Below are 144,179 nucleotides of genomic sequence, written 5' to 3'. Positions count from 1 at the left end.
GAGAACGCACTTAGGTCGCACCCATCAATGAAAACGAATTCACTTACCAGCGTGGAAAGTCCTGTGAGTCTGCTCTTCATTATCAAGATCGAGGATGCAACTCTGACTGGTGAGTACGCGATGGTGTTGTTCGTGGACATTGAAGGGGCTTTTGACTGTGCGCCTTTTCAAAAACTTTGTGGTGCCGCCAGAGCGCGGTAGGTGTCGATCGCTATCTAAGAGCAGAAGCAACGAAAAGTTGCCCCAAGGAGGCGTGCTTTCGCTATTTCTGTGGAGTAAGCTGATCGACTCACTACTATGCGAACTGCAAAATTTGCCAATACACGCTCAAGCTTATGTTGATGGCGTGGCTGTGCTTGCTATGCTAGGAGAAAACTGAATGGAGCTTGCGTCCATGAGATGAGGGGTACTACCCTTCCACTCTCCGAAGAACTGGAATATCTAGGAGCGACTCTAGATCTTTTGAACAAACATGTAGAAGTAAATATTATACGAGCTCTCACTGTTTATGGGCTGTGCAGACGGACCATTGCCTCGACTTGGGGACTCAGGTCTCATGTGGTAATGTGGATATACGTGGCTATCGTTAGGCCGATATTCGCTTATGCAACCATAGTGTGGTGGGTTAAAGTGAGACAAACATTTTTCACCGTAAACTAGCCGCACAGCAAAGAACTGTATGTTTGGGTATCACCAGTGCCATGAGCACAACATCCGACACAGCTCTGAATGCATTACTCAATTTGCAGCCCCTGAATACGTTTATTCAAAGTACTGTAATGAGAGCAGCTCATAGACTAATTCGATTAGATCTATGGAGAAACAACGGATGTGGGGGCACAGAGCATTGGAAGAGTTACTGGGAGTACTGAATCCAGTTCTTACAATGCCTTCCGATTCTCTCCCCATACGTCTGTTTGGTAGAAGATATGAAGTCACCCTCAAGAGAACTGGGAAGTCCCAGAGAAATGCGTGGCGGGATATACGGAAGTCCTCTACACCGATGGCTCAAAAACAGAAGAGGGTTCTGGAGCCGGAATCTACCTCTCGAATAAAAACGGGAAGTGGGCTTTTCCTTTAGGACAATATGCAACGGTTTTTTAAGACGAAGTTTATGCGATCCTAAGGGCGGCGTTGAGTAGTCCTTTGATCGCCTCGAAAATCGTTCAGGAATGCAGAAACCGTTTGAACTTTATCTCTAGATTCAAAACGGTAGAACTACTCTGGGTACTTGATCACTGTGGCGTAGAGGGAAATGAAATCTTGGATGCTTTAATCAACCTCCCCCATACCGGGACGAGAACCAGCAATTAGAGTACCAGTAGCATTGGCTAAGGCTGTCTTCAAAAAGTGGGAACAAGCTTCCCACAATGACAGGTGGCAGAGCCTAAATGCTGCTAGACACACCAAACTTTTCCTGCCAGAACCGAACATGCGTACCGCAAAGTTTATCCCATCGAAAAGCAGGAGGACTTGCATGGGTATTGTGGGCAATTATTCAAGATGAGGAAGCGGAATCCACCGAGCATTTCCTATGTGAATTCCCCGCCTATGGACGCATCAGGTATCAGATCTTTGGTGCCGATATTCTCCAGCTGCGACGGGTAGCATCACATTCACTAACGGATATCCTGCAATACGTTAATGAATCCGGAATATTCCGTTAGATAGGGGCGGCAAGTACAATGGGTCAACACGGCCTGAGTCCTCAGAAGCTGAAGCTTCTCCCCTACCACACACACGATATATTTATAGATGATTAAAAAACCAAAACAAAATGTTTCCCTGTGGCCTCTCATTCACGTGAGCTCACTTTGTTGTGGTATCAACGAATTTATATGTTATTATGACGTCATACACATTTTAGAATGCAGGAAATTCACACAAAATGTAAAAGTTTCACCTCCTATAACTTTCTTAATAACAGTTTGATTTTCTTCAAACTTCCCAAAGTTATGCCCTATGCAAGTGCCAAATTTACCACTTCTAGCATGAGCTTAAGGCTACATTTCCAAAATATGCTAATATACTATTATTAACTTTATTTGTGCAAATATCGGAACGGAATGTATTTTGAGGCCTAGATTTCGGGATTTTTTTTAGATTTTTCGGTTGGATAGGTTCGGAGAACGAGATCTGTTACACTTTTTGGAGCTCATATTTTGAGCCATCAATCCCCTATGCTTCACCCGAGATCAAATATGGGCCCAGTTACAAAAAATACTTATTGAGGCTTTTCATCACCCCACTTCACCACATTCTATGAAAAAAAAATTTTTCAACCTCCGTTCACATGTATGGCGAGCCCCCTTAAACTTAAGACAAAATGGCGCGACTTACTTTATGTAAAGGGAACAACAGTCCACATGCTTTCACCAATTTTCGTGACAATCGATCTAGCCGTTTCCGAATAAATCGGGTGTGACAGATAGACAGACAGACATCGAATCGATTTTAATAAGGTTTTGTTTCACACAAAACCTTAAAAATTTAAAGTATATGAGTGGCGAAATGTTGGAGTTTTATTATTTCCGAGTTTTTACCTAATACGGATTTTACCTAATACTAGCACTAAGTGCCAAGCATTTAGGCTCAGACGATCCTACCTACTTAAAAACTAAAGGGGCGCTGGTGGTGGTAGCCGGTGGTAGGTTAATGGGAGAATCCGTCGAAAACTCCCCGCAACATCGAGCATGTATGCAGAATGGTGTACTTCTGCATGGTTTGAACCAGACTGTGCGAAAGTCCCAGAACATCAAGGGAAACCGTGAGGGATTTAGGTACAATACCTGCAGCTGATAATATTATGGGAACTACAGCCACCTGCTCGAGACGCCAAATTTCTTTGATTTCCCGAGCCAGTGGCTCATAGTTCACTTTTTCTCCACGTATTTCCGTTCGATGTTGCTATTATGGGGAATAGCAACATCAATAATATACGCGGAGCGACCCGTCTTGTCAACTAACAGTACGTCAGGCTTATTGTGTAAAGTATGACGATCAGTCATAACTTGCTGGTTCCAATACATGCTGTATGCAGAACTATCAAATACTGCTTGCGGCTCATATCAGTAAACCGGACATGTTCCCGTGATCAGCCCATGCTTGTATGCAAGCTTTTGATGGATAACTTTACATACAGCATTATGCCTGGCGATGTATTGCATCGGTACCATAACAGTACAGCCAGAAATGAGATGGTCCAACGTCTCTAACGCCGAACCACACATTCTGCCCTGGTCGTTCTCCACCCATTCGTTCATGATGAACTTTTTATAAGATCGGGTGGCGACCACGCCGTCCTGAATGGCACAAATGAACACCTCCGTCTCAGCAAAGAGCTCCCTAGCACACAGCTCTCTGTTTGACAAATGCAAATCGAAAAATGGCTGCCGAAGACAATTCACGTGTTTACTGTGTATTGCCTTCGACTTCCATTCAACGATCCGCTGTTGGTTCGATTTCACCCCACTCAGAGGATTGAAAGATCGATCCTTCAAGTTAAGTGGAGTCAGCCCACAGTCTGCCTTACAAGCAACTGCATGCAAGCGACTCGCCTGCTCTTTGCTGTAAAAATAAGCGCGCAGCGAGTCGACTTGGCGATGATGTTGCGCCGCCACGTCAACCACGCCCCTACCTCCGATGTCACGAGGCAGGTTCATCGGCTCCACGGCAGACTTTGAGTGATGCATTCAGAATTTGGATATAGTTGTCCGTATCCGCCGCTGGACGCTTTCCAGATCGGTCTTCATCCACGGTAATATCAGATCGGTCTTCATCCACGGTAATATTTCAAATGTATAAGCCAGTGAAGGGATAGCGAATACATTCAATGCGCTAATTTTATTCTTCCCCGAGAGATGCGATTTCAGCACCAGCTACCATGTAGAATTCCTAGGTACTTGTAGAAGTCTGTCTCCGTCATAGCTTCGATGTGGAGGTCACCAATGCTATGTCCGGCATGCGACTCGTGATGACCTTTGCGGATGGCTTGAATTCGACATTTGTCTAATCCAAATTCCGCACCAATATCACGGCTGAACATTTCTATTATTCGCAACAGACTTCTAAGATGGTCGTCAGTCACAGCATACAGCTTAATGTCATCCAAGTACATCAAGTGTCTCAGTTCGCACTTAGCACGAAGGCCATACTTTATTGCCCTCTAGCATCATTCAGTAGCCATGAAAGGGGGTTCAGTGTCATACAAAACCAAAGGAGACTCAACCAATCCCCCTGGAAGATACCCCTTTGTATACGGATGGGCTCTGAGGTATTAGCACCCGCAGATGTACGCACTGATAAGGTGCTATGCCACCCTTCCATGACTGTCGCCAAAAACTTTATTAGTTTCGGATCAATGCGATACACATGTAAGATATCGATTAGCCAGGTATGTGGAACGCTATCAAAAACCTTAGCATAATTGATACAGCAACTACAGAGGTTTCTTTGGCGTCTAGTTGCTTGTCCTAGAACTACCGAGTCGATAATGAGTTGCTCTTTGCAACCCCTTGACCCAACTCGGCAGCCCTTCTGCTCCTCGGACAGTAATCGGTCTTGTGTCTGCGGGGTCCTGCACCGTGTCCTTCTTAGGGATAAGGTAGGTAATCCCCGCAGTGAGGAAGACTAGAAATTCCTCCGGCCGATTGATGACCTCATTTATACTGCGTATGTACGCTGGTAAATTTCTTATACCAGAAATTCTGCACCGGATCTAGACCTGGGCCCCTCCAGTTCTTCGAGCTGTTTATGACTCGTCGAACTTCCTCTTCGGTAACATCCGCAAAATTCATGCCAGGCGTATTGGCATGGCGGGTGCCTTCGGCGGTGATCCACTCAGCATGCTGGGCAGGTAACCCCCAAAGTCCACCCCAATACTCTTTCACTTCCGTCACCGAGAATTGTATTGTCTGGGCGCTCTGTTGGGATTCGTTGAGAGATCTGAAAAAGCTCCGCTGGTTCCTCGCTTACGTTGCATTCTGGACACGTCTGAAATGACTTTCGCGATACCGTCGTAACCGACTGCATGTGACAGAAAGTTTCTGTTATAGTGTGTTCAGAATTTCAATAACAGATGTCTCACAGGGGATGGCATAGTTCCGGTAAACCCTCTGCACTTTATTTCTCACCCGTCTGATGACATTGCCAGTGCTGATCTGAATCAGTCTAGCCATGTCCTGCCTTAGACGAATTTTCCATGGTGGATCTCTTTGGTTACTTAAACCAATAACACGAAAGCAAATCTTCTGACCGTGCAATCTGATAGCCGCAACTGCACCATAAAAGATAAGTGATTTTAGTTGCGGCAGCGACATATCAGCACACAGCCGAGATGCAATCTCATCGTTGATTTAAGGTAGAATACTCGCAGTTGCTGAAGATGCACAGAGCCTGGAAATACCTAATCTATGCAAAGGATTCATATCCGAGAATTGTATATACGCTCTTTGGAATTCGTCCCAAACCTCAGCAGAAACCTTAGCTAGACGGTGGAGAAGAGTGCTTCTGCGAGTACCGAAACTGTTGCGTGCTGTGCGGCGTAGTGTTGTTGATGTGGCCGCCTCTGCCCCCATCGACTCTCAGTCACCACTTTCCCCGATGACCTCAAGTCGAACACGTTCCCTGATGGTGGCTGGAATTGTGTCGCTGCGAGTAATAAAGCGGTACTGGTCTGCGACTTGCTGCACAGTCGCGTGCGCGAATTGCGAGAAACGCTCGACGAATCTCTGGTGCAACAAGGGGCGGTAAGATTTTGTACCCGAACCCGCTGTTATTTTTTAGTAGGAGCGGATGATGAAGAGGTTCATTTCTTCAGTCAATTTCATCCGCTGCCTACGCGAACCTGCTGAAGTGGTCGCCACAGATTGTGGCGAAACGCTGGCACCTAGCCGTCGAACCGCCTCACGACTAGCGGTTTCGACGTCCTGCTGTCCATTACGAGAGCCCGACCCAGTCACCAAGTCAGATGACTCCCGCCGGTTATCCGTACCGGACCTCAAATTTCTTCTTCTTCTCATTTTTGGTGGTGCATTCTATCCCTAGCTGCAAGGTGTTGGAATAGCTTCCTTAGTGAGTAATCTGTAAGACTGCAAAGTTCCTGTACTTTCCTCACCTACCCCCTGAGGCGCTTCGTGGCGTACAGCCAGTCAAACTGAAGCTATCCATCCCTCCTCCTTTCACAACCGGGCTTGGGACCGGCTTCGGCAGAGCTTGGAGGCCCCGGCGAGATGCGAACTTATTACATTATATATTATATAATTTATTTTATTATAATAATAATTATGTTTATTATATAAATATTGGGAGACAACCAATGAAGATCAACAGTTATCGTTATGTAATCATTAACAGTTCTAAGCTATCTTATGGTGTAAAAAGTCATTAATTAAAAGGCATTCTTATTGAAATTAGTTGTGTAAAACAAAACCTTACTAAAATCGATTCAATGTCTGTCTGCCTGTTTGTCTGGCTGTGTGTCACACGCACTTTTCTCCAAAACGGCTAAACCGATCCGAACGAAATTTGGTGAACAGATGGGAACTATGAAATCCCACGCATACAGCGAGTGGGATGAATTTAGGTGGAGTTTAAAGGGGGGCTCCCCATACATGCAAAGAGGGGATTCAAAAAATTTTTTCACCGGATCTATTCGTGTGGGGTATCAAATGAAAAGTCTCAGTTTGTACTTTCCGAGACTGACATTAGTTTCGGCGTGAATTGCAAAGTGCGTGAGTAACGAATCAAAATGTACGCACTTAAAGTGAAACAGGACTCATTTTCGGAAACTACCCAACCTAAAAATCTGAAAAAAAAACAGGATGGTGCGCTTAGATGAAATCTAAGCCTCAAAATATGTCCCATTCCGATATCTACTCAAATAAACTTACTAATAGTATATTATCTACTTTTAGAAATTCACTAAAAACTCCCCTTAAGTTCATCCTAGGTGTACTAAATTTTGTACCGACATCGAGGCGAGCCTCGTGCATACACATGCCAAGTTTATAAAATTATAGGAGTTCAAACTTATCAATTTCGTGCCAATTAACAGCATCCTAAGCCATACAAATAAGGTACTGACGTCATAATTAACGAGAATAATTGATATTCAAGTGAAATATTAAAATTCCAGTCAAGAAGAATCTAATTCTCCCTAGCCCTTTTTAGTAAAACAAAATCTTATTTATATTTGATGTTGGTTAAATTGTTGACATTTGCTAATAATATTAAACTCGGAGTGTGAAGCGCATGAGGTTGACTATTATCAATACAGGGGTTTCCATCAAATCGTTTATTTAAATCGCTTTCTAATAAGTAGAGGGTAATGGAATTTGTAGCTATGTGACACAGAGCTATCGTGCACTCTTCACTCCTCACATCTTTTCCTTTTTCTTCAGCCTTTGTCCCGTTCACAAGCGGCTCGTCGTCACCGTTTTCGTCATTTTATTTTATCAAATGCCTGATCAGGATATAATCACGAGGCCTTGAAATCTCCATCCAGCGTATCAAGCCACCATTGTTTCGGGCGGCTTTTTGGTTGCTTACCCTTAACTTCGATGTTCAGACAATATTGGTAAGTGGATTCTCGTTAGCGTGAATTACGTGACCACACCATCGAAAACACCTCTCTCGTAGCTTTTCCACGATCGGTGCAAACCCATATCGATCACGGATATTCTCATTTCAGACGTGATCAAAACGTTCACGCCACCAGGGCAATGCAACATCATCGTCCCATTTACCGCAAGATGCCGTTCATTATTTTTTATAGTCGGCCAACACTCAGAACTATAGAGAGCGGCAGACGGACGACATTGCTGTCAATTTTAGATTTGGGACTTGCGCTGATTCGTCGATCTAAAAAACACTAGTTGTGGAATGGCACTTCATCCAGGTTGCGTTAATGCGTGAAGCAATTTCATTACGCAGTTCTCCATTGGCTGATAGCATTGACTCGAGATATTTAACTCGATTAGTTTCGGCAATGGCAGTAACCTGCCCAGATCTGAGCGATTTAAATATCTCGGGTCAATGCTATTAGCCAATGAAGAACTACGTTATGCTCCTCACATAGGGAAACACAAAACCTTTTGTACCTGAAGCGTCAACTTCCGGTTTTCCGACTTATTTAATGTTGACCAAGGGTGGAAATTCCATATAACCCAGAATGGAAAAACCATATAACCCCAAGTTGATTTTTCGGCGGCACAGCTTCTCACTTAATTAAACTTGCTTGGCAAGTTCTGGTAAAGGGAGCCATTCCATTTGATTGCTTTGTACATTTGATTGTTGTAAAATGCACACTTTTTACTCTAAACATATTTTTGTGTTTTTCTCGAAACAACGATTTTGGGGTTATACGGTTTTTCCACTCATCGATTCAATTATTCCCAGATACAAAGTTTGATAAAATCTGGAAATATCTTATATCATGTAGAGAAGACAAAAAACAGCTTGTTAGAAATTATGCAAGCTCCCAATTGGGCTAAATTCAAGCATAAGAACAGCAATATCAGCAAAAATCACACTCTCAAGTGAATCGTTTCCCATATCAGTGCCAGCTTTCACTTTTATTGAATTTAACGCTTAGTGCTATGCATGCAAATTTTATTAACTTGAAGCCGATCAATAAAAGTCTCACGCGACTTCGAAAACTAATTGAAACATGTCTCCATCAAATCAAATTATTTCTACTTGCTCCAACAATATTTTCCGATTATGAAATGTTAAGTGAAATGTTTAGTCAAACCCCGACTAGGCGCGATCACCAGCATTGCTACCGATTTCATGGCTCTTCATCTTCGGCTGGACACAAATTGTCGTATCTCCATTTTGTCGCTTTTGTTGTCTATAAACTTGTTTAGCTTATCAATGGCCAATAAATTAAAAGTCTCTAATCAGGTGAACAGAGCAGATAAAAATAATATTAGCTATGGATGTCAATGGTGGTGCGTTAAATAACCGCCATTAAACGTGCATGGTCCCATATGGTCTAGTGGCTAGGATATCTGGCTTTCACCCAGAAGGCCCGGGTTCGACTCCCGGTATGGGAAACTTTTTACAATTCCATTTTGAATATATAATGCAATAAAAGCTTTTATTTAGCAAAGCTCTACCGAAATTTTCTTCGATTCAAGTGAGATAAGTACGATACGCGTTTGGCTTGAATTTCACAATGGAAAAGTCAGCTCGTGGTGGCATGCGGCGCTATTGTGAATGATTAGGCAACGGCCTGTGTGAATGGATGACGATCTAGCAACTAACTCAATTGAAGTGGGAGAAAATCTATGACATCCATTCGCTATATTGACGTAATTAAAGTTAGAAAAAAGTTGTTCGTGTAAAATAAACAGCGCGAAAGAGCTTAACACCAAGGCAAACAAGAAGCAAAGTGAATGAGCAGCCAGAAAATGCAGCAACTTTGACAAAACTATACTGCCAATTATAAAGCGTGCGAAGTGTATAAAGCCCCGAAGCAAAACACGCTGCCTGGCGTTTTCAGGGAACTCAGAAAAACTTGCCCTCGTCTAGGAAAATCGACCCAACAAACCACTATCCCTCCGCAAAATATTTTCACACCCGAAAAAGTAAACATCCTAGCCAACCACTTCCTTCAAGCGCACCATTGCACCCTCCACATTCGTGATCAACACTTCCAAAGTGTTGTGAGCGAATCCATAGAACAACTCCAATCCTCACCAAATTTTTACGACCTAATCCTAGCCTAAACCTTTTCTTCCAACGCCAGCGTCCACACACGGTAAACCAAGTTGGTGACCAAGTTTGCGGGTCGTTTGCCACAGACGCAGCAACCGACCGGCAACTTCATTTCGTTGCGAGATCTCGACGAGTGCACATCGCCGCGCCGTAATGGTCATTACGATGCGAAATATCGAACAGTGCACGTCGTTGCGTCGTGAGCTTCGCTATGTTGCGCGCTCTCTTTTAGTGTGGCGAGATATACAGTATGCAAAATTCGTATTCGTACACCCTATATTTTGCGGGTTTTTGGGTTATTTCTGAGAAATGATAGAAAATTCGTTCAATCTTATATAACAATTTTTTACATAAATATGTATGTAGTTGTTATAGAACATTAATCTTAAATTTTATTTACATCCGTTTGTTCAAAAGAACAATTTCCAAATTCAATCGAAGCAAAATTCGTATTCGTACACCCCGACTAGCGGCTTGAACTCAATCCCTGTACGATATTAATCATTTTGCACTGTAAAATTCTAACGGTAAATTCTTGAAAAAGTGTGGTTGACAGTTCGAGCTAAAGTGTTTTGGAAATTACAAATAAAGAGTTAATTCTTTAACAAATTTTCCAAATGAGTCGAAAAGGTAGTGAATTTTCGAACAGTGATCGTAAGATAGTGATACAGCTATACAAGGATGGTAAATCCTTGAGACAAATTGCAAAAATTATGCATAGGAGTCACTCGACAATTCAATCTGTAGTAAAGATTTACAATTCATCTGGTAGAATCGAGAAGAAAAAAAGAAATGGAAACAGATTAATTTTGTCAAGGAGACACCAATTCTTTGTTCGGCGTGTTGTTCGACAGGATAACACGATAAGTGCAGTGAAATTAGCAGGACTTTTGCAAAACCAGTTCCAAATTAAAATTACACCCCAAAGTGTTCGGAATTATTTGCGTAGATTCGGTATACAGAGCCGGACTGCCGCTTCTAAGCCATTTATCAATAATGTCAATAGAAGAAAACGGTTAAACTTTGCAAAAAGATATCTAAACAAGGATTTTCGTTATTGGAAACGAGTAATTTTTTCAGACGAGTGCAAAATTAATCTAAAGTTGTCGGACGAACGGGTTCGTATATGGCGAGAAAAAAATACGAGGCTATATCCAAAAAACATGCTTCCTACATTTAAGCATGGAGGTGGTTCGTTGATGATTTGGGGATGTTTTGCAGCTTCTGGTGTTGGAAACTTGCATTTTATTGATGGAATAATGAACGCGAAGCAATATGTGCAAATTCTTAAAACTAATTTACATCAGAGTGCACAAAATTTAGGAATTCGTAGGAAGTATATATTTCAACAGGACAATGATCCGAAGCATACGGTACTTCACACGCGGCTTTAGCTACTCTACAATTGTCGAAAGTGTTTAAACACGCCTGCACAGAGTCCTGACGTTAACCCAATAGAAAATTTATGGTCTATTTTCAAGAAGAATCTAAAAAATTACAGTATTAGGAATAAAGAAGACCTGAAAACTGCCTTGCAGACCGAATGGCAAAATATTTCACCGAACTTAACCCAAAAATTAGTTCAATCAATGCCAAATAGGCTTAGAGCAATAATAAAACAAAAAGAATTTCCCACGAAGTACTAAAACTATATTTCTAGCACATTTTTTGAAGTCTGTAGGTGTACGAATACGAATTTTGTTTTGAGTTTTATATGAATTACTGTTTTTATTATTAAGTTTAAAATATATTTTATACTTGTTATTATGTACATGAATTAACCTCTTCATTTGCTATAATAATATACAATTTATTTATCTCTTAATGTTATATTTGACTTAAAAATAACAAATAATAGGTAAAAAAATGGGTGTACGAATACGAATTTTGCATACTGTATGTTTTCTTGAAAGTGAAAACGCACGATTTATTTATTAAGATGATTTTATTTCCAATCGTCAAACCCAACTCTAACAACTCAACTGCTCGTTACATGTCTTTTTCGTGTCGCTCTCTGGATTTTTACCAACATTTGATCCAGCGGGGCTCCAATTGATGTTGCTTCTCTGGCTAATTTTAAATGGGTGCTATATGCCTTTAAGTTTTGATTTGCTTATTGCGCGTAGAGACCCGAGATTGTAATATTCAGGGCCTGTAATTCCATGCGTTTCTTGACCTCCCCGGTTATACTACAATTAGATTTAATATGGATTTGATGGGATTTTGGTATTATATTATTATAAAATCGAATCGTAGTATAACCTGGATACATACCCCCTAAACAAGGATGGATTCAATAAAGAAAGAATGTTCATTCTTGATACAGCCATCAAGAATGGTTACACGGTCGAAATAATCAAAAAACTGATTAAGAGAAAGCAAGACCAGATATGGAAGAACCAACATTCAACATTCTTCGAGCAAGAAACCACTCTAGCTGATACAAAATGGGTGAGCATACCATTATCCAAAGACTTTTATAGAATAAAATCCTTCCTAGGAAAATACAATATAAAAGTGGTCGGATCAAGCAAAGACGCAACCCTCAAAAGACAATTAGGGAGCGAAAAGGACCAATTAACGGAAGAGGAAAAAAGTGGGATTTACAAGATCAGCTGCAATGATTGCGATATGGTCTACATTGGCCAAACAAAACGCCTCATCACGACTAGGTTCCAAGAACACCTAAAGGAAGTAGAGAAGGGAGAAAGACAAGGAGCCAACACGGTGTGTTCTTTGGTTGCGGTGCACGTCATCGAGGAGGGTCATTCTGTGACGAGGCAAAATTTGGAGCTGGTACGACAAGGGAATAAACCACACACCTTGGACGCATGGGAGAGCTTGGAAATATTGCGAAAGGATGCGGCCAAATTGATGAACACCGATGCAGGGAATTGTGCATCGAGGCTAATTAAAAAACTCGCTGACAAACATAGGGACCGCACCACCCACATAATTGATGGCCATCAACCCAAAAGTTATAAGATTATCCCTACCTGCATGTGGACCTTTTTACGTTTTTCTCTTTACCTTTTAGAATGTGTACCCACATACGGATCTTTAACTTTTAAACAACTTTTTATCATCTGTCCCTACAGACCTTTAATTTCTTTTATTTAAAAATCAGGGAAAACTTCCTAATGATTTAGTAGCTTAAGTACTGAGGAAGAGAGTAAGTAGCTCTCGAAATACGTATTTACTAACTATTAAAATATATTGTAGTAGGAGAAAGCTACCTAGTTTTATTTTTATTTAGAAGAACTACAAGCATCGGAAGGATAACTATTGGTAACGAGGTTTCGGTTTGTTCGCCACACAGGTGCTGCAACTTCATTTCCTTGCGATATCTCGAGGAGTGTACATTCGCGCATCGTGAAAGTAATTTTGGTTACATTATCGTGAACTGGAAGTGGGTGGTAGAATTGGATTGCGTGGGAAAAGTGTATATATAGAGATTTAAGAGTGAATTGAACGTATTTGCAGTGGATTTTATAAATTGTGCAGTTAATAAAATAAACATGAGTGTGAATTTGAAAAGGGCCTTGTTATGTGTCATAATAGACGAACTATGTAATGATGATATACAAGAACCAACCCAAATAAAGAGGAGAAAGGTTTGGTCTAAAAGTTGGTATTTAAATAGGCCTGAATTATCACATTCGAACTTGTTGAAAGAGTTGGAAATTAGTGCACCCAGTGACTTGAAGAACTTTTTAAGAATGGACAGTGAAACGTATAATGAATTATTGCGAAAAGTAAGTCCATTCATTAAGAAACAGGACACAATAATGCGTGATGCGATATCTCCTAACGAACGTCTGTCCGCAACTCTTCGGTTTTTAGCTAGTGGACAGACTTTTGAAGATTTGAAATTCCTTACTGCAATTTCACCACAATCTTTAGGAGTGTTGATAATGGAGACGTGTTCGGCAATAATTAAAGTATTAAAGCCATATATTAAGGTAAGTCCTCTTCAAATTTACAAAATTGAACACCTTCATTGGCTGTGTTAAGTTGCAAAAGTAAATACACCATTTATTTATTTACAGCTGCCGGCAACCGAAGACGAATGGAAAGCCGTTGCCACCGAATTTGGGGATAGGTGGAACTTCCCAAATTGCATTGGCGCTTTGGACGGGAAACATGTGCAAATAAAAAAACCTAATTGCTCAGGGTCGTATTATTTCAATTATAAAAAAACTTTTAGCATTGTATTACTAGCGTTAGTTAGCGCGAACTATGAGTTTTTAATGGTTGAAGCCGGCGCAAATGGGCGTGTTTCTGATGCTGGTGTGTTTCAGAATAGCAAATTTTTTGAGAAATTGAATGATGGATTACTTAACATTCCACACTCACAAGCTATACCTGAATTTTCTGAAGTAGATATGCCCTTTGTTTTTGTGGGGGATGACGCCTTTCCATTATTGAGGAATTTGATGAAACCGTACAGCCGCAATAATCTATCAATAGAAGAAAGGGTATACAATTACAGGGTGTCAAGGGCTAGAAGGATTGTGGAAAATGCTTTTGGAATTGTGGCAACGCGATTCCGCATACTTATAAACCGCATGAATTTGAACCCTAAAAAAGCTAGCATAATAGTTCTAGCATGTTGTTATCTCCACAATTTTTTAAGGACAACCAACCCCTCGGTCTACTTAAGAGGAAGTGTTGATATTGAACATATAAATAATGGTGATATTCAATTGGGTGCTTGGAGACAAGACAGCCAGCAGCTTTCTGAACTTCAACCAACTGCATCGAGAAATGCAGCTTCAATAGCAAAAGAAACAAGAATGAAATACACAAGGTATTTTAATGGAGTTGGAGCAGTGCCTTGGCAAAGTTTGTTTATAAATGAAAACAACAATTAGGATTTTTCATCTTATAAGTATGTATTTATATGTAACTATATGATTAAATAATAACAGGAAGAAAGGAAGGAAGAAATTTGAAATAATAAAACTTGTTGTTTCTTTTTCGTTGGTGTGGATATTTATTCTTGCAAATACCGATATTTCGGGAATCACTTGTTTCCTTCATCAGTGTACAATTTCACTCAGAAGAACGGAAGGTTATTCACCGCTATGCTCACTTGAAGTTGCTAAGGCTTCAGTAATATTGACTGTAGTCAAACGTAGGGCTCCCAATTGCCCCAGCGTGAAAACATCTTCTATCGTATTCGGTATGGCGAAGTCACCATCTATTAAAGGGCCATTTTTTAATCATTACCGAGCGCGAAGTATATATTAAAAATATGTTTCACCTTTGAACATGTATTAAGAATTTTCCTTTCATTTTTAAACTAGACTTACTTTTTATCGCCTATCATAATCCTCATATTTGGGATTAGCCAGCTCACCCCGCCGGAAAATACTTACGCCATAAATATTCTAGAATATAATAATATAATATACTGATCCTGCAGAAGGCAAATGCTTGCAAAACAATAAAAACAATGGAAACTTCGTACAGCTACCTATTCCTCAATTGAAGCTGTCCTTCCTGAAATGCAAGCCATAATTCTCAAAGGCGCCGTGCATATTTAAAAAAGGTTCCCAACAAAATATATGCGTCCCATCCCAACATTTATTAGACTTCAATTTTTATTGGCCATCATTATTTCCATTGTCGGCATTTTCCACCTCACTCAACCAACAATCTTTTATAAAACATCACACAAATCAAACATGATAAAGAGGTAAACCTGAAAATGGATATATGGTACCTGTGAACATTCACTAATTGCGTTCCTCTCCTTTTTTACACATATTTGAAATTTTGTCTCCAACCTAATTACCATGATTGCCATTGTCGGTCTTACTTTCCATTTTGCAGGCAAACTAATTAAGTTAGCCGACGATCCGTTGCAAGGGAAATGATTGCTAAACAGCAAAAAATGGGAAAACTATGGTAAATAATGTGCTTATTTACAAAATCAAAATGAGGAAATATATGTGCCACCTTTGAACATTGCATTTAATGCTTTGTTTTTCTTGTCATAACATATACATTTAGATTTCTCCTGAAAAATTAATAAATGGTTCCAAACAATTAAGTTATATTTATAGAAGTAGCTATTCCGCTTATAGAAGGTCATTTTACCTATAGTTTAAGTACAAATATAAACATATGAAACTATATATCTGCGTCATCTTTCACCAATAGGTTAATTAGAATTTGATGCATCAACTTCTTATTTTTCAGTGCCCATAATTTAATTTCATGTTTATAAATACAAAGAAATTAACGGTATATTGAGCGAATTGCTAATTATTGTATCTTAAATTATTTTCCTGTGATTACCTGTTGCATCTTAATTAACGAGTTAATTTCAAGATAAAGCAAAGGAGAAGTGTCACTATAATTTCTCATTTTCAGAAAATGGTAGGCAAAGTTACAGAGTACAGGTACATCGCAAACCCATTTTTTTTAAAAAACGGAATTCCTATTTGAACAATACCCAAACGCGGTATTTAGCTTTCGTTAATACAGAACATAATTATTAATTACGAGGCATGTGCCGCACGGGAATTCAACCTACACAGTCATTCGTCGCCTACTTGCAATTAAACAACCTAATAAAAGGATTAAGGTAGACCAGAAGGATCATTGCTCTTTCAAGTAAAATTCCTTCGTAATTTATTTCTTTAAGAGATGATGTAAACATATACAAATAATTAACGGTGGGAATCAGCCGTACGAAACAACAACTCCGTCTTTTTTATAAGAAAGTACATTCAGTATAAATCGGCTTCTGTTGCTCAACTCATAGAATCCCCATAGAGTACCCTAAACACCTGTTCAAACGAGAATTATGAACCATTCAATTGAACGATAAGAAATAAGTGCATCCGAAGCGTCATAAACCAATAATGAAACGTATGAAGTATCAAATGCACATCTTCACATCATATTCAAGGATAAGGAACATCATAAGATACCACAGAACATGTCTTTACATTGCAAATAAGGTAAATGCATTTTAAGAAAAGAATATGAGCGAACAAAAAAGAAGAAAACTAAGACATTATCGTAATTAACTTGTATCGACCCGGTAATTAAAAGTCTTGCACTTTAATTTTACATAGTGGCAATCTAATCTCCATTTCCCATCCTACACAGAAAACACGTCTCAAGCGTTCGCATCACATTAAAATCGCTCGAAAGCTTTTCAAATGATCAAGCACACACCGAACCGATTCGTAACCGATTCACATTTAGAGGCCACGCCCACAAAATATCAAAACATTTTGATGTTCGCGCAACCGTTGCTGCAACCGTTGCCCCAACCTGAGTTTGTATGGAGAATTTCTCCTCAGACGTCCAACCGCACTGCAACCGACAACTTGGTCACCAACTTGGTTTGTCGTCTGTGGGCGCTTTAACGCTCACTTCCGCACCGACTGGAAAAGTGCTCCCATTGTATCCATCCCAAAAAAGAACATTAACCCACTTAATTCTGATAGATACAGGCCTATCTCTATCCTATCTTCCTCCACCAAAATTTTCGAGCGGATCATTAAATCCTCATAGACGAGCACTGTGCTCCCAACAACACTCTTCCTGAGTTCCAATTCGCCAACCGAACTAAGCGCTCGGTTGAGCACGCTCTTCTTGTCCTCAAGACTGATATCCTTCCAGGTATCATCCATAGCCTGTCTCGTTCACCTAAAGAAAGCTTTCGACTCCGTATGGCAATACGGACTCGCGTATAAGCTTTCCGAAATCCTTAATTTCCATCTGCACCTCTGTAAGCTAATTCTTAGCTTTCTAGATGAGCGGAAATCCTTAGCAAACATCCAACAGCACCTTTCCTCGGTCTATACTTGCCCCGCCGCCATTCCGCAGGATTCAGTCCTTTCTGCAATCCTTTTGCTCCCTCTTCATACCCAATTCAACTCCAGACCCGTGTCCTATCCGAATCCTTCAATACGCAGATGACCTAATCCTTTATACCGCCACCAAAGACATCTCCGACGGCGAAGCTCATTATTCATTCATTGGAAACTTGACTTAAATCCCGACAAATGCGAAACCATCGTCTTCCATAGAAACATGAGAATGACGCCGAAAATGTAGAGTGACATCAGATCTTTGTCACTCAAAATCCACGACGATCCCATCCCTACTGTTAAAGAAGTCACATACCTCGAAGTGACCTCTCCCACGTCCTTCATATAACGAAGGCACTAGACCGTGCAACTGGTGCCTTCAGGTCCTTGTATCCTATCCTTAAATACAATTGCCCTACTTCGAAAAGGATTAAGTTGTTTTGTTATAAGCAGCTTATCCAGCTACAGCTCATTTCCGCGATATACCTCATAAATCTGGTCGGATACGCGGATGATGTTACGCACGCACGATTGAGCAAGTTCAGCACACACTGGGATTGATAATGAGGTGCATAAGCAGACGTGAATCCTCCCTAGCTCCGGACAAAACCGAAGTCGTTGTGCTGACCAAGGAGAGGGCTCACACAGTCCTTCCTATTCAGGTTAGTAAAACCATGGTCTTGGTGAAACCGGCATCCAATGTCCAATGTAAAGGTCCCGTATCCAGCAGTTCAGCACGGTTCAGACCTTCCTCCTTTACGGTTTCAACCTATGGGCCGACTCTCTCAGTAAGGAAACGTACCGTAACATCTCTATTTATGAATAAAATCCATGTCTATGAAAATCGGTGGAAAAGTCTGAAAGATATTCGATTTCGAAATTCAAATTTGGTAAGATGATCACAGATTTGTTAATATTGCGACCGATAATGAAGTGATCACTAAAGTTTATTGTTAGTAAATCGAATGTTGCATTCAATTGCGAACAGCAGAACACCTCTCTTTCAGAAATTCATAGCAAAATTTATTAATTTTCAAATTCAAAACTTCCGCACGAGCTCGCTCGCAGTCTGCCTCTCGAAAAGGACGATCGGCGATAAAGCGACCAGATGTACGCTCCCGTGTAAATTTGCGCCTACGGCAAAAAACTAGGTCCGCGGGGGGTCCTGGCGACGGCCACCCAGAACGCAGCGCTACGTCGCCTAACAATTTACGACCCCCTCAGCAGGCGCAACTACCTCGTGGATACTGGGGCGGAGGTTTCGGTTCTTCCCGTACCCCGGCACCATCGACTATTTCCACAACCACTAAAACTGACGGTATAGGCAAGTGGGCGTGAGTCTTGCCTTGCGTAGGACGTTTTCATGGCGTTTCATCCTGGCGAATGTCAGCGTCGCCATGCTAGGCGCAGACTTCTTGTGCCACTATGGGTTGCTGGTGGACTTGCAAAACAAGTCTCTTATAGATTCCACGACCAACCTTAATTCGTCGGGCCAAATGGCATCTCACCCAGACAATAATCTTTCCGCTCTTTTAGAAGACATTACCGACTCTTGTGTTCAGGCACTTCTCCAAAAGTTCAGCCAGATTACTACCGAGTGTAGTCTCTCCAAATCAGTGAAGCATAATGTACAGCACCACATTAACACTACTGGCTCCCCGATCTTCTCGAAGGTGCGTCCTCTACCACCCCAGAAACTGGCTATAGCGCGGAAAGAATTTGAACAACTTGTTCAACAAGGTATCTGCAGGCCCTCAAACAGCTGTTGGTCTTCCCCACTGCATATGGTCCCTAAGCCAAACGGCGAATGGCGCCCATGTGGGGATTACAGAAGGCTAAATGCACAGACTGTTCCTGACCGATATCCAATTTCACTCATCCACGACTTTGCGCATCACCTCGCATCTTTTCAACCTTGGACTTAACCAAGGCTTGTCATCAAATCCCTGTAGCTCCAGAAGACATACCAAAAATGGCAATATGCACACCCTTTGGACTCTTTGAGTTCACCCGAATGACTTTCGGATTGTGCAATGTGGCGCAAACCTTTCAAAGGTTCATTCACTCTGTCCTGCGAAGCTTCGATTTCTATTTTGTATACTTGGATGATGTTTTGGTCGCTTCTTCCACTGAGTCTGAGCCCTTAGCCCATCTCGAGTGCATTTTCAACGTCTCCTTGAGGCCGGGTTAGTCCTAAACGTTGAGAAATGCAAATTCCTTCAAACACAGGTGAGATTCCTCGGCCACTCCATTTCCCCTGAAGGAATACAGCCCGACCCAGACAAGGTGCAAGCGATTACAAGCTTCCCGCGGCCAAAGACAGTGAACGAGTTGAGGAGGTACTTGGGCATGCTAAACTTCTATCGTCGTTTCCTGTCCAAGGCCGCCCAACACCAGTCTGTTTTGAACGTGTACTTGTCTGACCCCGAAATTAAGGACACACGAGATATCGTGTGGTCTGAAGACGCTGTCCGCGCGTTTGACAAATCCCGTCAACAACTGGCTGATGCTACACTCTTGGCATTTCCTCTGCGAGATACACCCCTAGCCGTTTTTTTATGCCTCTGACACCGCAGTAGGTGCTGCTCTTCACCAAAAGGTGAATCAGGTCTAGCAGCCGTTGAGCTTCTTCTCTAAGCAGTTGAATTCCGCTCAAGGGAACTACAGTACCTACGATCGCGAACTGCTCGCCGCGTACTTGAGCATCAATACTTCCGCTTCTCCCTAGAAGGCAGGCCGTTCACAATGTTCACGGACCATAACCTTCTCACGTCTGCTTTGAAGCAAAAGCCCGACAAAGCGTCCCCTCATCAGCTACGACACCTGAGCTTTATTACTCAGTTTACGTCAGACATCCAGCACGTGTCCGACAAGGACAACATAGTTGCTGATGCTTTGTCTCGTGTCTCCGAGGTTAACATCCCCGCCTCACTCGACTTCTCGGCTATTGCCAAGGTGCAGGAGGATGACGCAGTACTTCAGAGCCTCAAATCCAACCCCAAATACAAATTTCGGGAGTTGCCCATCTTCGGCTATAACCTCTCTCTCTGCTACGAAGACTCCGAAAAGGGACCTCGGCCATACATTCCGGTCACCTTTCGCAAGGAAGTGTTCCACGCGGTTCACGACTCAGCGCATCCAGGCATCAGGACAACAAGTCGGTTAGTCACCGAGAAATACTTCTGGCCCTCTATGAATAAGGACGTCAATTCCTGGGCCAGAGAGTGCATCGCATGCCAGAAGTGTAAAGTCACCAGGCATGTAGGGAAAGAAGTGGGGTCATTCCCCCGCACTACCAAGCGGTTCCACACAATACACCTCGACATAGTAGGACATTTACGATACTCGCACGGTTACAAGTATTGAATCGCAATCATCGACAGGTTTACGCGGTGGCCTAAGGCAATACTTCTGAAAGACATGGCGCAATCTTGTGCCGAAGCTCTCTGTCGAGAGTGGATACCTCACTTTGCCATCCCTGCAGTAATCATCACTGACCAGGAAATGCAATTTGAGTCCACCCTTTTCTCGGAGTCAGGCAAACTTCTGGGATTTAAACGCCAGCGGGCTACTGCATACCACCCGCAATCCAATGGGATGCTAGAACGTTGGCACCGGACACTCAAAGCCGCCATTATGGCACGCGATGATCCGTCCTGGACTCAAGTCTTGCCTCTCGTCCTACTCGGCCTACGCGCAACCCGCCGAGAAGAATTTACTGCCAGCACCGCGGAGCTGGTATACGGGGAGAACCCGAGACTTCCGCAGAAAAGCTTGGACTTAGACGTAGTCGTGATAGAGAGCAGACAAGTGCAATTCCACAGAAGCCTGTATGCTCGTGGTCCAGCAAAGTAAAAGGAAATGACAGAAGAAATATCATCACTACTCCAAAGCATCTTTTTATCCGGATTTCCTATTTTCGGAATTTGCCCTTTCGTAAACATACCCTTGAGCAAGGAAATAGTATGCTCTGCTATTTGGAAACGTCTAAGTATATTTTGATTCCGAGCTTTGAGTTGCATTCTTTTCCGTTGTAATTCGAGAGTAAACAGGCGAAATACTTTCTACTTTGCTTTGGCAACTTGCAATCTCTTCTTTCCTTTAATACAATTATCCGAAATTAAATTTAGATTTATTTTCTTGGGGGATTAGAGAAGTGCTAAGCCCATCATCAACTTAATGGTGGACTGTATTTAGTACACAGCAACTTGCTATGCCACTTTTTAATCGCGGACCCCTCGTTCATGGGCAAGCACCCAATGAAAAAAAGGAAAAGTCTAGAAGGTTTCGTCCAAGCAGGAGGCACGACGAATAAATATAAGCGGAAAACAATACCTGGCTACTGCTTTTCGGTCACTCTGCTCACAAAATGGAGGCGAGGTAGCGTCTGATGAATTATGCCCCAATCTTGGATGAAAAAGTCTAGCCTTTTTCTATTTTTTAAATTTCATCTTCCAATTGAATAAGATCTTGCCTCTCAAAAGAAGATACAGGACCTTGAACCATCTTTTTTGTCTCCTGAGCTTTACTCGTTTGGATCTGTGACTTTCATTATCCTGCTGTCGTATATATTGTCTTGGAACAGCGTCGTCCTTTAATGGCCTTTTGCTTTGCAAAGTCTCCAGAAGTACGTCTTCGAGCTTATAATCGTCTTGTACAAAATATTTTGAACTTATACGAGCGTTTTTGAAGTCGATCCTCCTACATTTTTTACCAAGTTTTATCCACTCTTCGCACATTGTCTCATTCTTCGGAAAACGAAAAAATCTCAAGGTGTTTTCTCTTTTGCCTTCATAACTATCACAACCATTTATTGCGGACCTCGCCATTTTCAATTTTTCACAAAAATTTGTCTTGATAGAAACATTAAAACCACAAATTTTAACACATCTCAATAGAATATTCGCAACGATTCTCAAACCGAAAGGGACTACTCGACAATCACGGCCCAAGTGACGTCACCAAATTCAAATATGGCGGACACGATGTTCGAATGATATTAGCTTGTCTAATCTGTGTACACTGGAACTAACTCAATTGAAGCGGGAAGAAAGTCTATGGCATGCGTTCGCAGCATTGAAGTAATTAAATTTAGAAAAAAAATATTGTAAGCCTCTCTTCTCTTTAATATGATATATCTCTACCTTAGTTTTTTGTTTCATGCAAATACTTTAAGTAGATCTCAAAATATTTCAAGACAATATTCTCACTTCCCCGAAATACCGATTAATAGAATGCAAGCCGAGTTTTCAAGCATCATTCATTACTTTTCAAGAATCATTCATTATCTGCGGTTTTCGGCAATTATGCTGATTGCGGTAGGTTCAACTAATGAGCCAAACAAATGGTTATCCATTACCCTTATTTCTGCAGCGTTCCTCGGAGACCATGTTCACCTAGCGACAACAAAACTTGCTGTTCCCAACTAAATGAATCATATCTGGGACTGTATACTGTTGTTTATTAGATAAGTCTAGCTGAACTCTGCCTTTAGCGCAATTATTCGGATAATAATGTCTCATCTGGGAAATGGTGCTCAATTGTTGTATTATTTAACGAAGATCGTTTCCGTACAATTCTGATCAAATTCAGATAAGGAAGTATTTAGCGATAGAGCTCTCTTAGGAGTTAGTAGATATCTTAATTTTCATCTAAAAAGAAAAGTTTATTTGAAATTAGGAAAGAAAACTGTTTATGGGATTCTGTTGTTTCTACTGGCTTAACAATTAAGTATTCACTTTCATTTCAGCTTTAAATTCTGGTTGATAGTCCAGGAAAGGAAAAGTAACTACTATAATTGAATGGTCGAGAAACACAAGTTGAGTTAAAAAAAACGAAAAGTTTTCTATATACTTACTTTTTCGAAATCATATTAATGGTGTCCAACCTCCTTCACTACGATATTAATAATAACCCGCATGAGAATATCGACGAACATTTGACCGAATGGGAAGGAAGGAAGGCTCTATTGGCCGCTACGAGTAATGGCGGATGTGACGCGCTCAAACTCGGATACCATGCAAAATCCTAGGAAGTTCAAAGTAGGGTACGCCTTCCGATGGTCCTGACGAGCACATAAAGTGGTGGAAAGAACACTTCACCGCGTTCTTAACCGTATCACATTCGGTGAAATTCTGCCTTTGGGGGCAAAATAGCGAGAACGGCGTGGCCGCTACCCGATTTTATAAAAAGCTCATCATGAAAGAACGGGTTGAGAACAACCAGTGCAGAATTTGGTTCGACGTTAGAGATGTTGGTGCAATACATTACCAGGCATAATGCTGTATGTAAGGTGATCCATCAAAACCTTGCATACAAGCATGCAGTAATCACGGGAATATGTCCGGCTTACCAATATGAGCCGCAAGCACTACTTGATAGTTCTGCTTACAGCAAGTATTCCACATAACAAGCCCGACGTACTGTTAGTTGACAAGACGGGACGCTCCGCGTATATTATTGATGTTGCTATCCCGCATAATAGCAGCATTGATCGGAAATACGTGGAGAAGAAGGTGAACTATGGGCCACTGGCTCGGGAAATCAATAAAATTTGGCATCTCGAGAATATGACTGTAATTTCCATAACATTGTCAGCTACAGGTATTGTACCTAAATTCCTTACGGTTTTCCTTGATGTCCTGGGATTCTTACACAGTCTGGTTCAAAGCATGCAGAAATTCACCATTCTGCATACATGCGCGATGTTGAGGGGAGTTCTCGACGGATTCCCCTTTATCTTTTAAGTAGGTAAGATCGTCCGAGCCTAAATTCTTAGCAATTAGTGCCAGTATTATGTAAAACCAGGTATCTGCCGAGATTGTGACAATTCAGAATAAGAAGTTAATTAATTTTTATAACAGGGACATTCGAACGACATATGATGACGCAAACTGTTACGTGCTGCACCGAGGTGAAATCTCAGAGGAATTTGAGGTTCAAAGCGAAGTCCGCCCGTGCGCGGATTTCATCGTCGTAGCTCTTAGCGGGTGTGATTTTCGACCCTAGATAGGAGAAATTGTCAACGATCTCAAAGTTGTATTCTCCTATCCTTATTCTTCCTTTTTGACCAGTGCGTTTTGATGTTGTTGGCTGGTTGGTTTCCGGTGCTGACGTTGCCACCATTACTTTGTCTAGCCTTCATTGATGTGAAGCCCAAGATCACGCGTCAATTGCCGCCTGCTCGATCTGGATGAAGGCTGTTTGTACGTCTCGGGTGGTTCTTCACATGATGTCAATATCGTCAGCATAAGCCAGCAGTTGGGTGGACTTAAAGAGGATCGTACCTCTTGCATTTACCTCAGCATCACGGATCACTTTCTCGAGGGCCAGGTTAAATGTCGAATGGTCTTGAAAGTGACCCTGCTGCTTTTATCTGGCCTCGCACATTCGTTAGAGTCCGCCTAGTTAGTCTTATAAATTTCTTCGGGATACCGAATTTTCTCATGACCTTGTCCAGTTTCTCCCAGGCTATGCGATCATAGGCGGCTTTAAATTCGATGAAAAGATAATGCAACTGATGTCCACATTCCAACAGTTTTTCCATCGCTTGCCACAAAGAGAAAATCTGATCTATTGCTGATTTGCCTGGAGTGAAGCCTCTTTGGTATGGGCCAATGATGTTCTCAACGTATGGGGCTATCCGGTCTAACAAGATAGAGAATATCTTATAGATGGTACTTAGCAACGTGATACCTCAATAATTGCTGCACTGCGTGATATCCCCCTTTTTATGCATGAGACAGATAATACCTCGTTGCCAGTCGTCAGGCATTGATTCGCTGTCCCACACCTTGATATTGGTATAGTTGGTCGCGTCCATATTTAACGAATTCCATCGGCTCCTGGCTACTTATGGTTTTTAGACCGGTGGATTGCACGGATTGTTTCTTCTATGCGTGCCGTATTTGTCTGTCGTCTTCAGTTGGCGGGACCTTCAGCTCGCCGATATTTCGGTTGTTGAGCAGTTCACCAAGATACTCAACCCATTGCTCCGATATGCCCATTCTGTCGAAAATCAGATTTCCCTCTTTGTCTCGGCAGGATGAGCATCGTATAAGGCTTCATCCCCCTTACTTGTTGGTAAAACTGGCGCGCCTGGTGCGGTTGCTCCCTGTACTTTTCTAGTTCACAGACTTGTTGGTTCTCCCAGGCTTCCTTTTTCCGTCTGTGAAGTCGCTTCTCCGCTCGACGGAGTTCGTGATAAGTCTCTGTGCATGCCCGCGTTCTCTGAGAATGCAACATTACTCGGTATGCAGCATTCTTCCGTTCCGTTGCTAGCTTACATTCATAGTCAAACCAGCCGTTCCAACTCCTTTTGCGGCTGGGGCCAAGTATGTTTGTGGCCGTATCCATGATAACGTTCTTCAGGTGATTGTGAAGATCATTTGTAGATGCTTCATCTCCAGGTCCTCTGTTGACTGCGGTTATTGCGGCATCCATTTCCCTCTTATGGGTGTCGAGGAGGACTGTGTTGTGGACGGCTTCAGTGTTCACTCTCACCTGATTGTCAGAGGGGATTCAAGGTGGTATTCTTATTCGAGCTCGGAACACCATGTCAACGAGATAGGGATCCGAGTCTATATTGGCCCCCCTATATGTTCTGACATTCATCAAGGCTGAGAGGTGGCGGCTTTCGATCAACACGTGGTCAATTTGGTTGAAAGTGGTCCCGTCTGGAGAGGCCCACGTTTGTTGTCCGCGCAAACCAGGTACTTCCAACAACCATTGACACTGCTAATTAAATAATCGGCAGTCCATTATCGTTCGTATTTTGATGTAAGCTATATATATATGATGTAAGCTAACGTGCAGCCTGAATAAGGGCTCCGTCTCTACTTGGCTGGTAAAATCCCCAAGTATGATTTTGATATCATATCTGGGACAGATTACGAGGGTTCGTTCTTCTGCCTCATAGAAGGTATCCTTCAGTCCCTTCCTACCTTCAGTCAGCCAAAAAATGAAACTTGCTGTTATCGGCTTTGAAAACATAAGCGAACGGCTATGCACTCTGCGTTTGCGAGGCAAATTTAGAAACATAAGCCTCATCAACATTCACGCCCCTACAGAGGAGACTGCAGAGTCGGAGAAGGATACCTTATATATAGACTCGGACCACTATCTCGTTCGCAAGGTGCTCCGAACTCGAATAACAACACCACCCAGAATCCTCTCTAACAATCGGGTGAGAGTGAATACTGAAGCCATTCACAACACAGCCTTCCGCAACACCTATAAGGGCAAATGGATGTCGCAATAACCGCAGTCAACAGAGGTCCTGGAGATGAAGCATCAACAAATGATCTTCACAACCACCTGAAGAACGTTATCATAAATACGGCCACGAACATACTTGGCCCCAGCCGAAAAAAAAGCCGGAACGGTTGGTTTGATAATGAATGGTAAGCTAGCTACGGACCGGAAGAATGCTGCATATCGAGTAACGTTGCATTGTCAAAGAACGCGCAGAGACTTATAACGAACTCCGTCGAGCGGAGAAGCCACTTCATAGACGGAAAAAGGAAGCCCGGGAGAACCAATAAGTCTAGGGTCGAAAATCACAACCGATAACAGCTACGATGATGAAATGCGCGCACGGTTGTTGTCAGCCAACAGAGCCTATTTCAACTTACAAGAACTGTTCAGTTCGAAACGTCTCACCATAGGGTTAAAGCTCTTACTGTACAAGACTATGATCTTGCCAGTCCTCATGTATTCCTCGGAAACTTGGGTTCTTAGCAAGAAAAATTGCGAACTCTTGGCCGCGTTCGAGAGAAGAATCCTCCGAAGAATTTTTGGCCCCTTAGGGTTTTAGGAATATCGGATTGGTAAACCTCGGCGCAAACCCGAGATGTCAGGAGTTCCTTATTAAGGCAGGTCTAGACCGGATACTGGTTGTTGCGCCGTTGATGATGATGAGCCTGGGGTATTTTCCGGAGCAGGTTTTAGTTTTAGCACTGATTGTAAAGGGCGCCAAGTGACATCAAATCCAAGTGAATACTCGCAGCTCATCTCTCTCCATCAAATTCACACCCTAAAGCAGTCAAATCACTCCCTTTACACACGTGAAATAAAATTCCAAATTTTTTTAATTTTTTTTTTTTATATTTTCTCATTTATAAAATTAGTTTGTATCCTGCTTAGATGCTTGAAGGGTACAGCATCTGAAATGAAAGGAAAAGGACGAGTTAGCATGCGTCTCACCTACACAAAATTTAGAAAACTATTTCTTGCGTTTTCTCAGTGGATATTTTTCTACATTTTTAAGTTCGGGTTTCAAATGTCTTTGCCATCATTGAAAACAAGCAGGAAAAAGTCGGGTTCCGTGCCGGGTTTCTGCCACCTTTCGGAGAGATTAAGAGCAGCCAATTCGTCACTAGTGACATGAGACAAGTCTCGCAAAAATTAGACAAATCTCCCGCCATCATTGGAAGCTCACCCTTGACCTCCCTCATGCTGAATACAGAATATTCTCTTCTTCATCGTGGACAAAAGGAAATTCAACTACAATCAGCTCCGAACTTCCGAAGAGTGGCACGAAACCCCGCACATAGTCTAGCAGAAAGATACTCACAATTCTAATGCGTTGTCCCATCGCATGACCGGGCAAGTTCCTGCGGAATCGGGCGCGGACGGATCCACTGTTTCCGTGGGTGCGAGTTACCTTGCCCCAGATTGCGCGGATCTTGGTCTTCCGTTCTGGGTGTTGGGGCACGCACTTGCGGGTCTTTGCCTTGTAGACGTAAACACAACGTTTGCCAATGTAGAAGCGGCCGTGTTCCTTCCTGCGGGCGCCATCGACCTAAGATAGAGCAGAATCGTTAGAACTATTTTCCAAAAACAATTTTCTCCGCGGAACTCACCTTCAAGATGCACTGGTTTTCGTGTTGATTCCTAAGACCACGTTTGTAGCCGGTGAAGACGGCCTTGGCGTAGAGGCGGCCGTGCCTTTTGCGTCTGAGCCCGGGGGCCGATTTCTCAGCTGGTGCTGCAGATGTGCTTGGTTTTGTTGCTGTGTCAGCCATCGCTTACTGCAATTGGAAACGTGGAAACTTAGAAAATAACTCACTTGCGTCGAATTTACGAGTGCAAGACAGTGAACGACGAAATGTCAAACTACCGTTGAGGTTATAACGAGATCTCGCTTTCTTTACTAAGAAACATTCGAAGGAATGTTGAACGTCGCATAAACTCCTAAACTTTAACGTTACTTTCCAACAGACCGAAGAAATCCTTCCTCATTCATCACAAATTACAAAATTGAAGTGTTTGACAAATGTCAAACTATCCAGCGCCCAATCGGTCTGGGACAGGGCGAAGAAATCACTGATCATCTTTCTAATTTCATGGAAATTTCGTTACAAAATTACACCGTTCGGAACGTAAGACATTTCATCGTTCATTTTTGCCAGACGTTGCACTTTCAACATGCAAAGGAACCACTAAAATTATGAAAAACTCTGCGCCGACATCAATTCGCGTACGTACCGGATATTTTGGAAATGGCGAAAAGAGAGACTCCGTGTCGATGACAGCGTCAGGTAGTGGCAAAACATAGAAGTTACTCTGGTGAATATGGTGTGGTGTGTTTGAGAGCGGAAACGAATGAAGCAATTAATTTAAAAATGAATAGAGAACAGAACGACTAGAAAACAACATGTTTTATTAACCCTATATTACTACAAGACTACTGCTACTACAGCATAGCTTAATCTGAGGTAAAAACTATGGCCTAAACTACCTTATCACTAATGAAGAAATTAATGTAATTGTGTATGTCGTCTGCAGGAAAAGTCGAAAAAAACCTCCACTCGTTGACTTTTATATAAAAACGGGCGGGGGGAGGAAGGAGCTAGGATTTGGAGCATGCGGGGGGGTTTGGGAAGGGAAGCTAGGAGTGGCGTTGCGGGTAGGTGGGTTTTGAAAACTGGGATCAAGAGTAGATGCTGTTCGAGAAGATTATTCTATCATCGTAGTCGAAAAGGAGGTTTCGGGACTGGAGAGATAGGAGGATTTGAGGGAACAGATGAGTTCATAGAAGATTCTGTTCGACGATCTCGATCTGCTTGGCCTGGGAGATAAGTGGATTTGGATGGGATAAGCGTTTGTCGAGGAATTTGAGGGCATGACGGGGCGTTTGACAGGAGTCGTAGAGGATCTGGTTGGAGATAGTTTTGGGGCGGTCTTCGTTTTTGTAGATGTTGGAACAGTGGCGTAGGATTCTGCGCTCTTTGAGACGAAGCGTCCGGTTTGATGAGGGGAAGTGTCGAACCAGAAGCCAAAAATAAGGAGGGGACGGATAAGCTGCTTGTAGCAAAACAGCTTGACTTTTTGAGGTGCTGCCGTATTTTAGAATTGGGGAAATGGATTTGAAGGCACCAGTTGCACGGCTTAGTGCCTTCGTGATATGTGGAAGGTGGGATAGAGCGGAATTCATTGTCACCCCAAGGTAGGCGATTTCCTTTACAGTTGGGATTCTGTCATTATAGATCTTCAGGGATTGGGTTGATATGTCGCTCCTCATTTTCGGTGCCATCTTAGCGTTACCGCAGGATACGATGGTCTTGCACTTTTGCGGGTTTAGGGATAGTTTCCAGCGGGTGAAATAACGGTAGAGTTGGTCCAAATAGGAATTCAGGCGGGCTTCACCGGCTGGGATATGGAGGTGTAGAGGATGAGGTCATACGCGTATTGGAGAATTCGGATTGGATTTGGGTGTGAAGTTGGTTTGCGCAGGTCTGCGGTGAGCAGAGAGAAGAGGGTAGCGGAGAGGACTGATTCCTGAGTGATGCCAGCCGGAGTAGAATATGGTGAAGAGAGGTGGCCATGGAGTTGGACTTGGGATTTCCACCCATCGTGAAAGCTAAAAATTAGCTTGTAGAGGTGCGGATAGAAATTGAGGACTTCGGAAAGCTTGTATGCGAGTCCGTATTGCCATATAGAGTCGAAAGTTTTCTTTATATCAAGGAGACAGGCTATGGTCGGTGCGTTCCGGTTGAGGCCGAAGAGGACGTCCGATTTGAGGACCGGATCCGATCCGAGGAGCGCATGCTCAACCGAGTGTTTGGGTCAGTTGGCGAATTGGAATTGTGGGAGTGAATGGTTGGAATCACAGTGCACGTCGATAATGACTTTAATGATCCGCTCGAATATCTTGGCGGAGGATGAAAGGATGGAGATAGGCATCTACCTATTGGGATTTAGAGGATTTTACTTGTTTTTCGGGATAGGAACATTTCGAGCACTCTTCCAATCTGTTGGGAAGTGGAAGTTGATAAGGCAGTGGTTGATGATGGAGGACATAATGGGAGCAATGCTAGGAGCGCATTTCTTGAGGACTATGGAGGGGATTTTGCCAAGTCCAACTGATTTTTTGTTTTTGGAGGTGGCGTTGGCCGCCCTGACGGAGTCGAGACTGACAAAGTGAATGGGGAGGATATTTTCTCGCTGGCTTGGGACGGCGAAGGCGTGGGTGAAGGGATTTTGTATGGGTTGGGGAATGAGGTAGGAAGGGTGGGCAATGAGTTGGGAGATCTTTCCGTTGACCTCGTTGTCGAAACTGGGTTCACGAAAGTGGAGGATGCAGTGGTGGGATCGTAGGTAGGATCGCGTTTTGTTGGACTGATTTGTCCAAACGCGGGCAGGTTTTCCTGAGTTCTCTGTTCAGTTCAGTTCAGTATTGGAGAGGCGGTTGTGGAGATATTGGGTGTATAGGGTGAGGATTCTTTCGCGGATGGACCTGTCCAGTTCGCAGATTTTGGAGAGGAGGTGAGAGGATTGCGCAGAGTATCTATTTCTAAATCATCTCCGCCTGAGAGTCTTTTTATAGTGGATATCGGTTAGGATGTTGTCGGGCAAGGTGATTAGGTTGCGGTAGTTCAAGGGATGGGATGAGATCAGTTCGTCGCATACTTGCCGAATACTTCGAATATAGTACTATCGATTAAAAAAATGAATTTTTAGAAAGTTCTTATTGTTTATCTCCCCTTATTCTATTTATGTAATAATAATGCTGCGCTCGCATTCCTAGTTTGTGGAAAAGTTGGTTCAGCGTTTCTGCATTCATCAGCACATACTTGCGTTCCCATGCATTCGTTTGCAGATGATATTCTGTGGGAATTCGTTGTTAACTTTTTCCGGCTTAAATTCGAATATCCGCAGGCGATCGAAAAAATGGTTGATTGTAAAATTTGGGAAGCTCAGGTTGATGAAGGGGTTCGTGAGGTTGACATGGTATCGCAGTTGTTGAAATATTGGATCGTAGGTTGTTAACTGAAGGGCTAATGGTTTCTCCCGTTCTAACTGGCTGGCTGACTACAATTTTGGTGTTAGGCCTAAGGCAGCATCTGCCGAATATGATTACTAATCGTATTGCCCTTGCAGGAATGCTTGTCCCATAATTGATCCAGTTGTCCAGTTAATTTTGATCCTGAAATAGATCGATCCGCTTCGTGTTGTTAATATGCAATTCATTCATTGCTTCGAGGGACAGGATTTCTCTTGTTTTTCATATGGTGTAGGTTGAAAAATAGCAGGAAGGGGTTCCCACATTGACACTTCACTCGACACGAAGACTTTAACGTCTAGGATTATTATAGCGTTGTTGAACTTGATGATAAATGTTCCGCGAAGTTCCCGAGTCTCGTGGTTGATAATAGTTGTTCCTTGGAAGTCATTTACAAAGATAATATCTGCAGCAATTTCTTCAATCATCGGCATGTTCTGACCGCTGATGGTTCTCCAAGAAGAGTTTACGCTCTTTAGGATGTTGAATGCATTTACGCACAGAATGTTGGACTCCCGCAACGGTACGCTGTCGGACTACTAACTAAACACCATCCTGTCATCAGAGAACTAGCCTGAAGCCGTTTAATACATTAGTTCTGGCAAGCCCTTCTACTCTCTCGGCTTAGGCTCCTTCAAGTCATCCATCGTGGGTCGAGTTCAATCTTCTTCGCGACAAGAAACGTAATGTGCAACGCAACTCCATCTATCAGCGCTCCTCAGCATCTACCTGACAACGCTGTCTGGAGAGAGCTCCCCTATGTCTGGATAAAGTTGCCGACAAAACCCCTCCCATCTTCCACAAGCGAAAAAAAGAGATTCCACCACGGATCTAAATTGCCGATAAGCTGTGAAATCTATCTGCCTCTTGGCTCATTCAGCCAAGAGAGTTGCCACTTGGTTAGTGGTCGATCTGACCTACCGTCTTTTGAGCCATTCGTCTGGCTCGATGGCAAGTCGATCGAAAGTTGGGTAGCTCTCTATTCCCTCAGTTGTTGGGCCATTTACGCTTATATAGGGACCTCGCTAAAACTCTCGCTATCAACTTGTTCCACATTGTAATCGTTCAATGTGATGTTTTTACATGGTTTATATATCGTTTCTATATTATACTTGTTTATTTTTAGCCCGACTTCTGTTTCATGGAGCCTCTTTGGAGCTCAGCATTTTACATTGCCAGCATGAGCCGCTATCTGTAATGACAACAGTGTTTCGTTTCCTCGTACTCGTATCTTCCGGATAACATGCTGCAGAGCGATGTTGAATAATGTTGGGGGCAACCTTTTAACTTCCGTTTATTATTTTGTTAAGGGGAAGTCGCATCGCGTCCTTTAAGAACTATTGTGCCCCCTTGCTGGTTATAGTGTACATATTTATCATAGTATCTCAAGCAAGTCTATAACCGTTAAGAACTTTAGTATATTCCGTACTTCCAGATCTTCCAACTTTGCACCTGTTATTAAGTGTTCTTCCAGATGCCTCGACCTACTTTGCATAAGTGCCGGACACTGTCTCAAAACGTGTATAGATGTTTCATCACATTCTACACAGCACCTGCAAGTGGTGTCCGTGGATATCCTTAGCTTCGGTAGGTGATAGTTTAGCCGACAGTGACCAGTGAGAACTCCCACTATGATTCGGAGGCTCTTTTTGATGAGGTTTAAGCAATCCTTTTTGCGCATGGGATCGTATAAGCACCCTGAACTACTCCATTTCTGGTAGGCCCGCCCAGTATAGTACCCGCAACCGTTCCTCTTCGTTTTTTAATGTTATAACCATGAAACGGTTTTCAATTCCACAGAAGGGTTCTGGCCCGTGTAAAGGCGTCCCTGCTCCCTTCTTGGCTAGTTCTTCCGTAGCCCCATTTCCTTCCAACTCACCATGGCTTGGAACCCAGAGTATCCAGACCTTGTTGGATGAGCCGAGCGTATTCAATCCCTCAAGGCAGTCCCACACCAGTCTAGAGTTCACCTGGTTGGACCTAAGTGCCTTAATCGCTGCTTGGCTGTCGGTTAGAATAGCAATGTTCTGCCCCCTGTAGTTACTTTGGAGATTAACGGAGGCACATCTGTCTATATATTTCCGCTTATAATATGCTAGGGTACCTACCCATTGGCTCCAAGTACATTTTCCTTAGACCAATGATACCGACACCCGTTCCCTCTGCTTGCTGATTTAAGCCGTATGTCCCAGCTACGCTCTCCCAGTTTGCCTTATTACTCCAACGCGTTTTAAACTTCTTATCAAAGTGGAACCTTGTTGTCGTGTTATCCCTTGGTATCAGTAATCCGGGATACCGCCTAGGAAGGATATCAATCTTCCTTCGATTTAGGCAGCTCCCGGCCATCCTGAATGCAGATGGAGAGGGGTTAATCCCAGAAGGACCTCCAGGGATACCTTTGCGCATCCTCATTGCCCCACTGATACACACGCAAGCCAGTCTTTGGAGTTTGTATAACTCCCTGGCTTGTGTACTGAGTTCAGTTCTTTCTTCCCAGATTACCGCCCCATAAGTAAATTACTAGCGCGTTCCTTTTATCTGCCTTAATACAGTAAACGGGCTTCTCTTTAATTAGCTTCCTTTATTTTTTGGTGTTTCTGACCTTTCTAAATTTATTATCCTTGCCGGCATCCGCTGTTGCTGCCCTGATGTAGTCTTTCTATTCTAGAGTGATTGGTGATTTCGGAAAGTATGCATTGATTGATAAGAAGTGGAATATGTTCTCGACTTGGACGGCAAAATTTAGTCCATTGTTTAGAAGTTTCAGCTGTTGCTCTGTGACGGTCTACGAGGATTGGTTTGTTAGGAAATTGTCAATTTGATGGACATAGGGTCCCGGCACCATCCTCGTCTCCTGCTCCTTCTGAGAGCTCTAAACTTTTTCTCAAGCAATTTTTTCTTCTGTTCACTTTCGCATCTTTCTGCCATTTTCACTTTGGTGAAAAATAGCGGGAATGCATCGGGGTAGAAACGGGCCAATTTCAGATGAAGGCGACATGTTACCAGAGTTTTTTTTATCTAGTTTGGATCTAAGGCATGTCATGTTGTAGGATAACACTTGGTTCTCTGGTTTTCTTATTTTAACGCAATGGAATGGCGTCTTTAACTTAATGCGCTAAGAAAAGAGATGTCCCTGCTGAGCGATGCGATTGCTTTCCTCAATCGAATGAATTTATTCGGCTCGAAAGTTTTGTCAGTGCTTTTATTTGAGGACTCGGAAGCCTCAGATCCCACTCGCGTATGAAGAGGCATCTTCCAGAAGAATTCTTTGAGTCCCTTTTTGTTTTGTATGCCCTGAACGACTTTTCATGGTTACTGAATAATGCTACTGGGCTTGGTTTTGCAATTTAATATGGTCTAGGTACTAGGTGCAAGCTGACACACTGAATGTATTTAGATGGCATCACATTGTATGGTGTTACTGATGACCATTTTAGAAGCCTGTTGCGCCTAATTGATATGTTCGAAAGGTCATCACGAGCAGCATGCTGAACATAGCTTTGGTGACCTCCACATCCAAGCTATGACCGAGACAGACTTCTACCTTGGAATTCTGCAAGCAATCCATGTCGAGTTGGATTTGAAGGATTTCCTGCTGTCCGAATTCCTGCGACGTGTGGAGCTGGTATGCACTGAATGCGTACGCTATCCCTTCACAAGCATACAAATTCGGTATATTGGCCCAGACGAAGAACGATCTGCAAGACGTTCGGGGTGGATACGGACTACTATGTCCATATCCCGAATACAAGCGCCTCTGGTTTGGAGTGGATGAACCTGCCTCGTGATATCGGAGGCAAGGGCGCGGTTGACGTTGTCGCACAACATTAAGGCCAAGTCGACCCGCTACGCGTTTATTTTTATAGCAAGGACCAGAAGCAGATTGCACGTTGATTTCAGTTAACTTCAAGGGTTAATGTTTCAACCCTCTGAGTGGCTTGAAGTTAGATCAAGAACGAGTTGATGAATGGAAGTCGAAGACAATGCACGATATATACGTGAATTGCGTCTAACAGCCATTTGTCGATCTCCATCTGTCAACAGATCTTTGCTGAAACTGGGGGACTTAGGACGTGGTAACCACCCACGGTTCTGCTTACGACGTGTATTAAAACCGACAAGTTTTAACTGATCGCAAATGGTGAAGCCGTATCGCTCCACATATATTATTGATGTTGCTATCCCCATAATAGCAACATTGAGCAGAAATACATGGAAAAGAAAGGGAGACACTATCTTTCCTAATCGAATGCTTCTAGGAAATGCTGTGCTCCAGAGTATAGAACGCAAATCAAAGTGTAGTAACAATGATAATCATTGGCGCAACAATCCTATTGGATCTGAGCCATGAAGTGTATTAGGACACTTCCTTCAAGACCGTAACAGTATACTACACGACTGCGGTACTTACCCTGTATGAGGCAATGTGGTTAGCATTACGTTCGCCGGTAATTATTACTCTGATTTGGCTCAGGTACTCATTGACAGCTAAATCGATTGGTATACGACATCCAGTCACGATACAAATCGCTTTATCGCCATATCTCAGGGAAAGTGTTCACCTTGTTATATCAATATTCGGTACTTATGAATAACTTATACGTCTATAATCAACGACAATTGATACCACACTTTGCATAACCTTGATTTACCCCAAGAGTCTACTTCTCCTTACGAAGGTTACGGCTCCATCCCTAGAGATCTTCTAAGTTTCCCGATCAAAAACGCCTCCAAGCCGATCAACTTTAGTCTTCCTTCAAGATTGTCTTTCGCCTTCGCTGGCCGATTCCAAGAGAACACCTTCTAAAGTGCTTGTACTGTAACCGGCGCTATTCTAGGATAAAATTATCTTCTTTTCAGCCTTCACAAACCTCCACTCCACCGAGCACGTCCACTTTTCAAATCCTTCTCGTTCCTTCCATCATTATTCAGGTGATTGTACATCCACCCAAGACAAAGAGCTAAAATCAGCTCATCCAGGTCTCAGACAATGGACTACAAGTTCATTACCCACAACTGCACGCCCAGGCTGCATTTTACCGCTTGCACATATTGAAGCTCCTGGAACTTCGTAACTTCTTTTGTATTTGTTATTTGTAGAGAAGTCATCAAAAGGGGTAAGTGGTAGTGGAGAGGTCACATATTAAGGAATGGAAGAACTCAATTGTTGATTATGGCCTACGATACAATAGGCGCCCTAAAACAGGATGCGTAAAACAGTGGAGACAAAATATAAGCTCATCGAGGAGTTCTGGAAGGTTTTGAAACACATTTGCAGAATTTGGCAGCGATACCAGCGATAAACTAAGGCACTCCATGAGGTGTACTATTAAATCTAAACTCAATTATCAGCAGCATATCTGGTAGCATTTGATTTGATTTAATCCACCAGCTACCTTCCATGCGACAAATAGCAAACCCATTTCAGCGTCTTCCCATAACAAACACCAACTTATCACTTACAAAAGATTTATTTTTTTCCTTCCACCATAATGATGTGATACCCGAACTTTGTTTTAATAGGCGGATCAGTATAAACAGGATTAGCTACGGTTGAAATAGGCAGTGCAAAAGCTGCGTCCTGGAAAGGTCCTACCATGGCGCCCCGAATTTGCCAGCCCAAATCGCCTCCTTGTCGAGCTTTATCTTCACTATAAGCCGCAGCAACGTCTGGGAACTTCTGGCCAGCCTTCAACTTCTCCATTGCTTCAAGAATTTTGCCTTGCTTTTCACAGAGAATGTGACGAACCTTCACCGCATTGCCTCCTTTCTTTTCTTTGCCGGCTGAAAGTGGAAAAGGGTCGAGTTGATGGTACCATACCCGGGAAGTTTCAGATTACCAACCTTTGTCTGAGTCGCCTCCTGCAGACTTGCCACCTTTTGCTCCTTTGCTGTCCTTGGAGCCGCCTTTCGCATCCTTTTTCGGAGGCATCTTGGCTGAATGGTATTTTGTAAATAATTCTTGAGGGAGGTTAGGTTTTGTGGTTTCGAGAAATGTCAAAAGAATCGTGGGAATAGGTGTTACCGTTTCAAGAAAAAATATTTTTATTCAGACTGAGAAAAAATAATTTGGTAAATCACGAGAAAGCATTATTTGGGGCTGTGCTGGATACCTTCCCGATTTTCCCGCAAAGTAACCTCTTTCATCAACCGAAAAACCTGTTGGAGTGGCATAAAAGGGATGAAAAAAATTCCGGAAATCACGCAGATTTCACTAAATGCAATAAGAAGCACGCACGAGAGCAGCGGTCTCCGATGACCGAACCGAAAAATCTATCATTCTATGAATTCCTTCGAATTAACTGGCACGGGCACTGGAAATTAGTCCAGAGGCAGGTGAATACAAAAATGTATGTAGCAGCCAACGTATTGTAATGGATGCGGAATCTTCGATAAAAATCTGGGGAAACCGGTGACATGCACCGGAAAACAGAAGATCTGCGCTTACGTACTGAATCCCATCTGTAATTACTTCGGTCGCTCATCCGCTCATTGGATATTACCTCGCGAAGCTGAATATGATACTATTCTTGTATAGTTACAGCTCGCCCTTCCCTTTCCGGGGTAGGAAATACACGCTCGAATTAATGCGCTCAATGAATGCCTTGCATTTTTTCTTGGCCTGGGTAAGTTCGACATGCTGATGACAATTAACCCACCTATCGATGATTGGAATCAATTTATGTATCCATCGGCGTATTTCTTGAGTAACCTACCTACTACCAGGTATGGCATAATACCTTGTTTTCCGGCGTTAGGATCCTGTCGCTTACCCCCTCTTGTTGGCTGCAGATGTGTTGCCCAAGGATTACGGATTGGAGGTTAGTAGAGGGTTTTGGTAACAGACTTGCAAATGTGTAAATCAGAGTGTATTTCCCAGGTTTTCAGCACACTTTTCGGATCGTGGTAGAAAAGTTGGGCCAGCACACAAGCTTTTTTGGCACTAAGTGTTGTCGTAGAGCATATCAGATTAGTTTGTTTGGCATACGGTCAAATGTTTTCTCTACATCCAGAAATACAATGTAAAGAGGACCATGCTTCTCACGGTGTTTCTCCATGATCCGTGTATTGCGTCAGTAGTTCCGCAGTTCTTGACAAATCCGGCTTGATTCACGGTTATTTCAACGAATTCGCGAATACAGTTGTCAAGAATGCATTCCAAAATTTTCATAGTATGGGAAAGTATCTGCTTCGGGCGGAATTTTGAACATTCTGCTGGACTACCTTTCTTTTTCTATATTGGAACTGTGGTACTTTCTTGCCAGTCAGATGGTGTTCTACGTTCCTCAATAACCCGATTTAAGAATTCACTGAGCCACAGTTTTGGGTCCTAGCTCTTCGCTCAGATGCAATGTCGTCAGCTCCTGTGGCTTTCCTCGATTTCATGCGTTTTATTGCCTCCTCGGCTTCAGATGTGCTGATGAGTAGAACTGCTCCAAATGTCGGAAATGATTGTAGAAGTGGAGGATGAGCAAATTCTTCAGTTGAAATCTGCTTGACATATTCTCGCCATCTATTCGTTGCGGCTCGACTGTTGGTAAGCAAAGTATCGTTCTTGTCATTAACGCAACAGAAGTGTTCGATGTCTTGTGTGCGTTCGTTTCGGCTTTTTGCAAGTCGATACAGATGTCTCTCGCCATCCCGAGTGTCCCGAGATTTTTGTAATGAGCTGCTCAGGTAAAAGCGATCGCTTTCTTTGCTTCTTATAAATTTGCCAATTGGCGAGCGTTTTATCATCGAGAAACTTGTGGTAGAGGCGTTTCTTTTCACGGACCTTCATTTCAACATCGTCATTCCAAAGCCAAGTATCTCAGTTGATATACCGCTTACCTGGCTTGGTGACCTCCAGGGTTGCAAAGGCCGCTTTGTGGATCGCGTCTTTGATTTGGTTCCACGATTCTTCCACATTCGTAATGGTTGGTAATCGCGTAAGTAAGATCATTTCTTCTTTCTTCTCGCGAAATCGCCACCATTTAATCCGCGGCAGGCCAAAGCGTTCCTGACGCTACTTTATCGGTGGCTTAATTCGCAAGACGGCAATCAATGGCCGATGTTTAGGTGCGATGGTCTCATAGGGAACGGGTTTGCAATCAGTGACGGTGATACAATGTTGCCGTCTTATGGGAATATAGTCGATTTGCGTTTTACTATTCCCACTATAAATTTTAGGAAGATGAGACAATCGTTTGATGAACCATGTATTCATAAGTACAAGGTCATGGGTGTCGGCAAAATCGGTTACCGTTCGCCAGTTTCATTGTGCGCTACAAACCGCTTTCCCCATGGCACCAGTTACCGCCTGCATTTTAACCCGCATGACCACCAAGGTCGCCGGCAATGATGATATAGTAGTGAATAGTGCAATTAGCTGAGAATGATGAGCTTCATCAGCCGGTCATCAAATCTTTCGACTTCCGGCTTGGATCTAAGGAATTGGTTAATGGGTCACCAATTAGCATTCCTGAAGTCAGGTGCAGTTAGGGACGATGGACATATGACCCAGGGAGTTGGATATCAAGGATAATGGCATCGTGGTCACTGATACCAGGAACGGTTTCGAGAAAGGAAAAGGTATTTGGGTTCAGGTGTACGTTGATATTACTGCTGGTCAGGCAGTGGTCAAGTACCAGGTCCTTACGTTGTAAGTAGGAAATGCCGGGCTAAAATGGGAGAGAAGTGTAATTGATTGAGATTTACCAGCTGGACGGGGTTAGTTTCCGCAGAAGAATCTGAAGGTAGAGAGGTCGGTGGGGTCAAAATGTTTTTGTTCTTTTTCTTTAGCCTTTGTGCCGTTCACAAGCGGGGTTGGCTCGTCGTGATCGGTTTCGCCATTTGGCTCTATCAAATGCCTGATCTGGGTGCAATCTCGAGGCTTTTAAATCCCCATCCAGCGTATCAAGCCACCGTTGTTTCGGCCTGCCTTTTGGTCGTTTACCATCGACTTCGACGTTCAGACCAATCTTGGCAAGTGAATTCTCGTTAGCACGAATTGGGTAACCATACCATTCAAGACGCCTCTCTTTCTTTTCCACGATCGGTGTAACCCCATAACGATCGCGGATATCCTCATTTCGGATGTGATCCAAACGTTTGACGCCACTAGTCCAACGTAACATCTTCATCTCCATTACCGGTGAGGTCAAAATGTTGAGAGGGAAACGACATAGATGAAGCCGGATGTGGTTTCGATAGAGCCGATTGTTGCCTCCAGGGATTTAATTGAATTAGGTGGAAGGAAAAGTTAAATGGTGAAGAACTTGTCACAGGCTAATATTTCGTTGCTTTCGGCGAAGCTTTTGGCGAGACGTGCTGGGATTTGGTTAGGATGGTGTTTGTCAGCTCGAAAGAAGTTAAAATTGGGAAATGCGGGACTATGACGGTAGTGCAGGATGATTTCCTACAGAAACACTACTTGCGGGTAGTGCTCGCCGAGAAACACCAAAGAATTCGTGCCTACGAGCCCGATCGACTAAAGGGTTGATGTTCAATTCAATGATCCTAACATTAAATACCTAATTAAATGCCAGGAAGTTTATCATCGTCTTGAACATCGTTATAAACTGTTGAGATTGTTCAGTAAATTACCGAAGATCAGGGACAGTTGGGTTGGTGGGTGTTCGGGAAGTCGGTACGTTTGGGTTGCCGTCGACGAAAAAAGCGGATGGCCGAGTGAAAGAGGGTGTTGATATCGCACGAGGTTTGCTGGGTTGGATCGGGTTAGTCTGGGATGGAGGGGTCCGTTTGTTGGCGTTACGTCTCATCGTAATTTTGACAAAGTATGGGCACTTGCGGTAGTAGGCAGCGTAATCGCTTGCACTGCAGTTCATGCACTCGGGACTTTCGTTCGATGTCTTGGCACTCACCTGGTCCGTGTGTACCGTCACATTTGAAGCAGCGATATTGGAGGTGGCAGTTCAGTGCTGTATGCCCTGCCAGCGCTGCAGATTTTTCTTGTTGATGATTCGCTCGAAGCGGACCAAGCTGTGGTTTATCGTTTTTATTCGTGTGAGATCGTTGAACTCGAAAGAGGCGTCGAAAGTAACAAGCCAGAGTCTCAATCTACGGCCCTCTTGCTTAACTTTCGTTGTGACGAAGGGTTTGATGGAAAGCACGCTAGAGATCGCAAAGATCGAAAATCTCCTGTGGGGTATATGTGTGGTCTAGCCGGCTAACTTACTCATGTCCTGACGCCGTCCATGCGTCAAGAACCATTGTCCTTTTCTCGACAGGACCGGGGCCCATCCAGCCGTGTCGACTGATGTGGACGCCCTAGCATTTTTCCGAAGCTTGTTTCTCGATCCGATCATGTTGTTTCTTACAATATTGGATGCATTTTCTTGACCGGCCTATCGCAGCAGTCATTTGTCGAACAGATGGCTGTGTTTTGGGAACCTCTTTGCTGAGACGAAGGGATTTATGTGTGCCATTCAGGACGGTGTGGTCGCCACTCGAGCTTATAAAAAGCTCATAATGAAAGAGCGGGTGGAAAACGAGCAGTGCAGAATTTGTGGTTCGGCGTTAGAGGTGATAAGATGATTCACCAAAACCTTGCATACAAGCATGGGCTGATCACGGGAACATGTCTGGTTTACTGATATGAACTGTTATCCCCTATAATAGCAACATTGCACGGAAATACGTGGAGAAGGTGAACTTTGAGCCATTGGCTTGGGAAATCGAAGAAATTTGGCGTCTCGAGCATGGTTGTAGTTCCCATAATATTGTCAGCTACAGGTATCGTACCTAAATCCCTCACGGTTTCCTTTGATGTCCTGGGACTCTCACAGTCCGGTTCAAATCATGCAGAAATATTCTATTCTGCATACGTGTCGATGTTACTGAGAGTTCTCGGCGGATATGTTTAAATGTTATTTTAATTTGACCAATCGTGGATTTGTCTTTCACATTATATTCCATATAACTCGCCTATTGAAGTACAAACAACCAATTTCCAAAAAAAAGCCTACATAACGACGTTTAGTGAAGTTTTTTTCATTTCTGGTCGCATGTTTTATAGTTTTGTCAGAGGGTGTATATATGGACCACTTTTATTGACAGTTAGATAACATCGGATAAGCACACAAAATCATAGTTGAGATTGTGTCCAGCCTAACTAATTTTCAAAATCAATTTTCACCACGATCCACTCATTCCTCTCCACCCACCACACAATCCGTACGGAATCTAATCAGCTGTCAAAAACTGTCAATGATTTGGACCAATCCGCATCGACCACATCTGAGCCGTAGTAGTTATCCCTGTTCCACTCCCAAGTAACCACACACTCGCCCGGCCTCACTATCCCCCGCGAAAAGAATTCACTTTTGACGTGTGTCATTTTTCCACTACAAAAATCAAAGCAACGAGATTGGCGGTGTGTCACTGTGTCATTTGCCGTCGATAGTTCACGCGAAGATTTCCAATAAGAGATTTCCACGCGATTTGAACGGGATAAAAACGAAAAAATGTCCAAATCTCTTTGATATAGTCTCGGAGTTGTTTTGCTTCTAATTCGACTGAAAATTTATATTGGAATCATTGACCAAGTGTGACCGGAGAAAATTTTCAAATTGTGGCCGTCGCGTAAAGTTAAGAACGCGTTTGTGAGAAAGCATCGAGAAGTGGATAGCGGTTGCAAGAATAATAATGACTTTGCGTGCCAGTGAATTCATGCAGCTGGGCGAGAAGAAGCTCGCCGCGTGCCTCGTCCTGTTATTAATAGAATTGTTCATGGAAGGTAACTGTCGCGAAGAGACGCATTCCTAGAATGATTTCGTAAATTTGGCCGGAGAGCGGCCTTGGTAGAATGCTCACTGCTCTGTTGTGGTTGTCTCGTTAATTTACTTTACTCACAATTGTTCAATGGAAGCGAAAAACAATGAAAATGACCCAGAAGTCGTTCAGTTGCAGGCAGCAGTGAGAGTTCATTCATCTGCGCGTGAGAAAGGCGCTAATTGCAAGCCACCGACTGCGGCCTTGCACCTGTTGCAGTCTGCAGCTGGGCGTTGATGCTCGGATGGCTGAAAGTGCATTCAGAAGGTGAAATCTCCGGCAAACAAAACCCGCTTAGATTCTGCCTGATCACGTCATTTTAACTACGGATTGACCACGTAAGCCTATGCTTGCAGACACCTTGTGGGTGTCTTTGCTTTTTCTTTGCATCGTATTTGGAGATTTGAAGGTTTGCCTTGCTTATCGGCTACGTCTAACCAGTATCTGTTCCACAACAACGATCGCGGACGTGTCGATCTGCTATTGGGCTGGACAATGCTCAACGGTTGCAGTAGACAAAAGATAACACAGAACAGAAAGCAGTTTCGCTCCGTTATCTGATGAAACGATGATAGCGACATCAAATTTAGATTTCTTCGTTTTCGGTTCGACTTTTGTTGAAGTTTAAACGAAAGATTGCATTTACTTTGAGCCCGGCAGATGGTGAAGGTAACGCAGAAATTTTGCTTCAATTTGTCCGTTGCCGGCAAATGGCTCTGAAGAGTGGACTACAACTGCCAAAGTGTCTAACGCTAGCTGACGTAAACAATTACTTGATTACGTATCTTCTTCGCCAATTTGATGGAATGAATAGTAATGAGCCTCTTTGCCGGTAATTTACTATTTAGTTGACAGCATCTATGGTGTGAATTGATCAGGCGTCCAAGGTCACTCTTGAGACAGCAATCAGACAATTAGCATTCTATTAAGACCGCTGACTATTTTATTAGAGAGGGAAACAGCATTGGTAGTCTATCCTTAAATATTGTTTAATCTGAATAAAATAAAATAAGAAAACTGGTAAACAATTATAGACTATAGTTAACGGGCTTGCTGTGTACGATAAAACTCGACGAGGGGAGGGGGTACGTAAATATACATTTGCTACTTAAAACCAGTATCCTTAAGAGTCTTAGGGATACTCTACTTCTCCCGCTTAATCTCTGATTCTTAGAATTTTAATAAAAGTGAAAATTTCTGCTGAAATTGAAACCTCTGAAAGGAATAGTTGCGTGATTTTATCTCTGTTCTGAGGAGCAGCCTCCGGAAAATTGTGAGAAGTTTAAATCCAAATTTCATTTTGTGTAAGGGTTGAGGGACACTGTTCGAGAAACGCTTCAAAAACAATGTTCGAAAAATGCGTTCTTTGAAAATACTGGGAGCGGAATTCTTTCGAGATTCAACCAAATTCACGGTTGGGTGAGAACGAGTTGATATCAAAACAAAACACAAAGATTAGTGTTAATTGATTAATTTTATTGCCCACACAAAGCAGGATGAGAAAAAGAAACGAAAAAACGAAACGAGAACGTGAAAACAGTAAAAAAGCGAATTGCGCGTGAAAGATGATAAAACCTCAAGCGGAGATCTTGATAGAGAACCGCTGTAAAATGTCCTGGTGAATTGCCGCTTGAAATCCATTTTGACTTTGATGAGAAGCGGGAGATTTGAACATTCTCCCCACCTTCTCCACCCGTTGGAGAGGTTTAACTTGATAAGACCTGAGGCTGAGAATCTCCCTCGGTGGTTGAGACTGACAATAATACCAATTTTGAAATTGGTCGCGTATATGTGGAGGTTGAAGTTTTGAGGGTTACCACTCGAGTGAGACCATCTTTGCCGGGATGCGTTTGAATAACTCTGGCGAGCGGCCACTTTGATGGAGGAGACCGCTCATCAGAGATGAGAACCAATGATCCTTCTTTGATGTCATGATGCGATGTTTTCCATTTAGAAATGGACTGATGTGACTGCAGATATTCCGCTGACCAGCGTTCCCAGAAATATTGTAAACGTTCCTGGATCCGTTGGAAATGAGAGAGGCGTGAAGTCGGTACATCGGTGAGTGTAGGCTCAGGAATGGTGTTGAGGGGAATGAAGTGTCCAGACGTGAGGGCAGAGAGATCATCTGGGTCCTCAGTGAGAGCGCTCAGCGGTCGTGAGTTGAGAACGGCTTCAACTTGTGCGAGGAACGTCGAGAAGTCTTCGTAGGTGAGAAGCGTGTCGGCGATCGTTCGTTGCAGATGGTATTTTACGGATTTTACCGCTGCTTCCTACTTTCCACCCATATGTGGTGCTCCAGGTGGATTGAATTTCCACTGGGTCCCGTCATTTGCGAGAATTTGGCGCAAATGCTGCGATTTTTGTACACTGCTGTTGAGAGGTTGCTGAAGAGTGACGTCAGCACCCTTGAAATTAGTATCGCAATCACTAGTAAGTGATTTGCAAATCCCACGGCGACTAGTGAAGCGGCGAAATGCCTTGAGGAATCCTTCGGTGCTGTAATGCGCGACAGCCTCGAGGTGGACAGCAGATGTTGAGAGACATATGAAGACGACAATCCAGGTAGGTTCGAGTTCCGCGTCCTTGATAATATTTGAGAGACACTGGTCCTGCGTAGTCAACTCCCGTATGCTCGAACACCAATGAGGGCTGTACTCGTTTCACAGGAAGTTGGCCCATTAACTGCTGAGCACGTATTCCTCGTATACGTGTGCAGGTGATACACTTTTGGATGAGTGATTTTATCGGGGCTCTGCCTCCGATGATCCAGCAGTATCTAGGTATGTAGTTCAGAGTGAGCTGTGTTCCTCCATGTAGAGTACGAGAATGAGCGTTGGCGATGATGAGATGTGACAGTACGCAGTCTTTCGGAAGTATAGGCGGATGTTTTCTATCTTCGTCAAGCTGAGAGTCCTGAAGTCGACCACCGACTCGTAAGAGTCCAGTTTGGTCAATGCGAGCTGTCAGACGTGATAGTGCATGAGACTTGGGAAGAGGTTTGCCTTGGGAAAGGATACGAATTTCTGATGCGAAGTATCCTTGTCGTGTAGTACGAATCCAGTGGGTGAGAGGCGCTTGCAAATCCGCTGGAGTGAGAGCCGAGATGCTAATTTTGGAGTCTGGTGTCCGTTTGAAGACTGCTACTGCACGTAGTAAAGTAGCCGAGTCAAGAGATGATCCAAAGGCAAAGATGGAGTTGATGAGACGACATGTTCTGCAGACGATCGCATTTCCATGTCTTCATGAGAGACATCAAGTGGTGAGAATGAAGGCCAATGGTGAGAGGGTTTGGTTAGCCAATCTGGACCTGACCACCATAGAGAGTAATTGATGAGTTGAGAGGGGTTTAAACCCCGCGACGCAATCAGCTGGATTCTGCTTGGTGGAGATGAATTTCCACACTGCTGAGGGTGAGATTTCATGAATGTCACGTACTCGGTTCTTAACGAATTCCTTCCAACGAGTGGGATCACTGTTAATCCATGCGAGGGTAACCGATGAATCTGCCCACAAAGTAACTGGCACGTTGATCAAGTTGAGAGCCTTTTGCGTGCGTGAGATGAGCTTCGCGAGGAGTAATGCGGCAGATAATTCTAGTCGTGGAATTGTGAGACGTTTGAGAGGAGCAACTCGAGTTTTTGCACAAACAAGAGTTACTTTTGATTGCTGATTTGTATGAGAAACTCTGATGTATACAGCTGCAGCCATTGCAGTTTGTGATGCGTCTGAAAATCCGTGTATCTCGACGTGTGAGAGGTCAGATGTGAGATTTAGCCAGCGTGGAATTTTGAGGTTTGCGAGATCAACCAATTCACTCCTGAACGTTTTCCAACGATGAGTTATCTGAGGAGTTAGTGGGTCATCCCATCCAATCTTTTCTAGCCATAAGTCCTGCATCAGAATTTTGGCTCGAACAATGACCGGTGAGATTAATCCAAGAGGATCAAACAACTGAGCTGTTTCTGAGAGTATGATGCGTTTTGTAATGGCCGAAGTTTGAGATGTACGGCCTGTAAAAGTCAAAATGTCCGGAGAACATTTCCAAGACATTCCGAGAATTTTACACGTAGACTCATCGAAGTGGTGAGATGTATTGCTGCTTAGACTTGATGAGTTGACTTTACAGAACGATGGATGATTGCTTTTCCAATTCGCTACTGGAAAACACCCGGTGAGACAGAGCGCTTCAACCTGAGACGCGATTTCATTGAGACGTGAGAGAGTATCAGCACCTCCAGTGATGTCGTCGACGTAGCTATCCTTTTCAAAAGGTTCGATTGCTAACAGGAACTTGTGGCCCTCGTCGCTGAGAAGTTGTTTAAGAACGCGACATGCTAAGTATGGCGCTGGCTTTGTACCGTAAGTAACGGTTGCAAGATCGTACATTGCAGGCTCGCTGGTGCTTGATTGATGATCCGTCCAAAGTATTCTCTGGAACTTCCAGTCATCTGGATGAACATCTATTTGACGGAACATTTTGGTAATGTCCGTTGTAAAGATGAATTTGTACTGCCTTACATACAGCAGTACATCGAAAATGTCTGCTTGAAGTTTCGGACCGGTATGCAACGTATCGTTGAGTGAAATTCCTGTACTTGATTTACAGGACCCATTGAATACGACCCTCAGCTTCATGGTAACACTATCTTCACGCAATACGCCGTGGTGAGGAAGGTAAAAGCTCTCAGTAGGTGATGACTTATCTTCTGAGACTTTTTTCGTGTGACCCAGCGATTCGTACTCTTTTAGAAAATCTGAGTACAACTTAAAAAACTCAGGCTGGTGAGAAATGCGTTTGATGAGCCTATTGAGCGATTTTTTAGCGATATGCTTCGTTTGTCCGAGTTGTGGAGCATTCGATTTGAAGGGTAGGCGCACCACATACCGACCTGTACTGTCGCGAGTATGTGTGCTTTGGAAATGTGCTTCGCATTCTGCTTCTTCGGCGCTGAGCGAATCCTCCCGATGAGACGAGACATCCTCAATTTCCCAGAATTTGGAGATGTTGTCATGTAGCTGCTCATTTGAGATGGTAAAACCCGTATGGGAAGGTGCACTGGATGATGAGCCAATGACTGGACCAAGAATTGTCCATCCAAACATGGTGTTAAAAGCCGTAGGCTCATTTGGTGAACTGGATTTAACTCCAGATCTTAAGATTTTGCCGTAGAAGTCTGCACCGATGATAATATCAATCTTGCCAGGTGAGAGGAAATCTGGGTCAGCTAGTTCCAGATTATGAAGATGAGGCCAACTCTTTGCGAATATTTCGACTGACGGCAATTTGACGGTGAGATTCGCGAGAATGTGTGCGTTGAACTCTGCCTGTTGAGTTGAGAATCTTGAGAACAATGTAATGTGGTGGCAGCTCCTTTTGTTTCTCCAGATGAGACACTGCCTACTCCAACAATTGGAATGTAGACATTCGAGACAGAGAGGTTGAGAGTGCGAAAGAGTTCCTGAGAGATGAGGGTGATCTCCGATCTTGGATCGATGAGAAGTCTTACTGGATGAGAATTCCGTGACGATGTTAAGATGAGAGCTTGAGCAGTTGGACGAGATATGATTTCCGATTTGAGGTTTTGATGAGACTTTCGCACTGAGTTGAATGATGTTGAGATGTGAGATGATGACGCTAAATCCTGGAGATATGAGCTGTCAGTTTGAACTGACTGATGAGAACTACACCAAGGTCAATCTTGTGTTACCTTTTCCTGGCTGCTGGACGTTGTTGGATTAGCTAAGCCGGGTTGAGTGTTCTGATGAGACGGCTTGCTGAAGAAGCGGGAGTGGTGCAGCATTGAATGATGTGGGGCGCGACAAATCTTACAGCGCCTTGTACTGCGGCAATCTTTCACTTGATGCATACCCAGACAGTTAATGCAGAGGGCACGAGATGTTGCCAGATGAAACCGCTGATCTGCGTCTAATATCTGGAAATTCGGACATCATACTACAAAATGGTTTCCTCCTCCTTGTGATAGCCATAGTTATCTGATGAGATTGAAAAGTTGGTAAAACTGAGAATCACTGCAAATGTTCTTCGTATTGTAACACGCGCACTCACAGGATCGCACCACTGAGTCTAAAATCGCACTTTACAATAAATAGTTCGGAGTACTCGGCAAAAACTCGAAGTTCAAGGCACAAACTTCACTCAACACAGTTTCTTACAAAGTGCAAGCTTAAAGAAGCCCAAATCCGGCTCGACGGACCAAAAAATGTTCGAGAAACGCTTCAAAAACAATGTTCCAAAAATGCGTTCTTTGAAAATACTGGGACCGGAATTCTTTCGAGATTCAACCAAATTCACGGTTGGGTGAGAACGAGTTGATATCAAAACAAAACACAAAGATTAGTGTTAATTGATTAATTTTATTGCCCACACAAAGCAGGATGAGAAAAAGAAACGAAAAAACGAAACGAGAACGTGAAAACAGTAAAAAAGCGAATTGCGCGTGAAAGATGATAAAACGTCAAGCGGAGATCTTGATAGAGAATCGCTGTAAAATGTCCTGGTGAATTGCCGCTTGAAATCCATTTTGATTTTGATGAGAAGTGGGAGATTTGAACAGACACTAAGACCGCACCGATTTGATATCGGACCTTGATACCGGTATGAAACCTCAGAATGCTCGCTTTTTACAATTCGAGTAGGAATCCCAACGATATTTTGTTGTTGTAGACTTTAGTCGTCCCACGATTTTGCGGCAGGCTAACAGAGAGGGCTAAGTTCTCTGGTCCCGCCCACGATGATCGTACGCCTTTGGCCTATGTGTGCCAGTTGCCATTCGGTTTTTGGGCACTGGGCCCTGTGTTGCTAGACTCGTTAGGTTAGATAACCCACGTATGTTTCAATACGTTTTGTGCTAACACGTCAGCACAATTGTGTCGGAGCCTGTCCGAAAAGGCAGGACACGTGTTACAAGTTTAGATATAGCTAAAGTTTTTAGATGATTGTGGTTAGGCTATGTTGTATATTAGTTTTAGTTTAGATTACTGGGGGGAGCCGCAGCTCCGAGCACTCAGGCCATTGTTAGGCCCATTGTACTATCCCCGTAAATCGCATATTCAATTGTTTCCCGCCTACGGCGGCCTTTAGTGAATCTGAGTGGTCTCAGAGACAGACAGTATGCAAATTCTTCCTTGAAGAAAACGTTGCCAAGGTGTCTTCGTCTGAGATCTGACGATGCCGGGCAGCTGCATAAAAAGTGCAGGGCCGTCTCCTCCTCCTCCTCACATTGGCTGCACATAGCCGAAACCACTACCCCAATCTTTTCCATATGGTAATTTAAGGGGCAGTATCCCGTCAAAAGCCCTACTAGGGTTTTCATGTCCCACTTCTTAAGGGACAACAAAAATGCCGCTCTAGTGGCCCTAGGCTCTTTTACAAGAATTTTCTCTTGCTGGCAAGAGTCCAAATTTATCCACTCGGTTGCGTGAATCCTTGCAATTTCACCCTTCAGAATAGACATGACATTAAATGGTCGGATTCCAAGAGCTGTAGTCCGGATATCTGAGTGGTTAGAGCGCAAGGCTGTCCTACGGAAGGTCGCGGTTCAAATCTCGCTGATGGCAGTGGGATTTGTATCGTGATTTGACGTCGGACACCAGTCGACTCAGCTGTGAATGAGTACCTGAGTCAAATCAGGGTAATAATCTCGGTCGAGCGCAATGCTGACCACATTGCCTCCTAGTGTACCGTTACGGTCTTGAATGAAGTGCTCTAACACACTTCAAGGCCCTGATCCAACATGGATTGTTGCGCCAATGATTATTATTATTATTATTCCAAGAGCTGGTTCTGGCCCCACCATTGTGAATCCAGACCCTCGGCGAGCCAGTCTGTCAGCCTCCTCTTTACCGGCGATGTTAGAGTCCCCCGGCACCCACATCAGGAATGTTTCGTTCAGTCGGCCAAGTTTCAGCAGCATCTGATGACAACGGGCGAGTTCTATAATCGGATTCTCCGAGAACACCCCTGCGCCCCTGCATCCTCCATGATTAACCCGTCGGTGAAGATTATTAGGTCTGTAATCTGAAAAGACTCATGGCCATTTGTCGACCATTCTTCTCTTTCGGTGATTACGACAGTGTATGTCTTTTCAAAAACGAATCTGGAAAGCATATGATCGGTCGGTATCAGGGCTACCGGATGTTTTTCAACGAATTTCCAGATAGACGCATGATCGTATGATTGGCCGCCTTTCCACACCCCAATGGTATCGAGCCTATATGCGTCGTGGCCTGCTTTCCGTTTCACCTCCAAGTGAATGGGGGGTAAATTTAGGATAGCTTCAAGTGCCGCAGTCGGTGTCACTTACTGTGTCCGCAAACTTGCCGGTAATTATTACGAGTAGATCGTCCACAGATGTTTGCACGAAGACTTTTTTTGTCTTCCAGGAGCCACAGCAGGGTATCCATTACCAAGAGCCATAACACTGGAGAGAGAACCACTCCCCGGGCAGCCCCTGAGACATCCCGCTTCAATAGAGTGCTGTCTCCGTGGATTTGCCTTTCTGGTAGGCGTTGTTGCCTATGGTGAAGTGGCCACTTAGGAATGTGTGTATCCCTTCTGAACCGATCTACTAGTCTTTCTAGTCCTTTTAGCAGATAGGACATTAGACTGATCGGTCGAAAGCTTTTTACGTCTGTGTAAGTGGGCTTTCTTGGTTTGGGAATGAATAACACCTTTACATGCCATTTAATTGAAATATAAGCGTGTGCTAGGCATGCAAGATATATATTCCGAATATGTAGACCCAGGGCATCCATTCCCTCTATTACTGCAGACTTGTATGTATGGAACGTGTTAAATACCGATTTTACTCGCTCCAGTGATGCTACTTTGCATGCCAGATTCCATTCTCTCGGTTGAGGGCTGTATGCACCTGTTGGCCCCGAGATTAGAATTTGGATACTGCCTGGGAAGTGCACTTCAAGCAAATGGTTTGCCGTTTCTTCATCGCTTTCTGTGTACCTCCCGTTTTGTAAACGTAAATATCCCAGTTTCTGGCTACGCTCTTTGACCAGGATCCGCTTTGAGGTTGCCTCAAGAGAGTTAGTCTCTTCGCAAAAGCGTCTCCATGGTGATTGTTTAGCCGATCTTATGCTCTTCTTTAGAGCCTTCTGTGCCTCTTTATAGCGATTCCAGGAAACGCCTGAATCACCCTTCAGAGCACGATTGAGAAGCATCCTTGTCGTTCTCCTGTTTTGACAAATCCGAGTTCAACCATGGTGTTTTACCCTTCTTTGGCATCTGGAGTGGACAGCTTTCTTTGAAAGTTTCTCTCATGGTAATTATGATCATCTGGGTTGTCTTCTCAATTCCAGCAATGGATTTGATGCGCTTCCCAGGGATCGTGACTCGCGCGCTCAATTCTATTTTATACATCACCCAATCTGTCTTCCGCGGACTCCGAAATGGAGTGGGTGGAGGTGGACCCATAATAATAATAATCGTTGGCACAACAATCCATATTGGATCAGGGCCTTGAAGTGTATTAGAGCACTTCATTCAAGACCGTAACGGTACACTACAGAACACTGTAGGAGGCAATGTGGTCAGCATTACGCTCGCCCGAGATTATTACCCTGATTTGACTCAGGTACTCATTCACAGCTGAGTCGACTGGTATCCGACGTCAAATCACGATACAAATCCCACTGCCGCCAGCGAGATTTGAACCGCGACCTTCCGTACGACAGCCTTGTGCTCTAACCACTCAGCTATCCGGGTGGACCCATGCCCATTACGAAATCAATGCGTCTATGATCCGTGTGTGTGATATCGTTTGATACTCTCCACTCTCCGATCAGAGCCGCGATATCAGGAGATGCCACCGTAATGTCGATGATCTCTCGCCTGACCACGTTGAAGAAAGTGAGTTCATTACCCAAATAAAGGATCTGCAAATCGGTTCCTACTAGATACCCCAGTAGTCTTGATCCTCTTGCATTGATGTTCGAACTTCCCCAGCATATGTGGTGACCATTGACATCACATCCTGCTATTACCTCCATGCCTCTATTTTTTGCATATTGGATAGCTCTGATGAATGTTCCACTGGGAACGTCTTTTGCTTCGTATATGCGGAGCACCATAGTATCTCTTTATCTCCCTGTTGACTTTTTAAGGTTAACTTAGCCGATGTGGTGTCACTATAACAGAGGTCGTTAACCAAATTACCCTGGAAATTTTTTGAGACTACCATGCAGGTGCGGGGTGGATCGCTTCCATTGGCATACAATAGGTCAGCATGTTGGAAGTTTAGGCTCCTGACTTCCACACCAACAATCCACGGTTCTTGTATGAGGCATATAAATGTCTTGCAGGTATCGATCCGACGACTGATAAGTGCAGTCGCCGCTTTACAATGCTGCAAATTTATTTGGGAAATGTGGCACTTCATCTACGTTTCAGATGAAGATGCCGAGGGCTGCAGGTCCCCTTCAATGGTTTTAGGAGCCGAAACTTGTAACGTGACGGTCCCCAGTCCTTAGTAGAGCCCGCAGCCCGATTTTTCCCGAACCTTCTTAACATCTGGTTCGGGAACGCCGACAGTGAGAAAAGTTCCCGGAGTGTTGAGGTTGTTCTGCACACCAAGTTGTTCCTGAACCCCAGGACCATCTCGCTCTTCTTCTGGAAGCCAGAGAAAGCACTTTTTGATCGATGGAAGCTCAGAGACCCTTTTTAAGGTCAGTCGCGCACCCTCTCACACGTCGTTGAGGGAGGAGCAGTACTGCCTGAGCCACTCGTTCGTGTCTTCGTCGGCAAAGTTCAGCCGTAACATTTTACGGTATACACCTACCGACTCAAAGCAAAGCTTAGTGCCTTGCGCGGACGCAGTCCTTACAGCTCGGAGGAGTTTCCTCCTAAGCTGTTCGCACTGCTGAGTATCGTAGCCGGATGGATTAGAGTCGTCATACAGGACCCATCCATCGGAGCCTTGGCTGCAAATGAAGGCCTAGCCGTTGCCGGCCGAGCTCTTTTTGCTGCCTTTTGTGTCGAAGAGTTAGGATCGTCCGAGAACCGCTGTCGCTTCGGTTTCCCCTTAGCCGCAGGTGCTCCGAACGCTTTTTTCCCTTCAATCTTAGCACAGCTCTTGGGTTGTGCATTGCGCGGAGGTGGTTTGCCCGAAGACGGTTTGCTCGAAGGCCGTTTGCCCGGAGGCGGTTTGCCCGAAGGCTGTTTGCTGTCCGTGGACAGCTGCTTACCCATGGGCAAGACTTTAGCCTCAGCAGGTGGCGCCGATTGGAGCCTGGGGTCAGGAGTGCTGACAGAAGGAGCCTGCTTCGGCTCGTCCGTTAAGGACTGGGTTCCAATTGGATTGGTTCCCACCTGAGTAAGTGGGGAATCTGCGTCTAGACTCAGGTTCTCTATCGATGAATTTACGGTTGCCCCTTCACTCGGGATTGGATCGCCACGATCGAGGTTTAATTGTGTTTGCTTAATAGGTTTATGTTTTTTTCTTTTTTCATAATTGATTGCTATGGCCTCAATTTTATCGGATAAAGTAAGTCGATCTCGGCAGAGCCCCTTTTTGCTGAGACAAGGCTAGTTGGAACTGGGGGTCACCTGGTACCCAGAGTTCACTGTTTACGGTAACATCTTAACCCCTGTGACCATTCAGCCTTCGGCACGGTAGTCACACCTTAGCTTGGGGTTTCGATTACCGCCCGTTTCGTGGAGGATGTTTCTTACTGAGCTCCCTCACCACGACAAAGTAGGTAATCGTCGATGAATGTTGTATATTACTAGCTCTAGATTTTGCATTATTTGCCATTTCACGTTTTGTTACTATGTCAGCTTATATCACATAATCGTGGTTGGTCAAAGGGTAGTATAGGTTGATGTAGTGCAATCATTAAAGCTTCCAACCTCCAGGTTCTTTCAGTCAAGACCGATTGACATAAAATTTGGGGTGGCAGTAGAGAGTAGCATAAGAAACGAAAGTTATATAGCGTCTCCCCCCTCTGGGGTGGAAATTTTTTTCGAAATAACTACAGAAATCAATTAAATGATCGATTCTAAGCAAAAAATGTTTAGTGAAAATTTTTTGTACAAGTAGTTTTCGATTTATTGATGTACTAACCTGTCGTTTTTTCAACGAAAAAATGCATGTTTTTCAACGGTTTTTCGAAAATAGCTCCAATGAATGTTTTCATTTTTGTGTAGGTACAATATGGACAGAGTTATGGCTCGTCACTCGTAAATTCGTAATGTCTAAAAAAATAATACTTTCAAGGTCAGATAACGCAAAATCAGTAACTTTTGCTGGAAATTGATCTAAAGCTCTTTTAAAGTGCTTGAAAAGGCCTTTCAAATGAGATAGATAGAATAGAAGTCAGTGGAATAAATAATAATGGAGCTATGATCAAAATAATGTAATCACTTGAATTGGAATTGAAAGTAAGTCGAATCCTTTGAGAATCCACTGTATCTAACCCCTTGCAACACATTCTGAAAATTTGGAGGATATAGAGTGCGAGGCGGACCTCGACATCATAAAAGTTTTGTTTCTTAGGACACTCTCTACCCCCATCCCGAATTTCGTGTCAATCGATCTTGACTGAAGAATTCGGAAGTGGCACCCAATTTTCGGCTTTAATGATTGTACTAATGGTGGAAATGATTTCATTTCTATTTGGAGAAGCAGCCTTTATCGGCCTGATAAGATGGGTCACAATTTCCTTGTCGTAAAGATATTAATTAAAATAATTCTGAAACGTATTAATGAACAGCTTGAATTTTCGATTGGCAAGGAGTAGGGTGGTATCTGCTCTGGATCATTTGGTACGAATCATATCAAAATCTTGCGGATTATTGTAGAAAAGTGTGGCGAGTTTACATTCAAATTTCATTTTCCGCCTGGATTTGATGTCGGATCGGTACGAAACCCTAACCCCGTCTTCGCTTATTTTTGAAGCTTTGAACGCTAAGCCCCAAACGAGGGTTTCGTGGACTAAAAAAAGAGGGAGTAAGTTGTTCCCAGTCTTGTGATTTGGCGTGTAAAATACACTCAAAGTCTTCCCTGCTTGTCATAAGAGGCGACCAAAAGAGATAGAAATTTGTGAGCTAGTAATCTGAAAATGTTGAACCTTTATTTCTCAGAATGCTTACTTTTTCCTACTCGAGCAGAAATTCCAACAATATAAGCTGGACATTTTAGGCCCAAGCGAAGAAAGATGGTGGGACTCTGGAAAGTACTGCTTTGCCACACTAATGCTTTTGTACTCTGAAAAGGCCTGTTGTCCCTGGTGGCTATTGCAATATGTGCTCTCTTGACCTGATTTCTGGCAGACTTCTGACTGCAAGATTCCTGTCCAAGTTAAGGAGCATCACGATTATACAGTGCTCTGCACCAACGGAGACTTCCGATATAGCAAAGAACGATGCTTTCTACGAGCAATTACACGCAGTTCAGAGGAGACTTCCCCTCGTGATTTGAATGTCAAGATGGAATTTGACAAGAACTTGCTTGGATATGTATGATAATAGAGAAACACGGTCTTGGCGCAACTTCCACTGGCTCGCTGACGTCCGCCTCGAAAGGGATCACCATCTGATAATCGCTTACTTTCGCTTGCGTATTATGTCCGCCACTTCTCTTCCAGGGTTGGAAAGCTACGACTCCCAAGTTCAACATCGACCGCTTGTATGAGCTGTCTTGCTGATCGGATGGCAGATATATTGAGTGACCCGCTTGGGAATATCGATGTGCCATCAAAAATGCTCGTCAGCCACGTCCCGGAGGGGCGTAATAAGATTTGCCTGACTACAGAAACGTGAAAGCGAACGAAAGAGTTTGAAGTGTATACCGCATCACGAAAGAAGTTGCTTATGGTCGCAAACCTTTCGATAGTCTTGTGAAAGACGTCAACGGTCGACTTCTACTTCATGATGGCGAGCTATTGAACGGGTTGAAAGAACACTTTATCATGGTTCCTAACCGTACCACATTCGGTGATGTTCCTCCTCTTTTTTATCGCTGCACCTACAGATCTGCGTACGGAAATCTTTGGAATCCGAGATCTTTCACAGAGAGTGGAGGAAGGGGATGATCGTTACGATTCCAAAGAAGAACACCCGTTTTGAGTGTAACAATTGGAGTACTATCTGCAGGCATCCGTCGCAAAAATAATAGCTAAAATAATCCTGGAACGCATCAAAGCAACCACTTCCCTTGACTCATCTCCCTGGCGCTTGTATATGGCTTGGCGCTCCTTAGCAAGAAGGGCAACGGGGATCACTCCCGCGGCCGGTTTAGAGACAGTGCGGTACGCAGACGCCATCGGCAAAGCTCCCCGTCTCTCTACTTGCGCGAGACTTTAACGATATACCTCCTTGTTAAGAGCGGGAGCCCATACCTCTGCGCGGTAGAGCAGGACAGACTGCGTTGAACTCATCAAGAGACGTCGCTTGCTAGATATAGGACCCCCAAAGTTTGCCACTAACGCCGAAACTCCAGCTGCAGCCTTGTTCGCTGCTACTTTGATTTGCTCAAAAAAGCTCATCTTTGGGTCAAGAGTCAACCCGAAGTACTTTACCGCTGGTTTTGACTCGATTATCGGCTCGCCGAACGATATGGGACGCAGGGTCGGAATTCCCTTTTTAGTCAGGATGAGTACTTCGGTTTTTTCCAGTGCAAGGTTGAAACCATGAGTCGATCCGCTTACCCGTCGCATCAATATGCCGAGACTGCTTTGCGCCTGTTCGACAGTGCGTCCAGCAACAAGCGCCGCGTCATCATCTGCATAACAGACCATGCGCGACTCTTCTGGCATGTCGAGTTTAAGTAGACTATCATAGGTAGCGTTCCAGAAGTCCGGCCCTAGGATGGATCCCTGTGCTACCCCTGACATGACCACCATCCTCCTTTGACCCTCTAGTGTTTTATAGAGCAGGGAGCGGTTCCTCAGATAGTCCCTCAATATCCGTAAGAGATAGTTCGGCACGTTGAAAGTATTGTCTAGTGTGCCTAGAATGTCTCTCCATCTTACGGAATTCAAGGCGTTTCTGACGTCAAGCGTCACGAGGAGCAATGCCAGTTCGGCGGCTATATGCCTCCGTTGCCGGGGAGATAAATCTCGCTTCAGCGAGTCTACTTCTGATGAGCTTTTCGAGCACTTTCCCAGCGGTGTCAAGCATACATAGTGGGCGGTATGAAGACGGCAATTCGGGGTTGCCTTTCTCTTTATGGATCAGCGCAAGTCTCGCAACTTTCCAACGAGCAGGGAAAATGCCCTCTTTCAGGCAAGCATTGAATGCGCCGAGCAGTAGGTCTGGCCGGTGTTGGAATACCAGTGATCCCTCTGCTGGAATACCATCTGGTCCTGGTGCCTTCTTGTTTTTCATAGAGAGGACTGCTTGTTCCAATTCTCTTATAGAGAAAAGTGGACAGTCCTCTGCGCTCTCCGCGCCGACGTCGTCATCCAATATGGGGTGCACAATGCGGTCCATCTGATTTGCACTCCGACATTATGATACATGTCTCCTCCCCGTCGCTTAGACGTTGTGTTAAACGTCGGAGCCTGTGACGCTCCTTCCGGAGCTCTGCGATTTCCACTGTCCACCAATACATGGAATGTTTACCGCGCCTCGATGCCTTCCTGGGCATGGAGGCTCCGCAGATCGTCGTTATCAGGTTCATAACTGAATTTACGACAGTGTCAGCTGCCGCGCCACCGTCCCCAGGAGTACCCTCCAGCGTGGAACCAGCTGTTCCAAGAGTTCCAACAGGTGTGGGAGTTCGCAGAGGTGATACCAATCCGGACATTCGCGTTTGAAGGCCTTTTCTACCTCGTTCTTTTCTGTGAGACAGTCAAAGTCTCGGATTTCCAAAGAACACGTGGGTTCCAGGCTGGAAACCAAAGCGACCTGCTTGGTACTCGTAGTGTTCTCGTCGGGAAGCGCGGTTGTTTCTGCTTCCTTCGGATTTTCTCTTATTTTCCATGTCCGCCTATAATATGAAATCCTGTCCAGGAGCTCCTTCAGTTCCATCAGCTCGTTTTTCACCTCCTTGCCGACGTTTTTCTGGAGGAACGTCGCAGATCGCATGCGCTTCACAACTGTCGCGCCTTTCCTCTTCAGTTTGCGCCAGAGTAGTCGACAGTCCTCCCACTCGGCTTATATTTGGTTAGTTTCGGCAGTTTCCACTGTGCCTCTTTCCGCAATTATAGCACTGCGGGGTATGGTCTGGGTTCCTGTTTCCGTTGCAGGTGCCCCATCACTTTGCGAGTCCTTCTCTCCATCTGCGCCTCCCGATGTCTCGTCGGGTATTTCAACATTTGTTGCGTCCTTCGCTGGACGCTGGGGCGAACGGCGCCTTTTCGTACTGCGAGCCAACTCACTCTCCACTTCCACTATCTCCTCGTTTGGTTTGTTGTTGCTCACACGCCACAACTACCACCTTGCTAGGCTCACATCAGCCCATCGACAAGGACTTGCCGACGGCTCCATGTGCCCCGGCGTGTATCGGCCATTAGCAGTTCGCTCTTCACCGCGAAACTTTTCCGAGGCTACTACCTAAGACGCAGGTATAATACCTGCCAGCTAGGGGGTCAGAACTACTTGCTCGGTCACCTCGGGGACGCCAGTCCCTGTATCGTAAGCGACCCGTTAAGGATCGTTGACGATCCCTGAGGGAGCTAAATTCTCATTTGCGGAACTTACTTAGCACCACCTTCAATTGCTTTCCTTGGCTGTTCTATAAAGAATAGGCTAAGCTTTTTTATTGCAGCCCTTCGAAAGATGATTTTCTTCTCTGCATTTTCGATACAGGTCTTATCTAGTGTGTATACCATTACGTTACGACGTTAACTCTACGTCTCTACGTCAACACTTTAATTTCAAAGCCCTTCTGTGTACTTTTTATTCCAGTTCAAAACTTTATCTCTGAAGTAAATTTAGCAGTCTAGACTGAATCTTTTCATTGCTGGGAGGTCGTTATCAGTTTGACTTCATTCTATCCTTCGTAAGATATCGTATGAAACGAATTGTTTACTCATTCGATTTTGAGCGATTGGATTTCGGACCACTGAAGGTTTTCTTATTCAAATGAATGCGTAGTTGTTTACTGCAACGACTGATTTGATCAAATGTTTATTTTTGAAATCGTAGCGATATCTTTTGACCAACTAAGTTAACTATGCATTGATTTCAGCGAAATATCTTTGTATATGATGACCCCCGCATAATTTACTTTTTATATTAAAAAAACAGGAATAACCAATGACATGGATTACTCATGGAGTTTAAGAAAAACTCGTTTAAAAATGTACGATGGAGAATATTCTACAATATTAATTTTACTCTCTATTCAGCTATAAATAATCGAGAATACTTGAAACATCAACTTGCACAATCTAAATCCGCTAATGTTTCCCTTTCATTATATTTCCAGGAGCTGAAACCGCATCACGATCTGAAATCGAAAATCACTTAGAATTAGGACGTGAATTACTAGCAAGAGGCCAATTATCAGATGCATTATCGCATTATCACGCAGCCGTAGGTAAGTCTCCCCCACGCTTGTTCAAAATCCAGTCATTCATTGAATAGCAACGCTGCCCATTTTATTCATGCGTAAAATTTGATATTTATAAAAATAGATCAACGCAACGTTGAGATGTGTCTGAAAATTCAAATCATATTTTATTTTTTCACAGAGGGGGATCCAACCAACTATCTGACATTCTTCAAGCGAGGAACTGTATATTTAGCATTAGGCAAAGCGCGATTCGCGCTAAATGACTTCACACGAGTATTAGAGTTGAAACCCGATTTCATGGCCGCTCGAGTTCATAGGGCGTCCGTTTACATGAAAATGGGAGATTACGATCATGCCGAGTTAGATTTTCGCGATGTGGTAGGTTGAGAGTTTTACACGTTTCATTTGTATCTCAATGTACGAATTCAGAATAGAATTTCGGTTAATTTGCATTTACCTAGTTCTTGACTAATTTAGTATAAATGATTGTCTACAGCTCGATGAGGATCCTTACAACGAGGAAATTGGCTATCAGTACCACAGAATACAGCCCGCTCGACAACAATGGCGAGATGTTCAGGATGTGATTTCGCGCGGGGATTACAGCACTGCAATAATCCTGCTAACACAATTACTAGAAATTTCGCCATGGTCAGCGTTGTATAGAGAAACCCGTGCAAAATGCCATGTAAAGAACGGCGACTCGTTGGCAGCTGTTTCAGACATGCGATCGGTAAATCGCCTCTCTCAAGACAGTACCACTGGTTATTATAAGCTAGCTGTACTCCTTTACGAATTAGGACACGCGACTGATTCTCTGAAGGAAATCCGAGAATGTTTGAAACTTGATCCAGAGCACAAAGACTGTTTTCCATTTTATAAGAAACTGAAAAAGGTCGAGAAGGCCCTTTCGGAAGCACAAAACTCATTAGAAGAGAAACGCTACACTGATTGTATTGAATCCGCTGAAAAGGTATTAAAATTAGAAAAAGATATAGAAATGATAATTTTCGGAGCAAAGCAGCTATTGTGTTCTTGCTACACGAAAGACGAGCAATACACACTAGCCGTTTCGAGATGTAGGGAAGCCTTGGAAATCGAAAAGGACCCTAACGTATACTGTGATCGTGCTGAGGCTTTCCTGGGCACAGATATGTTTGATGACGCCATTCACGACTACCAAGCGGCCTTAGATATCGACGAAACACTTCATCGTGCCAAGGAAGGAATCGAAAAAGCGAAACGCCTTCAAAAGCAATCCGAACGAAGAGATTACTATAAAATTCTAAATGTGAAACGAACAGCAACCAAACAAGAAATCGTGAAAGCATATCGAAAAGCCGCACAAAAATGGCATCCGGATAACTTTCAAGGAGACGAGAAGAAAATCGCTGAGAAGAAATTTATTGATATTGCAGCCGCTAAGGAAGTTCTAACGGATCCTGAGAAACGGCAACAGTTTGACAATGGCGAGGATCCCCTCGACCCTGAGGGCAATCAGCATGGCTTCCGTGGCGGCAATCCCTTTCAGCACTTCCAGCATGGATCACCGTTCCAGTTTAAGTTCCATTTTAATTAGTTTCTATTTATTTATAATATTTAGAGAGAATCGTGTACTATGTAAATATAGTATAGGAACCCTGTGAGACGTGACGGTATCGGAAATTCAGAGAGTCTCTGTGGAGTTTGTAAATAGCTTTAAAACGGATAAGCAAAAAAATGGAAAAAGAAAATTCGATGGCAATTATTTTAATAGAAAAACGAAATAGCAACGGTGGTCGGACGAGTCATTTGTTCTCTATCAAATTCGAACTTGAATTATCACTCGTTACTCTTAGTCAAACACATACTTTATCTGGCATCATTCTCACTGTCGATCTCATCTGAAAATTAGACAATCAAATATTAGCTGGGCCCAAATATCAATTGAATTGAATTTAGTGTCCCCTCGGAGAGGTGTCCCCGCCTTTCGCCTGTCGTACATACCAAATAATTCCCCCGACTCGACCGCCGTTGCCCTCCCTAGTTGCAGATGCTATGAATTTTTTCGTGAAATTATCATTTCCTTTCGATTCCCATTTCAGTTGCATTTTACAATCACAAAGCTAGAACCATTTTTCGACACTTCTAATGATATTTATGACTGTAAGCACTCACAATAATGAATTCAAAAATAAATAATAAGAAGACGAATTTAAGTATTGAAAACCAACAGAAATCTTGGGATAAATTCTTTGAGACACTTTTCATCTTTGATTACATTTAAGTGACTTTATTTTGTATTCTCCTGAAAGACTTGAACAATTTTCATTTTTGTTTTTGTGATTTTTCGTTGAAATGACTGTCAAGAGAAATTCTGGTATGTTGTTGCGCTGATTATTACGCTCGTTTGTATTCTTGCAATAGATTTGCCTATTTGTTATCTTGGGTTGCTCGTAAACTCGCGATTCATTTTACGTGGCCATATAATCGATTTAGTGGCTGGTGGGGGATAGAAATGTCTGCTTGATGCAGGATTTTTTTCGTGGCCAATTTAACAACTGGGCAAATCAAATTCTTAGAGTGAATTTCTAAGGAATTTATGATCAATAATAAAATGTAAATAGCTATGCTATTGTAAATTGTAAGTAAATATTAATCATAAAAATAAAATACAATTTTTTGTAAATTAGTTTTGGTGTTTGAAATTGTGAACAATACATAGCAAGTGCCGCGAGTCATGGGCGTTCTAATATTTTGGTTGTTTTGTCCAGGAACCTCAATTTATGACTTCATTTGTTACCGTTTGGATCAAATCTACCCCTATCCAATATGCTAAGAGTAAACGCCTGGGGGTAAAAGTAAAAGTAAAAGTCAGCTTCCATCATTTTCGTTTTTTTTTTCGGGGAAAGGAAGGAAAAGCAGGGCAGGTCTATTCAGTGTAGGAGCGCAAACTCGTAGTTCAGAGAGCCTCCGCTACTCTGGCATTCTCCTATCCTATTCTCCTTGTAGCCTCAAATATGCCTTGAGTCTAACGTGTCACTTGGTTCCACGTGCCCTCGCTCTGCAGCATGATCTCAATTATTTTGCCCGGAGACACTTGACAACCTTCCATCAAAAGATCAGGGCGGTGGCGCTTCGACTTTCTGCGTATCCGACTAGATGCGATTCATCAGGCATCTCGAGTCTTAGAAAACTATCGTATAAGGCGTTCCAAAGGCCGGACAAAAGATAGAATCCTGAGCCGTTCCCTATGTGATCTTCATTTTGCCCTGTCCTTCCCGAATCTCGTAGAGCAAGGCACGGTCCTTTAAATAGTCCTTCAATATCCGCAAGCCCGGCTTATACTTGCATCCAAGTTTCAGTACTTTGCTGGGAACTCCATCTGGTTCTGGTGCTATTTTGTCCTTCATGGACAGAACCGGTTCCTCTAGTTCCCTTGCAGTGAAGAGTGGGCATTCCTGAGTGCTCACCCTCGCACCGGCAACGTCAGCTCAGATGAAGTAGACAGGAAAAAGGTTCTGCACGATTTGTTCCATCTAAACTGCTTCCATGGAACAGGGTAATCGATAGGCAACCAGCTTATACAAGGCGTCTCAAAAGAAATTTTATATTTAGTGGATCGATTAAAAAAAAAATAATATCGTCTAAATGTAGCCCTCGCGTTCTCGGCACTCATTTAATCGAACAGTAAAATTACTTATGACGTCTCGGCAGGTGGACTCAGTGATGGCTGGCATTTCGTGATGGATATATGCGTCAATGAAGTTGGGTTGGGTTGGGTTAAATCTGGACTGCGTGGAGGCCAATTTATGTCACCGGGAGATCAATTTGCCTGAGAAAATTTCACGTCCTGTTGGAACCATGTTCTTTGGTTATAACCAGGAAAGTTTTGCAGTTCAGGTACCGAGAAGTTGTCTAACATCTCCACATAACGCTCTGAATTCACTGTAACTGCACGCCCCCTTTCGTCTTCAAAAAAGTTAGGACCGATAATTCCTCGCGCCGATATCGCAGCCCATACGATCACTTTAGGCGAATGTAGAGGTTTCTGATGTTTGCGTTTCGGATTCGTTGCACTCCAGTAGCGGCAGTTCTGCTTATTTACGTGGTCATTAAGATGAAAATGGGCTTCATCCGAAAACAAAATGTTGGTAAACGTTAAAAATCGCTCAATCACCTGATTTACGAAATTAAGTCTCTGGCTGGCATTTTGGGGCTTTAATTCTTGCAATTGAATTTGCAGCTTTAGGTCTTTGTGCAGAATGCAATGTAATGATGATCTATGCACAATTAAAGCACTTGCGCGCTTCCGAATTGAAAGGTTCGGGTCATCACAAACAGACTGATTAACATTCTCCACGTTTTCTACCGTTCTTGATGACCTAGGTCGCCCGGATTTTGATTTATCCAGCGTTGTACCAGGGTGGTCAAAGGGTAATATAGGTCCCGGGGCGAAACGTGGATTGGTACCCACGATGGAGCATAAAACCTGGGAAATGCCTGCTGAACCAACACCAACAGCTCTACTACCAAACCCTATCTCCACCTCCACGTGGTGACCGCTGGGAGCTCTTTCTTGACGAAAAGCTGCAGACGGAGAAGGATGAAGGCGAGTCTCCCGCGCCTAAAAACGGGACAAATTGTACCAACTGGTCCTCCAGGTTGGGGGTTGGGTAGGGCTGACAACCCTACACGGAAAACAACTTGTTACGAAGCCACAACAGGAGCCTCGGATAGGACGGATTTTAAAACGACGGACCCGGCAACGACAAAGGAACAACGATTTGCGCATTTTCTCATGGAACGTGCGCTCCCTGTATAGAGATGAAGCTGATAAGCAGCTAGCCGATACCCTGTCCCAATATAGGGCTGATGTAACAGCGTTGCAAGAGATGCGTGGACAGGGACCGGTTTCCTGGAGAAGAGCCACTACACCATATATTATAGCGGCCATCCAGTAAACCATGTGCTGGGAGTAGGTTTCTTAGTCAGCCAAAAAATTAAACCTGCTGTTATCGGCTTTGAAAGTTTAAGCGAACGGCTATGCACTCTGCGCTTGCAAGGCAAGCTTAGAAATATAAGCCTCATAAACGTTCACGCCCCTACAGAGGAGACTGCAGAGTCGGAGAAGGATACCTTCTACGAGGCAGTAGAAAGAACCCTCGAAGCCTGTCCCAGATATGATATCAAAATCATACTTGGGGATTTTAACAGCCAAGTAGGGAAGGAGCCCGTATTCAGGCGATACGTTGGCTCCCATAGCTTACACGAAAAAACAAATGATAACGGACTGCGGACTATTCAATTAGCAGGGTCACACGAAATGGTTGTTGGAAGTACCTGGTTTGCGCGGAAAGCGGTCCACAAACATACTTGGGCCTCTCCAGACGGGAACTCTTTCAACCAAATTGACCACGTGTTGATCGAAAGCCACCACCTCTCAGCCTTGATGAATGTCAGAACATAGAGGGGGGCCAATATAGACTCGGATCACTATCTCGTTGACATGGTGCTCCGAGCTCGAATAACAATACCACCTAGAATCCCCTCTGACAATCAGGTGAGAGTGAACACTGAAGCCATCCACAACACAACCCTCCGCGACACCTATAAGAGGGAAATGGATGCCGCAATAACCGCAGTCAATAGAGGACCTGGAGATGAAGCATCAACTAATGATCTTCACAACCACCTGAAGAACGTTATCATGGATACGGCCACAAATATACTTGGCCCCAGCCGCAAAAGGAGTCAGAACGGCTGGTTTGACGATGAATGTAAGCTAGCAACGGAACGGAAGAATGCCGCATACCGAGTAATGTTGCATTCTCAAAGAACGCGGGCACGCGCAGAGACTTATCACGAACTCCGTCGAGCGGAGAAGCGACTTCACAGACGGAAAAAGGAAGCCTGGGAGAACCAACAAGTCTGTGAACTAGAAAAGTACAGGGAGCAACCGCACCAGGCGCGGAAGTTTTACCAACAAGTCAGCAGGATGAAGCCTTATACACCTCGATGCTCATCCTGCCGAGACAAAGAGGGAAATCTGATTTCCGACAGAATAGGCATATTAGAGCGATGGGTTGAGTACTTTGATGAGCTACTGAACAACCAGAACATCGGCGAGTTGGAGGTCCCGCCAACTGAAGACGACGGACAAATACTGCCACCACCAAGTTTAGGAGAAACAGTCCATGCAATTCATCGGCTAAAAAATCATAAGTCGCCAGGAGCCGATGGAATTACAGCCGAATCAGTTAAATATGGAGGCGACCAGTTACACCAAGTGGTTCACCAACTTGTGCTCAAGGTATGGGACAGCGAATCAATGCCTGACGATTGGCAGCGAGGCATAATCTGTCTCATACATAAAAAGAGAGATATCACACAGTGCAGCAATTATAGAGGTATCACGTTGCTGAGTACCATCTATAAGATATTCTCCACTATCTTGCTAGGCCGGATAGCCCCATACGCCCAGAACATCATTGGCCCATACCAAAGAGGCTTCACTCCAGGCAAATCAGAAACAGATCAGATTTTCTCTCTGCGGCAGGCGATGGAAAAACTGTTGGAATATGGACAACAGTTGCACCATCTGTTCATCGACTTTAAAGCCGCCTATGATAGCATAGCCAGGGTAAAACTGTACACGGCCATGAGAGAATTCGGTATCCCGACGATATTAATAAGACTGACTAGGCTGACCCTGACCAATGTGCGAGGCCAGATAAAAGCAGCAGGATCACTCTCAAGACCATTCGACATCAACAACGGTCTACGACAAGGGGATGCGCTATCATGCGTCCTCTTTAACCTGGCCCTCGAGAAGGTGATCCGTGATGCTGAGGTGAATGCAAGAGGTACGATCCTCTTCAAGTCCACCCAACTACTGGCCTATGCTGACGATATCGACATCATGGGAAGAACCACCCGAGACGTTCAAACTGCCTTCATCCAGATCGAGCAGGCGGCGCGAGATCTTGGGCTGCACATCAATGAAGGCAAGACAAAATACATGGTGGCAACGTCAGCACCGAAGACGAATCAACCAACAACATCAAACCGCACTGGTCAAACACAAGCACGAACAAGAATAAGGATAGGGGAATACAACTTTGGGACCGTTGAAAATTTCTCCTATCTAGGGTCAAATCACAACCGATAACAACTACGATGATGAAATCCGCGCACGGTTGTTGTCAGCCAACAGAGCCTACTTCAGCTTACAAAGACTGTTCCGCTCGAAACGTCTCACCATAGGGTCAAAGCTCTTACTGTACAAGACTATGATCTTGCCAGTCCTCATGTATTCCTCGGAAACTTGGGTTCTTAGCAAGAAAAATTGCGAACTCTTGGCCGCGTTCGAGAGAAGAATCCTCCGAAGAATTTTTGGCCCCCTACATGAGGATGGACGATTCCGTAGCCTACACAATGACGAAATCTATGAGCGATACCATGACCGTCCGGTTGTGGATAAAATCCGGCTCAATAGGTTACGGTGGGCGGGTCACTTAATCCGTATGGATGAAGATGATCCCACCCGGAAAGTCTATAAGGGCAATATCTATGGTAGGAAAAGAAGACGAGGCAGACCCTGCCTAAGATGGAGCGATGGCGTGGGCCAGGACGCCAGACAGCTTTTAGGGATATCGAATTGGTGGACCTCGGCGCAAAACCGGGATGTCTGGAGTTCCTTATTAAGGCAGGCCTAGACCGGATACCGGTTGTTGCGCCGTTGATGATGTTGATGATGTACCAGTCTCTTCAAACTTTTTAACCCAATATCGAATAAGAGGAATGCTTGGCGCATCATTTAAGTGGCAAAAACCTCGAATACTGCAAAATTTTCTACGCGCTACAGTTGCCGAATTGCCGTTTTTGTAAAACTCTCGCACGTACAACACGTTGCGTTCACGCAGTAAGCTAAATAAATATAAAATTTCTTTTGAGACACCTTGTACTTGAGGCTTTCTTCCTGGCCGCAGTGTGTTGCTAATATCATGGCGTAATTTCTTTTTATCTGCCTTATATTCTACGGATCTAAGGGCTACCTCATCTTGGCCTCTTGCACACTCGGTAATCCTCCGAAGTCTACGACAATTTCTTCGTAGACTTTCAATTTCAGCCGTCCACCAGTACATAGGTAACTTTCCGAGATGGAGTTTCCTATATAAGCTGCAGTGATAAGGCTGATTGCTTTTTAGTGGCAGTTCTTCTATCCGCGCATGGATGTTATGGCTCATTTATCTCTATTGAGAGAGCTTCGGCAAATTTTCCAACGTCAATTTTCTCGTTATTAGGTACTTGCCGGACGTTAGAATATTGGGAGAAACCGTTTGCCAATTCGAAGAAAATGTACTGATGATCACTAGCCGTGAAATCTTGCAGTACCTTTCATCGTTGCACTGCTGACACTAAGGGCTCCGTAAAAAAGGTTACACAAGAGAAAGATAGTATGCTCGTAACCAAAGCGTTGGAATGTCAGAGTGCTGCCAGTATTTAAGACAATAAGTCCTGTCCTCGTGACCATCTCCAATATTTGGTGTCCTCGAGATCCCCCAGGTAGCAGCAGTGCTAGATATATCGTCATATCGATGGTGAGCTCCTATCTCGGTACTGCCCGCTGAGAAGCAATAGTCAGCTCTTCCTTCTTGTACCATGCACCATCAGGTTGTGAGCACTCCTATGCATGTTCGCTTGTAGGATGCGGGTCATGGTACTTGACTTTTCACTTTCTGAGCACCCGGCACCTCTCGGAACGGGAATATGAGCCACATCTTTCTGGGTTCACCACATTTGTAACCTAAATTGCTTTTGTCCTACCCTTGCTATGTGCCATTAAGCTCACCGCTTAAAACACCGAGTTGGAACTCTCCTTCGCCTTATCCTGGATATTATCCACCTGATCTTTATTTTCCCGCAATGAAGAAGTTAGCTCACCGACTGGCCGCCAATTTTTTTCCTCTAGAATTGACAAATGTAACTTCCGCCTTGAGGTAGCTTAGATCTGAGTAATCCCTTTTTATTGCTTCTTCTACCACTTCCGTGTTCGTTAGACAACTCGGATGTCTTACTTCAAAGGTGCATATAAGTTCTAGGCTCGAAACTAGTACTTTCGTGCACAGAATTCTCTGGACTGTCTCGCAGAACGTGCTCTTCTTATCGACAATTACATCACCAGTTCGAGTCAGTCTACCCCAGCGTTTTCTAGTTTGTGTTGTGGAATCATGTTTATTTGACAGTTGAATGTATATTAAATACAGTTGTAGTAAACTTAATTGTTAATTCACACTATGTATTACATTTAATGGTTAGTTCACACTGTTACATTTCTCCTTCCTTCAGTAATTTTACATCTCTTCGACTAGTCTCTTGGGTCGATTTCTTAGCCGTTGGCTTCGCCGTACTGGAGGTTCAATTTGGTGTGCTTCGGTGTGTTGTCCTTGTTCACTCATGTTTCCGTTTTCATGCGACGGTATAGCGGGCTGCATAGACTGCTGATGTTCCTGTTCATCATTTGCTGTCGGGCTTGCAGATTGGTAATGGAAACTGTTTCGCTTAAAATCTGAGACATCCCGGAAGTCGATTGATGGTGGTATTACCCTCCGTTCTCGGATATGATCCGCATGTCGTCTTCTTTCTACACCGTCCTTTGTTCGAACACGGTAGGAATATCGATTTGTTCTTTCGACTATGTTGGCTGGTTCCCACATTTTCTCGATGTCTGTCTTTACGAATACTGGTTGTGCTGGTTGGAACTCTCTGTTAGACTGCTCTGCTTGAAGATTTTGTTTTACATGTTTAAAATGCATCTCTCGCCGCACATTAGGCTTCAGATTGTCAAATAAAGTTCGCAGGCGTCGACCTAGCAAAAATTCAGATGGTGCCTTCCCTGTAAAGGAGTGTGGTGTGTTTCGATATGTAAATAGAAATGTGCGCAAGCGCTGACGTTGTGATAAACCATCATATTCACTGGCTTTCATGCGCTCCTTGAATGTTCGTACGAATCGTTCGGCTAGTCCGTTGGTTTTCGGATGGTACGGTGAAGACGTTACATGTTTTATTCCATGACTTTGACAATAATTTCGAAACTCTTCTGACGTAAATTGACTACCATTATCCGACACGATAATTTCCGGATAACCAAATGTTATAAACTTCTCCTCTAGGACTTCGCACAAAGTTCTTGTGGTGGCAGCATAAAGTACATCTGCTTCTACCCACTTTGATAAAGCATCAACAAGCACAATCCACATTTTTCCTTCGAAGGGACCTGCAAAATCCACATGCAGTCGTTGCCAACAATGCTCTGGCAGGGACCAAAAGTAGATTGGCAGTTCAGATTGTTTTGGGCGTTGACGTTGACATGCCATGCATGATTTCACTGTATGTTCCACGTCCTTGTCGATGTTCGGCCACCATACATAGTACCTCGCTGACACACGCATAGAGCCAATGCCTGGATGCCCTCTATGAAGATGCCTCAATGTTACTTCTTGAAGATTATCGGGCACGATAATTCGTCCTTGCCACATCAAAATACCGTTTTCGTATGATAGTTCCTCCCGTTTGTCGTAGTATGGTTTCAGCTCGTTGTTGATACACTTCGTGTCTGGCCAGTGACGCTCAATTAACTCAATTACTCGTCGTAATATTAGGTTATGTTTCGTCTGCTTCCTAAGTTCCTGTTCTGTTAGTACAATATCATCAAGCTTCCGTATTTGAATTACCGCATAAATTTTATGAATCTTCTGCGCTTCCTCCGAAATTGCTTCATGTGCCCATCTCGTCAGACGGTTGTTTACGATTTTTTGCAAATTTCGTTTGTCTCCCAACAGGTGTTGAAGCGGCTTGTGATCCGTAATTAATGTAAACTTTGTCCCACGTAAATATGGATCAAATTTCTTCACGGCGAAAAATATTGCTAATGCCTCCTTGTCAATGGTAGCATATTTTTGTTCTGCTCCGTTCAATTTTCGTGACGCGTAGGCGATAGGTAACTCGTTGTTAGCCTCGTCCTGATGATATAAAACAACACCAAGGCCTACATCGGATGCGTCTGTTGCCAAATAAAGCGGTTTTGTGTGATCGTAAGGAGTTAGATGACGGGCGCTAGCTATCATATGTTTAACATTATCAAATTGTTTCTGTTCCTTTATTGACCATCGCCATTGCGACTTTGTACCAGTTAATGCGTGTAGTTCGGAACATGCTCCATGTAAGTTGGGTATGAATTTCTCGTAAAAATTGACCAATCCCAGAAAGGATCGTAACTCCTTCTTGTTAGTGGGTATTGCAGCATTTTTTATTGCTATCAGCTTGTCTTCCACTGGATAGATCCCTTTTCGGTTGAATTGATGGCCCAAATAGTCGATACTGTCTTGAAAAAAGCTACATTTGTTCTTTTCGATACGAAAACCAGCTTCATGCAGACGTTTAAAAACTTCTCTTAATGATCTTAGATGGCTATCTTCATCTGGACCTGTAATGCCTATGTAGATTTTCCATATAATTTTGAAATGTTCCGGGTGCACTCGATATACCAGGAGTCATACGGTTATACTGAAAATACCCTTTGTGTGTGGATATGATTAGGTATTTTCTTGACTCTGGACTAATCTCGAATTGTAGATAGGCATCGCGTAGATCTAATTTCGTGTACTTCTCACCCTTGGCAAGCTGCTGACGGATGTTTTCGAATGTTGGTACTGGATGTCGTATTGTTACTAGTGCTGGATTCAGTGTAACACGAAAATCACCACAAATACGTATATTTCCGTTTCGTTTAACCACGTTGACAGTGGGTGTTGCCCATTCGATCGGTGTTTCGTTGGGGTCAACAGGTGAGATAATTCCAAGCTGCTGTAACCTTTCAAGTTCGAATTCCACGCTTTTTTGAATTCCGAATCGGACTGGCCTGGCTGGAATATGTGTTGGTGTTGCTGTTTCCTTTACGTGAATTTTAACTTGGTAGTTATTTATTTTTCCCAGTCCTTCTTCGAATAGCTGCTTGTTCTCTTCCAATATGTCATTTAACTTCTGATGCAGTGGTTTCGTTGTCGGCTGCACGTGGTTGTTGACACGATCTACGTTGTACACTGGTTCGGGCAGTGGCAAATTGAAGGCTTCATTCCACTCTAAGCCAAATAACATTGGATTCGCGTTGTCCACCACGACTACTTTCAAAGATCGCGTTCGCTTGTTCAGCGTCACTGTCACTGTAGCTTCCCCTTGGCAAGGTAAATCGAAATTGCCGTAAGCCCGTAGTTTTGGCTTCCCTTTAAGCATTGGTGATCCGATCTGTTTCCAAAAATCTGTACTTATAATGGAAACTGACGCGCCCGGATCCCAGTCCATCGTACACGTGACACCGTTTATCTTAACGTCAATGTTTCTTTTCTTAGCAATGGCACTCATTACTTTAAAAACTTGCTCACAACTCGAAATAGATGTATCACTATTTTTTACGTTGTAAATACGCTGTTGTTTCTTTTTGTCTCTCGCGATCAATTTAGCTCTGCCTTTTCTTATACAGCACGACCCGTAATGTCCACGTTTGCCACACGCTTCACAATTGTGATTCGCCGCCTTGCAGTTGTCTTTTGAATGTCTTTCACGCGCACCACATCTTAAACATTGTTCTTCCGACAAAATTCGGATCCGCTTACCGATTTTCGCACGACGTTTTACTATCTTTTTCACTTCCGCGCATTCACTTTCTACAATGTCTTTTTCCGCCAACTCTCTTGATAGCGCTATTTTGAAAACTTCCGCGAACGACACTTCGTTTTCTATGCCTTCAATATCATCGAATGTTTTTAGCTCTGGCCACCTTTGTTTCAATTCCACTTCAAGTCGGGGATGGTTGAGACCCGTTGCAAACCGATCACGTAATTGACGTTCTAGCATGTCGCCGTCGTAGCCACAATCGCGACTTATGTCTTTTAGCCTGTTCACGTAAGATTCGAATGACTCATCTTTTTTCCTCACACAATTCCAAAAGTTCGTTAGAGCTTTGAAGCGCGTGGTTTTTCGTTCAAAAAGCTTCACGAATTTTTCCGCAATTTCCGTGTAAGTCAGGTTTTCAAATTTTTCTTTGCGTCCGCAAATGCAATTTTTAGTTCACGATAGGTTTCCGGCTTTAGACATGATACGAATAATTCTCTTTTCGAACTTATATCATCCGCGATTCCCCACATGTGGCACTGGGCTTCAAAATAATCTACGAAAACACTAGCCGTTGTAACGCCATCATATTTCTCACATTAAAAGTTTTTTAGGATGTTTTGTTTTTTTACCTCTGTAGAGATGTTTTCTCTACCACCGTCACGGTAGCGAAATTTTCAAGAATTTTTAGGATGGCGGTTTGTTACTCCGCCTGCACACGTAAAAATTCGGCAAACTGTGTGGCGTCCATATTTAACTCGCGCTCGGAAAAACGAAAAACACGACCGTCCTCGTCGCCAGTATGTTGTGGAATCATGTTTATTTGACAGTTGAATGTATATTAAATACAGTTGTAGTAAACTTAATTGTTAATTCACACTATGTATTACATTTAATGGTTAGTTCACACTGTTACAGTGTTGTTTCGGACTTCTCGAAGAACTCCCGTGAAAGACCTATTTTCATTCGGTTTGATGAAAGTGACCTTTGACCATGGTTTCTTTTCTTTGGTGCTGATGTCGTCATTTTACTTGACTTCGGCTTTGCTACAGTGGAGTCACTGCTATCGCTATTCAACCTACATTATTGTTGGGGAACTTTCTTCTTTTTTCAACGCTGCTTGGTCTGCTTGGTTATCACCTCGCCGAATTCTTCTTGTTGCATCCTTAGTGGCAGGTCCACGCTTTTTTCACCTCGCGTCGATTGTTTGTTCCCCCTCCAGCATGCGGGGGCACCGTGTTTTGTACAACTAGGGGCTGCGCTTCCAAAGTGTTTTTTCTTTGCTCCTCTCCGGCTGTCTTCTAGGAGTTTTGTTGATGTGCAATCAGGTCCAGCGGTTCTTCCATCTTCATTATGCTATTTTTAACATTTCGCTTGATGATGGTAGCACCCGTCATTTCCCGTAGGACCACCCTGAACTTCTTGAGTAGCCTCCCTTCCTCTACCATTGTCTTTTGAATGATGTCCATGCTCTCCGGTGAGATAACATGCGCTCTGCTGGATTAGGAAGTTCGTCACTTTTTTCCCGACAAAGGGATGTCATGCAGCTCGGAGTTTGCGACCTTTCTCATGGCCCACCATATTTGTTAGGGAATAGGGTGTGTGTGTGTGTGTGTATGGTGGGGGAGAAGCTACAGCTTCTGAACACTCAGGCCGTGTTGGCCCATTGTACTCGCCTCCCCCGTCTAACGGAATATTCCGGATTCGTTAACGTATCGCAGGATTTCCGTTAGTGGATGTGATGCTACCCGTCGCAATTGGAGGACATCGGCACCAAAGATCTGATGCCTGATGCGTCCATAGGCGGGGCATTCACATAGAAAATGCTCCGTGGATTCCGCTTCCTCATTACAGGAGGGACACGTATCATCTTCTGTAATTCCTATTCTGAACATATACCCAGCTAGTGAATTATGGCCTGTCAGAATGCCCACAATACACCTGCAAGTCCTCCTGCTTTTCGACAGGATAAACTTTGCGGTACGTATGTTGGGTTCTGGCAAGAAAAGTTTGGTGTGTCGAGCAGCATTTAAGCTCTGCTACCTGTCGTTATGGGAAACTTGTTCCCAGTTTTTGAAAACAGATTTAGCCAATGCTACTGATACCCCAATTGCTGGCTCCGGTCCCGGCATAGGGGAGATTGACCCCTCTTTCGCTAAAGCGTCCGAGATTTCATTTCCCTCTATGCCACAGTGATCAGGTACCCAGAGTAGTTCCACCGTATTGAATCTAGACATAGAGTTCAAACGGTTTCTGCATTCCTGAACGATTTTCGAGGTGATCAAAGGACTGTTCAATGCCCTCAGTGCAGCTTGACTGTCACTGCAGATTGCGATGCGCCTGCCCTTCAACCGCTCGTCAATCACCCAGTTTGCCACCCTTAGGATCGCATAAACTTCGGCTTGAAAAACCGTTGCATATTGTCCCAAAGGAAAAGCCCACTTCTCGTTTTTATTCGAGAGGTAGACTCCGGCTCCAGAACCCTCTTCTGTTTTTGAGCCATCGGTGTAGAGGACTTCCGTATATCCCGCCACGCATTCCTCTGGGTCTTCCCAGTCCTCTCTACGCTTCAGGATAACTTCATATCTTCTACCAAATAGATGTATGGGGACACGAGAATCGGAAGGCATTGTAAGAACTGGATTCAGTCCTCCCAGTAGCTCTTCCAATTCTCTGTGCCCCCCACATCCGATGCTTCCCCATAGATCTAATCGAATTAGTCTATGAACTGCTCTCATTGCAGTGCTTTGAATAAATATATCCAGTGGCTGCAAATTGAGTAGTGCATTCAGAGCTGCGCCGGATGTCGTGCTCATGGCACCAGTGATACCCAGACAAACAGTTCTTTGCAGTGCGTCTAGTTTACGGTGAAAACTTTTTTGTCTCACCTTAACCCACCACACTACGGATGCATATACGAACATCGGCCTAATGATGGCAACATATATCCACATTACCACATGAGGCCTGAGTCCCCATGTCGAGGCAAAGGTCCGTCTGCACAGCCCATAAGCTGCGAGAGCTCGTTTCATCTTTACCTCTACATGTTTGTTCCAAATAAGTTTTTTATCTAGAGTGACCCCCAGATATTTCACTTCTTCGGAGAGTTGAAGGGTAGTACCCCTCATCTCAGGGAGACAAAGTCCATCCAGTTTTTTCTTTTTTGTGAATAAAACCATTGTGGTTTTATTTGGATTAACTGACAAGCCATGTCTAAGGCACCAGCTTTCTATCAAATCAACGCCACGCTGTATATTCCTACACACTGTTCCAAGATCCCGATCAACAGCAAGTACAGCCACGTCATCAGCATAAGCTTGAGCGTTTATTGGCAAATTTTGCAGTTCGCATAGCAGTGAGTCGATCAGCATACTCCACAGAAGCGGCGAAAACACACCTCCTTGGGGGCAGCCCTTCGTCGCTTCCGTAGTCAGGTAGCGATCGACTCCTACCTCAGCGCACAACAATCTTTACGTTAGCATAGCATGGATCCACTTAATTAAAGCATCATCAACACCATGCGCTCTGGCGGCATCACAAAGTTTTTGAAAAGGCGCACAGTCAAAAGCCCCTTCAATGTCCACGAACAACCCCATCGCGTACTCACCATTCAAAGTTGCATCCTCTATCTTTGTGATCAAAGAATGAAGAGCAGACTCACAGGACTTTCCACGTTGGTAAGCATGTTGGTTTTCACTAAGTGGGTGTGACCTAAGTGCGTTTCCACGAATGTGACGCTCCACCAGTCTCTCCAAACCTTTCAGCAAGAATGAAGTCAAGCTGATCTGTCTGAAGTTCTTTGGATTAGAATAGTCATCTTTCCCAGGTTTCGGTATGAAAACTACCTTAACCTGTTGCCAAGAAGAAGGCACGTAGCCCAGAGCAAGACATCCTCGAAAAATATTTCTTAGAGGTCGCTCTAAATGCTCCATACCCTCCTTTAGCATTGCCGGATAGATGCCATCCATGCCAGGTGCTTTGAAATGTTCAAAGGACAGTATGGCAGCTCTCACCTTTTCATGGGTAACAACCGCTTTCGCAGTGTTCCAGTTCCCCTTCCAACGCTTGCGTGTTGAAGGGGTTGCAAGAACCGTCAACTTTTCCCCTACCACTTCTCTCACCCGTTCTCCCGGTTGGTGTACTTCCAGGAGGGTTTGTACTGAATCCAGTCTGGAGCTCGTGAAAGTACCGTCGGGTTTTCTAAGAGAATCCAACTTGGCCGACTCATCCCTTTTGAGGACTCTGCACAGCCTTGAAGTCTCCCTTTCGCCTTCCAGTTCCTCACAGTACGCTCTAAAGGAGTCTCGTTTCGAGCACCTCACGAGCCTCTTATATTCACGGTGTGAGTTCCTGAAATTTAACCAGTCTTCGTCCTTGTTACTTTTGCAAGCACGATTTAGAAGTCGCCTGGTTGATTTCCTGAGTTTTTGCAGTTCTCGGTTCCACCAAGGAACCGTTTTACCGCTTTGGCCTCGGGAAATAGGACAAGCCTCTTCATAGCACTCTAAAAGTGTGCCGTTCAGAGTTTTCAATTCATCTTCCAGCACCAAAGGAGTCCTTAGTCGCCTAGGGAACTGTACTTTATTGCCAAGAAGTTCATTGAACTTTGCCCAATCCGTTTTCCTAGGGTTCCGTCTTTGTACTGCAGACTGTTCGCCCGCAATAGTCAGATTGAATTCTAGATATCGGTGATCTGATAGTGAGACCTCGTCTAGCACTCGCCAGTGTGTAATCAACTCTAACAATTTTGGGGTACAGATTGTTAGGTCAATTACTTCGCTTCTTCTCGGTCCCACGAACGTAGGGGCGCACCATACGCTTGCAGTCATAAAACCAGCTGAAGTGATGAAATCAAATAGCTTCTCCCCTCTTGGATTGCATTTGCTACTGCCCCAACAAATATAATATGTTGAGCATTCGCATCGCAACCTATTAAGAGTTCGAGACTACTTGATTCTGCATACGCCACCAGATCCCTAAGTTCTTGCGTCGGTGGAGGATACAAAGAATCATAGGGTAAATAAGCGGAGGCAACTATGATGTTTTTCCTCTAGCCATTTATTTGGTATTGTATGATGACCGTAGCTAAGTCCTGGGAACAATATTGTCTCAGCATAGTTGCCTCTAACCGTCTTGACATCAGGACGCAAGCTCTCGGTTTTATGGATCTTTCGTCGTAGAAGATCCTAGCCCCCCTTTACTGATCCAATGCCACAGATTCTGTTAAATCGAACCCACGGTTCTTGCACCAGAAAGATATAGGGGAAATCCTGCAGCTTTGTCATTCTCGCTGCCAACAGGTAGGAGGGAGCTTTGGCATGCTGCAGGTTGATTTGACCAATCTTTATGTTTTTCGACATAAACTTAGTCTATTGTCGCTGACAGAAGAGTCTGGTGCGTCCAGTGTGGATCTTACCGGGGTTTCTAGTTTATCCCCACCTTTCGCCGGAGATTCCGCTTCCTTGTGTCCGATTTCTCTGGGCGTTACCGCGCCTAGTGGTACAGCCACGTCCATGTCCTCATTCCCAAGGTGCTTCATCTTCCTTCGCAGTGCTCTCTTCTGCCGTCGGCTTCGGGCCTTTCCAGGTTCATGGTGTCCGGACCGCTTGGATCCATTTCCACACACCGGCGTTAAACCAGTAGCGTCCACGTCACCAGCTTCCCGTTCTTCCGCTCTTCCTGGTAAGGATGAAGGAGAAGGTTCTGACAGGCAGAATTCAGCCGTAGTCGGATTTCCAGTTTCTCCCAATTGTAAAGTTTCCGTACTTTCCTAGCAGCTAGGAGCTAACTTCGCCGTAGGCACCAAGTGCAAACTTTCCACTGAGTCGGAAAGCATGCCTTCTACAGATTGATCTGTAGGCGAGTATGAATGTGGTGAGGCCTCCAAAATCGGCGCCTCGGCTGCGACACGGTCGCGGGTGGATTCGAAGTCAGTGACTTCTTACCACTTGGAGAGTTTAAATCCATCGTTTCCATATTCATATTTTTGGACACCCTTAGTGTAGTAGTAAACTACTACAGGCTCCCCCACCACGACAAGGTGGTGTTCGAGGGGGAGTAGGGAAGAGGGAATCGAGAATATAAGAATATCTGGTAGAGATCGAACTGTAGATCCTCAATTTCGATAATGAAATTGCTTTCTTCAATGCCATCAGCCGAGAGTTTATGGACATCACGATGGTATCCCCTGGCATCTCTTGTCGGAGAGTGGGGAATATCGAAAGATATCAAGTTCTCAGATCGCATGTGGATTGATTTCGCAATAGGCATGAATGCACTTGTAACCGTTCAAATTTAGATTCTGCGTTAAAGTTATGACTGGGTGCCCAAGGTACGATACCTGGAAAGCGTATCAAATCCATTGTTGGCATTGAGAAAACAACCCAGACATAACTAGTATGAAGGTAGCTTTCGATAGAGTTGTCCATTCAGTACAACAGGGAAGGGTAATACTTGGATTTGGCAAAACAGAGCAAACCAGCATCCTTAGTCGAATTAAGAAGTCTGCCTCAAGTGTTGAGTGGAGTCGGTAGAAAGAGGCTCATAAAGCTCAGAAGAAATGCATAAGGTCCAGACTACCTCGCTCGAGGTTACCTCGAAGTTAAATCGGATCTTTCTCGAAAAAAGTAACCAACAGTTGGGTCACCTACGTTTACTGAGCGGGAAGGTGCATAGAAACCGAAGAAGAAATATTAAACTATCATTAATGCAGGCGGTATCCGAAATTTCTGCTTAAACCGACAGCTACGTATTGGTATTCAAATAGTATCACTTGAACGTGTAAAAAGGAAACTTTGCATAGAAACAAACCTGTGGGCACAGATGATATCATTCTTGCACTAATAATATAGGGAATGATTACCTAGGACTATATTTAGAATATATACCGCACCTGCTAGGCTCAGGGCCGTAGAGAAGAAATCCGGATCCGGAGTGAAAATTGTAGGAGTGAGGAGTGAGAATCATGCGGACCCCATATGCTGATTGACCGCCGGCATCTCTCAGCCTTGATGAATGTAAGAACATATAGCGGGGTCAATATTGGCTCGGATCACTATCTCGTTGGCATAGTACTCCGAGCTCGAATTACAACACCGCCAACAATCCTCTCTGACAATCAGGTGAGAGTTAACACTGAAACCATCCATAACACAGCCCTCCGCGACACCTATAAGAGGGAAATGGATGCCGCAATAACCGCAGTCAACAGAGGACCTGGAGAAGAAGCATCAACAAATGATCTTCACAATCACCTGAAGGGCGTTATCATTGAAACAGCCGCAAACATACTTGGCCCCAGCCGCAAAAGGAGTCGGAATGGCGGGTTTGACGATGAATGTAAGCTAGCGACGGAACGGAAGCATGCCGCATACCGAGGAATGTTGCATACTCAAAGAACACGGGCACGCGCAGAGACTTATCACGAACTCCGTCGAGCGGAGAAACGACTTCACAGACGGAAAAAGGAAGCCTGGGAGAACCAACAAGTCTGTGAACTAGAAAAGTATAGGGAGCAACCGCACCAGGCGCGCAAGTTTTACCAACAAGTCAGCAGGGTGAAGGCTTATACATCTCGATGCTCATCCTGTCGAGACAAAGAGGGAAATCTGATTTCCGACAGAATGGGCATATTAGAGCGATGGGTTGAGTACTTTCATGAGCTATTGAACAATCTGAATATCGGCGAGTTGGAGGTCCCGCTAACTGAAGACGATGGACAAATACTGCCACCACCAAGTTTAGGAGAAACAGTCCGTGCAATTCATCGGTTAAAAAATCATAAGTCGCCAGGAGTCGATGGAATTACAGCCGAATTGGTTGAATATGGAGGCGACCAGGTGCACCAAGTGGTTCATCAACTTGTGCCCAAGGTATGAGACAGTGAATCAATGCCTGACAATTGGCAACGAGGCATTATCTGTCTCATACATAAGAAGGGAGATATCACACAGTGCAGCAATTATAAGGTATCACATTGCTGAGTACCATCTCTAAGATATTCTCCTCTATCTTGCTAGGCCGAATAGCCCATACGCCCAGAACGTCATTGGCCCATACCAAAGAGGCTTCACTCCAGTCAAATCAGCAACAGATCAGATTTTCTCTCTGCTGCAAGCGATTGAAAAACTGTTGGAATATGGACAACAGTTGCACCATCTATTCATTGACTTTAAAGCCGCCTATGATAGCTTAGCCAGGGTAAAACTGTACACGGCCATGAGAGAATTCGGTATCCCGACGAAATTGATAAGACTCTCTAGACTGACCCTGACAAATGTGCGAGGCCAGATAAAAGCAGCAGGATCACTCTCAAGACCATTCAACATCAACAACGGTCTACGACAAGGGGATGCCCTATCATGCGTCCTCTTTAACCTGGCCCTCGAGAAAGTGATCCGCGATGCTGATGTAAATGCAAGAGGTACGATCCTCTTTAAGTCCACCCAACTACTGGCATATGCTGACGATATCGACATCTTGGGAAGAACCACCCGAGACGTACAAACTGCCTTCATCCAGATCGAGCAGGCGGCCATTTGAGGCGAGATCTTGGGCTGCACATCAATGAAGGCAAGAAAAAGTATCTGGTGGTAACGTCAGCATCGAAAACCAACCAACCAACAACATCAAATCAGGAAGAATAAGGATAGAAGACTACAACTTTGAGAACGTTGATAATTTCTCCTACCTATGGTCGAAAATCACAAGCGATAACAGCTACGATGATAAAATCCGCGCATGATTGTTGTCAGCTAACAGAGCCTATTTCAGCTTACAAAAACTGTTTCACTCGAAACGTCCCACCATAGGGTCAAAGCTCTTACTGTACAAGACAATGATTTTGGCAATCTTCATGTATTCCTCGGAGACTTGGGTTCTTAGCAAGAAGAATTGCGAACTCTTGGCCGCGTTCGATCGAAGAATCCTCCGAAGAATTGTTGGCCCCCTACATAAGAATGGACGATTCCGTAGCCTACATAATGACGAAATCTATGAGCGATACCATGACCGTCCGGTTGTGGATAAAATCCGGATCAATAGGTTATGGTGGCCGGGTAACTTAATCCGCATGGATGAGGATGATCCAGCCCGGAAAGTCTATCAGGGCAATATCTATGGTAGAAAAGATGACGAGGCAGAGCCTGCCTGAGATGAAGCGATGGCATAGGTCAGGACGCCAGGCAGCTTTTAGGGATATCGAATTGGTGGTCCTCGGTGCAAAACCGGGATGTCTGGAGTTCCTTATTAAGGCAGGCCTAGACCGCACAATTCTCAAAAAAAATATTTTCAGCTCTGGCCAAGCTCTGGCCAATAAGGTGAATTTGCGCTCAATATAATTCGTAGTCATGTTGTGTTTTGCGAATTATATAAAGGAGCACTCAACATCTGGGAGTTGCTCCGGTCACGCTGCTCCCAGGGCAGAGATGAGGCAGCGTTTGACGATTTGCCTCGGTCCTGGTAAGAAACCGTAAAGCCGTCATCGCCTGGCATTTTTTAAAGTTTGGGTTCTAAGCCCTAAACGAGGGGATCAAAAAAAAGAGAAAGTAAGTTGCTCCCCATTTGATCCGGTCCGGCATTAAGTTGGACCCCACAATTCTCAAAAAATAAAACAAAATATGCTATCAGTTGGAAAAATTATTTCGCATGCTCAAGATATTAATAAATATATGGTGAAAAATTCGTATTTCTATCTTTATCCAGTTCTTCACAAAAAATTCTAAAAAGAGCGAAGAAAACGGCTTTCACAGGGGATGACCCCCTTAAGTAAAGCATACAATTTATGTGGATTTTGAAGAAAACGAACGTAAACCTATGAAATTGCTAGTATTGACTCAATTGCATCCAGTGGTATAAAGTTGCTATTAACAACGATGCCTAATTAAAAATAATTGATTGAAAGAAAGCAAAAGTGTCCAGTTCTGGATTAAATATTTTTCAAGCGCATGAGGTAACAATTACTACCCAGCAATGGTCGCTCTCCCCTAAAACGGAGCAACTTGTTGCGCCGGCTCCGAACTCAATCGAAGCATTCACTTCGTGAGGCGACACGTGGTGGTCGACTTCTGCACGCGCCTGCGTCTGCACAAATCAGCTGTTGGCTGTTTTGCGAAAGATCAAACAATTCCCAGGCCTCGGTCCGGTTGGCAGATTCTGGGAAAAGAATTGTCAAAACAGATGGACCACTGACGTTTCGTCGCGGCTCGGAGTTCCCGCAAAGTTGAATCCGGGGCTGCCCTCGCGAGTAAACAGACGGCCGACAGTGCAACGACGAGTGGAGCCTCGGCTGAAGTTTTGTAGATTTTCGGGTGAAGTGATGACAAATGAAATCAAGTGAACTCTCGCGGCGGCGAATGCTCCGAGTCGGATTGCTTTGATGGGTAAGTACCGGAAGTGCTGGTAATCCAGTTTGCGATCTTTCTTGCCACCGCGGCACGCGCAACATCTGAAATTCGAACCGCGGAGTTGATGCTTTGTTCCGATCCGGTCGCGGCCTGAAATGACCTTAGATGAAGTGTTCAAGGACCGCCGTAAACGCTACTCTCCGCTCGTTACAGCTTCAGGTGATGATATTTCACCATTCGCCGTTCAAGTCGACGACGATGGCATGCAGGCAGAGAACGCTCACGACACTCGGAATTTTCACTTGATAGAGGCTGCCGCCTCTACTATAAACTCGAAGCAGAATGGCCCCGGCGCGGAATCGACCCCTTGGTTGGCCGTGGAAGATGATTTTCTGGACGAGATGCGAAGAAGTGAAATTAATGGAGCGTCGGCGGGAGATCATTCGACGCAGACTTCCGACGCCGAGATGAATGCCATTTCCATGTCCAATTTGTACGATAGAGACTTTCAGGAAATGAACACCGACAAGTAAGTGCCTTTGCTTAGTGGAGTCTAGTGGTTAAGCCTTTACTCTTATTCTGTACTAAGTTGGCTCGAAATTAGGACAGCATAGCGGGTCAAAATTGTTCAATGATTTTCACCGAATGTCCCTCTCCTTCTGCAGTTCATTAAGGGTATCTAGTGTGACCTTAAAGGGGGCTAGTACGTGAAGATGTTGCTTTCATAGTTGGTGTCTTCTGAATACTCCTCGGTACACACCGTCCAGTCGCATGCTTGTCATAGGAAAATGCGTTTCTCACCTCTTCAATGAGTCAAATAGCTTACCCAGTCTTTTATCAAGAATCTATGAATAATACAGTCTCAGACGCATTTGATAATTATTTCATTTTTTGCACATTCACTCTCATCTAATCAACTTTGTACTTCAATATTACGTGAATTGTGCTTGCTATGTGCAATTGGAATACCCAACTCGTTTCTTTGGGGTTCACTTTGTTGAACTTCTCCAGCCCGAGGCTATCAGAGTTCCAATTGGGTGGATACGGCGCAAATGAACATTAATTAATATCAAGTTCACTTTAAAGCTGGCAAAACTTCTGCAATGCACAGCGCCCGCCGCTGTTGTGAACAAAATAGTTTAGGATTGGTCACGGCAGTGCCATTGTATGAAAACTACTTCATTTGCTGAAATTAAGATTCGTTTAGAATTGATAAATCGTTAGACATTTGATTATTTTCCATCGCTCTTCGACAAACAATTCACTCGGAGTTGTTAAATGCTCTGATGAATACCATCATCATTCCCAAAGGTAAACATTCGCGATCGGAATCCAGTGTATTTTCGGATTCAATTAGTTCATATTCCACTCATCACATCTTGCCGGAAATGTTTTGATTCGTAATTTGAGCTCCTCTAAGAAAATAAAATAAAATCCCACCGGTTTAGCTGCAATTTTCTCGAGTTCCCCTTTTCTTCTTAAAAAAGGTGAATCTATATCTATCATCAACGGCACAACAACCGGTATCCGGTCTAGGCCTGCCTTAATAAGGAACTCCAGACACTCCGATTTTGCGTCGAGATCCACCAATTCGATATCCTTAAAAGCTGTCTGGCGTCCTGGCCTACGCCATCGCTCCATCTTAGGCAGGGTCTGCCTCGCTTTCTTTTTCTACCATAGATATTGCCCTTATAAACTTTCCGGGCTGGATCATCCTCTTCCATGCGGATTAAGTGACCCGCCCACCGCAACCTATTCAACCGGATCTTACCCACAACCTGGCGGTCATGGTATCGCTCATAGATTCCGTCGTAATGTAGGACAAAGTCTCACACGCAAATATGCTTCCGCTTTCGATCAAACCGCAATTCTCGGATTATACCAAGATAAAGGAGCAAGGATCATCCAGGATTTCTACAGGGTTAAGGGGGTCATCCCGTGTAAAGGCCGTTTTTTTGCCTTTTTTTGAAAAATTATTTTGGGAGACTGGATAAAGATAGAGACGTGATTTCACCATATGTTTATTGATATCTCTAGTATATGTGATAAATTTTTCAGCTTGATATCGTAGCTAGTTTTTGGAATACGTGTCAATTTATGCACCCATCTCCAAAAAAAGTGTTTTTCTGCTGCCACGCTGGAGGGCGCTGTGTTCATCTGAAGAAAAAAAACTAATCGGCATTTATGTGTGGACAATATTCTACGGTCCGCAAACTAGGATAATTAGAAAATATTAAAAGGTAAATTTTTGCCGGGCTTTTAAACTTAATTTTTTGGATTTTGGTGTTTTTTTATGGCTTTTTTTATGACTAAAAAAACGACCCGTCCGATTGCAATTATCCTAGTTTGCGGACCGTAGAAATATGTATTAAAGAAGTCGTGAAAATTTCAAAGAATTTGGTTGGATAGATTTTGAGCTATGGTGGCAGCCGATTTTCAAGATACAGTTTCGAGAAAAACGCATTTGAAAATTTAAATGTGATTATCAATAGTAAAATTTTAACTCGCCATTAATCTGTTATACCTGGTCCATAGAGAGCACCCTCCGTTTCTTCAAAAAAGTCTTATAAAGCCGATTGTTGCTCTCTGGTTTCAATTCTGGCTCTTTTAGCCAGGTCAGTCAATCGTCCTTCGGACCGCCAAATTCGCGCTTCATTTAGGCGGTCGGCATAAACCTGACATATGTGACCAACTTGACATCCCATTGTCACTAGGATTTTGAGAATGCCATTGAATCCTTCATTGAAAATAATTACAGCCAGAAAAGTGGCTATTTCTACGACCTTGGCCCCAGAATGAAGGTGCGAAGGAGCGAAAGTCCAGATCAATGCATTTAACGACCCATTGCCATTCTGGGTCTCTGCTCCTAAACATCTGTTCAAGAGATCATCTCGTGACAAATCTTCGTAGATTGGTTTGATGACTGTTTGAACTTCTTTAGTCAAAGGTGCCTTCTCGTGGTGGAAACTATTCAGTTCTCCTTTACCTTCCGCTTTGCGCCATTTGCACCAACTGTCCTCGCCTGTTGGACAATTTTGATGCTGAGGATTTTCGTCTGTAGAACATTTATGGAAGAAAGTTGCCCAAATTGCTTGCTTCATTCCTTCTATCGAATTTGCGTGTCGACGAATAGCTAGCCCAAAAAATGTAGTGAGGTCGTTAATAACCTCATCAGTAAGTTCTCCAGCCCTTTTTCCACCAATGTCTTTGTGATTCTTCTTTGCATTTCTAAGCCGCGTTCCCATTCTTTTCTCGACATTTCCTACGCATTCCTTTTTAAGGTTTTGTGTAAACACAAAACCTTATTAAAATCGGTTTACTGTCTGTCTGTCTTTTTTTTTTGAGGAGGTGGAAATCTTCAAAAAGACACTGGTCTGGACACACCAGCGTGTGGGATTTTTACCCACTAAAACCACCCCGACTCCCTCCCCGCCCCGCGGAACCACCATAAGGTATTACATCACGGGGCGGAGTCAGCTCACTCTAGCTTTGTCACCTTTCTTCTATACGCGGCGCACGTGACCGCGTTTTTCTCCTCTCCTCTGCTTTTCGCAGTTTATTTTGGATAGATGCGATCATGGAGTTTACCGCATCCCAATTCTCTTGATGTGCTAGCATTTTCGGCACCAGATTTTCTGGTACCAGCACCTCCCCTAGAGTCTCCTCTAGATTCCTCCTTTCTTCCACAAATCTCGGACAGTGGAAGAATACATGCTCTGGGTCCTCTGGGACTCCATTGCAATTTGGACAATCGGGTGAGGTCTCCAATTTAAACCTGTGAAGGTATTGGAGATATCCTCCGTGCCCCGTGAGAAACTGGGTGAGATTATAATTATTCTCACCGTGTCGTCTCTCCAACCACTCCTTGATGGCAGGAATGAGCCTATGAGTCCACCGACCCTTTCCCGAGCGTTCCCACCGCTCTTGCCATCTATTTATGGATCTCTCCCTCTCAGCCTTCTTCGTTTGCAATAAGGGAGAGATTGGCTTCGCATGGTATATATTCGCCATCTCATCTGCCAAGATGTCAATCGGCATCATTCCAGAGATGACGAATGCTGCATCATCTGAGACAGTCCTGAAGGCAGAGCATACCCTCAGGGCTGTCCTCCTGTAGACTGAACTCAGTTTGGTAGCGTTCCCTGACATCCACAACGCCTCCCTCCAAACTGGGGTTGCATAGAGCATGATCGAGGTCACCACCCTGGCTATAAGCAACCTAGAGGTATGCCGTGGCCCTCCAATGTTCGGCATCATCCTTGCCAGGGCCATACTTCAGTGGATGATTTGTCGCAAACATACCGCACATGTTGCTTATAGCTAAGCTTCCTGTCTATCACCACTCCCAAGTATTTGATGGTCGACTTGGAAGTGACGATATGATTCCCGATTCTAATACAGGCGTAATCTCTCTTCCGGCGCTTAGTGATGAGGACCGCTTCCGTTTTTTCCTCCGCAAGTGTCAGACCAGAGCTTTTTAGCCAACTTTTAACAGCACCGATTGCCTCACTTGAGTATAACTCAGCATCTTCGAGATGCTTTCCGACAACAACCAGCGCTATGTCGTCAGCGTAACCCACCACTGTGGCTTCCCCCGGAAGGGGAAGATTAAATACATCGTTGTACATGATGTTCCACAGTAGTGGGCCCAATACGGAGCCCTGCGGGACACCCGCGGAAACAACATACTCCTGGGGTCCGTCATCGGTGTCACACCAGAGCCTCCTTTCAGTTAAATAATTATCGACGATAGCAGCGAGATAGGCGGGAACACCAACCTTCGCTAAAGATTTCCGTATTAGATTCCAATTGGCCGAATTGAATGCATTTTTCACATCCAGGGTTACTACCACGCAATATTTGCTGGTACTACCCTTTCCGTGAATTGCATCTTCGGCCAAGCCAGTAACCAATTTGATGGCATCAATGGTTGATCTGGCTTTACGGAACCCATACTGCCGATCCGAAAGGCCGCCTTGGCTCTCAACAACCGGGAGTAATCTATTGTAGATTACCCGCTCTAGCATTTTTCCCACCGTGTCCAGGAGACATATGGGTCGATATGACGATGGTTCACCTGGAGGTTTACCTGGTTTAGGCAGAAGTACCAACTTCTGCCGCTTCCATGCCACTGGAAATATCCCCTCGGACATGCACGCTACTGTCTGTCTGTTTGTCTGTCTGTCTGTCTGTCCGTCTGTCCGTCTGTCCGTCTGTCGGTCTGTCTGTCTGTCTGTCTGTCTGTCTGTCTGTCTGTCCGTCACACGCATTTTTCTCGGAGACGGTTATAGCGATTGAGACCAAATTTGGTAGAAAGGTGGGAACTGTGAACGCTCACGCATACAGTGAATTACATCCTTTTACGTCGAATTTAAGGGGGGGTCCCCATACATGCAAAAGGGGGGTGTAAAATTTTTTTTCATCAAATATAGTCATGTGGGGTATCAAATTAAAGGTCTCGATTAGTACTTTTCAAAGCCGGTCTTAGTGTTGACATTCGTTGGAAGGGTGGGGAGCGCGGGGGGTTGAATGTGATCACTTCTTTAAGGGGGCCATTCTCAGAAACTACTAAAACGAAAAATCTAAAAAAAATCAGGAGGCTGCCACTATATGGTGCCTGGGCTCCGAAATACCTTCCATGCCGATATCTTTTTAAATAAAGTTAATAATAGTATATTACTACAATTTTTTGTAATTGGTTAGAAACCCCCCTTAAGTTCATCCTCATACCATGAAATTTTGGAGTAATATAGGCTATTGTATAGAGCATGATCCTACCAAGTTTTGTGGAAATCGCACTATTACTAACAAAGTTATAATACCTCAAATTTGTTCCTTCTTTGAAAATTGAAGACTATGAATGTCAATATCACCCGAAAGTGGATATTCTCACATAATATATGGATATATTACGTGCTACGTACTAAGAAATACACAAAACCTTCCGTACCGTCAAGCTTCCGGTTTCCCGACTTGTTTACTACTACGTATATTTTATTATTTGCAGAAATTTGTAGAAATACCGGAGAAAATTCCAGCAAAATCCAATATACAATATACAAAACTTGTCGCAATTGGAACATCCATGTTCATGCTTGCTAAAAGTTCCTTTGCTGATGTTGATGCGAAGTCCTTTTTCTTCTCTGATAAGTATTGATTCCCATGAAATACTCGTTTTAGTGCGAGCATGACGTTGAACGTTAAAGCGATCTCCCTTCGTACGATCCATTTAAAACAATCCCTGAACACACAAAGAGCACAATATTTACAACAAAATATAACTGAGTATAGCTTGAAAGCCTTTTAGTGCTCACTCTAGACTGGATTATCCTTTTTATTCTAAACAGCAAATAAGTTTAAACAAGTGATTGGTTTTCCATCTTTTTACATTTATACCTGTGTTCGAATTTATAAGGCTCAGGTAAAAAACTAATAGGTAACAAGTCGGGAAACCGGAAGCTTGACGCTTCAGGTATAAAAGGTTTTGTGTTTCCCTATGTGAGGAGCATAGCGTAGTTCTCCATTGGCTTATAACATTGACCCGAGATATTGAAATCGTTCAGTTCTGGGCAGGTTACTGCCATTGCCAGAACTGAGCGATTTAAGTATCTCGAAGGGCAGGTTACTGCCATTGCTAGAACTCAGCGATTTAAATATCTCGAGTCAACGCTATCAGCCAATGGAGAACTGCGTAATGAAATTGTTTCACGCATTAATGCAACCTGGATGAAGTGGCATTCCTCAACTGGTGTTCTTTGTGATCGACGTATCAGCTCACGTCCCAAATTTAAAATTTACTGCAATGTCGTCCGTCTGCCACTCCCTATAGTTCTGAGTGTTGGCCGACTATAAAGGACAATGAACGGCGTCTTCCGGTAATGGGGACGAAGATGTTGCATTGCACTGGTGGCGTGACACGTTTCGATTACGTCTGAAATGAGAATATCCGCGATCGATATGGGTTTGCATCGATCGTGGAAAAACTGCAAGAGAGGCGTTTTCGAATTCAACAACCAGTATTGATCAGAACATCGAAAGCAATGGTAAGCAACCAAAAAGCCGGCCAAAACAATGGTGGCTTGATACGCTGGATGGGGATTTAAAGGTCTCGCGATTACATCCTGGTGAGGCATGTCATAAAACTAAATGATGAAACCGATCATCACGAGCCGACCCGGCTTGTGAACTGAAGGCTGAAGAAAAAGAAAAAGATGTAAGGAGCGACGAGTGCACGACAGCTCCGTGTAATATAGCTAAAAATTCCATTGCCCTCTAGTTTCTAGAAAGCGATTTAAATAAATCATTTGATGGAAAGCCCTGTGTTGATAATGGTCAACCTCATACGCTTCACGCTCTCAGTTTAATATTATTAGCGAATGAAAACAATTTAACCAACATCAAATATAAAAAGGGCTAGGGAGAATTAGATTCTTCTTGAATGGAATTTTAATATTTCACTGGAATTTCAATTATTCTCGTTAATTATGACGTTAGCATCTTATTTGTATGGCTTAGGATGCTGTTAATTAGCACGAAATTGATAAGTTTGAACTGCTATAACTTTGACACTAATAGTTGGATTTTCATGGAACTTGGCATGTGTATGCACGAGACTGTCCTCTATGCCGGTGCAAAATTTGGTACACTTAGGATGAACTTAAGGGGAGTTTTTTAGTCTATTTCTAAAAGTTGACAATATACTATTAGTAAATTTTTTGAGCAGATACCGGAATGGGACATCTCTCGAAGATTAGATTTCACATAAGTGTTTTACACAAAACCTTAAAAAGGGCTGCAGATAAATAGATTCTTCATAAATGTGACTTTAATATTCCACACGAATGTCAATTATTCCGGGTAATTATGACGTCAGCATCTAATTTGCATGGCTTTGGAAGCAGTAAACTCGGCGAAATTGCTAAGTTTGAACTGCTATAACTTTGGCGTTAATTGCCTGATTTCCATGAAATTCAGCACATATATACGAAATATTGTCCCCTATGCTGGTACAAAACTCGGAAGACCTAGGATGAATTTAAGGGGGGTTTTTCAGTAAATTTCTAAAATGTAGTAATATACTATTAGTAAGTTTATTTGAGCAGATATCGGAATGGGACATATTTTGAGGCCTAGATTTCATCTAGGCGCACCACCCTGATTTTTTTCGGATTTTTGGGTTGGGTAGTTTCCGAAAATGAGTCCTGTCTCACTTCAAATGCGTACATTTTGACTCCTTACTCACGCACTTTGCAATTTATGCCAAAACTAATGTCAGTTTCGGAAAGTAAAAATCGAGACCTTTCATTTGATACCCTACACAACTATATCCGGTGAAAAAAATTTTTGAATCCCCCCTTTGCATGTATGGGGAGCCCCCCTTTAAACTCCACCTAAATTTATGCCACTCACTGTATGCGTGGGATTTCATAGTTCCCATCTGTCCACCAAATTTCGTTCGGATCGGTTTAGCCGTTTTGGAGAAAAATGCGTGTAACAGACAGACAGACAGACAGACAGACAGACATTGAATCGATTTTAATAAGGTTTTGTTTTACACAAAACCTTAAAAAAAGATTCGATGCTCTTTCTCATCGAATACTCTTGCCCCGGCTGCACACTCCTTACCTGTTTAACCCTGTAATTTCTGAATTACTTGGAATATCGGAAAATCCCTTTGCCCATATATTCTTCACTATATATAGATACAATTCATGCAAAAAAGAATCGATTTCTCCAACCCGACACACAGGATGACCCCCTTAAGCTGATCTGATAATCCCTTTTCGTCAAGCAAAATAGTGCCACCGATCAAGGCGAACCGACCCCACTTCTGAACAAGACAAAGGTCAAGGAAGAAAAATGAGCAGTGTGAACAGTTTAGGAAGAAACGTCTCCCAGCCTAAGGAGTGCATCATTACAGGGTATCAAACTATACTTGTAGTCGGTATGTGAACATTGTAAAATATTAAGGCTAAACTTTGGCAACGAAACTATGAATGATTGGTTTAGATAGTACTGTTTCCCGTTCAGTCATGTATGGAAAGTTGCAACACTAACTCTAAACAATGTCTTTGAACTGTCATTGTACAAAATAAGTGCCTTCTCCGGCTTCCAAATAAATATCACAGCGGCGCTCTGGATCAGCTTAGTGCTCAGGACAACCTCAACACCCCTACCTTAATGTTACTAGGCAACCGAGCAGGAGAAAGAATTAATATCGGCATTCTTAAACTGTACGTTAAGGAGGTTCGGAAGACAAACGGGCTCCTGGCTCTACTACGCGCTTAGGACCATCAGTTCCTAATATCAGGGGATTTTCATCTGAGCATAGATGAAATGTAATATTTTACAAATGAATTTGAAGCATTGTAAACGTTTCAAAAGAACTCTAGACTATCTTTGTTAGCGCCATATTTGATGATGAAACTACAGCGGTCAAATTGACCATAAAAAGCCAATAAATAAATCAGAGGGTTCATTGATGCTCTGCCCTCCTTAAGACGAGGTGAAAATTCCTAGTGGAATATTCATAGGAGTTATTCAATATATCAATGAGCTCTGAACGCGGCCAAGAGTACGCAATTTTTTTTGCTAACAAGGACAGGCAAGATAATAGGAGAAATTATCAACGGTCTCAAATTTGTAGTCTTCTATCATTATTCTTCCCGTTTGACCAGTGCGATTTGATGTTTTTGGTTGGTTTGTTTTTGGTGCTGACGTTGCCACCATATGCTTTGTCTTGATTTCATTGATGTGCAGCCCAAGATCTTGCGCCGCCTGATCTGGATGAAGGTAGACTGTACACCTCCGGTTGTTCTTCCCATGTTAATATTGTCAGCGTAGGCCAGTAGTTGGGTGGACTTCAAGAGGATGGTGTCTGTCGCATTTACATCGACATCGCGAATCACTTTCTCCAGGGTCAGGTTGAAGAGGACGCATGATAGGGCATCCCCTTGTCTTAGACCGTTGTTGAATTATCTCGAGAGTGGTCCTGTTGCTTCTATCTGGCCTCGCATATTGGTCAGGGTCAGCCTAGTCAGTCATATCTATTTCGGTGGGATACCGAATTCTCTCATGGCCGTGTACAGTGTCTATGCTGTCATAGGAAAAAACCGAAGTAGTCATCCTGACCAGAAGGAGAATCCCGACCCTGCGTCCCATGTCGATCGGCGAGTTGACTATAGAGTCAAAACCAGCGACTCGAAAATGAGCTTCTTCGAGCAAATCAAAGCAGCAGCGGACAGGGCTGCAGCTGGAGTCGCAGCCTTGAGTCGGTTAATGGCCTATATCAACTAGGAGATGTCTCCTCATGGGGGCAACGCAGTCGGTTTTTCTCTATCGTGCGGAGATATGGGCTGATGCCCTTGATAAGGAGTGCGAGTGGCGTCTGCTTATCGCACCGTCTCCGAATCGGCTGTGATGGTGATCGCGGAAGTGATCCCTGTTGCCCTCCTTGCCAAGGAGCGCAGAGCTATCTACTGCCGTAAGGGCGAAAACTTAAGAGAGGTGGTTGCCCGTGAAGAACGTCAACGCACCCTTACCGAGTGGCAACTTTCTTGGCAAAATGAGCCAAGGGGCAGGTGGACTGTGCGGCTCATCGACAAATTAGACCCATGATTGGATAGAACCCACGGTGAGATTGATTACTTCCTTACCCAACTTCTAAGTGGGCATGGAGGTTTTCAGTCTTACCTGCACAGGATTGGGAAGGCGCGATTTCCTGATTGTGTGTTCTGCAATGAAGTGGCGGACGATGCTGAACACACCTTTTTCTCTTGCGAGAGGTGGGACGGCCTTCGCCAGCAGCAGCTTTTTTCAGACACAAAGGAGCTCTCTCCAGAGAATGTTGTCAGAAAGATGCTGAAGAGCACTGGCAGCTGGAATCGTATTGCGCATTATGTTCGGGCTCTTTTTATTGCGAAGAAGGTTGAACTCAACAGGCGGAGGAATGGGACGGTAAGGGGTTCCTTGAACTAGCAACAACTCCCTTCTTCCCCTCCCCTCACGTAGGTGAAAGGAATTCCCTGACTTGAAGGCTCCCAAAGCCGGGAGAGCGGGAGGGCTAGCCCGAAGTAATGTGTCAAACGGTTCCAGGCTAGTTCTCTGATGACAGGGAGGTGTTAAGTTGGTAGTCCGCCAGCGTGCTGTTGCGGGAGTCCAACACTCTGTGCGTAAACGCATTCACCTACTCTATAAAAAAAAAAATGCTGTCACAGGCGGCTTTAAAGTCGATGAAAGGATGGTGCAACTGATGTCCATATTTCAACAATTTTTCCATCGTTTGCTGTACAAAGAAAATCTGATCTGTTGCTGATTTGCCTGGAGTGAAGCCTCTTTGGTATGGGCCAGTGATGTTCTGAGCGTATGGGGCTATCTGACCTAGCAAGATAGTTGAGAATATCTTATAGATGGTATCTAGCAACGTGATACCTCTATAATTGCTGTACTACGTGATATACCTCTTTTTATGTATCATCATCATCAACGGCGCAACAACCGGTATCCGGTCTAGGCCCGCCTTAATGAGGAACTCCAGACATCCCGAGGTCCACCAATTTGATATCCCTAAAAGCTGTCTGGCGTCCTGGCCTACGCCATCGGTCCATCTTAGGCAGGGTCTGCCTCGTCTCCTTTTTCTACCATAGATATTGCCCTTATAGACTTTCCGGGCTGGATCATCCTCATCCATACGGATTAAGTGACCCGCCCATCATAATCTATTGAGCCCGATTTTATTCACAACCGGACGGTCATGGTACGGTTACGGGTTGTGATTTTCGACCCTAGATAGGAGAAATTATCAACGGTCTCAAAGTTGTATTCTCCTATCCTTATTCTTTCTGTTTGACCACTGCGGTTTGATGTTGTTGGTTGGTTGGTTTTCTATGCTGACGTTGCCACCAAGGCAAAGTATATGCCTTCATTGATGTGCAGCCATGCCTTCATTGATCTGGATGAAGGCAGTTTGTACGTCTCGGGTGGTTCTTCCCATGATGTCGATATCGTCAGCATAGGTCAATAGTTGGGTGGACTTATAGAGGATCGTACCTCTTGCATTTACCTCAGCATTACGGATCATTTTCTCGAGGACTAGGTTAAAGAGGACGCATGATAGCGCATCCCCTTTTCGTGTTGATGTCGAATGGTTTTGAGAGTGATTCTGCTGCTTTTATCTGGCCTCGCACATTGGTCAGGGTCAGCCTAGTCAGTCTTTTTATGTATGGGACAGATAATGCACCGTTGTCGCTTGTCAGGCATTGATTCGCTATCTCATACTTTGAGTATCAGTTGCGCCCCCATATTTAACCAATTCGGCTGTAATTCCATCGGCTCCTGGCGGGTGTGATTTTTAAGCCGATGAATTGCACGGACTGTTTCATCTATGCTTGGTGGTGGCAGCATTTGTCGGTCGTCTTCAGTTGGCGAGACCTCCAACTCGCCGATATTTTTGTTGTTGAGCAATTTATCAAAGTACTCAATACTTCGCTCCAATATACCCATTCTGTCGGAAATAAGATTTCTCTCTTTGCCTGGGCAGGATGAACATCGAGGTGTATAAGGCTTCATCCTGCTGACTTATTGGTAAAATTTGCGCGCTTGGTGCGGTTTCTCCCTATATTTTTCGAATTCACAGACTTGTTTGTTCTCTCAGGCTTCTTTTTTCGTGTGTGAAGTTGCTTCTCCCCTCGACGGAGTTCGTGATAAGTGTCTTCGCGTGCCCGTATTCTTTGAGAATGCAACCTTACTCGGTATGTCGCATTATTCCGTTCTGTTGCTAGCTTACATTCATCGGCAAACCTGTAGTTCTGACTTTTCTTGCGGTTGGAGTCAAGTATGTTTGTGGCTGTACCAATGATAACGTGTGAAGATCATTTGTTGATGCTTCAAGACATCTATCAGCTGCGGTTATTGCAGCATCCATTTCCCCCGTATAGGTGTTACGGTGGGCTGTGTTGCGAATGGTTTCAGTATTCACTCTCACCTAAGTGTCAGAGGGGATTGTAGGTGGTGTCGTAATTCGAGCTCGGAGCACTATGCCAACGAGATAGTGATCCGAGTGAGTCTATATTGGTCTCCCTATATGTTCTTACATTCATCAAGGCTGAGAGGTGGCGGCGTTCGATCAGCACGTGGTCAATTTAGTGGTCGCGTCTGGAGAGACCCACATATGTTTGTGGACCGTTTTCCGCGCAAACTAGGTACTTCCAACAACCATTTCGTGCGATACTGTTGACTGAATAATCCGCAATCCGTTATCATTCCTATGTAAGCTATGGAAGACAACGTATTGCCTGAATACGGGCTCCATCCCTACTTGACTGTTGAAATCTCCAAGTATGATTTTGACATAACACTTGGGACAGGCTTCAAGGATCCGCTCAACTGCCTCGTAGAAAGTATTCTTCTCCGACTCTGCAGTCTCTTCTGTAGGGGCGTGAACGTTAAAGAGGCTTTTGTTTCTAAATTTACCTCGCAAGCGCACAGTGCATAGCTGTCCGCTTATGTTTTCAAAGCCGATAACACCAGGTTTCATTTTTTTGGCTAACTAAAAAACCTACTCCGAGCACATGGTTTACTGGATGGCCGCTATAATATATGGTGTAGCGGCTCTTCTCCAGGAAACCGGTCCCTGTCCATCGCATTTCCTGTAATGCTGTTACATCAGCCTTAGATTGGGACAGGGTATCGGATAGCTGCTTGGCAGCTCCATTTCTATACAGGGAGCGCACGTTCTTTGAGAAAATGCGCGAATCGTTACTCCGTTGTCGTTGCCCGGTTCGTCGTTTTCAAATCCATCCTGTTTGAGGCCCCTGTTGTGGCTTCGTAATTTTGGCTTTCCGTATATGGTTGTCAGCCCTACCCAACTCCCAACCTGGAGGACCAGTTGGTACATGTTGTTCCGTTTTAGGCGTGGGAAACTCGCCTTCGTCCTTCTCCGTCTGTAGCTTTTCGTTAACAAAGAGCTCCCAGCGGTCACCATGTGGAGGTGAACATAGGGTTTGGTGGTAGAGCTGTTGGTGTTGGTTCAGCAGGCGTTTCTCAGATTTTATGCTCCATCGTGGGTACCAATTCACGTTTCACCCTGAGACCTATACTACCCGTTGACCTATCAATCAGGCTTTTGTTAGACCCATCTGCTGCATCAAGGTAAAGTCCTGGAGGAATTTGAAGTTAAAAGGAGTTCGACAGAGGTGCATTCTGTAATATACATATACTAGCTCTTCTTGCTATGGTTACCTTAGTAGAAGGGGTTGAACGCCTCGACTACTGATAACATCGTTTTGGTTCCTGGATTTGGAGAAGCAAGAGCACTATACATACATACGCCTTCTGGGCAGGGCCTTAGAGGGAAAAATTCAAGCCTGGATTGTAAACAATATGCCTTCCTGGAAATTACAAAATCAAAACAAATTTGCGAAAGTCTTTATTTTGGGCTTCTGAACGAAATTCCCAGTTCGGGGGAATCATCTCCTTTCTCCCTTTCCCTCCTCGTGATGAACTAACTTGGTGCCCCGCACGAGCTTTCCTCTACTTTGAGTTTGCTTTTGTCCGAACCTTTTATTTGCGGACTTTGCAAACACCTTTCACCGTGAATGGTACAAAGGCTGAAGAAAAAGAAGAAGAAAATTTTGGATGATAACTGTGTATACTCAAAAAAGCGCGGCCGCGCCGGTTCATCTCCTCCAGCTACTCAATGTTCCGCAAATTTTTCTCCCCAGCGCTTGAATCCAAAAATTCCTCGTCAGCTGGGATAACAAAAGTTGCCTCGAATGTTTCTATAATTTGTATGGAGCTGTCCTGGCCGAATTGGCCTCATCACGACAACAAAATCTCCACAGAGTCAGTTTGCATTTCGCCTTAGCCGGAAACAAACGTTGGAGATGCATTTAGCAATATTCAGAATGAACGGGTCATTGTGAAAGCAATAACAAAAATATAGTGATCGTTTTCTGAATATTAGAGAATTGTTATATTTAGGGGTTTCAGGGGAAGTCAGTTTTGTAAATAAAATTATAAAACTAAAAAACAATCATTTGATATTTTAAAATAAGTTAATATTGGGGTGAGAAGTAGGAAGTGTAATGGAATTCTGGAATCATAAAGGGATAACAGTGATTGGATATCTGCTTCAGAGGTAGGCCAGGAATGCGGCAAGATACTGTGAGACATACATACATGAGATATGCTCACGAAAGAAGCTTGGATCCTTCAGTTTACCATCTGTTCACCATATGGATAGAAAAATGAAAGTGAAAAGAAAGAGTGAAACTGAAACGAAGTGAAAGAAAGAGTGAAAAGTAAACGAAGGGGCGGGAGATTTTTCCGGGACGGGCACCACGACTTATGACCTGCATCGAATGGGATTGCGACTATGTTAAAAAATAAGTTATATACGTACATCCAGGACAGGGTGAATTAAACGAGAGGCAAATTCATTATCGGGTTTTAGTTGTCGTTTGGCACTTCGCGCAGGATCGGCCCACTTTATATTTTTATATTGTTTGGGGTCTTATATAGTTGCCTGTTCACTATTCACCACTTTCCTATGTGATGAATAAATCTGCGCTCAATTGAAAGAAGTTAACTCTTAATGACTTTTCACACCAATATCCCTAGCTCTAACAATAACCCCAATTTTACGTTGCTGCTAAGGGAGCTTTCGAGCTAGATTTCACCGTACTTTTCGAGGTTGTCGATAATTTATTTATTTATTTATTTAATGAGGACAATACACAGAAAACAAATTTCTTATTACATATTGTCGTCAGAGGGAGGAGCAAGTGAATGGCTTATTTTACGCTTGAAACTAGAGAAGAAAATAGAGTCATAGGACCCAAGTTGTAGGGCGTTGTAGGACCGGCATAGCCTCGGAATCGGAGAGTGGAAGTAAATCTCGAGCTCCGCGAAGGGTGCTTCAAAAATGTCCGCACTACATGTGTTATAAGACGAGGCCATACGGAAAGTAATATCCGAGTTGATGGAGCAGTCCATCAGACAATTGCAGAGTTTGAAAAGAGTACACATATCAAGGAAGGTACGGCGTTGCTGTAGGGAGGGGAGATTGAGGGTGCGGAGTCGTGACGGATAATCAACCCGTGGAAGGTTCTTTTTGTAAAAGAGGGTCCGGGTGAATTTACGTTGAACAACTTCAAGAGCGCGGCAGTCACGAATGCGGAAGGGGAACCAGACTACGCAGCAATATTCAAGGATGTTTCTGACAAGGGAATTGAAGAGTGTTAAGGAGGGCTGGATTAAGGTAAAGTCGGAGGAGGAACGTAGGATAAAACCAGGCATTTTGGAAACTCTATTGATGATGTCAACGAAGTGAAAATTGAAACGAAGTTTATTGTTGAATATTACACCCAGGTCTTTGTAGGAGGTCAGTAGTGAAAGGGTTGTTCACTGAGGGAAAAGGGTGTTGGGGAAGGCTTAAGCGAATAAGGCATCCAGTGGCATTTGTTGACATTCGGTGTTAGCTTGTTGACCGAACACCAACGGACTAAATTATCAAAGTTGGACTGTAAGAGAGCACAGTCCAATGGAGACGAAACAGAGGCAAACACTTTAAGGTCGTCTGCGTAAAGCAAATACGGGCAGGTGAGGATGGAGGCGAGGTCGTTGATAAAAAACAGGAAGAGTAGCGGGCCAAGTATAGAGCCTTGGGGAATACCAGAGGAAGGAGAGAAGGAACGAGATGAGTAATCATGAAAAGAAACTTTGCAGGAACTGTATGAGAGATAGGAGGAAAGCGAGGAGATGACTGAGGGAGGGAAGTCTAGTAATAAAAGTTTAGAGAGGAGAATGCTATGGTCAACGGTATCAAAGACTTTAGAGAAATCGGTATAAATAGCATGTCCTCCTGTCATGAATTCAAGCATTTAGCAACAAAGTTGGTAAAGACGAAAAGGTTTGAAACCGTAGATCTATGTTTCACGAAACCATGCTGCTCTTTGACAATGAGGTGACCGAATTATGCGGTCAACCAGTCGTTGACGTATCTTTCGAGGACTTTGGAGCAAGAGAGGAGAAATGGGGCCGTAGTTCACAGCAAGAGAAGGGTCTCCGCTCTTGAAGATAGGGACCATTGAGGATTTCCAGAGACGGGGAAAGCAGCATTCATCTAGACTTTTGCTGTAGATTATACTCAGGTAGAGGGAAATGTGTTTTCTACAGTTAAGGAGAAAGAGCTTAGGAAGCGCATCGGGGCCAGGTCCGACATTGGCGTCAAGATTACCGATGAGGAACTCAACCATGGAAGGCGTAAGGAGAGGAATGGCCAGAGATTCGGAGCAGTGTGCAGTTATGAGAGGTGTAGAGGGTGGAGGGCTCATCATAATGTATAGGTTTCGGTGAGGTCGTGCTTTAGTATAGGGGTGAAAATTATATGCTTCTGGGCTGAAAATTATGTAGGCTCCTTATTATCCCGTTTTTTGTTTTTTCATTGAAATTCTATTCTCCCTTCTCATCGTCTCTCATCAGGCCTGGGTGCAAGTGATAAGCCTGCAGCAGCGGGACAGTACGAATCATAGTTCCCACAAACCCCTTTGTGAGTCATAGTGCCTCAACGACGCCTATGGACATATTCGTCAGCGCCTTCGATCATCTCTCCATTGGTGACATGATTTATCACACCGAGCTTTTTGGTTTGGCTCTTCACTTTTGGTTATCATATCCTCATCACCTTGCTAGGTAATCAAGGAGAGAAAATCCTTCCAGCAAATAACTGCAATGATTTTTGATTAATATATGTAGATACTTTTTACTTATAAATCATTGTATAACCTCCGCCACTGGGAGGAATAACATGTGTATGGCTTTCCATAAAAGGCTGCTAACAGACTCCGCTTTGAATTTGTTAAACATATGTGATATTTGTACTTTGCTCTGCATTGAATAGGCTAATAATTTGATAAGCTTTAAGTGCATGTAGAGTTAAGACCTTTATAGTATGCCTTTAACTTAATCAAATGAACAATTTTGACCTCGCCGTACAGAACAAGATGTTTATTGGCGGATGCTGTGGTTAACCTTTATTTATCGGGCCAATACGTTTTCAATATTTTCTAGATATTCTGAAAGTTCGTGGTGTGCATCAGAACCGTTTTTTAATCCAATGTAAGAGGATTGCTGCTATTTTTGTTAATTGCCTGTGCTAATTCTCATAACTCATTTGTAAGACTAGAAGTGTGCCTCCCGTAGATTCTGATCGCTTAGTTCTAATACCCACTTTGCACAGATTTATGGCTCACATCTTATCATTTAATAATGGAATTTGCAGTGCGTTATCGTCTCAACGAGTATGTTTTATGGACTTTACGTTTTTAACAAGTGATACCACGTCTAGATGCTCATTAAGCTAGTGCTACTAAGAGATTATTACAGTGTTTTTCTGTGTTGCCTTGCTGAGTTATTTCGGTTTTAATGCTACATATATGATTGGCTTTCCGCGCTTCTTAGAGTGCTAAATAACCCACTAATTTATTTTGCACACATGAATATACTGACGATCTTAAATATATCTCTAACTATTTAATAAAGTTGATTGAAAAGCGAATATTTTTCACTTAGGTACTGAAAATAAGAGAATTTGCTTAAATGTTTGGACAAAATTTCAGTCACAGAATGACTGGCAAGGAATTTTCGTATCTGATTTGCCGATGTGATTAACACATTATCACAATTAGTTGATTACAGAGTCGCAAAATATTTTTATTAATATGGTCATTTTGAAAAGATTCCCCCTTTCAACTGCAAACCTGGGAGGAGTTTCAGTCTATCCAAGTGTGGGGAAAAATAGGAAGGGGCAGCCACACACTCGACATTTACATATATCAGTGGAAAGAATTCCGAAATAATTGAGGGATGTCAATTGTTAAGATTTTGTTTGCAAGACAAAACTTTATTAAAATCGGTTCAATGCCTGTCTGTCTTTTTAAAGTTTTGTGTGAAACAAAACCTTATTAGAATCGAGTCGATGTCTGTCTGTCTACCTGTCTGCCTGTCACACTCGATTTATTCGGAAACGGCTGGATCGATTATCACGAAAATTGGCGAGAGTATATGGACTGTTGTTCTCTTTACATACAGTGCTAGGTTTAAGAGGGAGGGGGGCTCTTCATACATGTGAATGGAGGGTACAACATTTTTTTCACAGAATGTGGCCATGTGGAGTATCAAATGAAAAGGCTCAATTAGTACTTTTCGAAACTGAAACTTCCCATATTTGATATCGGGTGAAACGTAGGGGAGTGGAGGCTCAAAATATGACCCCCAAAAAGTGTAACAGGTCTCATTCTCAGAACCTACCCGTCCGAAAAATCTGAAAAAAATCACAGTAGGGTATCTAAACGAAATCTAGGCCTCAAAATACACCCCGTTCCGATATCTGCACAAATAAAGTTAATGATTGGGCATTAACATATTTTAGAAATTTTGCCTGTTGTACAAGGAATAACATAAGGCATAGCTCTCAGAGTTTTGAAGGAAATCCAACTATTAACAAAGTTATAGAAGGTGAAACTTTTACATTTTGTGTGAATTTCGTGCATTCTAAAACGTATATGACGTCATCATAACATGAATTCGTCACCATCCCAAGAAAGTGAGCTCACATGAATGGGAGGATGCAGGGAAACATTTTGTTTTAGTTTTTTAATCATTTTTATGTCGATATCAATTTCTCCAGACCGACATACGTATGTATTTATATTTATGAAGCTTTTATCAACCATAATCACTCAATGCTAAAACCACAGGAGGTGAAACTGCCTAGGCAAGCCTTGAAGTTTTGCTGGACAGAAAATATAGCATCCGGTGGGCGGGGCTTTTCAGTCGGGATCGCAGTTCCATTCTGAGCATCATAATTGACATTGGTTCCCATTTGTATGATGGTGTTAGTGGATCTGACCGCGTTTGATATAGACATTTTCCAGCTTGGTGCCAAAATCAATCGCAGAAGGCGGCGATCCGAATAATATTGCAATGACACTTTATCAATTTCCTATTGTATTTACGCATTGGTTTGTTATAACTTCTTGCTTAGTTACATAGATTCACCACATTTTTTCGAAGAACGCACTGAGATCGTGACTCGGCCTCAAACCGGATAATTCATTTTTTGTCCCGCTTTCTTTTTGAAAAGTTTCCCCCCGCTGTGTATAGTCTTCTTGGCCAAAACTAATAAGCATATCGCACACTGTTCTGAAGCTGTCAATACAAATAATTGTCGAATCAAATTAGCTTAGAAATCTTTAAGATTTGCAAAACAAGTCGGGAAACCGGAAGCTGGACACTTCAGGTATGAAAGGTTTTGTGTACTTCTTACATAAAAATATTTGAGTGCAAATTTGTTTCATTTGTACCCAGCACGTAATGTATATGCATATATTATGTCAGGATATTCACTTTAGCGTATTGCTGACATTTAAGGCTTTAGAATTTGTACTGAACCGACAACTTTGACCTACTATAACTTTGTTAGTAATAGTGCGATGTTCGTCAAATTTGGTTGGACCATATTATATATTATAGCCTATATTGTATGATTTTGGGATGGACTTAAGGGGGGTTTTACAGTCAATTATCAAAAATTATAGCAATACACTATTATTTACTTCATTTGAACAGATATCAGTATGGAGGGTATTTCGGAGTCTATGCTCCGAATAGTGGTAGCTTTGTGATATTTTCTTAGATTTTCGGGTTACAATTCTGGGAATGGATCCATGAAAGAAATGACCAATTTTTCAGCATCAAATGTTAGAACTGAGGCAATGAAAAGTACTAATCGAGATCGTTCATCTGATATCCCACATGACTATATTTAGCAAAAACAGATTTTATACCTCCCTTTCCATGTCCGGATAGCTGAGTGACTAGAGCACAAGGCTTTCGTATGAAGGTCGCGTTTCAAATCTCAGTGGTGGCAATGGGATTTGTATTGTGATTTGATGTCGGATATCAATCGACTAAAGCGGTGAATGAGTACCTGAATCAAATCAGGGTAATAATCTCAGGCGAGCGCAATGCTGACCACATTGCCTCCCATAAGTTACTGTAATTCTGTAATGCACCTTTACGGTCTTGAATGAAGTGCTCTAACACACTTCAAGGCCCTGATCTAATTGGATTGTTGCGCCAACAATTATTATTATTATTATAATATTTGCATGTATGGAGAGCCTCGATACTCTAAGTTCTACATAGAACGATTTAACTCGCTGCATGCGTGGGCATTCACCTTTCCACCAAAATTGTCAGAGCCAAAAAATGAAACCTGCTATTATCGGCTTTGAAAATATAAGCGAAAGGCTATGCACTCTGCGTTTGCGAGGCAAGTTTAGAAATATAAGCCCCATAAACGTTGACGCCCCTACATAGGAGACTGCAGAGTCGGAGAAGGATACCTTCTACGAGGCAGTTGAGCGGACCCTTGAAACCTGTCCCAAGTATGATATCAAAATCATACTTGGAGATTTCAACAGTCAAGTAGGGACGAAGTGCGTATTCAGGCGATATGTCGGCTCCCATAGCTTACATAGGGATACCAATGATAACGGATTGCGCATTATCCAGTTAGTAGTATCACACGAAATGATTGTTGGAAGTACCTGGTTTGCGCCGAAAGCGGTTCACAAACATACGTGGGCCTCTCCAGACGGGACCACTTTCAACCAAATTGACCACGTGCTGATTGAACGCCGCCACCTCTCAGCCTTGATGAATGTCAGAATATATAGGGTTGCCAATATAGACTCGGACCACTATCTCGTTGCCATGGTGCTCCGAGCTCGAATTACGACACCATCCTGAATCCCCTCTGACAATCAGGTGAGAGTGAATACTGAAGCCATCCACACCACAACCCTTCCGACACCTATAAGAGGGTAATGGATGCCGCAATAACCGCAGTCAACAGAGGTCCTGGAGATGAAGCATCAACAAATGATCTTCACAATTACCTGAAGAACTTATCATGGATACAGCCACAAACATACTTGGCCCCAGCCGCAAAAGGAGTCGGAACGGCTGGTTTGACTATGAATGTAAGCTAGCAACGGAACGGAAGAATGCCGCATACCGAGTAAAGTTACATTCTCAAAGAACGCGGGCACGCGCAGAGACTTATCACGAACTCTGTCGAGCGGAGAAGCGATTTGACAGACGGAAAAAGGAAGCCTGGGAGAACCAACAAGTCTGTGAACTAGAAAAGTACAGGGAGCAACCGTACCAGCCGTGCAAGTTTTACCATCAAACCAGCAGGATGAAGCCTTATACACCTCGATGTTCATTCTGCCGAGACAAAGAGGGAAATCTGATTTCCGACAGAATGGGCATATTGCAGCGATGGGTTGAGTACTTTGATGAACTACTGAACAACCAGAACATCGGCGAATTGGGGGTCCCGCCAACTGAAGACGACGGACAAATACTGCCATCATCAAGTATAGGAGAAACAGTCCGTGCAATTCATCGGCTTAAAAATCATAAGTCGCCAGGAGCCAATGGAATTACAGCCGAATTATTTAAATATGAAGGGGACCAATTACACCAAGTGGTTCATTAACTTGTACTCAAGGTATGGGACAGCGAATCAATGCCTGACGATTGGCAACGAGGCATTATCTGTCTCATACATAAAAAGGGAGATATCACACAGTGCAGCAATTATAGAGGTATCACGTTGCTGAGTACCATCTATAAGATATTCTCCACTATCTTACTAGGCCGGATAGCCCCATACGCCCAGAACATCATTGGCCCATACCAAAGAGGCTTCACTCCAGGCAAATCAACAACATATCAGATTTTCTCTGTGGGGCATGCTATGGAAAAACTGTTGGAATATGGACAGCAGCTGCACCATCTATTCATTGACTTTAAAGCCGCCTATGATAGCATAGCCAGGGTAAAACTGTACACGCCATGAGAGAATTCGTTATCCCGACGAAACTGATAACACTGACTAGGCTGACCCTGACCAATGTGCGAGGCCAGATAAAAGCAACAGGATCACTCTCAAGACCATTCGACATCAACAACGGTCTACGACAAGGGGATGCCCTATCATGTGTCCTCTTTAACCTGGCCCTGGAGAAAGTGATCCGTGATGCCAACAGAGCCTATTTCAGCTTACAAAAACTGCTCCGCTCGAAACGTCTCATCATAGGGTCAAAGCTCTTACTGTACAAGACTATGATCTTGCCAGTCCTCATGTATTCCTCGGAAACTTGGGTTCTTAGCAAGAAAAATTGCGAACTCTTGGCCGCGTTCGAGAGAAGAATCCTCCGAACAATGTTTGGCCCCCTACATGAGGATGGACGATTCCATAGCCTACATAACAACGAAATCTATGAGCGATACCATGACCGTCCGGTTGTGGATAAAATCCGGCTCAATAGGTTACGGTGGGCGGATCACTTAATCCGTATGGATAAGGATGATCCCACTCGGAAAGTCTATAAGGGCAATATCTATGGTAGAAAAAGAAAAAGAAGACGAGACAGACCCTGCCTAAGATGGAGCTTTGGCGTAGGTCAGGACGCTAGACAATTTTTAAGGATATCGAATTGGTGGACCTCGGCGCAAAACCGGGATGTCTGGAGTTCCTTATTAAAGCAGGCTAGACCGGATACCCGTTGTTTCTCCGTTGATGATGATGATTTGTTTGAAATTGGTCCTGTCTGGAGATATCCCTGTTTGTATGTTGTGGATTTCCTTCCGCGCAAACCAGGTCCTTCCAACAACCATTTCGTGTGACACTGAGACACTGAGGCTTAGAGACGCAGAGTACAAAACCGTTTGCTTATGTTTTGAAAGCAGATAACAGCCGGTTTCATTTTTTTCCTGACTAAGAAATCTACTCCAAGCACATGATTTACTGGTATCAGCTAATTGCACGTTGCATGCGCAAATCGTTTGTCCATTTTCCTTGCCAGATCTTTCGTTGTAAAATCAATCCAGCCCGATATTCCTTCTATGGCTTCGTAACGTATAGTTTTTCATGTAGGGTTGTCAGCCCTATTCAGCCCGAATCCTGGATCACAAGTTGTTTTTAGGCGCGTATGACTCGCTATCATCCTTTTCCGTCTGTTTTTCGTTAAAAAAGAATCTCCAGCGAGCCTGTGACTGCCACCGCAGACTCCGTATTTTTATCTGGCCAGAAGTAAACGCAAAGATTGATTGTTTGTAAATGAAAGGGTAATTGTTCCATTATCCATTATTTCGAGTGCTATCCGATAAAAATTTAATCTGACAATAATTTGTCACATTTCTGTAGAAAGCGTGATAAATTATCGAAATTGTTATGCAATATTTGCTATTTGACTAATTTTATCGAATATCTTGTTCATACAAATGATTTCGAACAACTAATGACCAAATTTATTATTGTTGGTGATTATGTCCAGATTATTGGAGGAGCCGTCGACGTTGACAGAAAGTATGGCGTTACATCCTGTAGACGTTTTGTTAGTAGGCTTACGTCCGCCGTGAGAGTTATTGGGTTTTCAAAATCGTAGTCAAAATTCTTAGTGACGTCAATTCTTAGTTAATATATCAAAAATATATATGTGCATTTCTAAGTATATGTAAACATTCCACCAATGTCCTTTGTTGCTTTCGTGAGCCAGGAAAAATATTCCCTTCTTTTGAAATCATTTGAATTCACCGTCACTTTTACTGGTTTGTGCCGTACTTCCTCCCATCAGACCCGTAATGCGAATGTTTCTAGTCCGGCTGAATCAATAAATTCTTTCTCATCTCATTAAAAAGTGCGTTCGTGATGTGTTTCTGTATTAATGAGATCTCAAGAGATCCAAAGCGGGGAGTGACAATTCGAATATTGTGAAATTGTGTCACGCTATGTAAGTTAGTTTTCCCATTACACGCTTTACCTTTGCTTGGTTAAGTACTAACGAAATATTCGTATTCCTTGTTAACGTTATCGTGAAATCATCAAGAAACCAGCTTCATTCGTCAAAATTGTGTGTTAATATGCCTTACCTAATAGACATTTTGTGAGCTTACCTGTGCGTTTTCTATTTATTTCTGGCTGATAACATATTTTTCTTTTAGGAACGACACGGGAGACAGCCCTCCAAAACCATGTAACTGCAATAGCACGAGTCCTCCGAAACCAGTTAGCAATAATAATCAAAGGGATTGCTACTTTGCACCAGCAAATCCTTGTGGTTGTGGATCGGTTAATAACTCGTTATATTTCGCTGATGGAAAGAGATCCATTGATTTTGTGTTGGCTTGGAATCCGGACGAAGATGAATCTGTGGAAAGGACTAACGCAAAGAAACGGGAAGTTTTCGAAGCGAATCTTGTGAAAGAAGGCCTTGAATTGGAACGTGAAACGCTTGACAATGATTTAACATTTGTAAAGGTACGAATCATATAGACTTGAATTCTGAGCCTCTAATAGCCTCAGTTTTTGCTCCAATCCCCAGATACATGCCCCTTTCGAGGTCCTCAGAAGGTACAGTGAAATTCTCAAATTACGTATGCCGATGAAAGAGGTAAGTGCACAGGACATTCCCCCGTGGGAGAATTGAATTTTCTAGTTTGGTATGAACACTTCGTAGTGTAGTTGTCAGTTCGTTTCGACAAAACATTTTTTTATATATTTATTTAAGTTCCTTCTTTTTATTGTTCTTTATTTTAATGACAAACTTACAGTCGCTTTGCCAAGTTGACAAGAATGAGGGGACAAGTGTGTTATCGAATGCAGCACAGTTTATATCAGATAAGGTTAGAATGACAATTCTGAATGTTGCAGAGGACGCTTTAATGCCTAAGGTTTGCTTATTTTTTGTGAAATTTAATGTCATCAATGGGGAATGCGCTCGCTTCACAAAGGTCTTGAAGTGTGTGGAGGTCTACCCTCTATTCAACATTGCTAACGTCAGTATTGGTTGTGTAACAAAACATTTACTATTTCATATTATTCTTGGGTTGTCTATCAATTGCTTGCTCATTGGCATGTTTGATTTGTCTAACTTCTACTCATCTATCGGTTTGTTCTATAATTATTGACAGGTAGGTTTGAATCCTCTATTTGGTGCGTTGGTAAATAGTCGTAATTTCAAAAATAGCTATAGTTTTGAATTGTGCTTTGATGACGACCGTTAAAGTCGCAAGAGTTTATTCTTATGTATTTTTTTTTAAAGTGTTTTTTCCACAATTATACGACATAAGTATAGGATTGGTATCAACAGTGAGCAGTAATCAATTTAAGGTATTTGGTATGTTTCATAACGTGTCTACTTGATCATTTCACTCCTCTGACATTTTTTGTATTTCGGGTTGCATAAATTATTATTTTTAATTTCTTAAGACTCAAGTACATGAGAGCAAAAAAAAAAACAAAAATAGATATAGCAGATTTGCTTGTCCAAAACATGCACAAATCGACTGGAAGTCTTTTTGCCTGCAACGCCTTATTTCTGATTTATCAGGCCAGTGGAACTGAATTTTTTTATCGTCGTAATAAGTGAAAAAGTTTTTGATCCCGGGAAATATTTAATGCATTGAGCTATTACGATAGTTCCTTCGAAGGGTTATCACTTAGATAAGCTGACGACAGTTTGATTTTTAACTCTATCCAGATCAGGCTTCTGCTTATTACTTTGGAGGCGTCTTCAGATTTAACCCTTTGGATTTTTTTTCTGCAGTGAGGCGCTAAATGTGGTTTTTGCTACAAAGCCCTGGTCAGTCGCGATACGGAAATGCAGTTTATGTGAAATTAACAATATATATCAAGCAGAATTTGTCTCAAAGCGAAGTAGAGAATCTGTAGTCCGGTAAATAGAGAATATTCTTCTTAAAACTTAAATTAGGCAATATTTTCGTTTAAAATAAATTTTTAACATAACATTGTTTCCATTCTTCTTACTTTTTGCACACATGAATACGTCACCAGACAGTCTGTTTGAATGAAAACACAAGTGAATGTTATAAAATCGGTATGTACCGCTTTATTGCACACGAAAGACTCTCTACTCTTAATCAAGATACTCAACATGAAACCTAACAAAGTTCTTTTATCGCGGTAATGCATAGATTCGCAATATTCATATAATAGCCATCCGATCGACTCATCAATTAAAATTTAAGACTTATGCAATTCGATGTCAGTAATTGTGATATCGGATTACATTAAAGAAGTATATTGCTATGAGCCGATAAATAACCTGCTTTATAAAAAAGTGCACTTTGTACGCAAACACAACTCCGTCGACTATGCCTCGGTTTACACAAATATTGTGTTGGGTAAAAAGAAATGTCGTATTTGTGATCGAAATTTGACGCTTTATTTAACATACTTAGAATTATCCGATTTACGGCGCATATTTCCGTTTTGTTCGCAGACTTGTTACCATTTAGAAGACAACGATCTTTTTCGCTTGAGATTTTCGTGCGTGATCCACTTTTCATCACCAGTCACCATCCGCTTCAAAAATGGGTCGAATTCGTTCCGTTTCAGCAGTGCATCGCAGACGTTGATTCCGTCCAAGAGATTTTTTTGCGTCAACTCGTGTGGCCCCCAAATATCCAGCTTTTTTTAGAATCCAATCTTCTGCAAATGGTTCCAAACAGTTTTATGCTCACATGCCGGATGATTTCGACGATTTTATCGGTTTCTACCACGATCGGTCTACCAGTACGGGCTGTATTTCGACATCCACTACACCAGAACGAAATCGATCGAACCAACGCTGTGTTGTGCGAATCGTTACAGTATCGGACCATAAACTTCATAAATTTTTTCGGCCGCCTTGGTTGCATTTTTACCTCTTAGGTAGTAACTTATTTTTTTTGAGGTGATCGAGTAGTGGGTAAATACATGACTCTTTAATGTAAGTTGGATTTCGTCTCATAGTGATGACTTCGTATGCGTTTGAGAGGATTTGTCTCACCTCTTCTGGGTAAAAGTATCTATATTCGGTATTACTCATTATCACGCGACGGATGGATTTGGGGTGAAACCACAACCTTCTCTGCGAATGGTTGCTTTTGCATTAAGGGAATCATATAGTCAAGCACGACCTTTTCTACCTTTCTACAGGACTGATTCGAAAGATCTGCTGGGGTTCATCAGTTATTGGAAGAGTTACGTTTGGAATAGTAGACGATATTGAAACAAAATGCTGTTGGAGCTCCCCTATTTGGGGGTTAGTTGATTTAATTCCTTGTGCTTTGCAGAGATTTTATCGAAGAGGATTTGGCATTAGTTCTTGCTGTTGCTCATCCACAATGTCTATTCGTTTATCTATTTGATCGTATTCCAATTTTGTAATATTTAGTATTAGTGCTATCTGCTATCCACGCTGTTTTTCCCTCAATTGCTCTGCTTCTCTTGTCAGAGAGTAATCCCTGTAACCAAGGTGGTAGGTGACGTCTATTATTTCCTTTATAGATCTCTTTGAAACTATTCCTTAAACTGTTGAATATTGCGTTAATAGCTTTCTGCCTTTCGAGGCATTGTTCTTCAATCTTTCTTTCTCAGATTGGTTCAGAGTTGCAAAATGTCCCAAAGTCTTCTAATCGATTCAAACTATTTTGCCATATTAATTGTGGTCGCCATACTAAATCTCAAACTGAAGGCTTTCACTTGAACTTTTCTAATGGTAATTGCATGGGTTTTTGTGAAGACGTCGCAGTACATGCTTTCAGATTTTGAAAGGTGACTTCCCGTAGATGTTGATTCCGCTAATACGTTTACTATGAGATAACATAACAAGAGTGAAATCGTTTTCTCGAAGAATGATCTCATGGCGTTAAGCTTCGTACTATTTTTTCTTTCCGAATGATCTCTGGTAGAGTTGACTTATCTAATCAAGTTCTCTCAGTCGTAAGCTTGCCTCGGCTGGAACCGAAAAGTTTTCACATTATTGTATAGGTTCTCAAACCATTGCTCTTCCGGTTGGTCTTCGGATCGTTTCCTATCACCGTGGATGTTGAGGCCAATCCTAGCTGGCAAATGTTTATGGCATGGAAACATCGAGTGTATTTGTCTCGTCACTTCTCGACTATGGATGTGAGGTCACAACAACCACAAATATTATCATTGCGAATATGAGTAAAGTGAGTTATGCCATTTCTCTAGCGTTATTCTTGGTTTCCATGGCTGGCTAATACTCAAAATCATAGAAGGCTATGATACAGGTGAAAGAAACTGTGATAGATCAGTTGCGAAGCTGTTGGGGTGATACGTGAAGTAATTTCACGGTGCAGTTCACTATTGGCTGAAAGTACCAACCCAAGGTATCTGAAGCGCTCATTCCTGGACAGGTACTATTTCTTGGGTGCTGCATGAGGTTACTGGAGATTAGCTAAGCATTGGATGTTTCGTATATACCAGATGAGCTAGTGAGATACGATGAACCGCGGTCTCTAGATCGAAGAAGGCAATAAGCAATTGCGTGGCGTGTTTCGTGCGAGTATTGCCAGGACTCTTGACAACGGACGTTAGTTTGAACAGTTTGTTGGATTGCCTCCGTTTTCCATATTAGAAACTTGCTTTTTTGCCAATCGGATGGCGTTTCACCTTAAAACAGAATTGAAGTATTGATGAAAAGTTTCTGTTGTTTAGGCATTATGGCAGTCTTAAGTATGCAACCACTTGATGGCAGACCGGACCAATTGAGGAGAAAGTTTCTTCACTTTTTTTGGTCCACTTCCACGGCCGGACTAGAGGTTGATTCGTAGTATAGTATGTTTGACTGATAAAACAAATCTTTATTTCTCACGAACTAATCGAGGAAATTAAATAGGCATTTCATAAAAAAAACATCCATAATGTTCGCCTCTCGCATCTATACAAGTTTGAAGTCTCTGGGGCCAAGCGTCGATAGCGTCACGAACAGACTAGGCTTGACTTCAAATCTTGTTCTACAGCCGGTAGTCCAGTGGATTTAAATTGGGACTACCAGAGGTCCGTCCATTCATTAGCGGAGATGAAACCGGGAACATGCTGTGTCAGTCATTGTTGGATTCGCTTGGCTTTGTCCGTCGGCGTTGAATCTTGTTGAAAGCACCAATTCCACCCGGCGAATAAGGAAACGTTTAGGGGCTCAATAATCTCTTCCAATATAGTTTGGTGTTCGCTGAAATTCGTTTTTATGCCAGCTTTACAGAAGTGATGATCGGTAATCTTCACCAGACCATTATGCTAGTAGGGTGCTGACTACGCTAGACTCGTGGTATTTTCCCCTTTGCTTCGTAACAACTTCGGGCATATATTTTATCCTTGTGTTTGTTAACCTTTTCCTCAATTATGGTAAAGAGAATATTGCGATGCGTGAAAACGTTTGAGGAGTGCAGCACATCGAGTTAATTGCTTTTCTTTCACTGGAGGATGTAATAAATGGCTAAAGCTTCGCCTATACGCACCAAGCTGAAGATGTTCCCATAGAATACGACTAATACTGCATGTGAACACGCCTATTTCGCCTGCTAGTCGCGAATGCATTCACGAACAGCGTGTATAACATTCGGAAGCCGAACACAGCGTGGACCTTCCTCTTGTAGGCTGTCTTTCATGTCATCTACTATATTTCTCTGTGCATTACTAATGTACGAAACACGATTCCTTTTGTCACTGGTAATTTCTTTAATAGTTTACAGATTTGTTTTGGACGCGTGCTCCTTTTGGGCAATGCAATAATCGCGATTCTTTGAACTACTGGGTCGCTGGAACTCAGGTGGCAGTGAGGTACGTGTGAGTATCTTCGTTTTGCAATGTTACCATTTCGTACGATATATATGGGTTGACAGAAATTACGGCTGTACCACGTATATATTTGCAAATACGACCTGGGTCCCAAGAATATTCAGTGTAGACTTGGCCGAAGCAAGTTTTTTTTGCCTAGGGATTGAAGGAGTTTTAAATGTATATTCACTGGATGACGGATTGAACCAATGTCATTTGTTGGGTGTTAGCTATTTGTTTTCCAAAGTTAAGTTGCATTGATTTCAGGTCCGATTGCTTTCCTCAGTTTTATTCGTTTGATTGCCTTCTCAACTTCTGTGATGTTAATATCTGCTATTCACGCAATCTGTTCAGTTCTGTTATTGACACAGTAGAAGTGTTAATATCCTAGGTGTGTTGATGTCGAGTTTTGACTAGCCGATACAGATCTACAGAGGCGTTTCTTATGAATTTTTATTTGGATATCGTCGTGTCAACACCAAAAATTATGGTGAATTGCTTGCTGGACTTCGTGACTTCGACAGTTGCCATTGATGGTGAGAGAATGACGGCGTCTTTTTTGCCTTTTTGCTGGCATGACCGTTGACGTTATCCGCAATGATAATAAAGTCGTCGGTAGGGGCGTTAAGGTGTTTGTAACGAGCAGTTGGCAGAAGTCGTTTAGTTTCGTGTCGGTTCGAACGCCTACGCGCTACAGGCGGTAAAAAATGAATCGTATTGTCATCTGAAGCGATAGTTTTACCGGTGAGCATACCAATGGTGTGGATAATTAGTGTACGTTTTGATGTCGTACTTATTTCAAAAATCCTTGCTCGTATTTCGTTGGGGTGACTATAGTGATGCCAAAGACGGTGTCAGGCTCGTTCGAGAAAGGAGGATTGATGAGCCACTCTATTCTGAATAGCCGTGTAATATTTAGGCATTTACCACACTCAAATGTTGATTTCCGTGTGAGGTAAGGATTGAGAATTCATTCAAAATATTCTCTACTTATCGTAAAGGGCGACTAAAAGGGATAGAAATTTGTGGAATAACAACCTTCAAATTTCGAATTTTTCTTTCTATAGGAAAGTTATCCATACCTCGGGTAAGGACAACTCTACCGGTAACAACCTTTTGCTATTGTATTAGGAGACGAGTTGGTTTTTAAATGTGGTTAAATTCCTCGATAACGGTATCGTGGTCATTCAGAATGCTCCTTTTCTCCAACTTCAGCGTGAGTTCCGGCTTTACAGGCTGAACATTCTGCAGTTAAATGAAGATAGATGGTGGGAGTCTGGAGACACTCCTCTACCTCTTGCGGCATTGTGCTATTGTACTCCGGAAAGCGTGAGTAACCGTGAATCTGGTGTTGGTTTAATGCTTATGGTAACTGCCACGCTCGACTTTATTACTTGGAAGTTGATTTCGGACATCATATGTTACCGACTGCGAGATTTCGATCCAGAATGAGAAATATTTTAATAGTACAGCGTTACGTAAGAAGGGAGACTTTCAATTCAAAGGAAAAGAAGGCTTCCTATGAGAAGTTGAATGCAATCCAGGGGGGACTTCCTAAGTGTGGCATTGCTGTGCAGAACTTGCCATAAGGTTAATTGAGTTTCAACTACGACCAATTTGATTGATCACATTAAGATTTGAAGTAGATTTAGGAGTTGTCTTTTGGATGTGCGTAACAAAAGGGGCGCTGATATTGGCCTCGATTTAAAGTCGCTGTTTTTCGCAGGGTTGGGGAGCTGAGATTCACCAAGTTCTACAGTGACCTCTTGTATGATGAAGCTATCGTTCGATAGTGGGAAAATTGTGTTACTGGTCGAACAGTATTACATGTCATTAAAATGCCCATTTCTTAGAAGCTACTCAGGTCGGCGACCACGTTCCGAAGCCTGAGGCACTCGAGCTCTGTGTGTGTGAAACTTGGGGAAACTCAGTGTTCAGGCAAGCAGAAGCGTCTGCAGATAGCAATGATCTTAGGACCATATACAACGGTACGAAAGAACTACCATGTGGTTACAAATTTTTTGATTGTCCTTTGATGGACTCTAACGGTCGACTCATCATTCATGATTACGAGCAGCTAAAGAAGTGAAAGGAATACTGCACCACGGCTCTTAACGGTATCACATTCGGTGAGGTTCTGCCTCTTGTGGATGAAATGGCTTGTCACCATAATATGCGGATACGCATTGTTCTTCCAAAGAGAAGGTAGTATTTGACACTACTCCAGCAGTTTCTGCTGAGCTGCTTCTCTTTCTAATGCATTAATGGGCAGAACATCCAACATAGTCATGGATACAACCCAATATTCACAAAATCACAGCAGCCCACTGGGTCTACTATATAGAAATGACATGCGATACTGCAAAATATTCCGTGTGAGTCAACTCAGCTGCGTCGCGTCGCTTAGCTTAAGCTTTTGGCACACAGAATGCGATCTGTCGCGGCAACCAGGGATCGAGCGATTGTCGCGGCGATCGGCAATATGACATTGTCATGCACAAGCAGGAAAGGACAATGGTTGAAAAATATTAGTGTCTCGGCTGTGAACTGCAATCAAACGCATCAGAGTTCGTTTCGAAGAATTACCTACCATTGAAAACCAATAGAAACGTGGGAAAGATTATTATTTATTTAAGGCAAATTATGGAAAAATACGTTATAAACAATTGAAATTTCTAAGATTTTCCTAATTTATCATAGAAATTCAAAAGAATAAAAAAATCACCTTCTTTTCTATTAACACCTCCGTATCTTCTCTAATTGCACTGAACAGATTGCCCACCAATTCTGTAAATTTCTACGAACAGATCGCTGGCTGCCGCGATCTAGAGTGGACCGCTGTGACAGATCGCGTTATATGTGGCATCTGCAATACAATATTGCATCACACAATAGCATAGGCAGATCGCTGCGGCAGAGAACGCTGGTCGCGACAGGTCGCGTTCTGTGTGGCGAAGGCTTAAATGTCGCGCCGCACAGCGTCGCTGCCTACAAAATCATCAAGATTTTTTGACAGGCACTGCAGCTTGAGGCCCCGTAGGGTACCTTATTGGTTGTTGATTCAAGATTATTTTTTTTTGGGATGCCCTCTACTAACGTACGTAAAGTTAATTGACGTGTGTCGTCAAAAAATCTAAAAAGGAACTGCTCGAGTGATAGTAGTGATCACGAACTAAGTTATTTTTTCAAAATTCTCAATATTAACGGAGATATAAGCGTTTAAAATTTTTTCCCAAGATTCCTCGAAATTTCAGCAATTTTCCTGCCACCCAGACCCCCAACCATTTATTCTATTCTTCTAGAAAGAAAACGTCATAGATGATTATCGAATTTGGGTCTGTGAATATTGTGCGCTTTGGTGCAGTTGGGCCCAATTTCTCCGTTCTATTTCAAGATCAATCTAAATGATATATCTCCTGGCTCCACATATCTCCTGGCTATAACTGACATCAACGCTCACTGGCGAATATTCATTTAAAACTGTTTTTTTTTATAAATTTCAATTCAAGTTATTCATAATTAACGCATGATAATATTTCATGGCATAGGATCAGTTTGGTGCATGACGAAATCTGGTTTGAAAAGTTAAAAGTCAGATAATACTCTGCTTAAAATAACTGTAATTATAAGTTCACCTTCGCTTGCAATGCTAAATGACTCAATCATAGAGATTTTTTTTCCTTTTTGAGTCCCACTTTAAATTTACATTTATCGATTTACAGGAAGAAGATATATATTTACTTATCTTTCTTTTCAATTTAGTACGCTGAGGACATACAGGTTTTATTCTAAACTATGTTGTTTGTATTTAATAGCGTTCCCGTTTGTTAGTGATATTGCACTAGGAAAGAGAGGAAGTTTTATTCACACACTTGATTGCGATTTTGTGGGGCAACTCACACACGGAACAAATTCACAGCGTTTTTTTCGTTTTTCTTATAACAGTTTGAATATTGTTTATGAGAAACATTTTCACGCACTTGCTACCGAGTCTTGTACGTTTTATTAGTCAAATCGACACTTTCAAACTCCAAGTCGCGATCCTATAATTTTAGTTTATTAGTTGTGCTTACAATAAAGCTTAATGTAGTTTATCTTCATCTAGATTTAAAATATTTAATTTGTAGAATATCTAGTATTAGAGTGTTAGGTTAAGGCCGAGAGCAAACATTTTTCCAAGGAAGACAACAGCAATATTATTGAAAGCATTGAATGTAGTATAAGACAAGTGGGAAATGTGTAAGAATTTTCATTATCTAATACGCCAAGGGTAAAGAAAGAAAATATGTTATTTGGCCCGCCTCAAAAGGTGAAGATGGATTCTTTGGTCAGCATTGCTTGCAGAAACGCAAAACATGATTCTGTTTTTAAACGAAAGACTTTGCAGACTCAGGAATAGTTCTTTTCAAATGAGTTAGAATGACAAATTTTGACAATCCCGACATCTAGATCATCATTAAGGGGGTCATCCCGTCGTTTTATGCGTTTTTTTTAGAAATTTTTTGTGACGAACTGGATAAAGGTATTTGTGTCGAATTTTTCACCATATATTTATTAATGTCTTGAGCATGTGTAGTAATTTTTCCAACACGATAACATCATTCGTTATTGAAATACAGAGCAACTCTTAACCCATCTCCAAAAAAGGTCTTTTTCTTCTGCCTGCTCTGATCATCTTAAAGGAAAAATGTAAACGGCATTCTAACGTACGGACTTAACCACTGTCTGCAAACTAGGATTATTAAAAAATCTTAAAAGCTAAATTTTTGGTGCCTTGTTAAATTTATTTTTGGGGAATTTTGATGTTCTTTCAAGACTTCTTTAATGAATAAAAAAAAAACAAAACTACTGAATGAATCGCAATTATCTTAGTTTGCGGACCGAATAAGCCGTGCAAAATTTAAAAAATTTCGTTGGATCAATTTTGAGCTATGGTGGCAGCAGATTTTCAATTTGCAGTTTCGAGAAAAACGCATTTAAAAAGTAGAATGTTATTTTTAACCATCAAATCTTAACTGACCATAAATCTACTATACCTATTCCATAAAGCTTAGGTTCGAACGTCATTTGGATCGATAAATATGACCTTTTACCTGTTTAACACTGTAATTTCCGAACGACTCCGAATTTGAAAAAATCACTTCTGTCCATATATTTTACACTATATCTAGATAAAGTTGATGCCGACAAAATCGATTCCTCGGATCCGACACACGGGATGACCCCCTTAAAGTACTCGTCAACACACGCTTGCTTGTCTCATTACTAGCCAGTTCGAGAAGGTTGGCAATTCGGTTCTTCATACTTCAGTATTCGAAAATGCATGTGCCTTGAGCCAGGCGCATTGCGGTTTGTATGGTAAGCCTTATACGCTAAATATCAATTGATGAGTTGACATTTGACATTTATACGGCTCAAAGGAAACATTTTAAATGGGAATAAAAAAACAGGCGACTTAGAGCGCTTTAATCATGGCAATAGGACTCCAAGAAGAATCAACTGGACTATTTCTAACCAAATCTCAAAGAAACAAACATACACAAGCGCTATCTTTTTACATAACTTTCCAATTTTCAAGATAATTTTATGGTAGTTACTGATAAGACTTGGGATATATGTACTACAAAAATGGTGCCTTTTATATAGCTCTCCCATAAACAGTCCAAAGCCCATTTGAGAGGGAATGGGGCAAGAATCACTATAGTCTGACTGGCAGTGTGATACCTTGGTGTCTCATGGAGTAAACGAGCGCCAAGCCCATTCTGACCAGTAATTTTTTCTATTTAAACGGAAAGTCTATGCCCCACTGAGATAGTGATTCCTTTGTGAGTTGGGGAGAGAGAGAATTCACTCATTGCTTGTCCTAAAACGCGACTAAAAGGAATAGAGATGTATAGGCTAGCAACCTGCAAATCTCGAAATCAATTATGCTTAGGAAACGGCTATCGCACTCGGAATCGCACTGATCTTTTGGCAATAACCTTTTGCTTTCGTCAACAGCTTATGATTGGATTTTGGAATGTACTAACGCTTCTTGACGACGTTCTCGAGGCTTCTCATAATGCTCGCTTGCTTCATTTTTAGTTATGCCCTCTTGTCCTGGGACTGGTAACAGACAGAATATTAAATACAAGATTCTGGTCCATGATGAGGAACATCTCAAGTGTAGTGAACGAATACTTAATGGTAAGGGGTTTGTGGCTTTCTGCAGCTTCCACCGCTTTGTCATTGATGGCATATGTTTTGAGTACAGAGCCTCTCATAAGATCAATTGATTGCTAACGTATTTCAAATCAGATCGACCGAGGTTTGTGAAATAAGAGTGGCGCTGTCATGGGCCTCGAACGACAACATCACGTGCATTTGAATAAAGGGGTCCGCATCTTTCTGCAATAGCAGGGAGCTTCGACCCCTGAAATTGAAACATTTCAAACAGCTCGCCGGTGAATGTTGATGAGCAGTGATCCGCTTTTAAAAGTCCTTTTCCCTCATGGACGACAAAGAGCAGCTTGAAGTTTGGAGGGAACATTTCACCATGGTTCTCAACCGTATAATATTTGGTGAAGTTCCAAAACTTGTGGATAAGATGGCTAGTCAACGTAACATGCGAATACGAACTATTCCTTCCAACAAAAAGGAAATAATCTCAGTCGTCGCTGCACTCAAGCGAGGAAAAGCCGTTGGGCTTGACGATTTTTTCGTGGAAGTATTCATCGCAGCTCCGGCTTTCCCTGCAGAGCTAATTCTTCCGCTCATATGTTAATCTTGGGAATGTGAGATCTTTTTTAGATTCCTAAGAAAAGAACCCGTTTTAAGTGCAACCATTGGAGGGGTATTTGTGTGCTTCCTGTCGGTGCGAAGATAATGGTTAAAATTGTCCCGGAACGCATTAAACTGCATCTGGAAAGTTTCATCGACAGAGAGTAGGCTGGTTTCCACTATGGATGCTCCTTCGTTGATCAAATCGACACCCGCCTGATTATTTTTAAATAACGTTCGGAGCTCAGATCTCCGCTTCGTCTGCTCTTCATCGATTTCCTGAACAGGGAATGTATAAAAAAAACGTAGAAACTAATAGTTATTATATTATCAGAATGACATATAATGACGCAAAATGTCACGTGCTGCATCGAAGTTTCTGAAAATGGTATCAAATCTGGAATTAAATGATCGAGGGGTCGGAAATTTGTGATTTTTGGGGAACGTTAACGGTGAACAGTAAAAGATAGAGTGCCCATCTCATGGATCAATTTTCCTCAAACAAGTGTACTATCCACCATTAAAATTTCTACTATCGTGAAGGGACATCCTGTATATTACAAATGGGCACTTAAACCAGAGACCATGGCCAACTTGGTGGATGTGATGGCAGCTTTCATCTAGAATCTTTGAGAATCATCGCCTCCACGTCAATGATTCTTTTTAAGGTTCCTTATTAAAATCGGTTTACTCTTTGCCTATCTGTCTGTCACACACACTTTTCTCTTTTACTTTTCGCAATCGGTGTTAGTTTTGACATTTGATGGAAAGGTTGGGAGTGAGCGGGTCAAAATTGATTATTTCTTTAACGGACCTAATCTTAGAAACTACCTAACCGCAAAATCTGAAAAAAAATCAAGAGGCTGCCACTGTATGGTGCCTAGGCTCCGAAATATCCTCTATACCTGTAGGTATATCCAACAGCGGGGCTTCCTGGTAGCACTTTTTGCTTCACTATACTGCAATCTAGTTTCTGGTTAAAATTCCACACTTCGCGAATCAAACAATTAAATTGGTGCACATTCCGCTCGACCTAGAGCCCTAGAGACAAAATCGGGCCCCGGGGTGAAATTACGGACAAACTGGGCCTCGGCCTGGGAATATGTTTCCACATTAGTTGAAAATTATGGGGTGTAGTGGGTCTTTCCAGGAAGCCGGTCCTTTTCCAACGAATCTCTTGCAACGCTATTACATCAGCCTTATATTGGGACAGGGTATCGGCTAGCTGCTCAGTAGCATTCGGTCTGTACAGGGAACGCACGTTCCATGGGAAAATACGCAAATTGTTATTCCATTGTCGTTGCCGGGTTCGTCGTTTTGAAATTCATCCTGTCCGAGGCTCCTTCCGTGGCTTCCTAACTTTGGTTTTCCGTGTAGGTTTGTCAGCCCTACCCAACCCCCGCCCTGGAGGACCAGTTGGTGCATTTTGTCCCTTTTTAGGCGCGGGAAACTCGCCTTCTTCCTTCTCCGTCTGCAGTTTTTCATTAAGAAAGAACTCCCAGCGATCACCAGGTGGAGGAGGAAATAGGGTTTGGTAGTAGAGATGTTGGTGTTGGTTCAGCAGGCGTGTCCCAGGTTTAATGCTCCACCATGGGTACCAAGCCATGTTTTGCTCTGGGATCTATACTACCCTTTGACCGACCGAAATAACCTTACTAATAGTATATTATCAACTTTTTGAAATTGACTGAAAACCCTCTTTAGCATCATAAGAGCACCAAATTGCAACAGTATAGAGAGTATATAGAGTGTCCCGCATAATACTACCAAGTTTCGTGGTAATTCGGTTATTAGTATAAAAGTTATCGCATTTCAAAGCCATGCAAATAAGATGCTGAAACCGCTTGCTTTCTTCCGTTTTTTTTTATGCAGTTCAAAATTTGCTGTCTGAAACTTTCGCACAACTTTTCAGATCACGGCTGAAATTCGGTCCCACCCATTCTGTAATTGTTCAATCGATTGCTGTCAATTTTTTGTTCCAGGCTTAGTAAACACACTCTTCTTCACATATTGTCTGTGGGATTCAAGTTCAGGCCAATCTATTCACAAGTTGTCCAAGCTGTATGCACTCGAGCTATATCCCGCACTAAAATCGCCTACTCTCCCTTGCTAAATTCATAAACATTATTGAGGTAATGTGGAGGATATTTTGCTCTTTAGTATTCTCCACTAACGGACTTTAATTCTTCAACAAAGTGTAATCGAATTTTTGCGAGTTTGCTCACTACGCTGTATTATTAGAATACTCACGGGATCGCATGTTTTGTTCGGTCGATTGAGCGTCGGATACAGTTGTGTCCACAAGTTCTCTATAAACGGTGTTTGCACGTCAGGCCCGACCAGTGGCGTTATCATTAGCCGAGTCAAGGTTTTGCAGCTTCCAGCAGAAATTCATGCGATCGCCGATAATCCTTGGCGAAATTGAAAGCTTCACACGTTGTCAATATGCCTTTCATCTCGGCTGCGATGCTAACGCCCACCATGGGGTCTGGGAAGGCAGCGACAATAATCGAAGAGGTGGGTACCTTCTGAAATTCATCCTCAGTAATAAATTAGAAATACATAATGTAGGGAACACAGTAAAATTCGTGACCAGCACTAGACAAGAGGTACTAGACATAACTCTAGGGAACACTCTGATGAGCGGCTTGGTCAAGAATTGTAGGGTGTTGGATGAGCCTTCCATGTCGGATCGCAGAATAATCAGATTTCGACATTGAGGGCAACTCGGAAGTAAATAGAATCACAGGAGAATAGACTGGAATTCTCACTCAAGACACTTGAATGGCAACATGAGTCATCTACAGGCGAGCGGTGACATCAGGAGCGAAATAGAGCTGAGAACGGTGGTGGAAGGCCTCAACAGAGTCGTCATTGACGTATATGAGGCGAGCTATCCGGCTAAGGCCGCCAAGTCATCAAAGGAAGAAGGTGCGAAAATTCTTTATTCGAGCGAAACAAACCGGATACCAGTCGCTTCAGCTGGGAGTGGGGGATCGCAATGCTGACCGCATTACTTGCTACAGTGCACCGCATAAATGATTGAATGTTCCAACACGCTGCAAGGTTCAGTCCAACTGTATTGTCGCGCCAATTCGAGTCGAGTGGCATCAGGCTCAGTGGTGCACTTCCAAGATATACTAAGTTTGTGGCCTCGATGTTCTGCTCATTAATGCAAATGGGTTTTCGTGTTTATTTACAGTCCGACTCTGTTTTTTCTTCTCCAAATCCAGAGTTCTTGGTGAAATAGCTCTGGACACCATGACACAGTAAGTGAGTAAGAGAACAAGGAGATGTCATCTTATGCAAATAGCGATATTCTTGGAGATAGACGCTAGTTTAATGGGTTCTACAATCTGCAAATATGTAATTTTCAGTGGTCTCTTTTAGGTAGTTTTATTTAGATGCTCGTGAATCTTTACCGTTACTTTCGTTACTTTTTCGATTGTGAAATAGAGCTCTGTCCATGTGGTTAAAAAAACCAGTACTGAGGTTTCACTTCATTTATTTAAGTTCATCGTAGAAATTTGATTTAAACTTTTTACGACGCTTTCGAGCCACACGGATTTCTTGCTGACAGGATTATGTGGTAAGACCGAAAAGCCTTTTGACCTTCTTATGAAATGAACGTCTCACCATAGGGTCAAAGCTCTTACTGTGTAAGACAATGATCTTGTCAGTCCTCATGTATTCCTCGGAGACTTGGGTTCTTAGCAAGAAGAATTGCGAACTCTTGGCCGCGTTCGAGAGAAGAATCCCCCGAAGAATTTTTGGCCCCGCTACATGAGGATGGACGATTTCGACCGTCAGGTTGTGGATAAAATCCGGCCCAATAAGTAACGGTGGGCGGGTCACTTAATCCGTATGGATGAGGATGATCCAGCCTGGAAAGTCTATAAGGGCAATATCTACATATGGTAGAAAAAGAAGACGAGGCAGACCCTGCCTGAGATGGAGCGATGGTGTAGGTCAGAACGCCAGACGGCTTTTAGGGATATCGAATTGGTGGACCTCGGTGCAAAACCGGGATGTCTGGAGTTTCTTATTAAGGCAGACCTAGACCGGATACCGGTTGTTGCGCCGTTGATGATGATGATGATAATGATGAAATGGTATCTATGTAGGGACAAGGCGTGAAAAAGTGTAACTCCTCAATCTACTTCATCCTCTACTGAGGGTTCCAATGTTCCTTTATTTAATTTCCAGGTAGTTAGTAAGCTTGTTTGACACACTTTCTCAGAAATATTATATTAAGACGACAACCAAATAAATCTGTTGGCTTAAATTCGGTAACTGCTATTCAAATCAAAATGTCCATATTCCACTTGCACGATGGTTAACTCGACCGAAAAAAAGATAAATTCTAATAATTTTTAAAGAGTCCGATTTTTGGTTTAGTTAGATTGATTTAAGTTTTTTTTTTGTGGGCATGGCATTGCACGGTTGTGGTAATTTTGCGGCATGTATTTCATAATCTAGTGTAAATAATGGTAAATTTTCATATTGTTTGTAGTATCAAATAGTCATTTACGTTCTAACGCTATACCAAATCGATTTATTTCTCTTAGTATTGATTCGTGTTGATATTTTTTAATTTTTATTGTCAATTTCAGATACCTGGGTTTCTAGGTGTACGTAAAACCACAAATTCTGTGTTCAATCAACTTAAATGTGCATGGATGCATCTCCTAAAATATATTCTAGTCGACGAACAAAATTTTCCTAAACGCTCACATCGTTTTACAGCTGTATATAGTCGTGATAAGGAGTATTTGTAAGTCTCCACTAGCATTTCTATGTAGTTCTTAATAACTAAAGATATTGCTTGTAATTTTTCAGATTCGATTTACAACAAGCGTGTTTTTTCACTGCAGCCATTAGATCTCGAATTGTACAGTTCATATTGGATAGAAAAAAATTTACATTGAAACCTAGCGACGATTTCGCATTTGGAATTGAAAGACTGATTTCTGAAGAGGTTTATTTGGCTGCGTATCCTTTACACGATGTAATTATGAAACTTCGAAACTTCGAAAATATGTATTTTGAACATATATGTGTATGTTAATTGCATTCTAGGGTGATATCGATGCTCCAGGGAGTATGCGGTACCTTTTATACTCAGAATGGGCGTCTATTCGACGATGGTATCGCTACCAACCGTTGGACTATGTTAAGGAATATTTTGGTGTTAAAATAGGTAATGACAAGCAGATAAGGAGATTATAGATCAGTAAACATTGCAATTATTCCTCTCATTTTCAGGGTTATATTTTGCTTGGTTGGGCTACTACACTTACATGTTATTGTTAGCATCAATTGTCGGACTGATTTGCTTTATAGTGTCATATTTAACTTTGGACCAAAATAGACCTAGGTAGGCTTATTTCCGTTTTGCAGGATTTGATTCTTGTATATTGTTGTTGGTTGTGTTGTTGCTTATACTAACTATTCTTGTTTGTCGATTGTCTTATTTTTCCAGCCACGACATCTGCAAAGCGCCGGACGATATAAAAATGTGTCCATTATGTGATCATTGGTGTGACTACTGGGATTTAAAAGAAACTTGCATCTATTCCCGCATCACATATCTCATCGACAATCCAACAACTGTATTTTTTGCCGTTTTCATGTCCTTTTGGGCAGCGTTATTTTTAGAACTGTGGAAACGATATTCGGCTGAGATAACGCATCGTTGGGATTTAACCGGGTTTGATACGTATGAAGAACACCCACGGCCTCAGTACTTAGCTAGGTTGGCAAATGTGAAAAAGGTGCGAATAGATTATGTGACGAATACTCGCGAACCTCATCCACCGTTTTGGCGGATGAAATTGCCTGCAACGGTTTTCAGCTTTTCGGTCGTAATTTTGCTGGTACTGTTGGCCTTAGCTGCTGTTTTGGCGGTAGTGCTGTATAGGATGTCGATGTTAGCGGCGTTGAGTGTTTATGGAGATAAAGTTACCACGTCATGGGCACTGTTGTTTACAACTGCAACGGCGGCATCAATCAATTTGTGTTTGATTTTTGTGTTCAATTGGGTAAGTGTTTCTTTTATTTGTTAAACATATATCCTTTATTCTACACGTTATGATTACATCTACTATGAATAATCGAGTTTCAATTTTAAGGGGCTATATCTGTTTGTAGCTTCTAAGAAAGGGGTTTTTTCGAGATTTTTCTGTGAGCACGTTCTAAAATTAGAGTCCGCAAGTAATACACCAAAATACATTAAGCGATTCTTCAGGAGTAAGAATAAAATGTTATTGGCAATCTTTTATAAAATGGAGGCTGTAGGACCGTACAGACCATACCAGATTTTTTGGAAGTGGAAGTCGGTATACGTTGGTATCATTAGGCCGATATTCGCTTATGCGTTAAGGTGAGACAAAAAGTTTTCACCGTAAACTAACCGCACTGCAAAGAGCTGTGTGCCTGGGTGTTGCCAGTGCCATGAACATGACATTCCGACGCAGCTTTAAATACATTACTCAATTTGCAGCCTTTGGATATATTTTCTTCAAAGCAGAGCAGCTCATATACTAGTTCGCTTAGGTCTAAGGGAAAATAAGGGACGTGGGTGGCACAGAGGAAAGCGTGGCAGGATACACGGAGGACGTCTACATCGATGGCTTAAAAACAGAATAGGGTTCTGTAGTCGGAGTCGACCTTTCGAATGAAAGTGAGAAGTGGGATTTTCCTTTGGGACAATCTGCAATGGTTTTTTAAGTTGAGGTATATGTGATCCTAAGGGCGGTAATCTGGGCGATTGACGAGCGGTTAAAGGGCAGACGCATCGCAATCTGCAGCGATGTCCAGGCTGCACTGAGGGCGTTGAGTAGTCCTTTTACATCTCGAAAATCCTTCAAGAGTACAGAAACCGTGTGAACTCTATTTCTAGATTCAATACGGTGGAACTACTCTGGTAGTGTAGTGTAGAGAGAGCAAAATGACAGGTGACAGAACCTAAATGCTGCTAAACACACAACATTTTTCCTGTCAGAACCTAACATGCACACCGCAATGTAATGTTGGATGCATTGCAAATCATTGTTGAAATAGTAGCTCCTAACTTCCTGTAGATTTTTGACGGTGGTGGTATGCCCAGTTTCCTAATAAATTACTTTAGTTAATTTGTAGCCATACAATAACGGACGATAATTGGGGATCAGAACTGATGGATACCTAAATGAAACTTTCCACATTTGGGAGTTGGCATATTTGAAAATTAAATTACTTTGAAGTCGGTTTGTTGAACTTGTTTGAACTGCATTCATCACATAAGTTAATAAACAGCTTGCTTGCCATTATCGTTCCATTTTCCACAATACTTGCCACGTAGGGTTTATAGTACAGTAGGTCAACTGTACCTACGGGCCATAGTTGTTTTGAGAAATTTGCACTCTTCCTTCACTGTTCTATGCCATGATGTTTTAGGGCTGCTCACTCTCCGGGCATCCTGGGATAATGGAGTTGTAGCGCTTTCTTAGTAAGTGACCGTTAACAAGAAAAAAAAACTATTAGTGGCAGGATGCAACCCTGCGGACTCCACTACGGATTTCAAACTCTCAGAAATTTTGCCTACGTCGCTCAGACATGTGGTGGTGGATGAGAGGCAAAGCCTGTGAGTATTCAGATCCTAGTGGTTCATTGTACTTGAAGAATAGCTATCAGTTTTTCCCGAATGACTCCTTTTCCATCTTGCGTAGAGGATTGCAAATATATTCCCTGTTGATGCCGTCGAAAGCTTTCTCGAAATCGGAAGAGTGTTCATCTAAACTGCATACAGAGGTTCGCAATGATCAAAAGGGTGCTAATCTGTTCGCCACTGGAGATTTTGAGGTGTTCCTTAATGCATTCCTGGATGATTTTAGCTAATATCTCCGCGACGGCAGGGAGCACGCAAATACGTCTCCAGTGTTCGCACTCAAGACAGATGTCCTTTTCAGGAACCTTAACAACCATCCCACTCTTCCTCTCACTGGGAAAGATATAAGATTTCTAGGATTTACAAATAGTGAAAATAGCCTGCTGAGACTGCAACAAAAGTTCCGCAGGGAAACCGTCAAGACAAGCCCCTTTACTTCGTTTGAACGCCCTGAGGGCAAAGATGATTTCACTTTTGTTTGAAGAAGCAGCCCGTACTCGCATATTATGGCGGCTTATCAAATTATCTATCTGAGGTGGATCCTTATCGAATACTATACGATTGAAAATCGAAGTGAAGTGCTCTTCTCATTTCTTCATCAGCTCATCGTTGTGGATGGAAACAGTTCCGTTAATTCAGGATTACTTGGAAATTCTGAGGCGGTATACGGTGGCGAAATGTTGCTATTTGCGACAATTTTTGCTTCTCTCAACAACGCAATGATCTACAGAATTCCTTTTGACACGGCGGACATTATGAAGCATTTCTCGTACTTTTCACGATGTTGAAGCTCCAACACGTCGCTCTCATCCCTGCTCGCAGCCACTAATAGAGCTCTTATCGATCCGCATCTACATTTCCGCACTTAACCAGGTCATGTAACATCTTTTTCGGTTGTGGCCGACAACTTAACTCACATCAAAGATAAAGGTGCTTCTGTTGGGAGCTCTGCGTTCATGCGTTTTCTCGCGCGGGTTGTTTCGAGTGTGTGTCGTTTATGTAGTAAAACAGTTTTGCTTGTGCTGGATAACGGTCGGGTCGCGGGGATGGCCAGTATTAAATTTCTGGGGGTCGACAGGATATGGTCGATATGATTACTTATTCATAGTTGGTCAGTCAAAATCTAACTGATTTTGTGACAGACACTATTTTCGAACAGTGTGTCTCTGGTAAAAGTTACTGAACTTTAAAAACAAGCATTTGGGTTTTCCATTGCAGTCCTTGGCAAAATAGCCTTGCTCTCCACATTTGCGGCACAGATTGGATCTGTCTTTCGAGGTAATACAAGCGTTCGTTATGTGACTAAACTGCCTGCACTTAAACCAGTTATCCACTGAACTTTGTTCTCGTATACAGCAATCCAATACGTATTTCTCCTGCAATCGCCTTTTGTTGCTGCATCGATGGGAAGACTTATCGACGCTATCTGTGTGATACCGTACGGTTTCCTAACCCATTTCATATTAGCTTAATTCTCTGACTGTAGTTCTAATTGATACTGCAAGGCTTCATAGATTTTGGACTTCGTGGTGACTTTATCCAGGTCACATCACGAAACCCTACTCATTTTGAAAGCCGCTGCATTTTCTAGTGACACTTTGGAAACCTACGGAAGAACCGTAGGTCTTCTTTTTCATTTTCATCCGCTTTAAGCTACATAAATAAATCCTTTTTCTGTGTTTGTTTTATACATGTGACATTCTCACTCAGATAACTCAGGGAGGTGTCTGGTTTAACTTTACGCAATATCTCCGCGTACGTAATCTCGCTGGTTTTTTATGACGAGCGCGTTCAGTCTGGTTCTCTTTAGCATCCGTTTCTTACTTTCTACTCTAGCCTTTCCGGATGAACATATAGGTTTCGGTCTCCTGGCTTTCTAGGTTGCACTGGCGTCGGTTCCTCCTTTTTACCTCTTTTGCACTTTTTCATTGTTACTGCCTGCTATCGTCTCTTCTTTAGCTTTGAAGTACGTTGGCTTAATAGATGCAGAGTATTCGGCAACATTTTTGCAAGTGCTGCGGCGGCACTAGCTGTCTTTTGATCTATACATGCTAGGTGTTCCCTAATGGTTAGGGTGGCATCAATCACCGTCAGGTATTTGATAGCGGGCTTTGAGATAACTGCATATTTACCGACATCCAATTTCACAGTATTCTTCTTTCTACGGTTTGTTATTAAGCCGGCTTCCACTCCAACAAGGTGAGCGTTCTTTCTAGACTTTACCGTTCTCATTGTCTTTGAGGTCCGGATAGCTCAGTGGTTAGAGCACTAGGCTGTCATACGGAAGGTCGCGGTTCAAATCTCACTGGTGGCAGTGGAATTTGCATCGTGATTTGACGTCGGATACCAGTCGACTCAGCTGTGAATGAGTACCTGAGTCAAATCAGGGTAATAATCTCGGGCGAGCGCAATGCTGACCACATTGCCTCCTAGTGTATCGTTACGGTCTTGAATGAAGTGCTCTAACACACTTCAAGGCCCTGATCCAATATGGATTGTTGTGCCAACGATTATTATTATTATTGTCTTTGTTGCGTAGAATTCTACAGTGAGGTCATCTGCGAAGCCGATGATCGTAGTCTTCTGGGACGGGAAGAGAAAAATTAAGATTATGTATGACATTCCACAGCAGGGTACCGAGTAGCGAGCTCTGTGCTACCCTCGTTGTGATAGCGTACTTTTTGGGGCCCTCGTCCATTCCATATCAGAAAACCTTCTCTGAGGGGTAATTTTCGACTAAACTTGCTATTTGTGAGCATGTATGTCAGGCAATGCCCCTTTAATTCGGTTCTATTTGGCGTTGTCGCGACAATTGAATTGGATCAAGGCCTTGAAGTGTGAGAGAACTTTAAGAAATTTAAGACCGTAACGGTGCACTTCAGTACGCTATAAGAGGCAATGTAGTCAGAATTGCGCTCGCCCGTGATTATAATCCTGATTCAACTCAGGTATCCATTCACAGCTGAGTGGACTGCTATCCGACATCCAGTAACGATGCAAATTCCTCTGCCACCAGTGAGATTTGAATCGCACTTTGAGATTTGAGATGCGTCTGGGCGGCACGCTCAACGTCACCCTTCTCTGGGTTCCCGGGCATGAGAACATAGACGGGAAAGAGCGGGCTGACGGATTGGCCAGGCGAGGCTCTGCTCTTGGCAGCCCTTCGGTGAATACAGTCGGTGTTTCCCTGACGGCTGTCACGAGCGGAGTCTACTCGCACTACCTAACAGCCGCGGACCTTAGATGGCGAAGGTCTACGAACTGTGCCAAGTCAAGGAGAATTTGGCCCGCTTATAATATAGCCCGATCACGAGAGCTCCTGCACCAGACGCGTGCAAATGCATTCAAGATTACAGCGATTTGCACGGGGCACTGGCCCATAGGGGACCATGCCGCCAGGCTCGGCATACCCTACAATTCGCATTGCCGAAGCTGCTGAGAAGGAAGGGAAACCCTCATGCACTTTCTCTGCGACTACCCAGCTCTAGCTAGAGTCAGGCTACGGACACTGAGTAATCCATTCTTTGTGGACGTCAGAGAGATTTCTAGGTGCAGGGTGGGAGAGCTGCTTTCCTTCGTCAATACTGCGGGCTGGCTCTGAAGATCCGAGCCGGCTAGACTGCCTCCCTGCTCTCATAGCAACAGTGGCGGTCTTAGCAGTTTGTGGCATCAAAACGGCGCACCAGAGCACTAATTGGGCTCCTCGGAGCGGCCACTGATACCTATCTACTTATTATAAAAGTGTTCAGTGCGAACATTTTGTTGTCGGGCACTGTAGTTCTCGCTGGCTTGTCAAGCAGGTCCCCTATAGGCGCCACATCCCTTCCTCTGAAAGTGTATGTGCTTCCGGCGTTCGCAAATCCTTCGAGCAGAACACGTCCTTTCACATTTGTTGTCTGGCTGCCCCTGCTATGATTTTCGACCAACGTCCTCTCGCGTCTAGAACCAGGGCGCCCAGCATCTGCTTATACTCGGCAAGCGTAGTCTTGGGTGGAGCATAGTAGCTTTATATGTGGATTCCTTTCGCTTTTGCTCTGACGCCCCAGTATTCTCCGTAAGCCCATAGTGCTCCTTGGCCATTTGGTCCCAGATACCATCACTGTGATTTCGTATGGCTAACTAATTATAGTTACAACGATGCCTTTTTCGCGGATGTTTTGTGAGAGTAGGTCCTGGGTCCCCTGGCAGGAGTTTAGGTTAATATATATCAACTTCAGCTAGACATAGTATAATTTAAAATTAAAATAAATATAATATTAGGTGTACAAATAAGTTTTCGCGGTTTGTCAAAAGATTGCCCCACCAGAAGGTTATGGAGAAATTGTCAGATGTAAAACGTAATATCCCAAGTTTCGTCATCCGGCAACACCATAACCTTAAAGTACTAGTGATTCCGTATCAGCATCACGTAATTTTTTTCGTGCAAAAATGTCAAGTTTTGTGCCGAATAAGCATCATTTGCGGGAACTTTTGATTTCCTTCTTTAATTTGAAAAAATCTGCAGCTGAGGCGCATCGATTGCTTCTAGAAGCATATGGTGAAGCTGCTTTAAGTGAGAGAAGTTGTCAGGAATGGTTTCAAAAGTTTAAGAACGGTGAGTTTTACGTGAAGGACAAAGAACGCAGTGGAAGGCCGAAAGTGTACGAAGACATGGAATTAGAAGTACTATTGGAGGAAGATTCGTCCCAAACGCAAAAAGAACTTGCACTTACATTACAAGTGACTCAACAAGCAATTTCACATCGTTTAAAATCGTTAGGAATGATTCAAAAACAAGGAAATTGGGTTCCATATGAACTAAAGCCGAGAGACGTTGAACGCCGATTATACATGAGTGAAATGCTGCTTGCCAGGAATAAAAAAAAGAGTTTTTTGCATCGTATAGTCACTGGTGACGAAAAATGGATTCACTACGATAATCCAAAGAAGAGAAAGTCATGGGTTAAGCCCGGCGAACCATCAACATCGACAGCTAAGCCGAATATTCATGGAAAAAAACTTATGCTGTGTATTTGGTGGGATCAGCTTGGTGTCGTGTATTATGAATTGCTGAAACCAAGCGAAACCATTACTGGAGCTCTCTACCGAACACAATTGATGAGATTGAGTCGGGCACTTAAGGAAAAACGCGCCCATTACTACTCCAGACACGACAAAATTATTCTTTTACACGATAATGCTCGTCCACATGTTGCGGCGCCGGTAAAAACATACTTGGAAACACTCAACTGGGAAGTTTTACCCCACCCGCCGTATTCACCAGACTTAGCCCCTTCCGATTATCACCTGTTCCGGTCGATGGCACATGGTCTGTCTGAGCAGCGCTTCACATCATATGAAGACACCAAAAATTGGGTAGATTTGTGGATAGCGTCAAAAGATGAAGAGTTTTTTCGACGGGGTATCCGAATGTTGCCAGAAAGATGGGGAAAAGTAGTGGCAAATGATGGAAAATACTTTAAATAAAACGTAATGTACTGTTCCTTCACAATAAATTCCTAATTTTTTATAAAAAACCGCGGAAACTTATTTGTACACCTAATAAAATAAATCAGGAATCTAAAAATAAGAGATTCTAAAAGCCTCATAAATATCACTGGGTTTTAACTTTTCAGATGTATACGTACTTAGCCGAGTACTTAACGGAGCTCGAACTGCTACGAACTCAAACTGAATTCGATGATTCATTGACATTAAAAATCTATCTTCTTCAATTCGTTAACTACTATGCCTCTATCTTCTATATTGCCTTCTTCAAAGGCAAATTCATCGGACATCCTGGAAAATATAATAGATTTCTGGACTATCGACAAGAAGAGGTAACGACACTCCGTAACCCTCAGGTTAAATCTGGTATTAGCAAACTTGTTTTTTTTTTTTCATTTAATTTTTAGTGCGGCTTCGGTAGCTGTCTCATGGAGCTTTGTATACAACTTGCCATCATTATGATTGGGAAACAAGCTATGAATTCAATTCTGGAGATGATTATCCCGATGTTCTTTAAGTGGTTAAATGTGATGCGCGTTCGTTATTTTAATAGAAAAACACGTTCAGCCAAAGGCAAGGATGAACGATGGCTCAATGATTTAAAGTTAGTTGAGTGGGGGTCTAGGAGTTTATTTCCAGAGTATTTGGAGATGGGTAAGTTTGATGTTTAGGTGTTAATTTTCTTCTGATTAAGATGAGGCTTTTGTTTTCAAGTCCTGCAGTATGGCTTTGTAACTATCTTCGTGGCGGCGTTTCCTCTAGCACCTTTGTTTGCTTTGTTGAATAATATTTTGGAAATGCGTTTGGATGGGCGGAAGTTACTGACATTTCATAGACGTCCTGTTTCGCAACGTGTCCGTGACATTGGAATATGGTATCGTATTCTCGATAGTATAGGAAAGCTGAGTGTCATAACAAACGTAGGAAACATGTGCTTATGGATAGAACAGTCTCATTAAATGACTCTACTTTTAGGGCTTTATCATTGCTTTTACATCAGATTTCGTGCCCAGACTGGTATATAGACTTGCTGTGTCTGAAGATGGGTCTCTCGCAGGGTACCTAAACTATACGTTGGCTTATTTTGATACCAAGGACTTACAAAGAGGTAGCGAACCAGTTTATTCGCGACAAAATGTATCCATTTGCAGGTGAGGCAATTTATTTTCAATTCTTTTGGAATTGGATTTCTCTTCGGATTTGTATTTTTAAAGTTGACTTTAATTTGTTATTTCTCTCAAATATTAGGTATCCCGATTTTAGAGAGCCTCCATGGTCACCTAATAAATATGAACGAACTGCCATGTATTGGATAATATTTGCCGCACGCTTAGGGTTTGTTGTTGTTTTTGAAGTATGTTCTTATTAGCAATATTTTTCCATGAAGTTTTATAGCAATGTCCTCTTTAGAATGTCGTTGCAGTTGTTATGATTTTCGTCAAGTGGTGCATCCCTGATAAGTCCGCAAAACTCCGTGATCAAATAAGACGGGAGACATACATTACAAATGAAATCATTATCAAACAAGAGGCTCTTCGCGCACGTTCTGGTAAGACTCCTTCTTTGTACGTATAAGCCATTTGCTGACATGATATGGTTTCAATCAGGTAAAGATTCTCAAGATTCCCAGTACTATGCAACCGTCGAAAATGAACCGAATCAAGAATTCATTGGCACTGAAAGACTATTAACTGAGCAACAATTATCTGAATCTCAATTAGATCTTAGGAATATTGCCGATGGTGGTGAACCGAACACAATTTTCGACAGAAAGAGGAATTTCAGCAATAAATCAGAAGATTGTCCTCCTGCAGCGGTTTGAAACGAATAGTGTATATGCACATATCAGATTCAGGACGTTTCTGGTAGACAACAACTGCACATGCCAAACACTTTTTAAGAATAAGTTTTACATATTTTGTGATTTATAATAGTTAATCATGTAAAAGGAAAAATTTAGTTTAAGATTTAAAGACATGTTTATGGGTTGCTTTGTTGGGTTGTTGTTCATTCTCATCTAATGCAATGACGATCATTTAGTTTTATGGTTGTGATAGATATTTTTTGCGGAGGCGATGTTATAGCTGCTTTGTTTGCTATTGAACTTGTGATTCTAATGTTTTTTTTTTAAATTACTAATATATTAGATGTGCCTTTTGGATAAGGTATGGAAAGCGCACATTAAAGGTTAAACAACTTCCTAGTAAGACACACTAATCCTTCACATACTTTATTAAGTATATTTGTATAGAATTTCTTAGTCTTCTTTTGAAAGGTTCGCATTTTCAGCAAATACGTTTTGTTTATTGAACAACGAATGGATGTGTTTTTTAGAAAGCCATAAGAATGTTGGTTTAGTGAATCAGTTCCACTTTCGGTCATTATGCAGGTGCATAGTTCACTAAAACGGAAGTTTCCATCGAACATTTTCCTGTAGAATTCGATTTTTCAACTTTACGATCGAATTTAATTGAACTCAGGTCAAATTTGTAGGAGAAATCATCAGGTGGCATTCGTGGTGTTGAATGTAAGGAATAGATTCGAATATGGCCTTTATAATATAATAATGGTGCTTTACGTAATTTTGAACAACTTCGTCGTAAATTTATTGTACTTACAATTAGTTGAAAGAATGACTTTATTGTCTTTATATAAATAATCTTGCTTACTTGTGATTGCTTAGCTAATATACCAAATAGAGTCTAGCATACCTTGGTAACTATGAAAGGAAAAAAGTGTTTTCAGATGTTAGAAAACGCAAAATATATTTTGCGCCTCAAAAATTGTTAGTTTCGAGTGGAAGGAGACTTCTAAACATGCAACGTAAAACATTTCGCACTCCACTCAGGTAGTATTACGGATAGTTCCTAGCTTGGAAACGCTGATAGGTTATATTTCGTCTAGCTCTAAACCGCTTTCTTCCGCTTGAGTGTTGAATTTCAACTAAATATGAAGCTCATTTGTACATTATTTATTAAATGTGCATTATTAATGTAATCAAAATATTTGAATATTTATTAAATAAAATAATGAACTTATATATATGTTACATGTTGTCTTTTATTGTTTCTGATTTGACTCGGCACAAGTGTCACAAGTGTATTCCAATTTGAAATTCAAATCTGAAATTTCAATCTTCATGCTTCGGCCACGGAGGGGAAATTTATCGCTGGGGTTACTCTGCTCTGCTTTGCCGCGCTACATGGCTGGGAAATTGAGTTCTGGGAGGAAGGGAGAAGAGACAGAGCGATGGTTATGGAAAGTGTGGTGACGTGTTTTGTAAATGCGAGGTCGCGATCCGAATCTTGATTTCGCCGCTTTTTAAGGTTCTGTTTACAAAACAAAACCTTATTAAAATCGGTTCAATGTCTGTCTGTTTGTCACACAGAAATGGCTATACCGATTGACATGAAATTGGGTGAGATGGGAGAAATTCTGAACGCCCAGATATGTAGTGAGTGACATCTTTCTACGTTTAGATTAAGGGGGTCCCCATACATGCAAAAGGGGAATCAAATGAAAGGACTTCACCATAAGTGGCATTATACTTTCGGCTGTAAAGTGCTCCCCGGTTGAAGCTTCTAATGTAGCCCTTTGGGCTTCGAATCTAGGGCAATGTAAAAAGACTTGTTTTGCCTCCTCTGCAATATTTGGGCACTTTGGGCAATATGGCAAATCATGACGCCCAAATCGATAACCTCTGTGTCCGCTCAAGAATTGACTTAGGTCGAAATCTACTTCGCCGTGGGGTCGTTCAATCCATTTCCGGACATCCCATATGATTTTGTGAATCCAGCAGCCTTTTTCTGACTCATCCCACTTCTCTTACCATTCCGCGACAGTTTCAGTTCGTGCGAACTGTCGCCGACGGGCAGGAGATTCTCCGGTGAGATACGTTCGATCGTAAAGTTGTTGTATTTCTTTCGCCAGAATGGTCCCGCATTCCTGCTATCACGGAAGCTGCTTCATTGGATATTGTTCTGTAAGCGCAACATGTTCGGAGTACACTTATGCGATACGCAGCTCCAATCTTCCTCTTAACACATCGTTCAATAAGTCCCGGGACTAGCGTAGAAATGGTGGTAATAATGCCATTTATATACTAAGGTTCGGAAGTACCAACCTTCAGATAAGATGTGTCAAAATTTGATGTAATTCGAAACATAACCAAGAAAGCTATAGTGGTTCAACTGACGCTACCTTTGCAATCGTGAAAAAATGGACCAAAACGAGTTTCGTGTGTTGATAAAACATTGTTTTCTAATGGGGAAAAAACACTGTTCAAGCTCAGCAATGGCTTGAAAAACGTTATCCGGACTCTACTCCGTCGAAAACAACCATTTGTCGGTGGTTTTCGACGTGAAACGCGGTCGTGCTGATACAAATGATGCGGAACGTTCGGGTCGGCCAAATGAGGGAGTAACTCCCGAAAACACCAAGCAAGTATTGAAAATTGTGATGGGTGACCGCAAAATGAAAGTGCGCGAGATAGCTAAGATGGTGAACATATCAACTGGTAGTGCATTTACTATTTTGCACCAAAAATTGGCTATGAAAAAGGTTTTTTCCAAATGGCTGCCGCGTTTGCTCACAATGGAACAAAAGCAACAACGTATCAATGATTCGAAGAGCTGTTTGACACTGTTTACTCGCAATAAACAGGATTTTTTGCATCGATATGTGACAGTGGACGAAACATGGATTCACCATTTCACTCCGGAGTCAAGTCGGCAGTCAGCTGAATGGCGTACGACGCCCGAAGCGTCCAAAAATACAACAGTCGGCCGGCAAAGTGATGGCGTCCGTATTCTGGGATGCGAATGGTATAATTTTCATTGACTACCTCGAAAAAGGAAAAACCATCAATAGCGACTACTACATGGTGTTATTGGATCCTTTGAAGGCCGAAATAGCGAAAAAAACGCCCATACATGAAAAAGAAGAAAGTCATCTTTCATCAAGACAACGCACCGTGCCACAAGTCAATGATAACGATGACCAAATTCAACGAATTAGGCTTCCAACTGCTTCCTCATCCTCCGTACTCGCCAGATCTGGCCCCCAGCGACTGCTGGCTCTTTGCGGATCTCAAAAAGATGATCCAGGGAAAAAGATTTGGCTCAAATGAGGAGGTGATCGCTGCTACTGAGGCTCATTTTGAGTCAAAAGACAAATCGTTCTACAAACATGGCATTGAAAAGTTAGAGAAGCGTTGGAATGATTGTATAACCCTTGAAGGCGATTATGTTGATGAATAATAAAGAATTTTTCCGATAAAATGTTGTTTTCATAGTTAGTCCCGGGACTTATTGAACGATGTGTTATTTGCAATATTTTTCAGTGCATCTGCCCACACTGGGGCTGCATACAGTAGGATTGAACTGACCTTCGAAATAAGGAGTCGACGGCTCGGCCTTGGGTCACCTATATTTGGTAGCATTCTCGCAACCAGCGCTCCGATATTATATGCCTTGGTTGCTGCACCCTCGAGATGCAATCTGAAGTTTAACCTCTGGTCAATCATTACGCCTAAGTACTTAAGCGTAGGCTTGGAATGAATTGTTTGCGTTCCAACTTTAATCTTCATAGAAGTGCACTTTCTCCGCTTAGTAATAACTACTACTTTCGTCTTACGCTTTGCGACCTGTAAACCAGCATTATCTAACTAGGATTTAATCTCATAGGGTGCTTTATTTGCATAAAGCTCGACTTATTCGAGAAGGCGTGCGCGAAACCAATCGAGGCCACACCAGTAGGAAGGTCTAACGTGACCCTTGTGGAACTCCGTATGTCGTTTGGTATAATTTCATTCCTTCCTCTGATTCGCAGCACAGAATCCTATCGATTAGGAAGTCGGCAACAATACGCACCAGGTACTTCGCCACGCCTAAGTTGATTAGGGACGCAAGTATCTTGCTCCATCTAGCGTAGTGTAAGTGTAATCACTACACAACATTTGCCCTCGTCAAGTGCGGTCTTAGCTGTGTTAGCTACTAGGGCAACTGCATCCGTTGTAGATCTAGTCTTTCCAAAACCGAACTGATTTTCGGATAGACCGTCATCCTTTTTGGCAATTGGAGGTAATCTGTTATAGATTATTCGTTCGAATAGTTTAATATAATAATAATCGTTGGCGCAACAATCGATATTGGATCAGAGCCTTGAAGTGTGTTAGAGTATTTCATTCAAGACCGTAACGGTACACTACAGTACACTGTCGGAGGCAATGCGGTCAGCATCGCGCTCGCCCGAGATTATTACCCTATTTGACTCATGTACTTCACAGCTGAGTCGACTAGTATCCGACGTCAAATCACCATACAAACCCCACTGCCACCAATGAGATTTGAACCGCGACCGTATGACAGCCTTATGTTCTAACCACTTAGCTATCCGGATTCGAATAGTTTGTTACTATTATTTAGAAGGCATATCGGCTTGTATGACAAAGCTTCCCTCAAAGGTTTGTTTGGCTTGGGGACTAGTATTAATTTCTCCTTCTTCCATTGTGTAGGAAATGCTCCTTCTTTAAGGTATGTAGTGAACGCATCGGCAAACATATTTGGTGCTATTTTGACTGCTGCCTTGAGAGCTTTATTGGGGATGATATCCAAGCCAGGTGCTTTATTTGCAAAAATTTTATCCGCAGCCTCGAGGACCTCCTTTTCACTTACCATGGAAAATTCGGCGGTGTCTATCTCGACAATGGGAAGGTTAGCGGTACTCACATTCTGTGGGAAAATATCCGTTACTATTTCATTAAGCTGAATAGAGCGAGAAATCGGTGGGGAGCGTTTGCCGATGATTTTCGATATTACTGTTTTATAAGCGCCACCCCAGGGGTTCGTGTCAGCTTCCTTACACAGTCGCTTAATGTGTTCGCTTTAACTTTTTATTATGACCACATGTAATTTTTTCCGAGCGTTTTTGTATTCTTCATGTAACTGCTCGTATCCAGATCGGTTTTTATATTTCGCTGACTGCGCCTTTCGGCATTCTCCGATTTCAGAGTTCCACCAAAAGTTCGGAACTCACTTTTGGGCTACAACATACCTTGGCATGGAGGCGTCACATGCTTGCCGCAACTTTTCGCCCTGTCTGTCTGTCTGTCTGTCTGTCACACGCACTTTTCTCAGAAACGGCTATATCGATTAACACCAAATTTAGTGAGAAGGTGGGATCTGCGAACGTCCAAACATGCACTGAGGGATATCCCTCTACATTGAGATTAAGGGAGGCTCTCCATACATGCCCAACGGGGGTGTAAAATTTTTTTTCACCGAATATAGTCATGTTTGGTATCAAATGAAAGGTCTCGATTAGAACTTTTCGATTCCGGCGTTATTTTTGACATTTGTTGGAAAGCCAGGGAGTGCGGGCGGTCGAAACTGATGATTTCTCTAATGGACCCATTCTCAGCAACTACCCAACCGAAAAATTTGAAAAAAATCATGAAGCTCCAGGGCTGAAGTTGCCCTTCTTATCGATATCTGCTCAAGTTAGGTTAATAATAGTATGTTACTATATTTTTGGGAAAATTGAGTAAAAACCCCCCTTAAGTTTATCCTAGAGTTATAAAAATTTGTAGTAATATGGATTCTGGTATGGAGTAAGTTATCCCCAAGTTTTATCAAAGTCATACTATTACTAACAAAGTTACAGTAGCTCAAAGTTGACTTTATCGTTTAATTTTGCTGCAACTAAATATCAATAGCAATATTGACCACATTGCCTCCTGCAGGGCAGTGTAATCCTGTAGTGTACCGTCACGATCTTGAATGAAGTGTTCTAACACATTTCAAGACCCTGCTCCAATGTAAATTATTACGCCAGTGATTATTTATAAATATCAATATCATACTTAAGTGAGTAGTCTGACATGCTAAATGCGTACACATAATTGGCTATGTACAAATGGGATAGTTCTGCACTCAAATATACTCACAGAAAAATCAAACAAAACCTTTCACACCTGAAGCCCCGAGCTTCCGGTTTCCCGACATGTTTTTTACTTACCTACCAGGGCCAAATTGTTTAAGAGTGCTGCTCAGCGAACAGGACAGACAAGACTGTCAACGACTAAGGCGACTGGCCAGAAGAATTGGTAAGTAATCGTCGCAAAAATGCCTCCCACGTACCACGCTCGAAAAGGTAAATTGGCCACATCAAGCTCCGAACTTTTCAGAATTGATTCGTTATCAACATGAACTAATTTATAGGATAACGTAAAATCTTGAGCAATGTTGGTATCCAAAAAGTTGCAGCTATGATGTCTAGTGGGCCTGGCTTCGTGACGGGAGCGGGATTTTATTCGCCTTTTTCGGGATTAATTTGATCAAATAATACATTCTATAGTTTGAAATTATCTTAAATTTCGCCGCATATTACACATTATTTAATGCATTTTGGCGAATTGATCGTGGCAGAGGGGAATGATCTGCCGCATCCCTCAACGCTGCTACGCATGTTGCTGGCAACATGAACTCGAGAAGTTCAAGGCCGAATTTAACGGGACCGGCTGATCGAGAGACGGCTGATGGACAGAGGAGGTCATTTTTAAGGTTTTGTGTAAACACAAAACCTTATTAAAATCGGTTTACCGTCTGTCTGTCTGTCTGTCTGTCTGTCCGTCTGTCTGTCTGTCTGTCTGTCTGTCCGTCACACGCATTTTTCTCGGAAACGGTTACAGCGATTGACACCAAATTTGGTAGAAAGGTGGGAACTGTGAACGCTCACGCATACAGTGAGTTACATCCTTTTACGTTGAATTTAAGGGAGCGTCCCCATACATGCAAAAGGGGGGTGTAATTTTTTTTTTCATCAAATGGGGGGTATCAAATTAAAGGTCTCGGTTAGTACTTTTCGAAAACAGGCTTAGTTTTGACATTTGTTAGAAAGGTGGGGAGTGCGGGGGGTTGAAAGTGACCATTCCTTTACGGGGGCCATTCTCAGAAACTACCCAACCGAAAAATCTGAAAAAAATCGAAGAGGCTGCCACTATATGGTGCCTGGGCTCCGAAATACCTTCCACACTGATATCTGCACAAATAAAGTTAATAATAGTATATTACTATAATTTTTAGTAATTCGCTGCAAAACCCCCCTTAAGTTCATGCTAGGACGACGAAATTTCGCAACAATATAGGGTGTAACATAGAGCATGATGTTACCAAGTTTGGTGGAAATCGCACTATTGCTAACAAAGTTATAATACGTCAAAGTTGTCGCTTCTTTGCAAATTCAAGGCTATAAATGTCAATATCATCCGAAAGTGGATATTCTCACATAATATTGTATATGCATATATTACATGCTACGTACAAAGAAATGCACAAAACCTTTCGTAACTGAAGCGTCCAGCTTCCGGTTTCCCGACTTGTTAGTTTAGATCTCGGACTTGTTGGAAGCGAGTTGACAGTTCTGTTCTTTGTGCCGACAAACTTAGGAGAAGGATTTTAGACTGC

The 144,179-nt window shown here is 42.9% G+C and overlaps 6 protein-coding genes and 1 non-coding gene across 14 annotated transcripts; 4 read left to right on the top strand and 3 right to left on the bottom strand.

The window, feature by feature from the left end:
• Positions 1-8,984: 8,984 nt before the first annotated feature.
• On the top strand, positions 8,985-9,056 carry Trnae-uuc. The gene has a single exon. It is a non-coding gene; the product is annotated as a tRNA-Glu (tRNA).
• Positions 9,057-12,888: 3,832 nt separating this feature from the next.
• On the top strand, positions 12,889-14,661 carry LOC119659759 (putative nuclease HARBI1). The gene is made up of 2 exons (XM_038068020.1): positions 12,889-13,682; positions 13,770-14,661. Exons 1-2 carry the CDS (start codon positions 13,239-13,241, stop codon positions 14,592-14,594), a joined length of 1,269 nt encoding a protein of 422 aa, XP_037923948.1. The 5' UTR covers positions 12,889-13,238; the 3' UTR covers positions 14,595-14,661.
• A 12,986-nt stretch (positions 14,662-27,647) lies between these two features.
• LOC119660323 (60S ribosomal protein L35a) lies at positions 27,648-29,173 on the bottom strand. The gene is made up of 4 exons (XM_038068801.1): positions 29,043-29,173; positions 28,418-28,585; positions 28,129-28,356; positions 27,648-27,718 (listed from the first exon to the last, which is right to left on the bottom strand). The coding sequence occupies exons 2-4, from the start codon at positions 28,577-28,579 to the stop codon at positions 27,695-27,697; spliced, it is 414 nt and encodes a 137-aa protein (XP_037924729.1). The 5' UTR covers positions 28,580-28,585; positions 29,043-29,173; the 3' UTR covers positions 27,648-27,694.
• An 8,118-nt stretch (positions 29,174-37,291) lies between these two features.
• Positions 37,292-37,847, bottom strand: LOC119659511 (peptidyl-prolyl cis-trans isomerase NIMA-interacting 4). The gene is made up of 2 exons (XM_038067641.1): positions 37,684-37,847; positions 37,292-37,623 (listed from the first exon to the last, which is right to left on the bottom strand). Exons 1-2 carry the CDS (start codon positions 37,769-37,771, stop codon positions 37,310-37,312), a joined length of 402 nt encoding a protein of 133 aa, XP_037923569.1. The 5' UTR covers positions 37,772-37,847; the 3' UTR covers positions 37,292-37,309.
• Positions 37,848-43,086: 5,239 nt separating this feature from the next.
• Positions 43,087-63,777, top strand: LOC119659113 (dnaJ homolog subfamily C member 3). Its single transcript, XM_038067035.1, has 4 exons — positions 43,087-43,576; positions 61,020-61,130; positions 61,285-61,484; positions 61,603-63,777. Exons 1-4 carry the CDS (start codon positions 43,486-43,488, stop codon positions 62,683-62,685), a joined length of 1,485 nt encoding a protein of 494 aa, XP_037922963.1. The 5' UTR covers positions 43,087-43,485; the 3' UTR covers positions 62,686-63,777.
• Positions 63,778-70,441: 6,664 nt separating this feature from the next.
• LOC119660015 (uncharacterized protein K02A2.6-like) lies at positions 70,442-74,000 on the bottom strand. The gene is made up of 2 exons (XM_038068393.1): positions 72,635-74,000; positions 70,442-72,582 (listed from the first exon to the last, which is right to left on the bottom strand). Exons 1-2 carry the CDS (start codon positions 73,998-74,000, stop codon positions 70,442-70,444), a joined length of 3,507 nt encoding a protein of 1,168 aa, XP_037924321.1.
• Positions 74,001-83,816: 9,816 nt separating this feature from the next.
• Positions 83,817-137,764, top strand: LOC119658942 (anoctamin-1). 8 transcript variants are annotated; one of them, XM_038066801.1, is made up of 18 exons: positions 83,817-84,136; positions 84,314-84,629; positions 102,170-102,217; positions 109,178-109,493; positions 109,558-109,626; positions 118,584-118,601; positions 126,194-126,354; positions 126,420-126,588; positions 126,660-126,780; positions 126,846-126,957; positions 127,063-127,621; positions 134,844-135,047; positions 135,123-135,369; positions 135,430-135,635; positions 135,691-135,866; positions 135,964-136,069; positions 136,126-136,264; positions 136,323-137,764. In XM_038066801.1, exons 1-18 carry the CDS (start codon positions 84,133-84,135, stop codon positions 136,535-136,537), a joined length of 3,186 nt encoding a protein of 1,061 aa, XP_037922729.1. In that variant the 5' UTR covers positions 83,817-84,132; the 3' UTR covers positions 136,538-137,764. The 8 variants fall into 8 exon arrangements, with proteins under 8 accessions (XP_037922729.1, XP_037922728.1, XP_037922726.1 ...); XM_038066800.1 differs by lacking the exon at positions 118,584-118,601 and adding an exon at positions 109,787-109,858; XM_038066798.1 differs by lacking the exon at positions 118,584-118,601 and adding an exon at positions 109,787-109,906.
• The last annotated feature ends 6,415 nt before the right edge of the window (positions 137,765-144,179 follow it).

Source organism: Hermetia illucens, chromosome 6 (assembly GCF_905115235.1).
Source record: "Hermetia illucens chromosome 6, iHerIll2.2.curated.20191125, whole genome shotgun sequence".
Taxonomy (NCBI): Eukaryota; Metazoa; Arthropoda; class Insecta; order Diptera; family Stratiomyidae; genus Hermetia; species Hermetia illucens.
The sequence above is the reverse complement of the archived record's forward strand: the minus strand, read 5'-3'. Positions and strand labels throughout refer to the sequence as shown.

What these genes read in the sequence shown, in the direction of transcription:
- LOC119658942 (XM_038066798.1), top strand. An exon ending in TGGACTATCGACAAGAAGAG is followed by an intron (nt 135,048 to 135,122) that starts GTAACGACACTC and finishes TTTAATTTTTAG; the next exon opens with TGCGGCTTCGGTAGCTGTCT. An exon ending in TCCAGAGTATTTGGAGATGG is followed by an intron (nt 135,370 to 135,429) that starts GTAAGTTTGATG and finishes TTTGTTTTCAAG; the next exon opens with TCCTGCAGTATGGCTTTGTA.
- LOC119659759 (XM_038068020.1), top strand. Translation starts at nt 13,239, where the DNA reads ATGAGTGTGAATTTGAAAAGGGCCTTGTTATGTGTCATAATAGACGAA. An exon ending in TATTAAAGCCATATATTAAG is followed by an intron (nt 13,683 to 13,769) that starts GTAAGTCCTCTT and finishes ATTTATTTACAG; the next exon opens with CTGCCGGCAACCGAAGACGA.
- LOC119659113 (XM_038067035.1), top strand. Translation starts at nt 43,486, where the DNA reads ATGACTTTGCGTGCCAGTGAATTCATGCAGCTGGGCGAGAAGAAGCTC. An exon ending in AATAGAATTGTTCATGGAAG is followed by an intron (nt 43,577 to 61,019) that starts GTAACTGTCGCG and finishes TTATATTTCCAG; the next exon opens with GAGCTGAAACCGCATCACGA. An exon ending in AGTTAGATTTTCGCGATGTG is followed by an intron (nt 61,485 to 61,602) that starts GTAGGTTGAGAG and finishes GATTGTCTACAG; the next exon opens with CTCGATGAGGATCCTTACAA.
- LOC119660015 (XM_038068393.1), bottom strand. Translation starts at nt 74,000, where the DNA reads ATGCTAGAACGTCAATTACGTGATCGGTTTGCAACGGGTCTCAACCAT. An exon ending in GTATAACCGTATGACTCCTG is followed by an intron (nt 72,583 to 72,634) that starts GTATATCGAGTG and finishes AAATCTACATAG; the next exon opens with GCATTACAGGTCCAGATGAA.
- LOC119659511 (XM_038067641.1), bottom strand. Translation starts at nt 37,771, where the DNA reads ATGCCTCCGAAAAAGGATGCGAAAGGCGGCTCCAAGGACAGCAAAGGA. An exon ending in AGGAGGCGACTCAGACAAAG is followed by an intron (nt 37,624 to 37,683) that starts GTTGGTAATCTG and finishes TTCCACTTTCAG; the next exon opens with CCGGCAAAGAAAAGAAAGGA.
- LOC119660323 (XM_038068801.1), bottom strand. Translation starts at nt 28,579, where the DNA reads ATGGCTGACACAGCAACAAAACCAAGCACATCTGCAGCACCAGCTGAG. An exon ending in AAAACCAGTGCATCTTGAAG is followed by an intron (nt 28,357 to 28,417) that starts GTGAGTTCCGCG and finishes GCTCTATCTTAG; the next exon opens with GTCGATGGCGCCCGCAGGAA. An exon ending in TGGGACAACGCATTAGAATT is followed by an intron (nt 27,719 to 28,128) that starts GTGAGTATCTTT and finishes CTTTCATTTCAG; the next exon opens with ATGCTGTACCCTTCAAGCAT.